Source organism: Poecilia mexicana, unplaced genomic scaffold (genome assembly GCF_051168715.1).
Source record: "Poecilia mexicana isolate PSO_F unplaced genomic scaffold, ASM5116871v1 scaffold_9, whole genome shotgun sequence".
NCBI lineage: Eukaryota > Metazoa > Chordata > Actinopteri > Cyprinodontiformes > Poeciliidae > Poecilia > Poecilia mexicana.
Window position 1 is genome coordinate 9,698,939 of NW_028263378.1, and position 103,362 is coordinate 9,802,300.

The 103,362-nt window shown below is 37.4% G+C and overlaps 6 protein-coding genes across 15 annotated transcripts; 2 read left to right on the top strand and 4 right to left on the bottom strand.

Annotated features, from left to right (window-relative positions):
* Window positions 1-5,504: 5,504 nt before the first annotated feature.
* LOC106903649 (uncharacterized) lies at window positions 5,505-7,005 on the top strand. Its single transcript, XM_014967602.2, has one exon. The coding sequence runs from the start codon at window positions 5,599-5,601 to the stop codon at window positions 6,943-6,945; it is 1,347 nt and encodes a 448-aa protein (XP_014823088.2). The 5' UTR covers window positions 5,505-5,598; the 3' UTR covers window positions 6,946-7,005.
* A 5,661-nt stretch (window positions 7,006-12,666) lies between these two features.
* Window positions 12,667-17,281, top strand: prnpb (prion protein b). The gene is made up of 2 exons (XM_014967611.2): window positions 12,667-12,810; window positions 14,656-17,281. The coding sequence occupies exon 2, from the start codon at window positions 14,663-14,665 to the stop codon at window positions 15,737-15,739; it is 1,077 nt and encodes a 358-aa protein (XP_014823097.2). The 5' UTR covers window positions 12,667-12,810; window positions 14,656-14,662; the 3' UTR covers window positions 15,740-17,281.
* A 229-nt stretch (window positions 17,282-17,510) lies between these two features.
* sprn2 (shadow of prion protein 2) lies at window positions 17,511-21,906 on the bottom strand. The gene is made up of 2 exons (XM_014967595.2): window positions 21,219-21,906; window positions 17,511-19,295 (listed from the first exon to the last, which is right to left on the bottom strand). Exon 2 carries the CDS (start codon window positions 19,280-19,282, stop codon window positions 18,740-18,742), a length of 543 nt encoding a protein of 180 aa, XP_014823081.2. The 5' UTR covers window positions 19,283-19,295; window positions 21,219-21,906; the 3' UTR covers window positions 17,511-18,739.
* A 133-nt stretch (window positions 21,907-22,039) lies between these two features.
* rassf2b (Ras association domain family member 2b) lies at window positions 22,040-36,806 on the bottom strand. Of its 6 annotated transcripts, none has more exons than XM_088008752.1 (12): window positions 36,591-36,806; window positions 31,736-31,765; window positions 30,855-30,884; window positions 30,305-30,378; window positions 29,771-29,846; window positions 29,407-29,558; window positions 27,848-27,954; window positions 27,073-27,215; window positions 26,830-26,983; window positions 25,108-25,229; window positions 24,292-24,389; window positions 22,040-24,202 (listed from the first exon to the last, which is right to left on the bottom strand). In XM_088008752.1, exons 4-12 carry the CDS (start codon window positions 30,355-30,357, stop codon window positions 24,133-24,135), a joined length of 975 nt encoding a protein of 324 aa, XP_087864878.1. In that variant the 5' UTR covers window positions 30,358-30,378; window positions 30,855-30,884; window positions 31,736-31,765; window positions 36,591-36,806; the 3' UTR covers window positions 22,040-24,132. The 6 variants fall into 6 exon arrangements, with proteins under 6 accessions (XP_087864878.1, XP_014823095.1, XP_087864875.1 ...); XM_014967609.2 differs by having other exon boundaries at window positions 31,736-31,869; XM_088008749.1 differs by lacking the exon at window positions 30,855-30,884 and adding an exon at window positions 35,631-35,676 and having other exon boundaries at window positions 31,736-31,869; window positions 36,591-36,805.
* Window positions 36,807-38,959: 2,153 nt separating this feature from the next.
* Window positions 38,960-82,126, bottom strand: slc23a2 (solute carrier family 23 member 2). Of its 3 annotated transcripts, none has more exons than XM_014967597.2 (16): window positions 81,862-82,126; window positions 64,171-64,219; window positions 60,629-60,867; window positions 59,825-59,923; window positions 58,170-58,286; window positions 55,689-55,846; window positions 52,014-52,102; window positions 51,780-51,847; window positions 50,285-50,466; window positions 48,837-48,957; window positions 47,585-47,741; window positions 46,852-46,999; window positions 46,655-46,760; window positions 46,047-46,314; window positions 45,601-45,696; window positions 38,960-44,482 (listed from the first exon to the last, which is right to left on the bottom strand). In XM_014967597.2, the coding sequence occupies exons 2-16, from the start codon at window positions 64,217-64,219 to the stop codon at window positions 44,208-44,210; spliced, it is 2,172 nt and encodes a 723-aa protein (XP_014823083.2). In that variant the 5' UTR covers window positions 81,862-82,126; the 3' UTR covers window positions 38,960-44,207. The 3 variants fall into 3 exon arrangements, with proteins under 3 accessions (XP_014823083.2, XP_014823082.2, XP_014823084.1); XM_014967596.2 differs by having other exon boundaries at window positions 51,780-51,850; XM_014967598.2 differs by lacking the exon at window positions 64,171-64,219 and having other exon boundaries at window positions 51,780-51,850.
* A 3,813-nt stretch (window positions 82,127-85,939) lies between these two features.
* Window positions 85,940-103,092, bottom strand: LOC106903655 (calsenilin-like). 3 transcript variants are annotated; one of them, XM_088008755.1, is made up of 7 exons: window positions 102,122-103,092; window positions 92,359-92,483; window positions 92,189-92,258; window positions 90,487-90,665; window positions 89,447-89,551; window positions 89,277-89,339; window positions 85,940-86,900 (listed from the first exon to the last, which is right to left on the bottom strand). In XM_088008755.1, exons 1-7 carry the CDS (start codon window positions 102,225-102,227, stop codon window positions 86,853-86,855), a joined length of 696 nt encoding a protein of 231 aa, XP_087864881.1. In that variant the 5' UTR covers window positions 102,228-103,092; the 3' UTR covers window positions 85,940-86,852. The 3 variants fall into 3 exon arrangements, with proteins under 3 accessions (XP_087864881.1, XP_087864880.1, XP_087864879.1); XM_088008754.1 differs by lacking the exon at window positions 102,122-103,092 and adding an exon at window positions 95,143-95,594; XM_088008753.1 differs by lacking the exon at window positions 102,122-103,092 and having other exon boundaries at window positions 92,359-93,134.
* Between the last annotated feature and the right edge of the window lie 270 nt (window positions 103,093-103,362).

Sequence of the window (103,362 nt, forward strand, 5' to 3'; positions counted from 1 at the left end):
TGTCATTAAATCTTTTAATTGTTCCTTTTTCTTCGTCTGAGTCTTTCCAGATTGAATTGACTGTTTGGTTTCAGTCTTTATTCGTAAACCACTGAAAGGACAATCTGTACAAACACGTGCAGATAAATATATAAATATAAATATATTTTTTGCATATTTGTTGTATGTTTTGTGTTATGAAGCCCTAGGTGTCATGAGGTGTGGTAGGTGGTGGAGAGACGCTGAGACCCAGGTTATGGTGATGATGAAGATTTAATGATAATATAGCTCACAAACAGTCCAAGGCAGTCAGCACAGCAGGAACAAGCACGCAGCTAAAGACCGGTAGCAACTGTCAAAACGGACTAGACGGAAACAAACACAAACCAGGACTTAGCAGTTCTACTGGCGAGTGAGAACAACATCAGACATTGACAAACGACGAGGACCCGACGAGGAACACAGACAACAGGTGGGTTAAAATACACACGGGGTAATCAAGGGAACGAGACACACCAGGGGAGCAATCAACGGGGAGGACAGGACAGAGACTCACAGGAAAACAGGACTGAACACAGAAAACTCAAAAATAAACATACAGAAACATGGAACATAACACTAGGCGAAAATTCAACCTGTAAGACTCTTCCTGCATCACCTATCACCACGCCTTCACCCCAGCCAATCAGGACGCACCACCTCTCTACCTCGATCCAATCAACTGGCAAGAGCTCCTTCAAAAAGGCGGAGCAACCACGGATCCACTCGCTTCAGCTGTGTTTCAACCCACCTCCTCCCCGTTCCCACCACCAGTCTCTCAGACGCCTCCAGGTCTCCTGAAGACTCCCCTCTCCAAGCTCCGCTCCACCACCAGTGACCGGGCCCGGGGGAAGACCTACCTGAGCTTCATTCGAGCCGATCATTCAAGCTCGCCGCGATTCTCAGCACGCACGTCTTCCGCCGGTGTCTGAGCGCCAAATTCTCGACCGAGTCTCTACAGATTGAAATGAACACTAGAATGACGACCTGTCCTAAACCTAAGAGAATATTCTATATGTTGTTCATATCTCTGTGCTGGAGTGAATAGAGTTTTATTATGGCAGTAAGAGGTAAATTTATTGTGTACAGGTGGATTTTCCCTCCTTCAGTCATTAGTATTTTTTTATTTTCATTTTGACGCCCATCATTGTCCTGCACAAATCCTGAAATTAATGTGTAATAATCAGTCTGTTCTGTTTATCCTAGAAATTGAAACAATTTTTGTGCCGAAGGCTTAAAGCTGTTTGGTGGTAGGGTGACTGTAGGGCTTATGAATACAATCTGATGTTTTTTTTTTTTCTTTTTACCACTTCTAATCGTAATCCTGTTTCCCCCCCCCCCCATTGTTATATAGAAGAAACTGCAGAAAATATTTTCAAAAAGTGTGTTTTTATTTCAGTCGTCCATTCTGAGCTGAACACCGACGCTTTAGGGTCCGGCTACAAGAATATTTAATTATGAGAATAAAGTCAGAATATTAGCAAAATAAAGACACATTTTTACCAGAAAAACTCTTTAAAACATTTATTTCTATTAAGATCTGATGTGATCACCTCGGTTCACACGGTTTATTTTTTTAGTTTGCACTGATGATCTTATGCTGATGTTTAAAAGATTATAAAACTTAAAGTAAAACTTCACAAGAAGCTCAATGTTCCTCATTTAATTTTTTTTTTTCGTGTTAGAGTTCTTATAAAATTATGACTTTATTCTCGTAATTTAAAATAATCCCAGCCCTATTATTTTGTCGTACAGTTGATCTGAATTCAAATAAATGGAAGCTGTGAAACAAGATGGCCACCTTGAACCACTGACCCTATGGAAACCCATTAGTGGATTTGATTAATTGATAAATCGTATTGATTGCCCAGCCCTAGATAATCCATATGAATCCCTGCTGTTTTAATTGGTTTTGATATTGATGAAGTTTTTTTTTTAACTTTGTAAAACATGGAAAAAGCATTAACATACGTAGCTGCTTTGCTGTGTGTTCGCTCTGCTGCCAGATTTAAAACCCAACATTTCCCCTCTGAACAGTGACTTAATCTCCGGATCTCCCACTCAGGTGGGATTATGAGAAGAGCAGCTCCAGGTTGTTTAACGATGTAGAGAGAAAACGAAGCTAAAGCAGCAACTCGGCCAGGTTTGATGTTGAACCAAACCTGCAGCGTTTCTCTTTCTCGATGCGTTTTTCTCCTCGTCGCTTTGTTTTATTTCTGTTTTCTGCATCATGCCGTCATCTGTCTGGAAACTGTTGGCTCAGAAATTAAACTGTGCTCCAGATTATCTGACAACAATCTCCCAAAATGATGACGAAACAGAATCCATGAAATAAAAAAAAAATGATACGACCCTTTACAACGCTTTGCTTCATTTATTTACTCAACTTTATTAGAGCTTCTCACCATCTAGTTAGTTTTTACTTTTGTTTTCATTCACTCAATGAATAGTTAATGTAAAAACAAATCATAAATGAATAGAATCAGAATAAATGTAACAAAAATAATTCATACTGTAGAGAAAACAAAAAATGGCTCATGTTGCTGTTAATGCAATATCAGAATATCAAAAATAAAACTACATTTTTGTTATGTTTATATTTTATGTTAGCAACTAATTTGCTAATTTTCCTTAGTTTTTCTCACATTCAGATTCTCAGAAAATTAGAATAGGACAAATAAAATTATTTTTACTACAGAAATGTCAACATTCATAAGTGTCTGCTGCACTCGAAGTCCGTCAGGACTCATTTTGCATGAACTTCCACCAGTTCTTTTCCTTCCACTCAACTTTCCATTAATTTGCTAGGAACCAGCATTCTTTGCCAGTGAACTTTTGTTCCTCACCTTCCTTGTGGAGGATTTAAATAATTTATTGATCGTTATTGTGAAGCATAATATAGCATTTCTACAGCAGAAATTGGTTTCATGTAATATAAGAAATCCTACAGAAACAGCAAACGTTTCTTGTACCGTGAAATGAAACTACGCAGTTTAAGGGTTTCACATTTTGAATTTACAAATTTACGTTACTGATTACGATACTGACTTATTTAATTGTGTTTTTATAAATATATTTACCGGTCCGTTTTTATTTATATTGTGAATGAAAACTTTGTGAACTATTGATTCAGCAGAACCAAGGATGAACTGGATTTTTATTTTATTTCATAATCAGCAGGGGGCAGCATTTACTAAACCATCTGCAGACATTAATGTTAAACAGTAAAAAAAAAAAAGGATTATTTTTGGATGGTTTAGGGTTACGGTCATAGCTGCTCAGATGATTTCTTCTCCTTGTCTTCGGATGGAATCAACCTAAAGTTTGTTTTATGATGAAACATCTGAATAAAGTTTTGATCCGGACTGTAGATCACTTCATATTCTCTGTTAGAGACGAACAAAAAGACAAATCTTTGCAAAGAAGCTGCCTGGAAGACGGATTTCTGCCTCTATTTATTCACCCTGGGTCACATCAGAGGCAGGAGGGGCTGAAACTTAAGGAGAGCAGCAAACGGACGGGAAAGTGTTCTGTTTGTGGCCGTGCTGAGAGCTCAGGTCAGTATGTTTATCTCTGTCTTTATGGATATTACTGACAGAAACAAGATATAATCAGGGTAAACTTTTGGTAACACTTTATTTGACGGGGTGTGCATAAGACTGACATGACACCGTCATAAACATGACATAACATCTGTTATAATCTTATATATATGTTTATGACTTTTATCATGAAGTGTCATTCGGTAAATAACACTTTTAATGTAAAGTTGACCTAAAAGTTGCCTTGAAAGTCCATTAAAAGTGAACAACTTTGCATTATTTTGTAAATAATTACATTTTAAAGCAAAGTTGTTACTTTTAATGGACTTTCAAGGCAACTTTTAGAGCAACTTTGCATTAAAAGTGTCATTATTTAAAGAAGTCATAGACATTCATAAAGACTCCTTCATGTTTATAACAGGTGTTATGTTTTTGACAGTGTCACGTCAGTCTCACACCCCGTCAAATAAAGTGTTATCAAACTTTTCAACAGGACAAAGCTAACTCTCTGAGGTGGATAATTCTCATTTTAGTTTACTACAACAACAACAACAACAACAACAACAACAAAACAGTATTTGTGTAATCAGAGAATGTAGAGATCGTTTCAGGGTTTTACATTTATCTTAGTTGTTTAAAGTGCTTCAATGTTTTGAGCTTTTAAAACAACAAATTGCAAACAGGAGTGAAGAGTTGCTGCCTGTTGCCTGAAGCGATTTTCAGCCTGACAGCTTCACGGTGGTGACAGGTGGGCCGAGCTGATGCGTGTGGAGGTTTTAATCTGAGCCTTTCATTTATTTCCAACTATTTTTAACCAAACACATCAGTTTAATCAGTCCTCAAAATATAATAAAGTTTGATAAAGAAAAGTTTATTTGTACAAGGATTGAGGAATATATAAGAGCTCAGAGAAAGCTGAGTGACCTCCAGAGAGGTGCATAAGCCTTTTTACTCAATTGAACTTTAATTGAATAAAAAAAGAAGATAATTTGCCGAATAAACAGGGAAGTTAAATTCAAGTTTTAAAAATTAAACAGCAGAAAAATACAAGAAACAAACATTTCGCCAAAGTAATTTAATGATAATGGCAGGTAACAGTCCTTTATAGTTCCCCTCAATGTATTATAAGCCTGGTGGGCCACCAGGCTTTTTTTTACTTTATAGTTGGTGTTTAGGTATTAACCTTCCAGTCTTCCAATAATGCATAACTATCAAGTGATATTTTAAAATTTCCTGTCAACTATAAACATGTTTTACCTCAAAAACATGGCGGGCGGCTGGATGACTGACTGCCCTAGCGCCTGAGCACCAGGTTTAGCAAGTTTTCTGGGGGAAACCCTGGTCCTTGATGAGAATATTGAGTTAGAAAGACGTGAGAAAGTTTACATAAAGGTGTTCAAAGTGGGGTGCGGGGGCCATTTCTGGCCCGGGACTGATTTTTTTGTGGCCCCCAACCACAATTCAAGAATAAATTAGTATAAAGCTACGACTTTTAAATCAAAATCCTATAAATATGTTAGATGCAAAACAAAGTGATTTTCTTTTGAAGCTTCCCAGTTTCCTTCTGTTGTCATGTCTAAGACCACATTTACTCATTGACTTATACTCTAACATCCATCTTGTTGCACTTAAATCTTTTAATCTTTTAATCTCTAAATGTTTCTAAATGAAGACTGATCTAAATCCTGTTTATATTGCTAAGAAATGACAAAATATTTTTTTTCAGTTTTCTTCAACTGAGTTCAAAACAATAAGAAAAACTGGATGCCTTTAACAAGTAAAATGTTAAAAAAACATTTTAAGTTTTTGATCTACAATCCCATTTCTACAAAAATAATCAGATTATTTGGTTAATTAAAATAGGTCATGCTTGTTTTATGATTGAGTAAGTACAGAAACATTAAAACAGGTTTGGTAATTTAATTTTTTTTTCCTGAGCTGACGATTTTGGCCCACAGCTCAAAAAGTTTGGTTGGTTTTAATTGGGGGAGACAACAGTATATTTAATTTCTTTTCTTGTACCATTTGCAGAGTAAAGATGAAGCTTTTAGCCTTCCTGTGCCTGTCTGTTCTCTTAGCTCACATTCATCTCTCAGTGGCAGGCAAAATCAAGCTGTTCAAGGCTTTTAAGAAGACGACAAAGACAAAAACTAATCTGGATGCCAAAACTAAACATTCAATCCTGGAAAAGGCCAAAAACCCCACTTCAAATAAAGGAAGTTACCCTAAGCAACCAGAAGGAGGCTATCCTCAGTACCCAGGTAGCCAACCTCAATATCCAGCCAGAGGCTATCCTCAGAACCCAAACCAACATGGAGGCTATCCTCAGAACCCAAACCAACATGGAGGCTATCCTCAGTACCCAAACCAACATGGAGGTTATTCCAACCCAGGTAGCTACCCTGGGTATCCAGCCAGAGGTTATCCTCAGTATCCAAACCAACATGGAGGTTCTCCTTACCATGGAAGCTACCCTCAGTACCCACAGTATCCTGCCGGCCATTTCCCAGCTCCAGGGTATGGAGGAGGTTATGGAAACTATCCAGGTAGCTACATCAACCACAACCCAAACAACAGGATCCTGAGCCCTCACTACGGCGGCAGCTTTGGATTTGGTGGCTACGGAGGTGGGGGTGGTTCTCCCTTCTCTTACTCGGTTCAGAAAATGGGATTTGCTCCGTCTGATCAATCCAAAGGGTTTGGACGCAGTGCGGCAATGGCGGCGGCTGGAGGGGCGATGGCAGGAATGGCCCTGGGCTACGGACTAGGGAAGTTCCCCCGTCCCAATTTCCACTTCCACAACCCCCGTCAGGAGTATTACTACAACTACTACATGTACAAGCGATACGGTATGAAATCCTCTGACAGGGACGACTACAGCAGGGACTACAAGTTCAATCAGACACCTGAGACCTTTGACAGGTTCATGACCTCCTGCATGAACAGGACGGACCTTCTGCCAGGAGAGAACCAGAGGTCGCAAACCAAACCACTGACCACAACAACAACAACCACAACCACAACCTCTGCAACTAACACAACTACAACCACAAGAAGCAACATCACTGCAGCGGGGAACGTTTCCTCCATCTCCAATTCAACCAGCAACCCTCTCAATAATTCTGATGTTACAAATGTGAAGGCTTCACAGGCTCTCCAGAACAACGAGGCGAATGATGACACAGTCAGTATTGTGGAAATTGGCTACCCAGCGCTGATCACCCAGATGAAGGTGAAAAGATGTACGGAGCTTTACGTCGTTTACTCTGAAAAACACTTGAAGAAAAATGAACAGTCTTCACCTCACAGTGGGATACAAAACCTGCAGCAAGGGCTACTTTTTGTACTCATGAGCACAACTATGATGTTAATGCTGCACAATTAAGACCTCCACTGGGTAGAAGGTGAAGTACAAAAATAAAGATTATGCAAGTTTGCGAACAAACTATTTTTTTATTGATGGTCTGTGCATTGCATTCTAACATGACTTCTACCTTCTGGCTTCATTGTTTGCTCATGATAATGAACTTTAATTATGGCTAATAATCGCTACTCCTCCTCAGCAACACCAATTCTAACACAAAGCAGATCATAAATGACTAATTTTAGCGAGGGCTAAAGAAGATGAAGGCTATTTTCTTTCCTGTAGCCGCTAACTGCAGTGCAGAACTAACACTCTACAACAGAGTCAACGCTAAAAACACGTTAGCTAAAGATTTGTTTTAGATGTTTTTATGTTTCTTCTCTTGTGCAACAGTACGGAGCCCAACAGAGCCGTCGCTAACATTTGTTAAGAAAATAAATTTAAAATATGCTAGTTTAAAAACTTAACATGTCTTGATTGAAATAGCCTAATTATAGTTTTCAGATTAATAACTTATTCTGCCCTGTTGACCTTTATGTTACCTGTAATTACAGCAGGTGGTTTGCTAAGATCTTTTGAACTGCCCTTTGTCTGTGTGGGAAACAATCAGGAGAAGTTCCAGCTTTCACACTCATCTGTGAAAAGCCATAAAACAGCAGGAGTTCAGGAGAAGCTCTGCTCTCACTTTGTTTAGACAAAGGGGACAAATGGACTTTGGAAGCAAATTGCAGGGAGATTCTAATTTTTAAAAAAGGTCAGAGACAGCTCCTGATTGGATGAGCCTTATTTGAATAAATTAAAGACAAGAATACGCCTTTACTATAAAAGTTTGTACACAGGAGTAACAAATCAGATTTGCTCTTGCAATTCTCCAAAGACGTATTTTCTTTCTTTCTTTCTTTCTTTCTTTCTTTCTTTCTTTCTTTCTTTCTTTCTTTCTTTCTTTCTTTCTTTCTTTCTTTCTTTCTTTCTTTCTTTCTTTCTTTCTTTCTTTCTTTCTTTCTTTCTTCTTCTTTTCCATTTGTCTCAGGTAAATGAATGTATGTCTCTGTTGTTCTGCAGTTTCTGTTGTAATTTCATATGTTGTCTTCTATTGGATTAAACTCTGAAATTCTGTGACGTCTAAACTCATTGTTGTTTTCTGTGTGGCTACACTCGGCCCGCTGGGAGAACCTGGGATCCATGAGAAGAAGACTGAGCCAGAGATTTTCATAAGATATATTATAACCTAAAATCTTCTTCAACACAAGTTAGCTAAAGATTTGTTTTAGCTGTCTTTTTATTTCTTCCCCATCTACAACAGAGACACGGCTAAGAACATGTTAGCTAGATGTTTGCATTTCTTTCCCCTCTTCAATAATGCCACCGCTAACATATTAGGTAAAGCTGTTTTTATTTGTGTTCTCCTCAACAACAGAGCCGTCGCTACCATGTTAGCTGGGTTTTATATTTCCTCCCCATCTCCAACAGAGCTAAAAACATTATTGTTAGCATCTCCCCCAATAAAAAATGTACAAAATTATACAAGTGCGTTGTGTAAATGTTCTATGTTAGGAACTCATCCAGGGGTCACAAGGAGGGCTGCAGCCTGGGAAAACTTCACTTCCCACTCTTATGACGCTGAACATCCGTTCAGAAGTGGCAAACAAGAATTTTATCATTTGTTGCTCTCTTGTCCAAACAGAAATCCTCCTGATTCCAAAAATGGCAGCAACTGGCTCATCCTGAGCACAGAAGCATTTTTGCTTGGGCAGAGCGAACTGCCATAAATTCATGTCTATGGGTCAGAACGCCTGGTTCATGAGCCAAACAACTTAAAAATAACATTTACTCTCAAACAAATATAATCACTGAACACGTTACGGGATTAGTTTGCACTGTGCTGCTGACCGTACTCTGACTGCTATGGTGACAAGTTGGGCAAACAGACTGAACTGCGGTTACAGAAATAAAATTATATCAGCAGAAGTGTTACTATACCAGGCAAGCTCACAGCAGAAAACAGTAAATGTTAAGATTTATGTTGAATTTCCTTAGAGCTGTTGCATTTTACCATTTTATAAATCTAAGTACAGCTTTAATCACTGCAAAGTTGAGTGATATTCAGACGTTGAATGCAAACGTCTGCTACTGATTATAGTTGTTCATGTTCATCTTATTTTATATCTGACCTCTCACACACACGCGCGTGTACACACACCCGTCAAATATCTTTTTACAATGCATGCTTAGGGTGTTTTTCTGCATAAATTTAAACCTTTTGCGTTTTGGTTCACAAGTTAACAGTTATTGTTACTAAATAAATCTACATTCCAAAACATTCAGTGTTTGTTGTCTTTAACTCGGTTCTAAGTATGTTTTATTTGTAGTAATGTGTAATCTGCATACTTTTGTCCTCTCTGAAACATGCGTTACTTTTTGTAAACTTGAAATAAAGACAGTAACATAAACAAATTTGTTTACCTTAGATTTTCTGTCTGTTGACAATGATGTACAGAAACTTCTTTGAAAATACTGTATTGTCTTTTTGTTGTTATTTTTACCCTTGTTATAATATTTTAAAGAATATTTTCAGATATATTGTAATTGTAAAAATGCAGTGTTCATATTGCTTACTTTGTCAGTAATCATCCTATAATGATCCATTAAGTCACTGATCCTCTGGGAGAAATGCATCCTCTGGATATCCTTCCACTCTCATTATTAATTAATTACAAAACCACATTTCTGTAAGAGGTGGAAGTTATAGCATATAATCCCTAATTATTACAACCAGAGCTGCTCATATATTCCACAGGCCTGCAATTGATGGAGAGACCGAAACAGAAAAATTAGTCCAACCACAACCCTCACAAAGCCACGCAACGCAAAACCAATCATTAAACTCAACTGACTTTAATTAATTTTATTAATTTAATGTTTCTTCTTATGACATATTCATGTATCTGCAGCGTTTCCACAGTTCCTCCTGCTCTATACATGGACTTATAATTGTTTTAATTGTGTTGTTTCATGTTCGGGTGAATTTCTGCTTCAGCCTCAGCTGACTGGATAGAAGTTTTACAGATAAATGTGAGACGACTGACTGGGGTCTCAGTCAGGCAGTTCTCATTTCTTCATTAGAAACGGTAAAAACTAAAGAGACAAACGTTGTTCAGATGCAAACAGAATTTATTGAAATCCATCAGCATGAAGTTACATCGTCTGACACTTTCACACATCTGGAATCATAGAGTTAGAGAGAGAATAGGAACAAAACGCCACCACTAAACTGATTCAAACACAAACTTGTTTCTTTCCTCTCAGTGAGCATGCTCAGCTTGGTTACCATGGAGAGAGTCAGGGATAATAAGCCAGGTATAATGGAATGATGCAAAGATGCAAAGTGCGCAAGCGTCGAACTTGAAGCATCCGACACGTTTTTGACGCATCGGATTAAACGGTTATCCAACCGGGTGACCCGTCAGCTCTTCAGTTCGCCAAACCACAAAAAAGCTCATAAACCGGCGACTCGCCAGAACTGCACACAGTAAAAAGCTCAGGCGGGATCCAAACGAATGCTCTTAGAACTACATCGGGATTCAAACTCTGCTCACTCATTTTTAGCTTGCAGAAAAAGCGCCAAGCTGCCAAATAAACAAAAGTAAACTGACCAATGTAGCATTTAGGCTTTGGCGTTCCCAACCCCCCATCTGTGTGCTCAGTAGCGGAACAAGTCATCGTTGGGCTGGGGGGCGGGGCTAATAACCGGGCCCCTATATGTTTACAGACAGGACATAGCTTTCGGGGGAACATATTTTACAGCCCCACCCCAGCCCCCCCATAGCTCCGTGCCTGTGTGTGCTACATATTATGTATATTATCGATTTATATTATCTAACACATTTACATAATATAAATCGATATATTATGTAACACACATCTGTGTGCTACATAATATGTAGCTCACATCTGTGTGTTACATGTAGCACATCTGTGTGCTACATCTGTGTGTTACTACACAGATGTAGTACACATCTGTGTAGTAACACACAGATGTAGCACACATCTGTGTAGTAACACACAGATGTAGCAACAGATGTAGCACACCTGTGTGCTACTAATATATATCTTGTATGTATGCTACTTGTACATACAAGATATATGTAGCTTGTATAGCTACATACATACTGTGCTACATTCATCTTATATGTAACACACAGATGTGAGCTATGTAAATGATGTTTTGACATAAAATATTTTTTTCTCCGCAATTTTCAAGAGGGTTAGATAATAATAATAATAATAAAAAAATCAAAAAATTTATATTTTCTTTTTTACTTAAAGGAAAATCTCAAGGTTATGTTTGTTGTTCCGCTAATTGTGCGGGGAAAGATATTTCTGCGTGGGACAGATTACCAGCCAAACTAACAATATTTTTGCATTAAAACAAAATGAAAAACACCATGATTAAACTTTAATGTGATTGTTGTTTAACAAACAAAAATTAATTTCAACAGCCAACAGAGACCTGAAAACCATCAGTAGCCATCGACACTTATGGTTACTGATGGTTGGCTGGCTTTTGTACAGAGCCCTCCAGGGGACATGGGGCATTTTTTTCCTTTTGCGTTCCCTCTTAATAATCTACTGATCAGTTCATGCGACATAATTGAATACTGTAAGCCTTTCTTACGGTGGCCGCCTTACTTTCTGCTTTAATACAAGCTTATTTAAGGTTTTTCCATGGACTATTTCTGAGTTATCGCGGAGTAATAAGTCATCTGGTTGTGTCTCTGTTGTGTTCGTGTCTGAATGGTTTAAAGGGCTGCTTTCAGTCCCGTTCCATCTTAGCTTTAACAGACAAAAACATGCAGTAAATAAATCGATTTTCAATCAGTTTTCTGCACCAAAGCGTTAATAATAATAAACCCATTTTGTTATTATAAAACACAGCAAACTAATGGTGGTAGAGGGCTGCACTGGGTTAACTCGGGTAATCTCATCTGTCCGTGTATCAATCAACTCCAAACCTCATCTTTGTTCTGTCACAATTATCGATTTATTTAATTTTGATTATCATGCTCCAAACTTTGCGAGGACTGACCCCCCTGCTCACCCGGTTCTTCATACACACACAGCAGCCAGTAACCTTCCCATTCATACTTGATGATGTCACGCCCACATCGACTCGCCCACCACCAGCTGCTGCTTCTGTCACATCAGTAGTTACTTATTTCATTCTTATGGCTCTTACAGAGCCTCAGTGAAAACGTGTTTATTATTATTAACTCTTTGGTGCAGAAAACTGATTGAAATCGATTTATTTACTGCGTGTTTATGTCTGTTAAGACTAAGATGGAACGGGACTGAAAGCAGCCATTTAAACCACTCAGACGAACACAAGAGACACAATCAGATGACTTATTACTCCGCGATAATAACTCAGAAATAGTCCATGGAAAAACCTTACATAAGCTTATATTAAAGCAGAAATTACAGCGGCCACCGTAAGAAAGGCTTACAGTATTCAGTTATGCCGCATGAACTGATCAGTAGATTATTGCGAGGGAACGCAAAAGTTTTTGCGAGGGAACACAAAAGAAAAAAAAATCCCCATGTCCCCTGGAGGGCTCCGTAGGTTTATACCTGGTGGTGTAGGGGCAGCTGTTTACCTCACATATGCTTTGGGCTGGCTGTGTTTCATGGCTCCGGATGATGGAAAACACATCAGGTTAAGCCCCGCCCCACATCTTGTATCCAGGCGACCTATATCTCTGGTGCGCGAGGCGTTACGTCAGCGGCAAACGTCTCTCCAGACCGACTCAACGTTCAGAGGAGGTGACCGGTCGACGGGAGGCTTTCTGAGCGGTAAATAAGGCGAGAAGAGGGAGACCGACATTCAAGGTAAGGTTTCGGCTAAACTAGCCGCACCCGTCTGGGTTACTTTTAGGAAATAAGTCTGTTATTTCCCCAAACAGACCTGTTTGTGGGTAGATACGCCGACATGGACTTTACTGATAAACTGCTGCTGACTTACTCGTTTGTGAATTAAATGTTGGGTCAGTATGCGCCATCTTAATGGAAAATAGACGAGTCGTTCTAAAAGCAGTGAAAACGTTCATGTCAGAAGAAGCTTTATTTGATATATAATTTAATAAGAAATTACCCTTTGGCTTGCTGCAAAACGACCTTACTGGACCTGTAGCTGCGTTAGAGTATGTTTTGGTAAATTAATTTTCTTATTAAAAACAGTATGAAAAACAAATTACAGGTTTTTTTTACTTTTGCTTTTTAAGATGTAAAAATTACACCGAAATTAAATATTTTTGCTCTGTTTTGCAATCACAGAGTGGACATTTTTACTTTGATGTATATTAAGCAATAAAGACTTTTAATCATTCACAAAAAATAAAGAAATTTTCTCCACACCTGGTCTTTCTTCCTTTCTTTACAAAGTAGTCAATACAGAATACATATGCAGAAATCATAATATCACAAACAACAAGCTTAGTTCTGAGTAAAATAGGCAGAAAAGCTTCTTCAGTGGAAGGTTGTAGATAATTACCAACATGGCATTTTTAAATAAAATGTAATTAAAACTATAGAAGCAAACAGTGAAAATGCTGTGCCAGGGGCAGATGTCTCGACTATGTATCAGATTTCAGATAGCATAATGCTTTATTGACCAATGAGGATGTAAAATTAAGCTAATATTAAAGTAATTAAGTACCAGGTAAATAACAGCAGAGTCATTTCACCATCCTTATTGTCACGCATTGTAAAAATTATGATAAATTCAGATTTTAACATTTAATTTGGGTAAATTTAATCCGCTGTGGCAAAAAAAGTTAAAAAGAAACTATACCCATTACTATTATTTGTACTGTTGATGCTTTGTGCCCTCCTCTTTTTACAGTGAAAGTGCAGTTAGTCTTCTCTTAGAGAAGGTTGGAGAATAAAGCGATAGAGATTTTTTAATTTTCCTCTTTGCATAATCTCAGAGTACTTGGTATCTGAGGCCCTTTCAGCTCATGCTGCAGGTTTTCTACATTATTGAGGTCAGGGTGGTGATACTCTCAATAATTATTCAGCTGAAGAATGCAATAAAAACACATTGTCAGTCTGAGGAAAAATCTACAATTATAATACAATATTTACATATTGTATTAGTGGGTCTGCACTTTTGTCCATTGACTGCACCAACAACTCCCTTTCAATCCTGCATGGGTTAAAAGTGTATACAAATGGATAGATGGATTATAATGTTGCTTACAATGAGAGCACTGAAAAAAATACATGCTTGCTTTTTATGTCTTGATCTTTCTGACTTCCCATTTGGGTTCCCTGCCCTGACTAATGGATATTAAAGCCCAGCAGTCAGACAAAGGCAGTAGAATGATGGAGTAGGATGGGGGAACACATCAGCTTTATTAGATCAGCAGGCTGCTCTTTTTATGTTCGTGTTGAGCCATTAGTGGCTTTTAAGCAGCCTCTGCACCCAGATACTGATCAGCTGAAAATGTGAGGTTAGCCTGTTTGTCACAGAAAACCCCACTTTGTTACCTTTTTTTATATAAAGCCTCAGATTGGATTAAAATAAAAAAGATCACTACATTCAGTCAGAAAATATACTGATTCTGATCCCCAACTCCTTTCTCTGTGCATCTTTAAGATAAACAGCATGTGATGCATTTTTAATACCATCCAAATAATCTTTTCACATATTTGCTTGTATTTCCTTTTCTATAGTGTGAAGATGCAGCTTAAGTCTTCTCTGCTGTGCCTTCTTTTGTTTCACTTTCCTTTCCTATTGGCCAAAAGAGGTGGAGGCTTCGGGAAGAGCCTTGGTGGAAGAAAGGGGTCCACACCCAGCCGAAGTGCCACTAACAGCAATACGTGGCACAAAAGCAATCAGGGCTCCAATCCTCAGGGTGGACATCCCAAACAGCCAAAACAAAGCAACCAGGGAGGATACCCAGGTGGTTACCCCAGGCAGCAGGGTGGAGGCTACTACAACCTGTACCCAGGTATGGGGTCACCATATAGCAACAGAGGGTACCCAGGTGGATACATCAATGCCAACCCAAATAACAAAATTTTAAGCCCTCGCTATGGTGGCAGCTTTGGCTACGGAGGGTATGGCTCCAGAGGTGGCTCTCCATTTTCCCAGTCAGTTCAGGGAATGGGTTTCTTTCCTGACAGTAAATCCAAAGGGTTTGGGCGCTCAGCAATGATGGCAGCGGGTGGAGGGGCTGTGGCGGGGATGGCTCTGGGTTACGGACTAGGAAGGTTCCCCCGGCCCGATTTTCAATTTCGCAACCCCCAACAGGAGTACTACTACAACCACTACATGCACAGGAAATATGGTACCCGATCAACTGACACCAATGACTACAGCAGAGACTATAGCTTCAAAACTCCCTCAGGAAGCTACGACAACTTCATGGACGACTGCGTGAAGACAATTGACCTGTCTGCAGAGAGTCAAAAGCCACCAAGTAAACCAATCAGCAGGACCCCAAGTGGGGCGTCCAGCCCTTTAACCAACAACACGACAAATGCTACCACACCTGCAAGTCCATCGCCACAGAAATCCAGTAGTGCTGAAGACGACGATACAGTCAGCATAGTAGAGATTGGCTATCCGGCACTGATCGAGCAGCTGAAGGCCAGGAAGTGCTTGGAGCGTTACATGGCTGAGTCTGATCATTACTTAGTGAGACGTAATGGAGGAGCTCAGGTGCTGACGCTGGGCCTGCCGGGGGTTTTATCTGCAGCCTTTGCTACAACACTGATTATAATTAATAGCAACGTGATCATGTTCCTGCACTGACACCATTTGCAGGGTAAATCAGTTGAGATTTTGCCATCCTCTTCTCTACCTGGAGAAATATTAAAACATGGAAGAAGAAAACCTTAGTTTACATTGCAAAAACAGCCTTACCAAGTATTTTTGTCTAGTATGGGGAAAAATGTTACTAAAATAATCTACCAGTTGAACTATTCCTTTTTTAAAATCTGTATTCAGGAATATTGACTTAAAGCAAGCTCCTATGTCTTGCTGAAGAGTTACCCGTAAGTAAATGTAGTCTTATTTCAAATTTTCTATGATATTTGCACTAGAACCCACACAAAATACTTGGTAAAATGTTGTGCTTTTGCAGTGATACAGGCTTTCGTCACTTTTTAACCGACAAGGCATGAAGACCATGAGATTCAAATGGTATGATAATGTTACCAATCTATAGATATTTATTGGTACTTATACATAGTAATATACTTTATGCTGTGTAACTACTGCTTGCTATAAAAGATGAAGATGATTATGAAGTAATTGTGGGAAGTTTTAGTTTTAAGAGAAAAAGCCACAGTGAATTATGGCTCACAAAGAAGAATTCAAATACACCAAGCTTTTAAAACAATATATTCTCTAACTTTTTAATTTGGTTTTAACCATTCTATGTAAAGTTTAATTTATTATTTATACAAAAGTTGCTTCATTTTGGGACCAAGGCTGAAATTGTTACAAATGTCTTGCACCAGTAATATACCCATGTTGCCTTTCTCTTTGTATAATAAAAACAATTTGTACTTTGTTTTTAATTTTTTTTTTATTATATGTTAATCAAAACTGATTCAGGGCAAAAATCACCATTTCAGTTTAGTATTTTGAGTGTTTTTAAATGTAGCTGCATCTGCCTCTGACTTTCAGGGCTTTTTATATCAGGGTTTCCTCCAGATCATGACAGGAATGTCTTTATCAAGGAGAATTAGTTTGAATACGTTTCTGATTATCACCTGTTTATATCTCGTAGTGTCCAACATGGCAACAGTAACCTGTGTTTGGTGGTTTATCGGGCTTTTTCTTTTAAGTCTGAATGTTTTTATGTTGTTTTTTTTATCATTGCTGAAACTGAAGATACTGTGCAAGATTATCTCAATTTATTCAGTAACAAGAAATACACCTTCATATCGGTTTGTTTTCTGTTTTTTACAAAAATCCAATTAAACTTTAATATAGGAATGTACCCTCAGCTCATTGTTTTGAATGTGAATGTATCTTCATTAATGACCAAATGTGTTTGTTTTGTGCAAAGTGTCAGAAATGTAAACACTTTATGTCTGTGCTGATTTTAAGTGGTTTGGTAAATGTATTTGTTGTCAATGCTATGATAAAAACAATGCAGCTAAAGCCGTTATTTAGGTTCCAAAGGGGTAAATTCAGACTTTTTTTAACACATCAGTCCGTATCCTGGGGCCGCTAGAGGGCGCTGTCACACACAAACATTTAATGAAAACATTTTCTTACTATGCTGATAAATGTGCTGCTGTTGTTTGTCTTGTCTAATAAACTTAATTTTTAGTGATTCCCTGATTTATTTGCATGGTGACAATTTGTCTTTGATTTTCTATTTGTAAATAAGTATAAATTAAATGTATAAAGGTGAATAAAGTCCAGAGCAATACATGAATTAACTGCATGACTGTTAAGGTTTTATGGCGATAAATCACAAGACTTTAAAATGTGTTCAGAAGCTCCTGAAATAATTGTAAAAATTTCTAATGCCTATAATCTTATCAAAAAATATCTTCAAAAAAAGAATGAATTACTGAAATTAAATTCTCAACAGTATTCTGATTTATTAAAGGACAGCTGTTGTTTTATCTGCTCAACAATAAACACAAAAATAAATAAAACCTGCAAAACAATTTCAAGTGTTTTGGGTAACCGTTTTCTAATTTGTTGAGCAAATTTTTACTATTCTTGTAGCTATGGGTCAAACAATAATTTCAAGGGTCACAAATGGCCCTCAGACCACAATTTGGTCAACACTCCTCTATATGTACCACCCCAATTCAAATATTTGTAATTAAACATATGAGTAAAACAAAAATGTGTGTGAAAGAATAAAGATCAGACCAATTTTCTATATATTTTTTTTAATTAATGTTACACAGTGAAACAAGAAAATACATGTAGACATTTATAAATAAATGTATATAAATCTGCAAAATTAGGACACCATTCAAGATGAATGAGAATGAGTCCTTAAATTATTTATTAGTACTTTAACTGAGTAAAACAGTCTTAATATGAGCCAAATACTCAAAATATGAACTTTATGCAGATGAGTCATAACTATAAATAATTTAAGAGGTACATTAACCAGCGGTTTAAAGAGTGTAGCTGCTTTTAAATGCTCTCCTATCATGATGTCGTGAGGTAGGTTTAACCTGAACACATCTGTGAACACATTCAAGGACAGAAGCTGCGTTTCCATTACAAATCTGTCAATATTTCACTAATGTTGAAAAACACAATGTCACAATTGAGATATTTCCATTAAATAAGAAACACAATTTAAATCACATAAGTTTGCTCATAAATCATTAAAAACACCTGCGCCATCATCCTTTAACTACTTCCTGTTGTCTTCTTCGTGGTTTTCGCCTGTCGTAATATCTGGTTGTTTTTTCCGTTGCAGTTTTGTTAAAAACATGGCCAAAATTACCCACTTCATCTTAGCGCTGAAACGTAAATTGTCGTGTTTCCTTTTAGTAAATTTATTTTCAAAATGTCAAGTTGTGCCATTATGTGGTCAATGGGAGCGCAGCTACAGTGGGATGCAGTGGCAACACTTCAAAAATAAAATGGGTTCAGAGATGCTGAAGAGGATTTCTCTCATTCTGATGGATGACGTCCTGTTGGATGAATCAGGAACCCTGATGACGATCTTCAAGGGCTGGAGATTAGTTTTTAAGACGTTCCTCTTTATTCTCAGGATGAATTTGTTGATTTATTTTTGTTTGGATCTCAGCTTGGCCTCCAGCTCTACATGGCAGCCACCCAGTTTCCCAGCATCAGGGAAGTTATAAAGCCAATCACGACCACTATGCTGTTGTAGATGGGCCCACTGGACGCTGCAGCGTAGTACTCCATGTCTCCAGAACCCTCAGGCTCATAGCCGGGCCTTGGACGGTAGCCGCCTCCGAACTGAGGGGAGCCATACCCCGGTCCATAACCCCCGTATCCACCATAACCGCCATATCCCCCATAACCTCCGTACCCTCCATACCCGTATCCATACCCGGGACGGCTCAGGGCTGACCCAATCATAGCTCCTCCTATTGCCCCTGCAGCTGCCGCTCCGGCTACTTTCCCCGCACTCGGACCACTTCTCTGGACCTGGACAGGTGCGGGTCTGTAGGACTGACCGCCCCATCCACGGCTGTAGCCGCCGCCACCGACTCCTCCTCCTACGCCCCGACCGAAGCCACCGCCTCCGCGGCCGCGACGCGCCTCAGAGCTGGGCAGCAGGGCGCAGAGCAGCAGCAGACAGAGGGACAAGGTGGCGGGGAGCTTCTGCAGGTTCATCTTGGTCTGTCAGCTGCGTAAATAACAATAAAGGAGGAAAACGGAAAATCAATCAGCGCATAAAAACTTCTCTCTAAACTAAAGGTCTGCAACCTGAGCTCCATTGGCTTCAGCAAGTCACCATAAGCTAAAGAGAAAACAAGCTTTAAAAGGAGATTTATTGTGCAAAATACACATTTTGCACGTTTTTATACTTCCATTTAGGCCTCTACTGCTTCTAAAAACAGTCCAAGTACGTAAAATACACTGTCCAGCTGTTTTTGGCAATAATGTTTTCTGGTATCTGGAAAATGAGCCTAGGAACCCAAGCTGAGCTCCAGGATATTTGGTCAGCTGGACGGATGCTCTAGCACCACCTAGTGTCTGTTGGTGCACATCCTTGATTGGAAATACCAGATTGCCTGTTAAAGACATTAGACTTATCACTGGTAAAATTGATTTATTTTTCTCTGTTTTAAAATGATTTATTTTAAAATAATGCAAAGGTAATTAAAATGCAACCTTTAGGAGATTTTCCTAGGTATTTTCATGTAGGTGTTTACACACATAACCTCTTCACAAAAAATGACACTTCTAACTAATAACTAATATAGTAACTAATATTCTCTTTCTGAAGGTATTTTGTTCTTTGTTAATACGTTACAAATTACTTTTTTATGCCATTTTCTATAAAATTAGAATCTTCCATTGTAGAAATTGTACTGAACCCAAAAACAAGTTAAAACAAATTATTGTGGTTATTATGTTTTTGTTTTGAAGAGGTAAGTTGCTTCTGTTTAAATCAAACGTGTTTAGCTGGACTGAAAGCAGAAATGTCTCTTAGTGCTGTAAAAGTTGCTGACCTCTGACATCAACAGAGGCCATAAAGCCATCTTTAAGAAATAAAAACTTCCTGAATTCCTAAATGTACATTTAACATTAAACAAAAAATCTGAAGCACTTTGTTTTCAACTCAGAAACTTTTGTATGTATAATTTCATCAAATTAAGATGAATCTTCATATCGAGTCACACCAATAAATCACATTATGACTATAGAAAATGTCTGGTTGGATTTTCTTGCACAAATCGTTCTTATACAACCAGGAAAATAATACGTGCATCTTTAGTCTGGACCTTTGAAGACCTAAAGAAGAGCGCTTTTAATCCCGCTTTGACAAACACGTCTTACATAAGCAGTGCAGCACAAGACGACAATGGAGCTAACGTGAGATCAGAGCTTTCATAATCTCTGTGTCCTTTTAATTTGGATCTGGCAGATTAAGTCCGTCTTTGCATGAGTGGGACGAGGCCACTGGCCTGGTAAACAACTATATGAGGCATCACTGAGCAGATAGCACAGCTACTTTTAGAGTATTTATACTGAGAATAAACGATAAACGGTACTTTGGAGGAATGCATGCAAATAAAAAATGTGACGGACCAAATTAAAGACAAAATTAACAGATGAAGTAAATATTTGTGGAGAAGAATCTAATATCACTGCTACAACACACAAATAGAATATATTTATACCTTAAAGTATACTTAATTTAATTAAATCAATAACAAATAGTAATTTAGGGCTAAAATAACGTAAATATTTATTCTTTTTTGGTTATTCTGACTGCTTCTGCCCTTACAGCACACTTAAGTTTTACCTTAATAAATTAAATGCATCTTTAATCTGTTGTTTTATGATGTGTTTGATATACTCCGATTCACTTACTCCAGGAATAATCCAGACTGAGATTAAAGCTACTGCAACTCAGAGTGATGAAGTTAAATCAAACTGTTTGAAGCATAAATGACACTTAAGAAATATCTCTGTGTCTTATAATAATAAATAATGCAAAAATGCAAGAAATTACAACAAGGGAAGTTGCTTTAACTCTACATTTCCATAACTGCTCACATGTAGAAGTAAATTAGGTTGGATGAATGATATTTAGACTCACCTGTTAGTTGTGGTAAAAACTCGGTTCAGACGTCGCGCTTTGTTTCTGGAGACTTTTGCCCGGCTGATGCTCCTCTGACCGTCTGAAGGAAAGTCTGAATCACGGCCAGCCTGTTATCCTCCTAACGATCTCCGTCAGGTGGACCGGTGTCGCTGATGCTCATTGGCCGGGCGAGCGGTAAGCTGCTGGAACGACGACGTCGCGCTTAAATACCTGCGAGAGCAACTGAGGCAAAGTTTGTTTCTAATTCGGTCTAAATTAATAAACCTCTTAGAGAAGAAACTGGAACGAGACTCAGCTCTCCTGAAGCTTCCACTCTGACTTGGTTTCTACCTTTTCTGATAATGACGTAATGATAATGTGTTACGTTAATAATAGATCTATTGGACCTCTTAATTTATTTCTTCAACTTTTTCTCAAAAGCAGACCTGGATTGATTTATTAAACCTGGCTGATCATAGCAACTATTTCCAAATCCTGTTCTGTTCTAGTCTCTGAGAAAAGACAAGAAAATAAAAACCAGTGGAATCCTCAAAACGTTTGTAAATTTGACTGTTTCCACAAAACCCTGCAACAGTTTCAGTGATCTCCTCTCCTCAAAATGACTAAAATATTCAACATATAGTTTATTATTAAGCAGAAAAACAAAATTCACAATATTTTAGAATTTTTAAATAAAAAAAAATATATTGATTTTGACTTTATGTTTTTGGCAAATGTGGTCCAAACTAGATGATCTGAAACATTTAATTGTACCAAAAAGCAACACAATAAAGGACATTATAATTATTAACTCGAACAAAACAATTACACAATATGAGCACATTTTCCAAAGACAGATTTTTATTAAATAATATAATCACTGTAAAAAAACAACAACAAAAAAAACAACTTAATTTTCAAAGGGGTGGAATGACATCTTTTTGTTTACAAGCCTGTATGTTTGTTAACAATATAAAAAAGTCACTAAAACTATAAACAGAGTCACACAGAAACTCTGCAGGGTGCCGTCCGTGGAGACGCGACAAACATACGCAAAGTGCTGCTCAAACGGTGCTGCTTTTAATGCTTGTTTAAAACATTTCAGACATTCTCCCTTAAACATCAACAAAGTAATTCACAGCTTTATTTTTTTTGTTGTGCTTTTTCTTTTTTAAAATCAGGTTTTTAACATGATACAAATCACAAGAATTGTAACCGTCTGTTTAAAAAAGCAAGCAAGCATTCAAACATTTACCAAAGAAACAGCTAACAGTCAGCCTGCGTCTGTCTGTTGGAACAAAATCTGTGGATAAAAATTCACTAATTAGCACAATTATTCTGGTTTTTTAAAATACTGAAAAAATCGAAGTGTAAATAAAATGAGCTAGACTTTTAGAAGAAGGCAAATAATAACATAAAATCTGTAAAACCAGTTTGTTTTCCCTTCGAAACAAGTTGAACGTGTAAATCAACTTCATGAAGTGATTTTAGTTTTGGACGTAAATGTCAGTCAGTTCACCCTGTTTACAATCTTGGCAGCTGCTGGTTGTAGTTAAAATATACTTGTGTTTTGCAAAAGTATTCACACCCATGCAACCTTTCCACATTTTGTTATGCCGCAACCTTAAACTTCTGTGAATTTTACAGGGATTTTATGTGACAGACCAACATAAAAATGAATTGTAAAGTGGAGAAATATGTTTACAAACAAAACTGAAAAGAGTGTGTTCACCATGAAGACCAAGAAATACAAAGGAGTGAACGTGGGAAAAATGTCTTGTTATAAATAAGATAATATATCAGTGGAACTAATATATAAAAAAAAAATCAATATTAAGGAATTATTATTGACTTAAAACAAGTTCCTAATTCTTGCTGAAAAGCTACTTGTTTTGTCTTATTCCAAGTGTGCTGATATATTTGCCCTAGAAACTAGACAAAAATACCTTGTAAGATTTTATGTTGTTGCAGTTTTGTTTAATACGATGCATATTTTCTGGTTAAAATAGCATTTTCATTTTTCAGAGAGACGTTTTTCTCGAATATTAAAAAAAAGCGACCTGCCATCTGCGTTCAATGCTGCAGTTGCCTTTGGGACATCGGCCCCTTGTGCCCCCCTGATTCAGCGGCCGTGCTCAGACCCCCTAATGACTGGCCGCTGTAATTTCTGCAAAAGACAATTCTAAAAAGTATTGACGAACACACTATTCAGATGTTAAAAACTAAACTTAAGAGTTAAGTAACATTTTTGCTCCACTTTGCAACAAAGCCCAACTTTATGCTGCTCTATCACACGAGATCTCAGTGAAATATCTTCAGTTATTAGATGCAACTTAAAAATTGTGAAAACCAAACATTAAACTCACACATTACAACATGCAGTCATTTTTTTGTCTGTATCAAAACAAACATAACATTCAGTTTACAGAACAGCTAATGACAGCATAATCTGAGGGTTGGGATTTATCAGTGAAACGAAGGCAGCTGATTTAAATTCAATTCTCAGACTCGCCCGGTTCAGGGAGGAATGTAAATGCAAACATTGGCATCAGCGCTTGGATCTTAAAACCTTGTGCTTTCAGTCAGTGTGATTAGCTCTGGCTCTTTTTGATCATTCGTAAGCATTTTGTGCTTGGACGAGGTTAAAATAGGCACTTTACTATAATTATGTCACATTACAGCTGTGCTTGATTAGAATAAGAAAAGAGGATGTGGCTCAGGAAGCTTATAAAATAAAAATACAAATAAAAAAGGTAAAATCACTCATGTATGTGATGCCATACTGGAAGACAGCAGAAGAGTGAACTGGAAAGGAGAAGTTCTTGCCTGATCAACGCTCTCTCTCTCTCTCTCTCTCTCTCTCTCTCTGTTGGCGGCGGATGTAAACAGTTCCTAACAGTTTGTGCCGGAGGAAATCCTCACTTTCATTAGGTTAAATACACTTCGCTCCTTCTGGAAGACCTCGAAGCTGCTTTTCTATTATACACCGCAGGTAATTATACCTATAAATGTGGTGAAAGAAGGAGGTCAAAGGTCATTTAAAGTAGGAATATTCTGCAGCTGTTTAGATTATATGTAGCGTTTATGGTACCTTCTTCTGAGCTTCAGCACCTCTCTGTCTTCTTCTTCCTTCAGCTTGGTGATGAAACTCTGAAGGACAGGCATCTCAAACTTGATATACTGTGCCACCTGGTGGAACAAGAGAGAACTTCACCAATAAAACTCAAGATCCCCATTGTGCCATTAAGGCTGAGCTGTTCAATCATGATAACTGAAATGTTTGTTAACTAATTTAGTAATCGATTGATCGCTAATTGGAGTACTCAGACTCTAAAAGAGGATATTTGCTTAAAGAACAACAATCAGAAAGGTAATTAAGCCAAAACTATACAAAAATATATGGATTTTTAATTTAACTTGTCTATAGAAAATATTCTACCCAGAACTCCTCAAGTGGGACAGTTTTAGCTTCACCTGGTTCAAATTCTCTCTTACTGAGCACCTTTTGTTGTCTTATTTTTAATCAATTAATCCAATAAATAATCAACAGATCAGCCAAACATTATGTTGATGTTAAGTCAAGAAGAAAGGGCTGAGCTTTTAGAAGTATTACTTTAGCTACAAATTATCAACGGTTCACAAATGGAATAATACCTTATTTAATTTTAGTCAACAAAATGTTTAATTATTAAAGAATTGAGTTCAATTATTTGTTTATCTGTATTTTTTAAAAGTGTTTCTAATATTGAATAAATAAACTTAAGAGGCTAAATGAAAAATCTGCTGAATCTTCCAATTTCTTATTCGATTAATCCATTAACTGTCAGAATAATCAACGATCCTTACATCAAAGTAAGGTGTGTGATTGTAGCTGGGAGTATCATGTCAGGAAATGGTTGTGACTTACATCATATGTGACTTCTTCACCCAAGTCTTCCTCCATGAGGAAGATCTTGCAGACCTGCTCACATGGACCCTGAATGACTCTCAGCACCAGAGGAAAATCAGTCCGCTTCAGCTTCACTCGCTCTGAAACACCAACGCATCTTTAATGGGTCAATTAGCCAAAATTCATTCAGATAAAGCAGTGTTTTTCAACCACTGTTCCGCGGCACACTAGTGTGCCGTGAGTGATCGTCAGGTGTGCCGTCGAAATTATTCAATTTCACCTATGGTACCGTATTTTCCGGACTGTAAGCTGCTACTTTTTTCCTGAGCTTTGAACCATGCGGATTGTAGCCCGGTGCGGTTTTTCTGTGTATTTTTCTTCAACCACCAGGGGGCTCTCGAGCAGGAAGTGAATCATTAGAAGTCAAAATTGTAAATCAAAGAAGAACGCGTTGATTTTCATTTAGAACAACCACATGCTAGCAGCAGGCACGACGGAGAAATGTTTTCAAACTCATATGATGCAGCTTTTAAGTTGAGGACTGTCGGTCTGCCACTACAGGAGAGAAATAGAGCCGCTGCACTTAAGCTTGGTGTTAACGAAACCATGGTTAGTAGTGGCTAGCGGCGTAATAATGTATTTTTCTTACCACTAGTTTATTTGATTCCTATTCAAGACACTTTGATAAGAATGACTATATATATAATATAGCCGACTACAGAGTATCTTTGTTTACATTTTTGGTTGGTGGCGTGCCTCAAGATTTTTCAATTAAAACAGTGTACCTTGGCTCAAAAAAGGTTGAAAAACACTGAGATAAAGCATATACTCTCACTGGCCACTTAATTAGGTACACCTGTTCAACCAATCACATTGGAATAGTAAATAAATTGTATTTAAGAGTTTTAATCCAACGGGTAACAAAGGTGTGTTTGATGTTAGAGATTACTCAAAATTAGCAGGGTTATGTTTCTCCTTTAAGACAAATTTTCTGAATTTCTCAGGTATTTGTCAATAGCTCTAAATATTTTAAACGATCTGTTTCTAATGTGTGAACCGATCTCAGAACATCCCTGCAGGCTTAGGAATTTTGGAAAAGTCATCCGGTAGGAAAATAATCTAATCTGTTCACTGCTGCTGCTTCATTCAAGATTATGTTAGAATGACTTATTTATCTGTTGTTACATAAGTCTTAAAAATGAAGAAACAAATCTGTTTTCGCTAAATCGTTGTCTTCCTTCAAACAGCACCTGTCACATCGATTGATGCCCAAACAGCAGGGGGAGCCATCAAAGAATCAGAGCAACTCTTGTTTCTGTGATCTCCTTTCACCAGACTGCATACCGTTAAGTGGAGCCGAGCAGTTCAAACCGTAAATCTACCACTCGCTGCCAGATGTTACCATGGAGGCAATAAAAAACAAAAACACAGCGTCGCTTTCCTGCTGCTGGACATGCTGCGTGTACTCGCAGCTGTAAACAATCCATCCTGTTATCCAGATGACAAACGGCAAGAAAGGTCAGTGTAGCCGTTTCCAGCAGGGCAACTCTGAGCTTCTACAGCAAATAAAATAAAACTATTTCCACTGCAGAAACAGAGGCTGCAGCCATTTAAACCCCGACTAGGTTGAAGATAAACGATTATAGAAACGCCTGATTTTAAGAAAGCAGCAGGACAGATGGAGAAAGTTGATCCAGATTAACTCAGTGCTCACGCTTCATTTCCAAACAGCTCACTTACCTCCACTTGCATGGACAAGATAGAGAGCGAAATCATCCGGGCTGTTTTCGATTTTAAACTTGTTGAGGAGAACCCGGAGCACCTGCGGTGTGGTCATGCAGCTGTTGATCCTGACATTAGTAACTGAACCATACGCAGGCGTGAACACGGCTGTCTGAAAACAGAAGCATTAAACAGTGACGGTTTACATTTATGAATTATATTTTTGTTTCTAGGTTATTGGAGGTTTTCATAGAAAAGCACCTTATGGTTGTAAAAGTGTCCATTGATGGAGAATCGATGGCGTCGGATTTTCCTCTGGTCGCTTGGAGACCGCCGCTGGCCGCGTCTTAAGATGCCAGCGTCGCTTTTCGTCCGGAGAAGCTGAGCGGAGCTCTCACTGTCCTCTGAACGACGACACAAAATAAAGAAATTATTAGATCACTAATTATTATTACATCACATGCAATAAATCACAGGTGCTCTGCAGGTTACCTTCGTGTGAGATCTATAAAGAACATATCCTGTATTTAAAAATCTACCAGGTTTTTAGGTTTCTACTTGATTTTATTTTATCTGTAGGTACTTTTTTAATACAGTTTTTATTGTTTTTTAGACATTTTTATATCAATAGGTTATATTTTGTTACTGTGCTGCTATAATAAATGAATTTCCCCACTGGGATTATTCACAAGTGTTGATGAGAGAAAACATTTTTGAATGGATTGCTAAACCAGGATCTTACGATTCCAATTCCTGAGAAAACAATTTGTTCAAATTATATTTTATAAAGGGAAAGAAATTTTCTAATAACTTTTACAAACAGTCAAATGCTCCACAGTTGCTGATCTGACTTCTTGGTCATGTTAGAAAACAAAATCTGTGAAAAACGTCTGAGATGTTTTTCTGTATAAAAAACCCAAAGATTTGTTAATTGGATCTATTTAAAATGACATGAACCAAAGCATAAACATAAATCTTCTCGTAAAAATGACACCAAACTAACTGATTATGTTTATTAGATGATAGAGTCGCTGACCTTCATCCGTCTCCGTGTTGTCCTCCTGTTTACTGTCAGGCGGCGTCACTTCCACAGTGGGAGGATTTTGTTCTGAGGTCTGCTGACCGTCTGTGTTGTTGGGAGAACTGCAGATGTAAAAACAAGAAAGAACAAAGTTGAGAGAAAAGCTAAGAGCCAAAAAAATCACAAAACTGTAAACATAGCAAGCATAAAAGTAATTAAATATCACATTTCTGATCCAGAGAGAAACCAACTCTTTGGTTCTCAGTTCATTAAAGACAGAAAGGTGAACGAACTGGGAGATATTTTTACACAAAACAATCAGAAATATCAACACGCTTTTCTTTCCATAACATGTTTAATGTCAAAACATGAAGGTAGGTTTTACCCACTAATAACTGTCTGTTGTTACACTTAACATGTTAAAATGTTCATTTTTCATTTAATTGAATTCAAAAAGTGAAACTCTAGATTCTTTACACAAAACGTGGTATAATTGAAGTGTTTATATTTGTGTATTTCGATATTGATGTCAGTTCTGTTTCTCCACAATTTACAATGTTACATAAGACAAATAAAAAGCTTTTAGTGGAGAAAAGTAAAGTTATTGGAAGGACTGCTGATTGACAGATATTAACAACTTTCACAAGACTGGTTCATGTCATTGCTCTATTGAAGAATACAAAGGGAAAATTGAGTGGAAGGAAAAAGCCTGATAGAAAAAGGTAAAAACCAGCAGGGATAACTTCAGTTTTTAGAGGATTGTGGAGAAAACCCAACTCAAGAAATGGAGTCAGACTTTCTAAAGCCACTCCACACAGACGGACCTGAGCTACACCTCTCCAAACACAGATCACTTTAGGAGCATTTTACCTCCAACAAAGTAAGATTTTCAAATAAAATTTAGTTTGCATTTAATTTGGAATGCTATCAAAACAATCTGGGTTTCTGTTAGACCTCAGCAGAATCACAGGCAGATCACCTCCATGCTGCATTGATGCAGTAATTCATGCATAAGGAGCCAAACCAACTATTGTGTGAATAAACTACAGTGAATGAACGTAATTCTCAGTGAGACATTCATTTTTGCACTAAAAATCTTTTTTTTTTACTGGTGTTATGTAATAATGTATTAAAGTTAATGGAGAATTTCTGTAAGACAAAATTATCAAAATTAACAAAAAGAAAATGCTTGAAATATTAACAGTATTGTATTAATAATATTTAAAATGTTCAGGTTTTATTATATTAGAATCACTCTGTGTTTTAAAAATGTAAATATAAAATGAATAACTAATAAATTAAAATAACCTTTTCTATAATATTTCCATTCCTTAATGTATATTTGTATAGCTTTAAAGCATTGATATGAGCTTTGTGCAGCAAAAATAATTATGAATTCAAATAAACAGATCTGTTAATGCATGATGACAAACCAAACTTTAAAGGTTCTTTGTGTTTAGATTCTGTTTAATTATAGATTTAATGAGCCTATCTTAACAGAGATCCATAATATGTAACTGTCCTCATTATCATTTCCAGTCTGAGTGTAACTGGATCTGTCTGGTTTGACTTGCCCTTGGCTGTCCAGGTTGCAGCCTGAGTGCCAGGACGTGGAGGACGGCGGCGGTCGAATTCGCTCATGGTCATCCTGCATCTGAAGTCTGATTGGCCGCCGAAGGCCCCAAAAGATATTCAGCAAGCCTTCGATGATCAGCTCCTCTTCTTCCTGTTTGGAGACCCAGACACTGATCAATGTCAACACTCTTCCAGCAGACTGTTATTAGGCCTTCAGGGCAGGAGGAGTAATGAGTCTGGAGCGATACGTTGGAAAAGATTGCAATCAAAGGCGAAAATGTCAAGAGCAACAAAGAGTGGGGCTGCTGGGAATGTTGTGTTCAAAGTTAAATATAAAAGTAAGAAACGGCTGTAATTACTCACCTCTCTGTGTCGGAGCTGGAGGTTCTGCCCCTCATAGTAAAGGTTGTATGTTTTCAGATGTGAGAGGATTGCTGCCCTGAAGACATAAAAACTAAATCACTGAGAGGAAAAATCTATTTTAGCTCGAGCCAAGAAAACACCAAACAAGACACATGAGCTTAAACAGATTTGCTGCGCAGCCAGAATTTAATCAAAGGCTTATTGGATTCTTTTCTTTAAGATAATAGAGCAGTATTACATGAAGATATGAAACTTTTCTAGTGCTGCTGGGCTTCTTGTCCAGCCTTGTATATGTGCAGATCTCCTGTTGGCATTTTGAGTCCAACTTTATAAATAAATTAGCTTCTGAAAGCGCCACTGCTCATAAGTAAGAGACAGACTTACTCCATAAATCAGAACTTAACTCCTCATGTTAAGCTGATGTTACAAACATGGATTTTCCAAAAAGCTACCAAACAGAAGACTAATAATCATCAAACATGTGTGTTCATTATTTACTTGAACATGTGAGAAAGTGTTGAAGTGAAACCTTACTTGCTGATGAACTTTTTCTCTCCGATCTGAACCCCGTCCTGTGTACCATCCATACTCGGTTAGCATGAGAGACTCTGAGGAACAAAGAAGTAAACAGAGTCAACGCTCATTTATCAGTCTCATGACTCCTCATGACAAACTCAGAGGCACACAGAGGACAGTCTGAGGAGCAGGAAAGCGGCTGCAGGAAAAGAAGAAATAACAAAGATCGTATCTTATTTCCTGCCAACAATTCCCCTCAAGATCCTAAGTGATAAAACACTAACGAGTCTCTTTACAGAACCAAAACATTTGGTGCTTCATAGTGGAGGAGAGCAGCTGTATCGTTGCTCTTTAACTCTGCCGTCTGGACAGAAGATCCAGTCATGCAGCTGTTTGACGTGGCGGTCGGTTTCCTGCGGAGTGGACTCAGTGTGGGTTTGTGTGAAACCTGGCAGGAACGAAGCCTCCGGAAGCACAAAGACAGGTGCAGGACACATGGGCCACCTGCTGCTTCACATTAATTCAGCTGCTTAAACATTCATCATGCTGCAAAGACACAAAATCTTACCCAGTAAAGTTGGTCTAGTTGATAGTACACCTGAAATAAGACAAAACTGGCTTAGAAGTAACTTTTCAGCAAGACATAGGAGCTTATTTTCTCTGAAAAACATTTAGAAGCCAGTGCACTGAACCCCATTGAAAACCTCCTGGTTATTCCACCAAATATTGATTTCTGAACTCTTCCTGAGTTAAAACATTAGTATTGTTTCTAAATGAATATGAGCTTGTTTGATTAATTATTGGAGGTCTGAAAGAACTGCATCTTTTATGTTATTTTCACTATTTCTCATTTTCTGCAAATAAATATAAAATATTTGCTTGGAATTTCAGACACATGTTGTCAGTAGTTAATAGAATAAAAGAACAATGATCAATTTAGTCAAACATATACCTATAGAAATTAAAATCAAAGAAGCTGATAATTTTAAGTAGTCTCTTAATTTAATTTTTTCTAGAGCTGTAGATGAAAAAGTACTTGTTCCACTGGTAGATTATTTCACCTGTAATCTGCCATTTTCCACATGTTATAAATAAAATAATCTGCAAATGGAACAAGAACTTTTTCATCAATATAAAGGAATTACTGACATAAAAAAAGCCTTTATATCTTGCTGAAAAGTTACTTGTAAGCTACTTTTGTCTTATTTCAAGTGAACTGAGGTATTTTCACTAGAAACTAAACCAAAATTACATGGTAAGAGTTTGTGTTTTGCAGTGCTGACACAATACAGAAATAGTTTCTTTACATTTCTGCTAAACATTTCAGAATGTTGACAAAGGGGATTTGAGTTTCAGGAAGTAAACAGCACAAATATATAGATTTAGTTGAATATCAGAGGCTTATATCTACATAAGGAGTATGTGTTGTACAAGTTTCAGCGATCTTACCACAGAGGAGACGGCAGGTTTTTGTTGCGCCTGTGTGGAGAGAGAGCACAGGGTCGGATCGGTCCAATCTGGGTCAGGTGTGTCAGGTTCTGGGAGACTGCCCGGTCCACAAAAAGCCCACGAAGCTCTTTTTACTGTGTGCGACACCGAACAGATGGGGAAGAGCGGCGTTGCTTAAAGGAAGTGCTCCCCTTCCGTCAAATGGCTTCCTCCTTTGCTTAGTCAGTCACACAGGAAACTGACTCTACCCCTCATACAGCCCAAAACTTCCTCAATTCAAACAGCAGATCAACAACCACACACCAGAAAGAGAACGCAGCTAAACTCTGATCGCCTCTCTGTGATCGGACAACAGATCGGTGTCACCAGCACATTTAAACACAGTGACCATAAACAACCTGAGGCTGTCGATCTGTGAAATAAATGAAATATTAAACAGCAATTAGCCAGGTTCAATGCCAAGCGCCATCAATATTTCAGCAGCCATATTAGGCCTGTGGAGCGCCCCAAACCTCACCACCGACTGACACAATGGCAGCCATTAGCCTCTGATATCATGTATCATATATTGTGTTCGAAGGCGGCTCTGCTCCAGCATTTATTAATGGGTGATGCTTGTGGTCTGAGACTGACAAGCGACCAGCTGTCAAACCAAAACAAAGCGCTAACAGTTGTGGGTCGACTAAACCTGCAGCTCTGACACCAGGATCTAACCAGGTGTGTGACTAGGGCTGAAACGATTCCTCGAATGATTCGAGTACCTCGATTACTAAAATTCCTCGAGGAAAATTTACCTGCCTCGAAGCTTCTTTAATTTATGTTTTATTAGTTAGCGCACCGTGTTCCGGCCGGGACTTCATTTGCGTTGCGCGGAGCTCTCACTTCCGCCTCTGAGTTGTTGACAAAAGCTAAGTCTCAGCGGCATAAAGTCCAATCTTCAAGATTGGCCCGTGGGGATTTTATTGATTGATGATAATGCCCGATCTTAAAATGACTGGGGGAATGCCTGGAGTACGGCAGCATTTCTCCTCCGTGGCTGCTGGTTGAAAGCGAACGGCGGGAAGAGCGCTGAGGTGAGCGGATAGCCTGAACAGGGCGGGCGGCTGAGTAGCTGATGCTTACCGTGTAAATGTAGCTTTACCGACGAACCGCACAATAAATTTCATATCCCGGTCTGAAGAAACGGGTGGCGGAGCGCATCGTACATGGCTGGTAGATGAGTTTCTGAGTGTGACCAGTGAAGGTGTCGTAAATATCCCGTATTGCTTCCCCCCGTGTTCGTCCCCCGGTCTAACGGTTCGTCAGTCCGCTGGTCTATTTCCTCCCCTCCACCCCATGTTCGTTCATTCGCCCTCTCCTCCCACTCCAGGCGGCATTTCCCGTATTTTCAAACCCAAAGCGTGACAGGTTAGGTGGCAAGGTGAGTTTAATTAATCTATTAAACTCACTGAAGATGAATACATAAACTAAAAGCTGGATTGTAGACATTTTTTATAAGCATATTTGTGAGCCTGCCTATTTGTTATTAAATTCAATATAATTTCAGATTTTTCTATAACTTTTCTTCTGGTTAACTTAGAAAGTGAGCTATTATTGTTACAGGTTAGTTTTCTAAACCACAAAAAAGCAACTGTTAGGGATGCTCAAATATGAAAACTTGGACTCATATTGATATCTGATAGTAACACCGGTATTATGCCAGATTTACCAATATTTCATTTTAGAATTTTTTTTATCCGATTACTCGATTAATCGTAAGAATAATCGATAGATTACTCGATTACTAAAATATTCGTTTACAACAGCCCTATGTGTGACCTTTACAGCTGAGGCAGCATGATTAAAGTGTTCACATTTAACCATGTCAAATGTTCAGAGCATGTCAAAGTTTCCTTCTAATTGTCAAGAATAAACATTTTATATTCAATTATGTAGACTTTAGTCTGTGCTGCATATTTTGACTAAATGCAGCCTTGAAGTTGGGGATTGTGTTCAAAAGAAAAAAATCAGGTCTGAAATACTAAATTTAAGTTGTGCTGGAATCTCAGAGGAATTGAATAAAATATTTTATTTAACCTTAATTTGACATAAAAACTCTTTTGAATCAAATGTAGCATCAAAGCTGCATCAGTACCACTGGCACCACAGTAAATACAGATAAAACATTTTTTGTCTGGGATTTAATCTGAATATATATTTGCTGTTTTAAGTCAGTTCAGATTACAAAGATTCTTCCAGAAGCTTTTCACAACCATTTGCTGGTATATTTGGCCCATTCCTCCAAACAGAACCAGTGTAACTGAGTCAGGTTTTAGGCCGCATCGCTCAGACGTCGTCTTATGTTTTCACTGTGTGATATCACACTGTTGATGTTACAGCTGTGTGATATCAACTCCAAAACACTCACTTTGTTGTATTTAAGCAACGTTGTAAATAATATAGTGCCATCTTTAAGGTCATTGTATCTTTGAAGGATTTAATTTAATTTGTGTCCAAGTTTATCAAAACACCCACTCCCCATGGAAAATATTGGAAAGTATTCTTAGTATTGCAAGCTTTTACAATATTATTCAGAATTTAACGGCATGAGTTATTTTTCAAAGAGGGGGCCTTTATTTTAAATATTCAATTGTTAAAAAGTATGGCAGCCTTCATACATTTAAACATCTGGCTTTGAAGAAAGCAATAAAAATATTCTGACATAAATGTAGTCCTAAAAAAGAAAGCTTTAAATCTGATATGTCAAACAGTGACTAAAAAAGTGGATGTTCCTTTTTTATTCAGTCTTATAAACATCTGGTTTCACACACTTCTTTTCTAAGCAGAACTTCTTGTCTCTGTGAAACAGATCCTTTTGAGATAAAGACGACGGCCGCAGCAGATCCAACATCAGCCCCACTGCAGACAGTCTGACCCAGGGCTGACCCAGTCCCGTTTCAGATCCCAGCGTTCTTCTTCTATGTGCTGGAAAACGGTCCAAATGTAGAATACATTGAGCGTTTGAATTCCCCTGAGGCTCATTATAACGTCAGCCAATCCTCAGACTCCATCTTCTCCTCTTACGCCACCGTTGTCTTCACTTACTCTGTTGTTTTGATTGGAACCATAAAATTCAGTTGATAAAGAGTATTTTCTTTTTCTTCTCAGAAATGTTTCCAAACCATCTAGCTTTCTATCAAACATCCCCTAACGACGACCTGACTTTTCTCTCCACATTCTCTCTTTAAAATGCCCCCTCCCCTCCTTGTTTTTTGCCCTCTCACCCCGTCGCCTCTAAACCTCCTCAGTCAACGTCCTTGGTGCTGAATAGCTTCAAACCTCCTCCCGTTTTTCTCCCAAACCCACCAACAGGGTCTCCGCTGTCTTTCAGCGTCCACATGACTACTGCTCTGTCTCACCATTGTCATTACTGTCATAGCAACAACACACAGAAACTAAACCACACACAGGCCTGCAACAGAAACGTGGTTTGGCACTGCTGCTCCTAATGGGGACGTCAAATATGAAGCAAGCAATCATTTATCCAAAACAAAGAGTTCAGACTGTCTAGAAGTCAATTCTTTGGTCCATTTTTATGGTTTTCAGTCACTCTAGAAAGAATGTGAACATGCACTCTGAACTTTATCCAGTTTTTAAAATCCTGTTAGCAACAGAATAATTTAGATAGTTTGGATACAACTTTGAAAAAGCCTCTGACACCTTTTTTCTGTTACAGTCTCATAAAGATGATGGTTGTCCATAATATTCTTAATTTTACATAAAATTAAATAAAGGATGCTGCATAATGTTGCTCTCTATTTTTACTCAAAAGTTTACATTTCTAATTTTGTAGTTAAAAGAATTAGCAGAAATGTTTCTTGCAGACAGAAGTGATAATGTGTCAAAGTTTTCTCACCCACTTCAGCCTCAAAATCCAATATGGCGGCTGTCTCATATTAAATCTGAAAAACAGAATATTTGCACTCCTCAAAAATTCTCAAAACTACAGCGCTTGAAAAATACAAACTCCATCGCTATAAGCTTGCATTGCTAATATTAGTTAGCATAATCTTTAATATTAAAAACTAGCTAATCCCACAGACTTTCTAACTGGAACTAGAGCATGGTTAGGTTGGATTAGATGTCATTCCCAGATCCAAATTCAGAGATAATGGGAAGCAAACACACTTACTCCAGCTTTGCTGTCGTCTACTGTTCACCAGTCCTCAAAATGTTTTCCACTGTGTGTTTATCATCTTTTTGGCTGCTGCAGCTGATAAAACCTTAGCTTCTTCATATTTACTTTGCAAATAAACAACAAAATGTATATTTTTGATATTACCAAAGGCATTTGGTAGCCATTGGTACTACTTGTGTCATAAGTTGAGAAGCATCATACTAAGGTAGCTTTAAAAACATCATTAGAGGCTTCATTGCATGATGTCGGCTTAAAGGGAATGTGGGGCAGCATCCACTTTGGGAGCAGCCTCTGTGGCTGGCCATGTGTGCTGAGAGGAATTTTAACCATCCCTTGCTTGTTATGTAACCTGTTTTACTAATATATTTATAGCTATGTGGTCTCCCTGGTTGTGGAAATGTCTGATATGAAAAGCATTTTCCCTCGGTTCCGTCCAGGGCATCAAACAAAGTGCGGTGGTTTGTGGTTGCTCGCTGAATATGAATAAAATACAAAACAAAAATAATATCTATGGTTTTTGGAGCAAACTGGTGGCGTTAAGATGTTTCTGGACTAGCTAACTCCATCCGCTGTAATATTATTTCAGTTATTTTAATTAGACAACAAAACTACACATCCGTTTCGTATCGGAACATCTCTTTTAAACAAATCATGATACGCAGACTGAGCTACACCGACCTGAGCTGGATTTCTTGCCGACTTTAGGAGACTCTTTCTTGGCTTATCTACCGCTCTCCCTCTCGGTTCTTCTCCTCTTTTCTCGAGGATCAACCGTCGGCCCACGGATGAGTACAACTTGGTCTCGTGCTCCTGCCGTTGGAAACAATCAGAGCGATGCGCGAGCGGCCAAACATCCAGGATCTCGTGGAAGGAGGACAGAGACAGAGAGAGAGAGAGAGAGAGAGAGAGAGAGAGAGAGAGAGAGGTCCATCTGTTGTGGCGGGGCACGTTGCGTAGGAGCGACGCTGGGCCCTGAGGTTAGGAACCAATCAGAGGGCAGGATTTACGAGCCTTTGTTCACGCGGAGATGAATGAAAACATGACAACAATGGGAGAGACGGGCACGCGCACAATGGTCGATTATTGATATTTAATGGAGTCCTGGACCAGGGGCGGTGCTAGCATCCTGAAGCATCGGGGGGACAGCCCAGCCAAGAAAATGTTCAAATTAAATAATGGAATGTACAATATGTACACTTTGCTCTATAATTTAAATCGAAAAGTGAATAGAAAGTTATATTAAAAGTGAAATATATATATATGTACATATATATATATATATATATGTACATATATATATATGTATATATATATATATATATATATATATACATATATATATATATATATATATATATATATATATACATATATATATATATATATATATATATATATATATATATATATATATATATATAAACTATGTGTTTATATATCTGTATATAAAATATATTTTAATGCACAAAGATAAATTTGCTCCTGTGTAAATAGTCACGCTTTATTTAGGAGAATCCTAAAAATATGAGATTCACTCAAGAGAGCTGTAAGAACTTATAATAATGAAGCTGCTAAAGCATAGAAAAACAAAGTATGTGCTAAAAAGAATCACAATAAAAAAATCTTTCCAGTTCATAAATTTGCAAGATTCACAGCAGGCTTATACTGCCCCCTAGTGGCCGCCTGAAACTTCTCAGTCTCAAGTTTTAAACTGATTTCTGAAATCTTCATCGAAGTGATCATCTTGAAAGCAGATGCAGCCACAGTTACAGTTTAATGATTTGTTTTAAACACGCACACTGTAAATGTTTTAAATAAATATGCAACTTTAAGAGCTTCCCCCTCTCTTGCTCCGTCGCTCTGACATTAGCTTCCAGGTTCTTCTGCGTTGCCAACAATTTCCATGTGATAGTATTACATGAAATACAGAATCTGTGAAAACATCAATCATTATGTCCAAATTATGTCCATGTGCTTTAACTATTACTGGAATATGCTTCACTAAACATTGTGTCATGTCTTTAATGCAGCAATCTGGAATGCAATCTATAGTTCAACCATCAGTCAATAATGTAATCTGTTTATTTTTTAGCCAATAACTGTGTGTCTGTTACACTGGAGGTACCAAAATACTTATAAGAAATTTATTTAACTCTGACTGTCAAGATAAATAACTGTGAAAGTGACAGGGTGCCCATCACAAAGTGTTTAAAGACCAGATTCATAACATGTGATTTATGAATAAAACACTAAACCAAAACCTAAAGCACAGGGGCCATTTACAATTTAAATCATGTATCAAGACTCAAACCTCTTGACAAAAAGAACATTTTTAAAAAGGTGTGAAACTGTATTATTTCCTAACTTTTTTTCTTGTTTCGGACACATAGTTGCCCGCTGCTAGCTATTTCTGTTGAAACAGAAAAATGCTTTTTCTGGTGAATCTCAAATTAAAATATTGAAACTAATTTCAGTACTTTGTTAAAAAAAAGCAAACCTTTTAAAATATTTTTTTGTGTAAATTATTACAGCTTAAAGCTAATGGGGGTAAAAAAAAAACCGTCCATGTACTGTAAATGCATGCAGTACTTCGTCTAGGCTCCTTTTCCTTGAATTATGTTGATGCAGTTTGATATGGAGGCGGTCAGTCTGTAGCTCTGGTGTCTCATGTTCCTTTTGAGAAAACTCTCCATATGCAGGTTTTTCCTTCCACTCAACTTTCCATAAATATGCTTGGAAACAGGAGTTTCAGCAGCCAGGTTAATTGACGATTTGGGGCTTCTCCCGGTTGTGAAGGCGGTAAGGTTACCATAACTTAATATTTCTGTATTAAGTTATGGTCTTATGAAATAATTTTTATTGGTCTTTGAAATCAACATTTCTGAAAAGAAAAACAAATGCAGTTTTGTTTGGCTATTCATTAGTCACTTGCAATACTACAAATAACCTTTTAGCCTAAATTACTGAAGTAAACATTTCCACAGCATATAGTTTGCTGACATGCAGCTATACATTTTATAAGAAAAAAAAAAAAGTGGTGAAAAAAGTGGGAAAAAAAGACAAAGGAATGGTTTATTCTGCAACATCTTATTAAATAGTTTTAGGAACAAATAAATCATTTTTAATGTTACAATTAGTTTACACAATTTCTCCGTCAGACTGTTCAGCAAACATTAAATATACATGTTTCTGTTTTGTCTTTACGTCTAAAGTTTCTCAGCTTGTTCTTTGATTTATACTGGTGGTGTGTAACATGAGCAGAAAGCAATGTTCAAAGAGTAGAAAAAATACAGTATGAAAAATGTCCTAAACAGACAAAAGGATTTCACCAAAACCACAGATTACAAACAGCTTTAAATGTGTTGATGTTTTAAATAAAATGTACAAGACGGTGCGCGTTTCAGCATGATTTAAGATTAAAAGTTAGGATTTTTTTTCATCTTTACAAATATCTGTGTTTGCAAAACATAAAAATGATGTATAAAACCAAACATTGAAAAAGATAAAACACTTTACACAGAAATATAATCTTCAGGCAGAGCCCCCTTCAAAATAACTGAAAGGGATCAATGTCTGTCACCTTGTGGCGACCTTCTTAAGAGCCAGCATTTGACTTGAATGGACTTTAAACTTTAAACGCTGGCGGCTTTTACTCTAACTGGGCTGCTTCTGTAACAACTACATGTAATTGGACTCTGAATATCAGACAGAAACGAGGATAAAACCTTGAAAGTTGGGAGCCAAAAGTGAAAAAGGAAGCTGCTTTTAGGCACAGAGACCAACTAACGGCGTCCGTCAGAGATAAGGCAGGTTCACTCAGCTGCCGATCAGCAGCCGGCTCTTACCAAGGTGACCAGCAGGTGTCTCCTCCTGCAGCCAGAAACATGAACAGTGAGGATCCCCGGGAGAGAAAACCAGGTACACCAAACAGACGGGACTGAATTCAGTTTCACTGCAGGACTGCGGGAGTAGCGAGGGACAGGGAGACAATGAGGGACAACATGATGGGAGATGTGCAAGGTGCATTTTGGGAAACGGTGAAAGACGGGGAGAAGATTATGAGGAACTCACTGCGAAGAGGAGTCGTAAAAAACCAACTCGATCTCTACTCTGATCTCTGCTTTCTCACCACCAGCTGGTGGGTGAATAAACTGGTCGTCACCGATGGTTTGCTTGTTTTAAAATTCTCTAAACAGAGACGATGGTCATCTTTTCTCTTGTTCTTCCATCTTATCCAGGATGATAATCAGATCCCATCTAACCTAATGTTTAGTTCAAACATGGCGGCACATCAGATAAATGAGACTACGTTCACAGCGCAGCCCAAAGTGACGCAATTTTTGCCTTAATGCGACCTGTATCATCTTTTCATGACGGTCCGAGCAACACAGGTCGGATTTTTTTCGAATGCGACCCAGGTCACCTGAATATCCGATACGTATCTGATCTTTTCAAATGTGACCTGAATCTGTACGGTGAAGTCACGTTCATCCGACCTGAACGTCATTGATAGTCGACAAACGTCACTATTCTGCGGGCGGTAATGAGGATTACATTTTAATATGCTGCTCCGTTCGGACAATAACCTCAAAACGGCAATATATGCTACACCGTTAGCATCGATGTTTACTTCTGCAAACAATGAGCAGCTTCTTCTTCTTTATGACGGTTAGCAAAACAACGAGAACACTCTGTCGTTATTGCACCCTCTACTGCGCATGCGGGACACTTTCAGGTCGTCTGCAGTTCACATTGGAGAACAAGTACAGGTCGCGTATATTTGGAAGTGTGAACGACGACGACGACAAAAAAAAAAAAAAAAATTCGCAAAAATAAAAATCGGATTTTAGTCAAGTCAGGCTACAGTGTGAACGTGACCTAAGTGAACATGAATGCACTCAACAACTATTATTTCAATAATCGATCATTCTGACCATTAATCAATTAACCAGATAACTTTTTTGACACATTCAGGATATTTTTCCATTAACCAATTAAGCTTATTTCATGCAATACAATCAATACATTAAAAGATGCAAATAAACAATTGAATTCTTTTTTTAAATAAGAAAATAAGTTACTTGAGGAGATTTGGGTAAAAAAAAAAATCCTTTTGGAAAATTTTTTAAAAATTATCTTAAATGCAAAATGGCCTTTTTAGAGTTAAGTACCGACTACTGAACTAATTAATTATTTCAATAGTCAATTCATCACGTTTAATCAGCCACATGCATTATCAGCAGAATTTTATTGCTTAACATTTTAAATATATCACCAAATATTGCATCAAGTTAGTCCTCAGGTAGCAATTTTGCAAATGTCGACATTGCAATAACTGCGTTTCAATACGTTTTGTTCCGAGTGTCTGTAGAAGAACTCATCCCAGCAAGAACCAAACGCACGTAAGCGTCTGTGTTGGATGTTTAACGTTACCATTAAAGTCTTTAGAGACTGAATCACTTCTGGATAAAATGGAAGAACAACTTTTAAAAGTGAAATCAGTGAAGTCACTACAGGACAGAATCTATAATCAGATCCTACCATCAATAAATTAAAAAAAGGCCCTTAGAAGACATTCAGTGACTCGTGTTCAGGTCATTTAATAAAACGCCTACTGAAGGAGGACATTTTAAAGTCCAGTTTAGTGGGAGTTGTCTATTTGGACCCCGATGCTGTTGGCACCACTTTATGTGCAAGCACTTGCAGTAAAAAAGAAACAAAAATAAAAAAAAAACAACAAAAAGGCCCCGGCTCTTAAAATTGAAAAACTTCTGAATGTTTCATTTTCCTGGTTAAAATAAAAGCACCTATAAGTGGAATGGAACAGAAGCAAATATAAATCCGACAATAAAAACGACTAATGACAAAAGAGGTGCTGAAGCCAGAGCGTATCGGATCAGGGGATGTAAACTCAGATAGGGTTTAAAACTAACTGGCAAAATATCACCTAAATAAATAAAAAAAAACTGCCATAATAAGAGAAATAAGTGCTGAAGGATCTCAGTAGTAACAAATGCTAAAACTTTTAAAGTTTTGGTTTTCTGTAACAGGAAAACTGGAAACAACAAAAAGAAGCAAAAATGTAAATTTTGGTTTGATAAACTCTCAGCTGGGATTCATATTTTGTAACGGCATAAAGCCGTTCACATCACAAACTTTAACACATTTTTCACAAAGCAACAATCAATTTATTTAATACAAACAAAAATCTGAAAAGTGTGGAGCAAAATTCACTGATAATTTCCATCCAACCAGAGACCTTTAGCCATCCAAGCAAAGCAGAACCGGCAAAAAACCTGCAGCTGCAACTGGTGGCTTTGAAAGTGTTGAATCAGAGGTGGTGAATATTCAAGCAGGCCACACTTTTCAGGTTTTTATTCGTAAGAGCGTTTTGAAATCATCAATAATGTTTTTCAAACTCTCAATTAGGCCCTAATCTGTGTTCTTCTATCACATAAAAACATTAAAGTTTGTGGCTTTCATGTGAGAAAAAAAAAACAAAAAAAAAATTAAAGTATCAATATTTTTATATTTCTACAGTGCACTTTAATGTACGGAGCCCCTAAGAGACATGGAAAAGTTTTTTATTTGGAGTTTTCTTGCAGAAGTATTGTATTCTCTCACAACAATGTATTTAATAGTTCATGCAGCATTTTGAATAATCAGGGTCTTCCTGCTGCAATATAAGGTTTTTGTAAGGCTTTTAGATGCAAGTTAATATCTCATTTGTGTGATATCTGAAGTTTTACATCTTTGGGATACAAATGCACCACAAACAAGTCAAACAAGGGATTTCTATCCCTGTTTAAAACCTAAACAGAAACTTGAATGAAAGAAATTAAAAATACATCCAAACTATTATTTTCAATTAGTTATATTGCCATCTGACAGTTTAGGTTGTGTTTTTAAAATGGTTAATAAAAGGTCGTCTTCATGTGCAGTTTCATCTCCACTGAAAGATATTACACAAACAAAAATGAACAGTTTTGATTTTGATTATAAACCAATGTTAAAAATGTATAAACACGTTTTCACCGAGACTCTTTAAGCGTTCATGTGTGTAACTTTAAACTGACATTTGTTATCACTGACTGTAATCTATTGTGAAGGAATACAATACTTTTGCAAGGTAATGCAAAAAAAATATTTTAGAAAATCCCCCATCTCCCCTAGGGGGCGCCGTAGTAATGAGAACAATGGAAAGTCAGGATTTGATTCAGGGAAGTAAACTTAAACAGCAGCACCTTGCTACTAAAAAAATAACAAGAATAAGTGACCAAACCCGGACCTAGGATCAGGAATGTGTGGCGCCTGTGGAGCATTCAGTTAACCCGCTACTGAATACGCTACATGAAGGCTGCACCACAAGGCCACGCGTCTGCTGCCGTGTGCGTCGTCAGAGCTTCTGAAAATGTCAGGTTGACACGTAAAACAAATAAATATAACCAAACTATGTTTAGCTCCATTTAGAGTCACTAATTCAACTCCATATAGTCGGTCTGTCAGTTTCTTCTGCATAATACTGACACGGTAAGGAGATGTAAACTGGTACTAAAGGTGATAATTTTGCCTAAATGTTTGGGATTGATCCTCATTATATCTAAAGAAAAGAAAAGGGGGATTGTGTTCCGATGCTAATGAATAAAGAAAACGACTCGGGTTTAAAATGACATTCTAGTATTAAAATCAGGAGGCAGATAGTGCAAAAAAAATAAAAATAAATCTCACAATCACTTTGCATGGCTAAGGGCACCTGACAAACTACTTCTATCAGTCTGCATGACCCCACATCGTGCATCATAGCGCTCAAACTACTTCTACTGAGGCCGTCTGTGTGTGTGTGAGTGAGTGTGTGACTAATATGGTTGCATAACAAAGTTTAGAGGCAACATTATCCACCCTGCTGTGCTTTTAGTAGAAGGTCTCTTATGAGGAGATTCAGGGAGAGTAAATTAGCAGCAGTTAGGAGATGCAGGCTCTGATTTGATGTCTATTAGTCTCCTTCTGGAAAGAAGCTTATTTTATCCTTCCACACACACATACAGACTGACTGACCTCTGCATGGTGACATCTTTTTAACGCATGCCGTGACTTGCTACAGCATGCTTGAAAATAGCACAGAGGGAAGTGGGGAAAGACACAAGTCGAAGAAAACAGATACCGACGGGGAAGTTGGTGCAACGTTTTTTTTCCTTCCACACAATCCTGCTCAGCTTCTGTCTGTGCTCCCAACATTTCACCTTAGTGTACCTTCCCTCACCCCCTAAAAATCTAAGATCCCTCGCAGGATGAAGGCTATACCCGACTTTCTCCTGGCGGCGCGTTTCCGCCCTCAGCCCCGCCCCGCTTCCCCACGTCCCCGTGTCCCATCCGGCACCTGCCGCCCTCCTGAAGCCGCCCCCAGTGGTAGCCGGTGAACACAGGGCTGATGGGGATGTACTTGAAGACGGCGTGTCTGCGGAAGAAGGCCATTCCAAACGGCAGATCGTAGGATCTCATGCCTTCGAGTTCGGCGGTGCTGAGGCCGGTTCCTCGTTTCAGCTTCCTGATGCCACGTTCCTCCAGGGAACCTGAGGTCAGACGACCAGATGTTAGTCTGACGTTCATTTAATGGTGATTTATTATGCTTCCTTGAACAGTTTAGGATAAATCTATGGACTATGCAACACAAGTTCATTACATTTTTCTTAGATAATGAGATTTTAGTCTGGTCAGTTCTGCCTATTTTAATCTCCTTTCAGAATGAGCCATTTTAGGGTGTCTTGTCACTTCAAATCCAAATAAGCTGGGTTCCGTCTGTGCTCCCAGTGTAAATGTTGGGTTAATCTCAACATTTACAATGAAACATGAAAACGGCTGCAAACAGATGTGACTTCATATGTCTCTACATCTCTGAAAAGCAGAACAGTCTCCTGCACATCCAACAAGAACACAGTAAGTGGTTTCTGGTCGGTTAGGTCTTCTTGGAGTTCTGTTTGAGTTGCTAGGTAACCTTCTTGGCTTGACTGGGGTTGCTAGGTAACGGCGCAGTGCAATGTCAAATGTAACTTTTGAGGTTTTTGAAATGGCTCATTTTCCAAAGACCAAAAAACATTTTCTTTTGTTTTTAACTTCTTTGCTCAGTGTCCCTATGTGTTTTGAAAGGCATTTTTTTATGCATTATAAAATATTTAATTTTTAAATTTATGACCAGCTAGTCATGAACTCCGTTCTCTTTATTGCTTGGATCAATAGTCAACTCTGTCAACTCTGATCTTCAGAGTTGACTTCAGGTTTTGAACAGAAAATAAAACAGCTGGAGGGAAAATGTCTCCTTGTGTTTAGAATAAACTGCATCACAAAGGGGGTAATAAATAAATGCCAAGAGTTTTCATGAACCAACTCCACCCCACCGACCCAAAAGGGTTGTTTTTCTTTGTTATGTTTTATATGAAGGCTATTATTTATAAATAAAGTAGTTTTATTTATAAAAGGGGAAAGATGCAGATCTGTCCATTGGTCCTCTGAGGAACCCTCACCAACAAAATGAAAAAACATCCAACATGTTCTGCCTGTTTATAAATACCATGTTGTTATTTTTAAAGATTTAATAGTTCAAATCCCAAACTACCTTGTTCTTGTCATAATTATAACCCACATACTTCCTCCTGATGGAGCAAATTTAGAAAAGGGTGAGTAAAACTCTTACCAGGTATAGTATTGTCCAAAATAAAGGCAACACAACCTCCAACAAACATAGCAGTGGTGAGCAGCACGTTGAGCACCTGGTCGACTTCAACTATACCTGAGGAAAAGAAAACAGACTCAGCAACTGCCTGATTTATTGTAATCAAAATATAAGCATTAATTTCTTACTGGATCAAATTATTTTAGGTTTCCTAATGGATTTTATGAGGGTTTATCAAAGTGAAAGTAAAATGTTGCTTTAATAAGGGGTGGTGTAATAAAACATTACATCTAACCACTAGATGTAGGGCTCATACACTTCTCCCCACAGTGAAATTCAAGCACTTTTCAAGTATTTTCAAGGCAAACTTTAAAACTTTTCCAGCACCACATATTGGAGACAAAAACAAAGAGATAGCCTAAGTAATTAAGGCGCTAATAAGAGCTCATTAGAAACACTTTGCTCACCGGTGACCAGCGGGTTCTGCTTCAGGTAGCTGGGCAGCATCAGACCGAAGAAGATGGAGAAGCCCAAGACGAAGAGGTTCCTGGATGAGTTGAGGTCGACAAACTGCAGGTTGGAGAGGCCCACCGCCGTGATCATTCCAAACAGCGTGCAGAACAGAGCGCCCAGGACCGGGTCGGGCAGAGAGGCAAACAGGGCGCTGAATTTACCCACAAGCCCCAGCAGCAGCATCATGGCGGCGCCGTACTGGATCACACGTCTGCTGCCCACCTGGAGGGGGAAACGGCACCAACAAGACGGCTTTTACTACAAATCTTTGTGTATTTTTCTCATCTGTATAAAGGAGAAAGAAAAAAGAAATAAAAACAAAAAAAGACAAAAGGAAAATAGAAGAAAACATCAAGACAGGTAGAAAACAATTAAAACAAAGAAAAAGAAAAAAGAAAAGAAACAGAAGAATGAATAAGCAAAGAAACAAGAAAGAAAAAGACAAAAAGACAGAATACAAGAAAGAAAAGGAAACAAAAATGAAAGAAATAAAAAATGAAAACAAACAAGAAAGAAAGAAAATGAGGAATTCCAGACGTCATCAAAGGTAGCGGTTTACTACCTTTGTAATTCCCAGGACACCGATATTCGGACTGGAGGAGGTGGAACCGTTTCCTGTCCCAAAAACACCGTCCAGCACACAGGAAATGCCCTCTACAAATATTCCCCTAATGAGCCAGAACAGAAGCGTCACGAACACGTCTGCCATGCTGGCCATTAAATCCTGCAGCCGGAGCTTTACAGACAACAACAGCTCACCGATTGATGGCGTGGATCGGCGGTGGAGGAGCGCAGGAGAGGCGAGCGCAGGCGTAGTAGTCGCCGATCGACTCGATGATGCTGGCCACCACGGCGCTCATCATGCCGATCACACCTGCAGCCGTGACGGTGGGAGTCCCCCACTGGACTGCAGGAGAGGAGGGACAGAAAGGATCAGAGCTCCTCCAACCACTGAATGTGAAGCTTTGCACGTCTAGGAAACTAAAAACTGACCCCAACGCTCCACATCTATTTATCTGCACCAGTTATACTGCTATATAGAACTTTTTGACATTTCGATTTTCATTCTTGGAGCTAAAACAGAAAAATATCATCACATTAAAAAAAAAAGTTCTCAAGCATTTGTTATGCTAAATTATTTTCAATTTTAATTTAAAATTATTTTTTATTTTATTTTAAATTATTCAAATATCCATTCATCCATCCTACAGTCTGGCTTAATTACTGCAATGAATATATACTTTTTTCAGTAATTGGGCTTTTGAGTCTGAATGATCCTGTTAATGATTAATCGATTAAAAAAGTAGTTGATTATTTAAATAATCGATTCATCACGATTAATCAGATGAATCATTTCAGCTCCAGTGTTCTGTAAAACATCAGCTGCAATTCTGAAACTTAAAGCCGATCAATATTCCAATTTATCCTAATTACTAAACCTGATCTAAGAAGTTTGTAACCGTCTCTTCCTCTCCATCTTGAAGAAACTCACAGGGATAGGGGATCTTGAACCACGGCGCAGCTTTCAGGATTCCCTGACGTGCATCAGTGCGGGCGTAGAAGCCGTACTTGTTCTCCTCCGGCGGGAAAACGTCAGTCACCGTAAAAATGAAGCACAGCAGCCATGACACCAAAATGGCCATAATGATCTGCATGCAGGGGAGAAGAAAACCTCTTTTAGATTCTCCAGAAGAGAAAAACACATTTATACCTTCCAAATTCAAGTCCTGAGTCTTATTATATGCATAATAATAATAATATATATATAAACATCTGAAGCACAAAAGTGGCTTAAAGTACCAGTAAATACAACTTATTAAGCATTTAACAGATTTGGTAGAATTTCAAACTGCACAGTTTATGTATAAAGTCAGAAACAAAATATTACCAGAAAATATTTAAAAATTATTTTCTGATACAGTGGGGGATACAACGACAGAGAAAACCTCAACTTCAGAACTTTGAAGGTTCAAACAACAATGAAAATAATATGCATTTCTGTCATTGGTGTGAAGATCTGGAATAAACTCGCTAAAGAGCGGAAGCAAAGTCCGAGCATGAGGTATTTTAAGAAAAGACTCAAAATGGTTATTATTCAAAAGTATAAGGATGAACAAAGGGGATGAACCTGGCTGGGAATTACAACTCTGTGGATGATTTCAGCAATTATAGGTGTGTATCATTTATGCAGATGAGTATGTATATGTATGCATTTCATCTGGTTTAGGAAATATTAGTATAGTTATCATTTCATTTTTCTGTCAGAAATGGAAAACAATGCGATGAATTAGGAATAAGGAATGTTTATAGAAGCTATACTTCATACTCCTTTTCAGACTCATACTCACAGAATAAGTGGTGTGTTTCCATGTAATTGATTATGTACTTCATAGAAAAGTAGTGCGTTTCATTTTACACTTGTTGGTGAAATGTTTGTCTGAAATAAAGTATCATCATCATCATCATAATTTTCTGCATGAAATCACTGATATCAAATGCTCCATCTTGCTCCTGGGTTCTGAGATCACAGTGAAGCATCTTAAATGAGACGCATAAATCAGACAGACCTGTGGTGTTTTTAATTATTTGGCCTGCACAGGGGATAAAAAGACTGATTTACAGAGGCCTGGGGAGAACGAGATTACCTCTGCTGAATAATTTGACTTGTACGAGAACAAATCTTTAAGTAAAACAAGGTGAACTCATTACAAGGGAAATAAATGTTCAGATGAACGGATACCCACCGGGAACATCTTGAAAACCTGCAGCCTGTAGGACGTCCAGCCTTTCTTGGCTTTGTAGATCGGCAGGGGGAAGTGAACGTTTCGGGCGTATTGAGAGAAGAGCAGCACCAAAAATATAGTCCTGCAGACACAAAAATACCCTTCGGTAAGATAATAGGGCCTCGTTATTTTCTACACTTTCTGTTCCCCAGTGTGAGGAGTAATCCTGTTTGAAGATGTTCCATTTAGTCCTGAATGCGTCACGCCACGACTCCAGAGGATTCGGCGCAAATCAATTATCCCAACAGCCTGGGAACTCTGGCAGCTACAGGCGCATATCCCCGTCCCTGCAGAGCGAGAGCAGAGGCCCTCCGGCCAACAACAATGACACGGCAGGAGCTGATGTCACACAACCTCAACATCAGAAACTGCAGCCGCTACCATCATTGCACAGCTCTTTTTATACCAAAAATATCCAGAAAGTTCTCAGTTTGCACCAGGAAATTGGTTTGTGCCAGAAATGCTTCAGATTATACAGACAGATGTAGACTCAACTTTTATTGTTCAAGTCTCAGACAAATTAGGGTTTCTGCAGGTTCACAAAAACAAATGTCATACTTTTTAAGACCTTAAGATTATTAATGAAATTTAAGGCTTGAATCACGACAAACGTGCAAAAGAAAATCACTCATTCTGTATAGAAGCATTTCCAAATGTTTTAGCACAGAATGGTAAGAGAAGTGAGGCGAAGATGAACGTCGTCCAGCTAAAAGGTGATACATTTGCACTCATGATGGACTCAAAAGAGCTAGCTAGGGTACATTAGCAGCTAGTTAGCGGTAGAAGCAACTGCCTGGAGTCACAAAACGCCTGACAGAAAAGTCCCACAAGGAAATATACATAAATGCGATTAAGTAGTCCTGTGACGTCAAAATGCACAATATATGACAGGACAACTTACATTTTTTATTAACTTAAGACACTTTAAGGCCTTAAATTCAGATAAATGGATTTAAACTTTTTAAGGGTGCACAGGCACCTTGCTAATTCATGGCTGTTTATTAAAGCATTCAAACATTGTAGTTTTGTGAGATGATATGGCTGAATAACTTCCTCATCCTAGTGCAAAAACGTATAGAAACGTGAAATTTTTCAAAATTGCTGTGTTTGATCAAGTACATTTATTTTTGCAATTCCAACTTGCGCAATTTAAGGTAAACAAAACTGCAGCTACTGATTTTAATAGTGTGCAGTGCTTTAGCTCTCACTGTGGTTACCTGGAGTACCAAAGCGTTGGAGGCATGATGCGTTTCTTTTTACGATCCTTCTGTCTTCTTCATGTTCTACTAAAGTGATTTCTTTAGGCCAGGTTAACTGATGTTTAACACATTTTACAGTCAGGTTTGTCTGAAAATCTTTTTCCCCTTTGATTCATGAATTCATGATTTGCATTTTGAATCTGTGCTTACAGGATGGCGATGCCCCAGTGTTTTCCAGCCCTCTCGCCTGCAGCCTGGAAGCCTGAGAGCCCGATGAGGGCCACGGTGGGAGTGATGGTCAGGGGCCCGATGTACTTCAGCAGCATCCCGGGCAAACCCAGAGCTCCGATGCAGACCTCGATCAGCGACGACACGATGATCGCACCCTGGATCTGGGAAAGGTCGGAGAAATTCAGTGATGGATCAGTAATTGTTTAGTTATTTAGTCATAAATCAAACTGCTCTGCTCAGCTACCAGCTAATGGTTACTGTAGCTGAGCAGAGATACAATATAAACTAATAACCTGTTACTTCACATTCTTTTGTGCCGATTGCTAAATAAACATGTTTAGCAAGAAAGGTTAAAAAAAGCTTTAAAAAAGAAAGAAGATCAAATTTTTTCATGCCAGATTTGATTTGAATCAATGTTTTTCTAAAATAGATTTTGATTTTGTGTGAATTTTGTGGATTTGTTGAAAAACTTAAGGGACCAGAGGGCCACATAAAAAGCTCCTGCGGGCCACATCTGGCCCCCGGGCCTCGAGTTTGACACGCGTGCTGGTTGTCATGTAAACAAATCTCTGCATTAAACTCACTTTTCATGAGAAATGAAGTCTTATCTCAATAAGCTCAACAGATCCGTCTGCATCTGTAGAGTTTATTGCAGCTGAATGTAACGGATCTTTATAACAAACTTAGTTAATATAAAATGTCAGAAATATTCCAGTTATGTGGTTTTGGGAAAGTGGTGAAGCTTTTAAACTATTTTCCATCTCATGATTCAACCACATTTCAAATAATCAGATGTTTTATGAAGCATTTGAGTGAAGAAGTATTTATGTCTCCTATTTAAAATGCGAAGAAAATGAGCCGTGGTTCTGTCGGACACTTTAAAGTACACACTTTAAGAAGAAAAAGACTTTTTAAACTAAAAAATATGCCCGGTTTATCAGGGTCTGTTGTTCTAAACTAAACATTTACTTTACAGCTGTAAATATGGACGCTGCCTGAAGGGAAGCCTGGACAAACATCACATTAAATCACATTTAATGGTAAAGAAATGACCATAAACTGCTGCCATCATCGTCATCATCATGGAATCGATGTTCCAGGTAATGACCCCGTTAAGCTCCTCTCTGTCCCCGCGTCATCTTGAGCATTTTCCCCTCCAGTTTGAAATCGGTTTTGTCTCATTCGCGTCACATAAAGATCAATTACCAGACCGACTCGCGCAGACTGGAAAGGTTACCTCAGATTAACGTCATCCGTCACGTAAAGACAAACCCTGCAGACGTATGGAGACGGGATTTCTCCATCACAACAAACTATGTTTATATTAGGTTAGGAAAAACCCGGGACTGTATTCTAAGTCTGTTGTGTAAAAAGTTGCATAAACGTTACTTAAGATAATATGAACAACCTCTGATTTAATTTATTGAAGCTCATTTTGTAATCAGTTAAATTTCCCTCTTCTCCTTCGCCTCACCTCACGTATCCTGGGGTGCCAGATGTCCTCGGTGTGCAGAAGCTCTGTCCCGTTCAGGAACGGACGCTCTGCTGAGGTTAGAAGAGAAACGGATCATTAGATTATACATATAAAAAAAAACAAACATTTTATTAGGGGCAGGGTTTGTACACTTTCAAAGTTGAAACACTTTTCAAGCATTTTCAAGGATTTAAAGCAGCAGTGGGAACCCTGCAGCAGAAACCGGAGCGTTACCTGTGCTGTTACATTTCCATTTCTCCAAAGACAGGATGGCTCTGGCTGGCGCAAGGAAAGCAAACGCACTCGCCTGGAACAAAGGCAACCTGGAGGAGAAAAACAAGACAAATCCATGTCAGAAAGGCATTTCAGAGACGTAATAATTGGCTTGCAGAGACGCAGCATGACAGAAATGTAGACAAAGTATTCATACCAGCCCTGCTGCAACCGTTGTTTCTACAAAAGCTGATCACTGTTGAGTCTGTGCTAATAAATGAGGATATTCATGACAAAAAGTAGTTTTTTCTGATATTTAAAATTACTTTTTTTTATTTTTTATAAAACCAGCCTTTAGGAGTTTAAAAATGATCAAAGTTTGCAGATGTAATGCATTGAACTGCAACTAACGATTATTCTGATTTATCCAATTAATAAATTCACCACATTCTGCTGATTTTTCATTTAACTCAAGTTTATTTTATTATTATGTTTAAACTGCACATTGAACAAATGATTCAATTAATTTTTTCAATCAGAAAATGAACATTTTATTGCCTATTCCTTTAGTGGATGCTTGATTATTGGTAGCAAATACAGCTAAAAGAAATCCTGACATTGAGAAGCTCAGCGCTTTCTGCTCAACTCATCGATGCAGCGTAGAGCGGATCTGTGGATTATTTTGCATTGAATCCAATCCGTCAATGCAAACCAGGTGAAACTAAAACTTCCACTTGAGGAGTTACAAACGAAACAATTACAATAGGCCTTCGCAGCGCTTAGCTGCTCAGGCCTAATTACAGATAAAGAAAGTTTTGTTTTTATTTTTAATGCATAACTGTACAGTTTGGGCCTTTTTTGAGTCCGTTTTCTCCAGTTAATGATTAATCAATTACTAGTTGTCGATTATTGCAGGAATTGATTCATCATGATTAATTGTTTTGGTCCCGATAGCGTAGTTAAAGAACAGAAATCTATTTTTTTTTCTTGAAAAACATCTTGTTAACTGATCATCTTGAACAGGATATGTTTCAGATAAAACATAAAACACATTTCTGTGTTAACACATAATGTTATTATTTATGCTCATGTTAAGTCAGGTTCAGTCTCTCCCTCTCTGCTTCAGAGGCATTTCAGTAAAACCCAGAGACAGAGCTTATCGTTCTGCTCAGAGAGCGATGGAAAGCCGCTGATGTGACAGGAATGCCACTGGCGCTGAAGCCAAAGCCAGTCTGTGGCTGGAACCGGGCAAAAGAGTCAGAAAGGGCAACAGATTACATAACTTAAATCGAGCACCAAGAGCCTCTGACACACTCGTTTTCCTTCCCATTTTGGCCCAACACTTTAATTATCCAATTCTGTCCTGGAAATATGAATTTCCAGGACAGGAATTTCTCTGAGTTGGGAGATCTGACTCACAGAAGAAACCTCAAACTCAAATGGGACCAAATATGCTGTGCCAAAAGATCTGATTTGGGTAAAATCAAATAATAAATCAAGCACTAAGATATATGAAATCACAACAAAACATGATTGTAAATAAGGACAATGCCCTTGAACTAGTTTAACTTCACTGGAAGAGATGTGAAATGGTTGACAGAGCTATGTGGAAACTTGCGGTCACAATAAAATCAGTTTCTCTTTCTCACATCACTTTCATGTCATTCTACCACATCAAACAGATTTTACTTCATGTGCGAACTGAAGACTTTCTATAATCTCATCCTTTCAACTGTGACATGCAAAGATGATTGTAACAAAGCATGTAATTCAACAATGAGGTATTTCCAGATTCAGTTACAAGATTAGCCTAAAAATAATAATTGCCAGGTGATGTCACCAGTTGCCGTGGTTACTCCCTCCCTTTTGATGTGTTAGTTTTTTGAGAGCCATGTCATGCTGACAGTAGATGCCATTTTATTCCTCATTATCTAGGAACAGTCTTCCCGGCTCGATGCGGTTGATTTCCTTCTGACAACAAACCATCTTGATGATAACGGCATGCAGAGACAGCCTTCCCATCAGCCTTCACATGTACAGTGGCGTACAAATTCTTCATAGTCCGTCAGTGTTCTTAAACGTTATGATAGTACAACCACAATATTCAGTATGTTTTATGTGATGATGATGATTCAGAGCATCTAGTCTTCACATGCCACTTAAAGGTGATCTATTATGCTTCCCTGAACAGGTTAGGAAAGATCAATGTTCTATACAAAACATGTTCACTACATTTTTTGCACAGAGTCACTTAATTAGATTTTAGTTTGGTCAGTTCTGCCCATTTTGAGCTCCTTTCAGAATGAGCTGGTTTTGGGCCTCTTGTCCCTTTAAATCCAGGTAAGTTGAAGCTGGCCACACCCCCAACTCAACATTTACAGCTGAATGTAAAAATGCCTGTAAATAGATACACCATTATACAACAGTACATCTTAGAAAAGCAGATGTGGAGCCTCCTGCACCACCAACAAGAATGCAGCACTTTTCCAGTAGCCATTGTAGAGCTGACCAAATGTGCTGGAGCTCAGCTTGGGTTGCTACGAAACAAGCTACATTCTGGAGGTTTTTGAAACAACTCATTTTCCAGACACCATAAAACATCAACTTACTTTGAATTTGGCAATTCACAGGCATTCGCTTGGAAGATCTACTTTCTGAAAGACAAGCTTGCACACTCAGTATAAACCCAGCTGCTCTGTGAAGTCCTGAAAGGTTTGATGGAAAACTTTCGAGAGCAAAAAACGTCATGAAGATGAAAGAACACATCAGACAACCAGGGAGAAAGAACTGGAGATTTCTAAAGCATCTTTAGGTTATTATGCTGCATAATGTTTAAAACATGCAGGACAGCTATATAATAAAGTATATTCTTTATTTTTAATAACTACTGCAGTCTGTAAAATTACATATGTGCTCCTAATCACGAAAACGTGTTCCTGTTCCAACAAATATGAATGAAATTTGCTCATTTTCTTTTTTTTAAACTTTACTTTTAACTGTAAACTTACCACAAAATATACAAAACATCCAATAGAAATACCTTTGTTGATAAGAAAAAGTAAATTATTATATGAAAAATAAGGATGAGAAGCATATAGTTTAAAAACTTTTATGCTAAAAAGATTAAAACCAGGAGGCACAGAGTGGAGGAAGGTTAGATAAATGTTTGTAAACAGACCAGCAGAAATATGTATTTATGTTGGAGAACAAATCTGTGAGAACTGGGTCACCTCACTTGTTCCTGACATGTTTGCACTTGTATTTCTGAAAGTAGGTCTTCCAAGCAGCTTCTCATAAGCAAATGCCTGCGGATTTAATTTATTATAGTTTTGGTTCTTCACTCCACTTGCCAGCATGTGATGCAACACTTGAACGACACGCAGCTCGATCCCTGAAGTGCTGTAAATCTCCTGTGTTTAGTTTCAGGAATTTTATAATTTCACTTCCAAGTTTATGAAACACAAGCTGCTTTCTCCTCTTGGCAAAGAGGAAGTCCGAGTCTTAAAGGACAACAGTCACATGAGCGAAACAGGGAACTCCAAGTAATGCTTGAATGCTGAGTAGACCCAACAAAGTTATGCTTGCACACTTATTCACACCACAGAGACCAAAAGAGGAAGGTGGAGGAAGAGGAACCAGATGTTGGCATTAATGGCCCCCCAGCTTTAGGAAACTGTAAGCTGGACTGTTGGATACCTGCAGCCCAGCGTCGTTTGCAGCAGGGTGGTGATGCCGACGCAGAAGAAGATGGTCCCGATGAGCTGACTGGTGGCCCACTGATCGAAGCCGACGCACATGGCCTCTGCAAGAAGGAACGGGACGGCGATGGTCCCGCTGAAACACGTCAGGTAGTGCTGGGAAAAAAAAAAAAAAAGACGTCAGTCACAAGATCATCAGTTAAAGCTGCAGTAACTTTAATAAAAAACATATTTACATATTTGTTAAAATTATCACCGTGTTGTGACATAAGACAGATAATCTGTGAAAAACAAAATTGTGCTCCTCTGCCACCAATCCGAGCCAGGAGGAGGGTCTTAACGCTGTCAGTCATGCTCATGTACATGCTGCTTACACCCTCCACTTTTCTCTGAGCTACAGTGTTTTCCAGTCAGCAGGGCTTGCTGCAAATGCTCAAGCTAGTTAGCTTAGCCGTCAATGACGGCAGATAAACCACTTTCCTGGAACTATAAGTTGTTTGTTTTGCATTAGCACATTTAACAGCACATACATGAGCATGACTGACAGCGTTAAGACCTCCTTCCGGCTCTGATTGGTTGCAGGAGTGGGTAATAAATAGTTACATTTACTACATTACTGGGAAACAAAGTACTTTTAGAAGAAGTTTTATTGCAACATATTTAGTTTTACTTAAGTAATATAATAGAGGGACAAATTTCTTTTTATTCAAGTTATATGATCTGCCAATGGAACAAGTACATTTTTATCAAAGTTAATGAATTCTTGACTTAAAACAAGTCTCTATCTTGCTAAAAGTTACTAAGTTTTGTCTTATTTCAAGTGCAATAAGATATTTTCACTAGAAATTAGACCAAAAATACTTGTGCAACCACTTTGTAAGATTGTGTTTTTGCAGTGTGCTGAGCCATTTTGAGAGAAGAAGATGCAGTAAACACTGTACCCTGTATTAAAAAAAATTCAATATAAAACTTAAGTATTCTGCTTAAAATGTGTTTTGTAGTTTTTTTTTGTTGGATGCCATCACTTTAAACAATTAAATCAAATATTATAATCAGTAATTTACTTTTTCCAGTATTTTTACTGAATATCTTTTTATTCTGACTCGAGTAATTTCTTGGATGGCTACTTTTTACTTTTACTTGAGTCAAAACATGTTGAAGTTGTGCAACTCTTACTTTGGCAAGAGTTTTTGCTTCTCCATCCATCTCTGCTGAGACATGCGCGCACGTGTGTGTGTGTGTGTGTGTGTGTGTGTGTGTGTGTGTGTGTGTGTGTGTGTGTGTGTGTGTGTGTAACTGACACTTTGAGGGTTTCTGAAAAGCCATTATATATTCAAACTTGTGCAACCACTTCTTGTTTTAAAAGTCACTCCTGTTGAGTATGTAGTTGCTCTTCTGACCAGAACTGTATAATTAAATAAAATAATTTCTAGAAAAGAATTAGCTAAAACCAGTAACACATCTCTTATAAAAACATTCATGTCTTTACCAGAACATAGCTGGACTAATCAAGCCACACCTGCGTGATTAATTTGACGTGTGTGTTGGGCACACTCAGCTCTTACCCCTGACATTTAACTAGAAGATTATTAGCCTGAAGCTAAATGCTTTGGAGCTGGATGGAACATGCCCAGGAAACATTTACAGTTTGCATTCCTCAAAACTTTTCAACCCAATTAGTCACTAGATGTAAAACAAAAGAAAAAGCTGCTGATAGTCCAAGTCTCTTAAAATGCCATAAATCTGGGTGCAAAACATTGTTTCTATACAGTTACAAACTCATTATAGACACAGACTGATCACCATTTATCAAACATCGCAAACCGAGGAAAACAATCATCAAATGATTTGTGTAACTGGAGTCAAACTTATCTAAATGTCTAAATGTTGAAAGTTTCATATATTTATCTTGCTCTGCTGTGGCCTAGCCCAGGATACTGTTCTAAATTATTTTTTTTAATCTTGGCAAAATAAAGGTTAAATGAAAAGAAAATATGAAAAACTAAGAGCGAGGTACAGATGCATTTTTTGCTGGTGACAGAAAAACAAAAACAAGGATGAGATATTGTTGTTAACGCTTCAATCCGCTATTTTAGACACAAAATCCGTTTATTTAAACAGTAGTTTAGGACTTATTCCATGCGTGTATGTTTGGTAAATATAATTACTGTGTGGTCTTTGTAGGGCTTTGCACCCACGTCATTTGTACATTTGTGAGGTTTAGGTCATCCACCTCACAGATTTGAGGCATAAAGGGGAGATGACGCATGACAAAATGTCCCATGTCAGACAAAACGACGCTGAGGTCGCTCTGTGGGAACATTAACGTGATGTCTGATGGGAACAAATCCTATTTTTGAGTCAGGCTGCATGGTTACGTGCCAAGTGATGGGAGGAAAAACACTGAACACACGGAGGACATAAACGTGTAGGTGGTGTTATTCTTTCTTATTTAATCCGGCTTTACGTGCAGATTTACCTGTAAGCCTAAGAACACACACAGGTACCAGGGCGGGGTGTCTTCAATGGTATAGATCATGTCCATCCTCCTCGCATCCATGCTGTCTGTGCTGTCGAGTGTCTCTGAAATCGAGCTCTATGAATACAATGAGAGGGGAAGGGAAAAAAACAGCATGAATATCTTTGACCTGCTTAAATCAAAGTAGCTTTAGAAAGAGAGACAATAATGTGTTCTAGTTGGGTACATAAAAAAATAAACTTTGATGGGCATGTCTGAACAGTTTGGACAAAAGAGAAGATTTCAACATGAAAAGACGACAAAAGTAGACAGAAACTGTGGGAAAACAAAACCTTTTAGTCTGTCAAAGAAAAAATGCACAGTCATGATGACACAGGAAAAAAACCCTGTCATGGTAACATGAGTCGACCTTTTCTTCAGCAGAAGTGCTCATCTGTATCTTATTACATGTGGAAAAAAAGAACAATTCAATTGTGTTTTTCGAAACTTATTTTTTTGTTTACAACTTTGTTAGAAGAGTAAAAGATAGTCAAATCGTACACCTCCTTTAGATTTGAATAAGAAATGCCTCATGCAAATGTGGTAGTAAGCTAAAAAAACATGTCTGCTCATCACTGGTTTTCAGTGCCTTGCAAAAGGATGAAACTTTCACATCGTCACGAGAGACAATGTGAAAGAGTTATAAAGCCACGTCGCACAAGTAAGACTTCACCGTTCACACAAAAGTAAAACTGGACAAACTCTCAACCAACTTTCATATTTAACAATTTCATCATCAGAATCAAGCAATAATTTTAAATAAAATTAAATTTATATAGCACAAATAAATATCTCAATGCATTAAAAACTTACTTACTTGTAAATATTTTTGATTTTTCACTTAAAACTCTAAAATAAAATTATTTAAAGTATGGCTACATGAATCAATCACCCTGAGCCTGACAATAGGTGCCTAATCCTAAATTATATCAAGTTTATTTTCTGTAATCTGTAATAGTGATTTTAAAAATTATTTTACTCTGTAATTAAAAAAATTAAACGGCACAACACTTTTGAATACCATATTAAGACACTATAAATGAACATGACTAAAAAAGGGCTTATAAAGTTACTGGATCACAAAGTTCAGGAGTAATCAGTTCTATGATATTATCAACATAAAACTTAACATTCCCTATGGTGTTAAAGTTTTGGGTTGCATAACAAAAACAAAAGCATAATTTCAGATTTTCAAAGTCCCGATGCTTATTATTGTTAAAGCGAGAGCAGACCAATGTGGTGAGTCGTACTGCCATCTTAAAATCAGTTTGTGTAATAATGGCATCACAAAGCGGTTTCCCAGTTCAGTTTTAATCTCCCTGATAAGAAGCTGACAGTTTACTGCATCCTCTCTCTGCAGCAGAATATACCCAGCTCCTTCACAATAAAAGCTTTCACCCAACAAAACCAGCCTCTGAAACCAGAAAGTCGGCTATAAATCTGGTGGTTAAACGACGTTTCTTTCCAGAGAAGTTCAATAGAAAGAGGACTGCTGACTGCATTACCATGGTGTCATCATGTGACAGTCTTGTGATTACATCTGTGTTCGTTTTTTTCCCCCTCCGACAGACATTACTTGTGTCGTATTTCCCTTTCATGTTTTTATTTTCAGTGACCTTCTCTGCTGCTTGACTATCCTTGGTGTAGATCGCCATCAGCTCGGTGTTCTCCGTGTCCTGATCTCCGGTGGCTCCACCAACTCCGTTTACCACAACCTAAAACACACAAAATTAAGATGGTCCAGGTTTTTATTTACCAGTCTGACATCTTCTCCGATTTGGTTCACAACCAGAACTAATCATCTTCAGAGAAAGATATAAAATGACTAAGTATATTATATTGAATCTCCTCCAGAAACTCCATCTAATGACCAGAAAACAACATTTTAGTGGGTTTTTATGTTTCTGTTGTCAGCAACAATGGCTGTAGGCAGTGGTGAAGGCTGGAATGTTGTTTAACTGGCAAAGTGGGAGCCTGACCTTCAGGCTCAGGATCGTTTTCACCATTTTAAAATAAAGACCAAATGCCAATCACGTCCGTAACTGAAAATGCCTCACCACTGGATTTACACAGAAACACACAGGAAGGCTGCGTTACTGAAACAAACGAACAGCCGGGGCTCCAACACAGCCTTCATGGTAAATCACTGATTTCTCCAGACGTCTCAGTTATTTAACCGTTATTAAACTTAAATAGAGTTTAATAAATTTATGATGGATGTACTTATGGAAGGATGGACAGATGGATGTACAGATGAATGTTCAGGAATGAATTCATTGAACTCTGTTCTGAGCTGAATGAATTCAGGAATGAGTTCAGTGAACTGAATTCCCTCCTCAATTTAGTTCAGTGAACTGAATTCAGGTCACTGAATTTAGTTCACTGACCATAAAGCCTTTCCTTAAATTCAGTTTATTTACCGGAATAGGATAAAAATCGGCTCCATGTTTGGCCTCCTCTTCATATTTTCCGCCCTCGCTGCTGCTGTCCATCGATTTGGCGGTGGTGTTCTTTCCCACTCCCATCTTTTCTTCGTCGATGTCTTCTTCCTCCTCCTCTGCCTCAGTCCCTCCTGTATCTCTCTGCTCTGGTGTGAACACTGCAGACGGATCCCTCAGTCCAATATCATCATCATCATCATCATCAAGGAGTTCCTCTCCTGGTGCCAAACGACAAACGAAACCAGATAACCATCAATATTCTGATCAGCATAACAAAACCTCATGTTCTAATTAAACAGAGGACCATCAGAGGCTTCAAGGTTATACGTCTTGATCTATTAGTATTCGTTTTATGATGGGGAAGAAAGGAGTGAACCTCCCAGTTATGTTTTTAAAAATGGCTAAATTTGCCTCTTTGTTTCACATCAGGTCCTTTCAGTTCTGTTTTTGGCATCTGTAGGCGTTTCTGGTTGCAGCAGAAAATAAAAAATATCACTCTGAAGACTTGGGAAGGCGATTAGCTGAGAACTGAAAGGTTTTCCTTCAGGATCTAACCTCTGCAACAAGTCATGTTCAGATCAGAAGCATAAACTGAGAGTCAGTCATCCAATCAGGATAAACATGAATCCAAAGACGCCATTTTGAATTTAAACCTTCATTTACGTTTTATTGTTTTGAATCATCAACAGCGGAAATATAAAAAGAGTCATCTTTGGATGAGTCATTGATCATTTAAAAGTCATATATATCAGGGTTGCATAAAGTCTGGCCCGAGGGCCATTTGCAGGCCCGGGACTGATTTTCTGTGGCCCCAAGCTGCAATTCAAGAATGGGACTAATTTGACCCATAGCAAAGGTGGTTAACAGAAATTATTTTTATTTAGGAGCAAAAATGTATATTTTAATAACCAGCCCTTTTGTATTTTCTTTCATTTTATAAATATGACCACACCTGTACTGCCACCTTCACTGTGAAGCAGACCTTAATCTGCATTTAATCAATTTATTCAGCTCGACCAAATACACAGCAGCTGTTTTCAGAGAGAAACTGACCCAAATCCAGTTCTCTGCTGAGAATGGACTCTATTTTTGTACTTTTTTTTTCTCCAAATGAGTCAAAAAATAAGCCAACTGGATGCAATCATGCAAAACTCCTCTTCACTCCGCAACATTAGCTGTGTTTCCATTAACCATATAATTGAGCAAATTGAAATTACAAAATTAAATTTGCTTAATGGAAACACGCAAAAGTTCGAAAAACATTTTTCCAACTATCAGAGTTACTGTATTTAGCAAAACTGCAAATGGAAACACTTTTTTTTACATCACACGAGTCACATGACCAACAGCCGGATGTAACTACTGGGGGAAAAGACAAAGACAGGAAGTGGCAGGAAATGATGGCGGACATGTTTTTTAATGATCGCGTGAACAAACTTATTCATGTGTGATTTTAATTATATTTATTTAATGGAAACACCACAGTCATAAAATTGTGTTTTTGAGAATAGAGTGTACGCACATTTGTAATGGAAATGTATTAATTTCCTTCAAAAAATTTTTATTTTGTTTTACGAAAATATTGTATGCTTCCTTTATTGTTGAACAGGGAAAAAAATATACATATATATTTTTGTGTTGGCTTTTAAAATAGTTGTAGATTTTGGTCCAGGTGACAAAAAGCCGGGATTATTAATGTGATCGGATGTGAAACTGACTCCTCTTGCCATCAGAGTCTGGCACGGAAATGAATAAAAAAATTAAAAAAATGTGAAGCATGGGGGAAAAAATGACAGAACAGGAAGAAGAGAGTATTCAAAACAGAGATGATATAAAAATAAAACAGGTACAAAAGCAGGAAGAAAGCTTTCAGCTTTCATCAGTCACATGATGGTTGTGTCTAATTCTCGGTTTCTTTGTAAAACACGACCTTGACAGATGTTCCTCTGGTTCAGTCCCTGTTATCTTCCCTAATAATGAGAACAAATGCATCACTTGGTTCCTTTCATTGAGTCTATGAACAGAGAAAGGCTATGCAACCCTTTCAATCCAAAGAGACGTTTTTCCAGAAAACTGCAACAATGCTTAAACACAGAGTTCCTTTAAGTTGCCTTTGATTATTGGTAACTGGAAAATTGATTAACGTATTTCATGTATTTTCTTGATGATGGCATTTGACAAAATGTTTTGCTTAAAATTAATGACCGTTATGGTCAGTGAACTATGCATTAACTAAACTGAAAAAAAAAGTGTTAAAGTTGTTTTTAATCTGTTGATTTGCATGATGCCAGTGTAATTAGTCATTTAAAAGATCATTTTATTTCAAGTGATTGATTCTAGGAATGATGCTGAACCAGCAAGCTGGTCTCCATAAGTCAATAAATAACTGTGTGAAAAGACTCATGCGTTTCACATTAGTAACTAAAAAATCCTTATGGAACAACAACTTCGTCAGAGTTTAAATGGGAATGTTTTTAAAGAGCGGTATTTGTGTTGCTGTGCCATGCAGTCATAGCCATACAGTTAACTATAGAGGAATCCAAAAAGTACGCAAGAAAGATGCGCAGTCACATAACGCCAGCTATGTTTGTATTATGGTAAAAAATAATAAAAATAAACTCACTTCTACCCAATTCATTTAGCAACATTTAACGTGAAACACTTTCAACATGTTATGCTGAACAAGAAGTGATATTATTCTGTCCATCACTGGGTCATGGTGACATATTCAACTCAAAAATAGACAGCAGAAATGTCTAAACTTCCTCTGAAGCGTTAAGGCAGAATGTTGGGCTAGATGTCAGAAAGGGCTGTGCTTTAACAGGGCCCCACTATCTGGAGGGACCAAAGGTTATTATATTTATTATTTTTTAATGCATGCTTTGCAAAAAAACAAAACAAAAAAAACTTTATATAAAAGTCATAGGTCCAAACTTGGTGAGTTGTATTGATATGAGATTTTTATGAAACAATATTCAAGTATTTGTAAACTTAAGTTAGTTGATTTCTTTGGAAACAGGAGACGTATTAAACCTTTCAATCCATTCCTGTTATTTAAGTATAATTTGCTTTAATAAAATAATGTTTCTTTAGAGGATAGGGCACCAAAACTGACTCCAGTCCAGGGGCCCAGTCTTGTAAATACGCCCCTGCCTTTATATTCTAATAAAAGCAGAAAGAAAACCAGTAATTTCGACTTCAATCATATTTTACTAAAAGAGAAGCATGCAAGTTTTCTAACAACTTGAATCTGTCAAAAATGACACTGCATCCTTAATTTATCTGCTCATTTCCTGCCAGTATTTTCTATCAAGAACAGAAATGTACAAATACTAAAATACACTTCTCCTATCCCTTCAGCCCTAAAATTATATAATTTCCTTTAATGTATTCGTCCTCATTTTTCCTAAATCTGCCTTTTTGAGAGCCGTTTCCTGTCGTAAATTAAAGTTCTGGAGCCCCACACCCTCCCCAGCCACTGTCACTGCTTGCAGTGTAAGATGTTGGGACAGGTGTAATACCTAGTTGACACATCCCATCACTCCTGTCAAGCTGGGCGGCTGGGAGCATCTGTGTGGGAGGAGCAAGAGAAAGGAGAAGCAGGAGGAAGTCAAAGGAGGGAGGAGAGCAACGAGAAGAAGAGGTGGGGGGAGGCACAGAGGAGAAACACACAGGGGTCGAGGATAAAGAGGAAGAGGAGGTGAGACAAAAGTTAATTTGACAGAAAGCATTTAATCACAAACAACACGTATTAGTGTGACTAATGTGCTGATGATAAGGTTGTATGGCAGAATAATCCCTCCACATTGAAACAAGTTGCAGGATTATGCATGTAGGCAGAGCTTTTAAAAAGAGTAACAGCAGAGGTCAGAGGTCAAGATTTACAAAAAACCTGAGATGGTGTAATTTCTTTAGCTGAAGTGAAAAAACATTAAACAACAGCTCAGCTTTTTCAAAAGTCATTTTAGCTTTCATACAGATGAAAACATGAAACCTGATCCGTTATTTAATACCAATTAGGCCTCGTTAATGCTAAAAATATATCCTCCAACCAGAAATCCAATTCATAAAAAGACATTAAGTCAGACCAAACTTCTCTTGTTTTTGATCAACTGGAATCATTAAAATTATTTCCATTTGGTTAGTGCCACAATGACGGAACATGTCAGATTTATTTACTTTACGTATTTGGTGGCATTGCCTTTGGATTGTATGACTTGGGTCAAATCTTCCAGGTTTTCTTCCACAGGTTTCTCAACTGTTTGCTGGAGTTCTGGCCCATTCCTCCAGACAGAACCAGTGTAACTGTCAGGTTTGTAGGTCACCTCACTCACTCTTTGTCAGATCTGCCCACAACTTCTCCGGGGCATTGATATCTGGACTTTGTGACGGCCAAACATCGACTCTGTTGACAAAGCCACTCTGTAACCACTTCAGCCACTTCATTTACAGTGGAGCTTTAACTTCCTTATGGCCAAACGGTTCCACTTTAGTTTCATCAGACCACAGGACATGTCTTCTTAAATAAAGATATTTCCCTGTGTCCATTACCAAGCTAAATTCTGGCATTTTAATGCAATTACTTCCTCTTCACTGAGCGCCCTTTTGGCCATGTTGGTAAACAACAAGTTTCACCCTGGACAATGTCTCTGTCTTTCCAGCTTCAGGAGAATCTTTGGCTTTTGTTCTGGTGTCAATCTACACATTTCGGATCAAAACCAGTTCTTCTCTGGGACACAAACCCGTCTCCTTCCTAGTATTATGGTTGGAGATTACCATCAAGTCTATGCTTGCTTATAATAATTTGAACAGATTAATGCAGCACCTTCAAGTATCTAAATTTTTTTCTTCCCTTCTTTCAGGCCACACCTGAAACGTGGTGCAATACCTGCATCAGTGCCTCCATTTAACTCAAACATGTCAGAATGTTGGCCGTGTTCTAGACCAATTTTGGTTGTAAGCAACTGGTACACTGTTAACTGTGTTAATTAGTCTGCTGCCTTTAATTTGTACCTCAATTTAAAGCATAAATGAACATGCAGCATTTCACAAAGCCACGACGCGACGATGTGGGCTCATTACTTAAAGACACATCAATCTTCTGTATGTAAACCTCTGACTCAGAATACATTGACAAATAAGTCTCATTTTCTCATTATTGTGGCATTTAGCAAATAGAAATAATTTGGGAAATTTTAGCTAAACTTAAAGAGAATGTATTTGGTATTCAGTGTATGTAAACTTCTTGTTTCAACTGTAAGATGATGCAGTTTTTCAACCAACATGAACTCACAGACTGTTGTCAGTGTATAAAACTTCCCTAGTTTTATATAAAAAATGAACATGTGCAGTGCATGTGCATATTTATGAGTAGGCTGGCAAAACTGTTTTAAAACAGCATTTCATTCTTGCATAATTTGAGAAATTAAATGCCTTTATTATTATTACTGAATTTCTTAAATTAAATTACTAAAAACAAACATTACGTTGGCATGCATCTTAACTGCTAGTATTCAACTTCAAGTCAGGGGAAAATACAGATATTTAATTTGGAGGTTAAAGATCTTCCAGTCACATTCAAGCTTGTGAATGTTTTGCAGCACGTTGTGAAAACCGAGCAAACCACTGATCTCAGTGGTTTCCAGCCTGAAGCCAACCCAGCACTGTGCGTAAGCTGTGTGATGTGTAGTCTGACATGAAGTATCCCAGCAGCCTCTGGGTGACTTAAGGTCTGATGAGGCATGCCAAACTCCAGAAGAGCCACACTACTGTAGCATGAAATCCTCAAATGCTCCGGCTCCTCAGTCGCCCAAGAGACTAATCCCCCTGCAGCCCAACTCATCTGCGCTTGGTGTCTGGGAGTCCAGACCCAACAAAGCATCATAACCAACACAAGTAAAGAAAAAAAGAATGGAGAAATGGAGCGAGACAAAGACGGGAAACTGGTTATGCAACGCAAGAGAAATCTAGTTTTAAAAATCTAACTTCTCTTGTTATGTAAAGTGTGATGGAAAGGAGGAGGGATATTCGTGTAGGAGAGCATTCTGACGAAATAAGTTATGAGAGAGAAGAAATAAGAAGAGAAATCACTTCTTTTTATTTTATTTTAACTCACTCCAGAAGAGGAAGGCTGTTCAAGGCTCTACAGCCTGATAAGGCGGAGGAAGGAGCAGAGGTATGTGGGAATATTAGGCTAAGAAAAAAAATAATTGACTACAAGAATAAAAAGTCATAATACTAAGAGAATAAAGACAAAGTTGCAAGAATAAAGTCATATGATGAGAAGTCGTATGAGAATAGAGGAGTGTTGTTATGAGAATTCACTCATGATAAAGTTCTAATAATACCAGAATAAAGTTCTAATAATACAAGTAGACAAAAAACCTTACGAGAAGTCATAACAATACGAGAATAAAGTCATAGTACAATGAGAATAAAGCAAAAATACAAGAACTTATAATTTTACCAGATTTAAGTTGGAATATTAGGAGAGTGAAGTCGTAACTTGAAAACCTGTTCTCCTAGTAAAGCATGTCTGCTTGTTGCTGTCTCGTCATTTATTTAGATAGTTTGGCCTGCCTTGCAGAGTTCATAGTGTACTATATTTCATTTTCTGTTAAGTGTGAGCAGAGGTTTAAAATACCAAAGGAGGAAGAGTCAGTCCAATGACCGCAGATGAACATTTACATTTTGTTGAGCAGAAATGCAGTAATTATTAGTTTACTTTAACATTTTTCTAATAAATTAAAAAGGTTCCTTTTTGAATTGTCATCAAATTGGGACACCTATTTAATTGACTTAGAGAAAACATAGTAAAGAAATGGCGACTATCCATAAAGTTTTGATCTGTACTGATTAAAGAAAAAAAAATGCTGCAATATAGTAAAAGCTTTAAGGATAGTATGTACAAAACATACAGCAATAAAAGCTTCCAAGCGGAAATATCTGAAGGTAAAATTACCGAAATTAACATCCCTGAAAAGTAATTTTAGTCATTTTAATGTCCCAATAAGCATTTCAAGGTTACCCTATAAAAGTAAAAGCTGTTTTCCTGGTTTAGTATTAACACTAAAAGCTTTTTCTGATAAACGGTCACATTGTGAAACATTTATTTGGGTGAATTTAGAAGATTTCCACTCTGACATACCTCATTATTTAGGTATGATGAGTTATGTCAAAGGTTTCGCAGTCACAACATTTTTATGAATTTGTGTTATGTTGTTCTGGTGTCCTCAACTTTAACCACCAAATACACTTTCAATGTCAGCTGAGACATTGTGAAATCATTTTTCCCCAAGAAAAGGAACATAGCACTCCTTGAAAAAGACGCATCTATGTCAAAAGCTATACATGAAGAGTCACTCGAAGCGAGGGTGGCAGGTGACGTGTGAGGAGTTTTTATTTCACCACAGCAGGGAGAGAGAAATGTAAAGCAGGAGGAAGGTCATGTTTACAGAGACTGGCTTCTTTGCCAGTGGAGCAGAGGTAACCGGAGATAAAAGGGTAGCAGCAGATGTTCCAGGAGCGAAGGAATGAGAAGAAGTCATACAGAATGTGATTACATGCATAACAAGACGACAAAACCTGACTATAATCCATTCCCATCTAGTTCCATAAGGGGTCAAGTTAGAAAACCCAAGCTAATGAAGAAACTGAACATTTTTGTAAAAGCTTTAGGTGTAAGGTGCATTCACATCAGCCCTGTTTTGTCGTCTTCAATTTAACTCTACTTTGTGTAGAAAGTCCGGTTCGTTTAGGGGGATGTGAACGCACAAACTGATGTGGACCAAAAAAAGTGAACTCTGCTCTGGCTACAAACCTCGGTCTCAGTTCAGTTGAAGTGAACTTTGGTGCGGTTCGAATGTATATCTGAATGCAAGCGGACCAGAGACCGCTCCAAAAGCAGGAAGCGGACTATACCCCACGGCATTCTGGGTAAATAAGACCAGAACAATGCGCACATCTAATGTTAGCAGGGTCATGATCTTTTATCAATCACAAAAGAAATATCTTGCAACCACTAAAATCTGATGCGACTCCAATTTGGTTTATATTTTATGAAGAAGGTTTTGGTTTGTCAACCTGGAGAACAGGATTTTCCAAAGGGTTTGATTTGTTTGGCACAGTGCCGTGTGAAAGCAAACTGCACCAGCTGGAAACGTAAGGTACTTTTTCCAGCATCACAAATAAAAAGTGTGCAACAATTTGCCATAAAGATATATATTTTTTATTTGTTTAAAAAAATGCTAAAATTTAGAAACACCTAATTGACTCATCTTTCCAATGATTACAAAGAAATGTCTGGCATCTTCTTATTTCAGCAACATTACCTGCAATAAATTGCCTAGAGCTTTCTAAGGCCTGAATGACTAGTAAAGGAAATAAGACCTACAATCCTGCTTTCTGCTGATTTGAATGCTTTGACCTAAACCACCCGTATAAATTTCCTAACATTCAAATGTTTTTAAATTCAATGCAAACCTCTAGATAAACCCAAACTCCGGTGGCATTAGGGAGTGGCAACTTGACTCAAGATAACAAGTTTGGTTAACACACTAATATCAAGATGTATTTATTTATGGGAGCTTCTGTTATATTCAGAGTGTTACTTATGTTACTTCCATATTTATTGTCAATAATGCTTAGAAATGCTGATATTTTCAAAAGTAAAACTGATCAGCTGATGCTTTGAGGTTGAAAATGTATCCGAAATGCTGAGCTAAAATAACCATTTCTGTTTTTTTATGGACATCATCATGCACATGCTGTGCTGACTTTACAAGAAGCATTTTATTTAATGACACACTAGCTGTCTGTGGAAAGCCGAGCCATTCTTAATCCGGTACACAAGTTACAAGACCCAGCCACATGTGTAAATGCCGAGTCATTTAACCGCTTAATGGAAAAAATAAAAGTCACTTAAACATACGATGGCCGTCCTGTTCTGGTTTTATAACTCAAGCACGTGTGCATGTGTTGCGTCATTGCTCTAGTTTTGTAACTTTAATATGTTGTAAAAGGACTTCAGTAACAGAATGTGCATTTTAAAAGAGGCAAACATTGTTTTGGCAGCAGCTACTATGCAATAAACACCCTTACAAATTTATCCTAGGAGACAACAAAGTATATTCTATAATTAATTTAAAACCAATAAATTAAAGAAATTAAGTCTGATGGGACTCCAAGGCAGACCAGTTATGTCCAGGAATAAATGATTTAAGGAATAAATGATTTAATTTGATGAAAAGCAAAGAAAATGTTACAAATTAACAATGACAATTAATTGTAATTTTCCTCATATTTTTTCCATCATCAGTGTTGCTATTTTAGAGCAGTATATTTTGGCTACTAATATCTCCATTAGGTGTTGGCATAAAAAAGGCAAAGACAATCCAATTGGCCAAAAGCAATATTAGCATGAAGAGTTTTAATGCATGGCATTTGGAATCAAAGTCTGCAAAACATTGCATGAAAGCAGGTCTTTGAGATTGGGATTCAAATTGGTGCAGTTCCAATTTAAAATTAATCCAAAGTAATCTCATCAAAAAGATTTAAACTTAATTGCATATTAAGTTTAAGTTTGCATATTCAATTAGAGCCTAGTCACAGTATAATGGTGCTTGGTCATCAACTTGGCACCAGTCCCTTCTTCTTACAAAAAAAAAAAAAACAGCTTTTTCTGATGATAAATCAAACGTGGTTGGAAAAAAAATAAATAAAAAAATCGTAGGATGATGAATTAGTGTAAAAATGGTTTTAAAGAGGAGCAACTTAAATAAAAAATGACTTTCAACACTTAGAGAAGCTTTATTTTTAATTAAACCAGTAAAAGTGTTGATATGTTCAAAGTTTTTCTCCATCTGCTACGTAGAGCAGCATGTTGGCTCACACAGGTTGGCGTCAGCAGCAGATGAATGGGAGTAATTTCTCACCTTTGTTCTCAGACAACTTTTACCGTGACTGTACTCCTTGATAGGCTGCTAAACCCCCCAGCATCTCCAGCGCTGTCTTTTCCATTAAGCCCAGCAGGGATCTAAATTCAAGGTATTCGTTGTTGCTTTAAGTTGGTGAAATCCTTTAAGCCAACGTGAGATCAGACTCACTGCAGCTCAGTCAGGCAACCAGTTTCATTTGTTTGGAAAGTAACAGCAGAAAGGCCTTTCATTCAATCTACATTTGCTTTCCCTGCATCATAGGAGACGCACTGTAGTTTTTATAGCAAATAAAGTTATGAAACTGCAAAAAGTGGGTCATAGTATAAAATGCTTCAATTGTACTATGTTGCAACACTTTCAAGAGCTAAAAACAGCTTGTGTCCTGGCACACAAAGCTATAAAACTGGGTTAGCGCTCTGCAATAATCAGCCTGAGATCTCTAAAAATAATGGATTAGATTTGTGCTAAAGGTCTACACTGGCTCATTTTTGTCATTCAAAATCAATGAGCCATAAGCTACATTATCAAATAAACTAATACCTTTTTTTTTTTCCTCAAGACATAAAAAAACCCAAGAGGGAACATTTATTAAATATCATAACCTTTGCAGAAAATAGCCCAGATCACACTGCAGCCATGCAGAACATCAGATTTCATAGTAGATAAACTTCAAGATGAAAATAATTCTATTAAAATATTTACCAATAACTAATTCACTAACAGCAGCAGAATGGGGTCTGTTTTGATTGGCCTTGACTACTGACATTGATATGAGCGTATAAAACAGTATTTTATGGTGGCCCAGAAGGGTCAACAAAATGCAAAAGCCACAGCAGAAGTGATGCTAAAACTAAATTAGAAATTATGCCACAACTACTAGCATAACTTCCACTTTAGCACGCATTTAGTTTTAGTCCAACATCTTCTGTCGCATTTTGTTGGCCCTTCTGGGCCACCATAGTATTTGAATGCCTACCGTTTTATACACTTTTTCTTTGATAAGACTAGCAAAAGTAATATATAATTTATGCAGTCAAATTCAGTACAAAATTTTAACTTTAATTCAAAAATGCAAACTGATAAAAGGTAAAAGTAACTACATTTAATCTTAATAAGCATATTTATAAGCACCTATAATACAGCAAAATATTATTAGTAATTACTCCCAGAGGACATTTAATCAGAGTGTCACAGCCTTTATCTAACTATACCAGCACTGACACTGAAGAAACATCATGTGACGAACACGCCACCGAAATACTGAAAACATCAATACTCTGCATGGAGGCTATGTCAACAGTTGCCACATGTTGGCTCCAAAAGGGATTGCTGCAAAGCCAACGACTGGAAACTATCAATTGGCTTAACAAAATCCACTGAATTTCCCAGTTTTATATTATAATTTGGATTAAACTGGAGTATGTAGGCAAGAATAAGCCTCGGGTTCAACCATTTCTTTTTTGTAAGTTACTGGTTTGTAAAATAGTATTTTATTTTGCATTCTTGTTTTGTAATGTTGTAAATTTACTAAAATAAAATTAATCACAATCTAATTTAACTGTATGATGGACTCTACTGGACTAAAATAGAGTAAAATAAACTGAATTTGGATAAACAAATCTTACATCATTTGATTTTTTTTGTTGTTTAACAACAATGTAAACAGAAACATTAAAAATAATTTTGAATTGCCCTGCTCTACCCATCTACCTATTAATAAAAATAAAGGTTTGCGGTCAGGAATAAACATGTATGAGGTCTTCACTGAAATCAAACTGGCTTTAAATAAATGGCTAAAGTATATTTATTATTTAAAAGAAACTACTGTAGCTAAATCAGTAAAATAAAGCTTCTCAATCTGTTGTGTGAGTCAGAAGATGACTCACACTGGGATACACTGACCGAAACTCACAGCCGATTTGAACTGTGGTGTCACGGAGATATTTCAGACTGAAACCAGGGAAAACCCCAAAGGAGATGTTTTCTTCGTGACATGAGGTGTGGTGGTGCAATAAGGGACAGGGCAGATAACAACAAATGAGGTGTTAAAGATGAGATAAAAACAACACTATCAAAAAGTGAAAACTATCAGTGGGTGAAGTTGCTCAAAAAGCTCAATGATACCAGAATTAGCAAAGCAGAATCAAAACCTAAAGCTGAAACTGCCTTCCTGATGAATAACATCTTTCAAAAAAAGTAAAAGATTTACAGAAAATATTAAACTATTCCAAACTTTACTTTTTAATCACTCCAGTCCTTAAGTTAAAGGCCAGAAGATTCTGGAAGCAGAAACCTATTTGTAACCTTTTGCGTTACTATAGGCTCCATAGTTTTACTACATTAGTAAATTCAAGTATTTTTCCATTTGATTTGAACAAATTGCCGACACCTACTGATGGAAAATGAAATTATTTGGAAGATAAAGTCATACTTGACATTAGCTTGAAAAATAGGTATCATAGGTGCAAAACCTTTTATTCAGGGTACGGAATCAGAAACGGTTCACGTGATCTGCTTCTCGTTCACAGACAGAGCAAGTCAATTAGTAACCCTCTTGGCATGCTGCTACCGGTTCATTCATCATCTGTCAGCCTGCTGATTAAATCTTGATAACTTCGATACAAAGTAGGCCACTGCTTTGCTCCAGTTCCTTTTACAACATCAAATGACCTCATTTTGTAAAATGTCAGACGTGCTGAAGGTTTAGAGGAAATGTTTCTGAGCCAAAAACTGAGCAAACATAACTGAACTCAGGGGCATCAGCCTCCGATTGCTATATCTCCCCATTTTGTAATCCACATTTAAACATCGACTTATAAAAGATATGCCATGGTTTTGTCTTCAACTGAAGGCTCCCACATACTTTATCCAAAGCCGAACAGTCGACACGTTCCTCAAAAAGTATTCAAGTCTCCTACGGATACAAACTGGATATTGGACGTAGCTGAAATGGCAACGTTGCTGTCTAAGTCCATAAAATACAGCAACAAACTTCTGACCAATCATGCAACACTTTGCACAGAGCTCATAGTCCGACCCGGGCCTGGTGTCGAGTTCGGCACTTCTGCGAACAAAAGGACGTGATTTTTGTTAAGAATCTTCGTCAATGAGTCAATTTCAGCAAGTCCAAAAAATAAACAATTCTGACTCTGCTCCGTCCTGTTCGTAACCATCCCAGTGAACATTTAGTAGCAAATATGACTAAATATGTATACTATCCTACATCAAGATTAAAACACGGGTGTCTAAAATGACCAGCGGTTTTTTATTATTCCACCGATAAAAGTAGACACGGTTCATTCAAAAAAGGAACCATGTTCAATTACAAGTTATTGGCATTTTATTGCTTTATTTGGTTTAGTTTTAGTCATTTCTTTCAATAAATTAATTCATAAATTAGTGCTTTGCTTTTCTATTTAATCTTATTTAAAAAGCATATTGTTTTCCGGGTGAAATCTTTAAATTTGTCTTTATTCAACACCATTTCTAGTATTCCCCAACAGAAATATTAGTTTTTTTCTGCACACATTTACCTCTGAACAGAATAAAATTAGTCGACTGAAACTGTCATTAAGCTATCATTTGTGATTTCTAGCATTTTCTAATATGCTAATTCTGTATTCTTTATAAACAGCGAAATGTTTGAGTGGATATGAAATACAGCTACTAGCTTGTGTTGGCAAAACCGTTTGGTTTAAATGTGATCTACACCTAGACTAAATATATCTGTTTAAACCAGGGCTAATGGACTTAACACCGACTTGCGTCTAAATGAGGTCAGCGAATACCCTCAACATTGAAATTAAGTTTGCTGGATTTTGGCGCTTCCATTCACCAAATCTAGATCAAGGCCTCGTTAACAAAACGATTCAAGACAGGGAAAAATAATTCAAAGTCTCCCTCAGATGGACTGTTTGTAAATCCAGGATATGTCCAATATGTGTGGTCAGCAATCCCTGTAATTTTACTTTGATTTATTGGAAGTTGGAACAAACACAACTGTAAACATAAAAACTGTTTTTTTTTCTTTCAGCCGCATTTCCAGATAGATTGGTTTGTTGGTTAGGACATGTGAGAATCTGTCAAATAAATGCCTGAGGCTGTTTCAGTCACATTAACACACATAGAAATCATCACCTTCCAAAAATAATGCCTTTTATTGTGTGGCAAAAGGGATTTTGGCAGAAAAGAAAAGAAAAATAAATTTTGGCAAAAAAAATGACCATTTAGTTTGATGACTGTAGTTCCCATACTTGTCACTACTTGATAAGGAGAAGCTTGAAAAAACCTCAGCGATGGCAAAAGTAATCAAAGAGTGAGTGAGTAACTTGATGTCGTGAACCTATCGTAGCTGACTCGATAGGTTCAGTCAGCTACTGACTGAACCTAGTCAGTAGCTGACTCGATAGGTTCAGTCAGCTACTGACTGAACCTAGTCAGTAGCTGACTCGATAGGTTCAGTCAGCTACTGACTAGGTAGTCAGTAGCTGAACTGACTACCTAGTCAGTTCAGCTGACTAGGTAGTCAGCTGAGCTAACCTCACTGAGGTTAGCTGCTCAACCTCAGTGAGAGGTTGAGCAGCTAAAATTGTTCCTCTGCCTACAGCCCCCAGAAGGCTGTGCGGTTCTGGAAGTTTGAGCAAGATTTGACTGAAGGTTTTCGTGACATATTTTCTTTAATAAAATGTGAAAAACATTAGATTCTTTGTTTTGAATTCTTTAAAAGCATTTTAAGACCTTGTAAAATCATTCAGTGGTCTGTTGAACCATTGTTGTATTTATGAAACCAGAACAAAGTCTTCCTTGGCTATTGATTTTAATCACTCTAATTACTAGAGGTGTGCCGATCGATCGGTCACCGATCACAATCGGGCCGATTTTCGTGAAAAAGTGCATGATCGGTGATCATTGGCTCTTGTTGCCGATACCTTTCATCTCATTTCGCAGCCTGCCTGTGCAGCTGGTCTCCTCTTTCCTTCACTCTGCGCAAACGCGCAGCAACAAATCCTAAGCGATGTGGAACTATAACGCACTGAGTGAATGGGGAAGTTTGCCTGTTGCGGCGGAAAACTGAAGCACGTGGGGTGAAGCAGGTCAAAATGCATCAACACAAGGAAGCTAATACGACATAAAAACAGTGCCATACTTGACGGAGTTTGGCTACATCGAGGCTCACTGCAGTAAAAAAGACATACGGAGGATCAGACAGCAGGTAAAGCAGCGCACAGCTACAAACACTCACCCGGATTAGCATGACGGTCAGAAAGCTAAACAAATAACCCGCAAAATTATTTAAGTCTTCGAGCTGCGATGTAAGGCGCTGGTTCTGCTCTCGCTGTTGAACCGCTGCTATGCTACAGGTAGTAATATTTCACAGACAGAGCTTCGCTTCTGCTCCACCTGGTAGTGACTGTCACACCGAACCTGTTTAAAGCTGCAGCATCTAACCTAAAAAAATAAATTTTACATACATTTTAAAACTTTTGCTGTCCTAACATGAGACAGATAATCTCTGAAAAAATAATCGATCTCCTCCCTGTTCTGCATAATTACTCCGCTCAGTCAGAAACAGCCAATCAGAACTAGCAGTAATCAGCTAGCCACCTTGCTATCAGGAAGTTTTCATTCAGTAAATCTGGATTGTTTATTGTATGGAACCTGTTTTTGCCTTTGAATGTTAAGTTTTATACTTGAATTTTTTTTGGCAATGTTGAGAGGTTTTATTTTGGCTCTTTGCGTTATTTAGCCTGTTTTGTTTAGTTTTCTTCTTGAAAAAAGTTATTAAAAACAAGTTTTTGTCTGGTGAATTCATGGTTCCTTTTTCCACATAATGTAACAGGTAGTGTTTATGATAAAAAAAAAAAAAAAAATAATAATAATAATAATAATGTGATCGGTATCGGTGAATCGGCCCTCATGGGTGATCGGTATCGGTATCGGCAGGAAAAAACCTGATCGGCACATCCCTACTAATTACACACTTTTTGGTTTAATAAATATAGTTAAAATGAAAACAGTGAAACTCAGAATAAATTTTAAAAAGTGAGATATGGAAAAGAAAACTAATTTCAAAGGGCCATAAGTATGTACAAAAAGATAAAATAAATTAGATTTTTTGGGGATTTGCCCTGCCAAATCAAGAGAGAATTGCCCAATTCTGATTTCTAGCTTTCATTAGCTAGTTTAAGATGAACTAGGTAATAAAAAAAATAGAGGTTTATCATTAATGCAGGAATGGTAAGAAAAAAACATGGCTTTAATAATGCTGTCTTGAAGCAAACTACTGTTAAAGCTGCACAGTTAAATATATTAAATAGGTTAATCCACACTGTTTTCATTATGCAAGAATCGTATGGTGTGTTTTGCTGCCTTTTCAATGTTTAATCCCCATTTTACATAATTACTTCCATCACTCAGCAGAACCAAGAGCTCAAAAAACCCTAAATCTACAGTATTACTGGGAAAATTTAAACAGATTATCAACAAAAAACATAAAAATGAGAACATAGTTCAGAGTTAAGGTGTGCTACTTCATCAGGAGCAACATGTTGTAATATTACACCTGCGCACGCACGCACACACACACACCTTCATTGTACAGTGTGAAGGCAGGGCCTGACCCAGTGGTACAGTGTAATCTTAGTCACATGCTGCCAACAGAAAACGGGATCAAGAATCCATTTCTGTGACCCAGTTCACCTTAACCTGGCCTGTAAGCCTGTCATCTGCTTACTCAGACTCAATGAAAAGATCTGAAGTAAACATATGCTAAAGATGATAGGACAATGGAAGTTCATAATGCTTTTTCCATTCACATCCAGGTAAAACTATGCATGTGTATAAATTTCTTATTTGAGTAATAAAATAAGAGTTATGTAAATTGGAATCATATTGCTTTCTTTTGTGGAGATACCCCATTAGAGTGTTGGATTATTAGATACACAGGGTTTTCCCCAGGGTATTATAAGCCTGGCGGGCCACCAGGCTTCACTTGTGCCCCCACCAGGCAGCTTTAGCATTGCTTATTTTTATTTAAGTTGTTGTTGTTGTTTTTTTTATATTTTAAATTATTTAAGATTTTATAGTTGGTGTTCAGATATTAATCGTCCAATTCCAAAGTGATATTTTCAATTTTAAACATATTTTAATTCAAAAACACGGCGGGCCAAGACAAAACACGGCGACTGCCAAGCACCCCAACCACCGGGCTTAGCAAGTTTTCTTGGGGAAACCTTGATACATAATGCCACATGGGAAAACATAGGAAAATGTCTTGTTATAAGTAAAATAATCTGGCAATGGAACTAGTACTTTTTAAAAATCAATATATTTTGCTGAAAAGTTAGTTTCTTGCAAGAAAATAAAGACTATTTTTAGATCAACGTCAAATCCCACGCTAGAGTGAGTACACTTGCTAACAAATGGATCTTCTGACCTTTGGCTTTGGTTCAAGTATAACTTTGTTAAATGGCCAAAGTTTATTTATCCTGGAAGAAGTCCAGACCTAACACTCATCTTCACTGCAATGACAGCACTGGCCACACGTATGCATGTGAATAGTCAGAGTTAAACATTTGTGGTCTTGTTAAAAATAACTCAAAGCCAGAATGTCAGGACAGCTGTAACATAAAGCACAGAATGCCAAACAACTAGTTTCATCCTCAAATGTTTAAAAAAATCTCTCTCCAGCACAGAAAAATGTTAAAAATACATAAGAATTTATAAAATGTTCCAACATGTGCTAATCATGGTAATGCATTTGAAAGAAAGCATTTTTTATACACTCCATTGTAGCAGGAACTAACAAACATTTACAAGATTATCATTTCTAACTGACCATGGACTGAATACAGCTGTGACAGAATAACATTACCATGGCCTTCCTATATCTTATCATGGTTTAATGACCCTGAACACAAAGGGAAAAAGCAGGAAGTTCACTTGATGTACATTATAAACACACGCAGTTACTTCACACACACCACATTGGTAATGTCTTCAGGAAGCCGTCATGAATAAAAAAAACAATACAGCCTAATGGTTTGGTAAGCTTTTAAGGTCATATAATAGTCATGCTGGTTTTCCACATCTTCCTTATCAAAATAATATCAGAAAAATAATTTTATGTGTTTACTTAGCTTTGAAAGACTGTTTTAAATAAATAGAGTCAAAATAAAGTGGTCGGTATCTTAAAACCTTGAAGAATCCATAAAACATACAGATAAGCCACAGTTCCGAGGTGAAATACACCTCCAGGATCAGTTATTGTGAAAAACAGAGGAAAGCTAAAGAGAAAATGGATTCTATTTACTGATAAAGATTTAAACTGCCTCCACGGCTAAAGGAATCATCGTTTATTCAGAGAAAATTGGTTGGGATAGTTAATTATGCTGGAATCGGCCCAGACAAATGAAAGCTTCCTTTTCTTCACAAAGGACAGCTGATATTTTCTGAAGTTATCAGTGTTAGTTCTCTTATGTTTACTTGGAAGATGGCATAATGCGCAACTTTGTAGGCAACTTAATAAATACTCAGGCCGCTGTAATGGTTATTGATGCGAATCCCCAGTGGCGGCTGATTTTATTAACTTAAAAGCAGCTCAAAATGAAAATGCTGATACACACTGGATACAAAGCTATGCAAGTGATTATCATCTAGACTTTGACAAGAGTAGGTTACATTTGTGTTGGTTTGTCAGCCAGACACTTTCTGTGATACTGCATTAATGTTATGCTGCCTGTGGCTGCATCAGTCGCCCTCATTAGCTGAGGCTTATCAGTCCATCAAGAAATGTTTTATTTTTTTGACTGTTATATTTGTGCAACAGCATAAAAGATGGGGTGTTATAGAGCGTTTCCAGTTCAAAAAATCATTTGGAAATGATCCCGTCTAATTTCTTGTATCAACTTGGAGTTTTATTCTGTAGATATGAACAGTTTCAGTTTGAGATGCTTTAGACCCATCAAACAAATGGTAGCTTTCCATCGCTCTGAGGAGCTCTTAATCTTTTCACCAGCTCATTGCAAGATGACTATGAATATGTCAAAACAAGCAAATTCATCTGAGGAAGCATTGAAAAAACATTTAAAGTTATACAAAGAACATGTAGGACACATCCCTGAATTTCATCTTAAAGTTATCCCTGAATTTCAGCTTTTGTCACTCAGTTTACGCTGAATCAAAGAAGTTGTGACCAAAATTGAAACATTTATTCCAATCTGTGTTTTTTTCAATAACTGTCATATTTATTGAATGTTTTGCCTCTTTAGGGGTTACAATAAATGTCATTTATTTAACCTGCAAACACCCCTTTATTCAGACAGCAACACTGTTGATGATGCCTTAAACCAAACAGATAATTGGCTTACAACATTAAATGTGCAAATAAATTCGTCAAAATACATGACTAAAATCAATTTCTGATTTATGTTGTGTAATTAAGTGTATCCTCAAGTATCAAATCAGCTGACTGTTGGGTTAGATGTACATAAAACAGTTAAAAACATTTGGTTAAAAAAAAAGTTGTTAATTTCTGGTAAATCAAACACTTTTGCCAGTAAGACCAAAACTTGAACACAGAGTGCCAGCTATGTTAATAACAGAACAGGAGAAAAAAATAAGTGAGAGGACAACAAATTGTAATTTAGAGAATAAAACTATTTGAGAGGGTGTAAACAACAATTAATAGGGTTCTTCCATATTTTTAGCATGAACATTTCAAACTTATTTTAAGATGTAAAATGTATTCATTCATTTATTTTTGGAGTAACTTGAAAGAAAAACAAGCCTTTATATTCGTAGGCTCCACAAATCAAACAACTGAACAATGATTACAATATTTAGCTCTTCTCAGTTGGACCACAACAAACCAACTACATTTTAAAACTTGGAGGAATAAAAAGAAAATCTGTGAAATTTACTTTGGTATTCAAGACCCTGATTAGAAACTTCAGGTCCATCTGAACCCAAGTTGTCCAGAGTACAAAAAAGGCTTTTTTGAATTGTGGATAAGTGTGTTGTTTAAACAACATTCTTTATTTTTCGAGTCTTCCTCATAACTTTTTATATATATGAGTATAAAAATCACTATTTATTTAACTTTATAAGATTTCCATACCTTACAACAAAAAGAAAAAAATTGGAAAACCAAACAATTTTGAAGACTACGTTTTATAATTCTGTACTTTTTGAGGATACATAGAAACCCTGAATCAAAGTGGAGAACTTAATGCAGTTGAAAACTGACTGATATTCCCCTAAGATGACATCTTTCTACAACAAGTTTGGGAACTATTACTGAGAGCAAAGTTAGCTGAAATAAAAATAAATGAATAAAAACTATTCATCATTATCCTTTCTAAAGATGTGTCACTTCTCTCGGGTGTTGGTCATAACATGGAACACTTTGTACTAAACATGAGACACGTTCCCACCATGGTGGATGTTTTTTTTTTTTAATACTTTTTCAGGCTCACTTTGACAAATGACAAAATACAGGTATTTTTCTATGATCTACTCACAGCGGTAGTAGTGCAGTTATATGATGTAAATGAATAATTTCTACAAGCAGGAGGTCACTTCAGCGTTTTTATTCTATAAGGAATCTTAACCTGTAGTAATGGTACATACTACTGGGTTTTGGAAAGCAACCCAAGTCCTTCATTCGCTTTTACTGTGTCTTTTCCTGACCTCTCAGTCCCCGGCCAGTTGAGGCAAATAGTTGATTATCATCTCCTGTTAATAGAAAGTTGTTCCTCTCCGCTGCCACCTTGTGCTTGCTCTGAATGAGAAATTGCAGTGATGTGAAGACTCATTGCATTGGTAATGCACTATGACTTTCAGATAATTCCCTGAACCTTTTTCTGGACTCAAACTGACTCTTTGGATTGAATATCAACATAGCTGTTTACCTAAATGGACTAAACGTAGCTAGATTTCCATACGATCAGTTTTATTTTATGTACAGTGGCCCCAGACTACTTTGGCGCTTTGTAATTAGTCCAATTTTAATTGAATGGATTGAAGAACGAGCTAAACACGTGGGCCTTGATTTGTTGGGTCACAGTGGAGACCCACTGTCACGCAAGTACTCGGAGTCCTCATAAGCCGGAGGATAGATCTTAACATCTTTAAACAGCAGCCGGTACGAGTTACCGGATGTTACAAAAAACTAACCGCTTCCAAAACTGAGAACTTTAGTCAAATTAGGCTAACTAAAATCCACCGGTATGGTAAATCCGTCACAGAGGATTAAAAATGGCTCGTTTTTGTACACACCTGCCCGATGAAAGAGAAGACAGAGCCCACTTCCCCTCTTGGCTAGCGTTACGTCCGCTGGCTCGTCCCCGTGGCTTGTGTTGTAGCTGGCGGAGGAGCGGGAGACGACCAGTCGGGAAGTAGCTCAATCACAAAAAGCCCGATGAGGTAAGTCTGACTCCTCCAAAACCAGCTCCTGCTCCTTGACTATATATAATACCTCGGAAACACCTCTTGGACGTGCGGATACTGCCCCTGTATCGGCTTTCATAAAGCCACGGGGTTGAAGAACGTCACTACGCATGCTCACATAACTCAAGTGACGTCTTTAGCCCCGCCTCCGAGTCAACACTCACCCAATCAGGAGAGCAGGGACGCTACACAGCCTCCATCACCATGAGGATGTCAAATTGATCCTGGAACAGTTTATGAAATAATAACCTTCCTTGCATAAGCCGTTTCTTTTTTCCCTGCTGCTGGGAAGCAGTTTTACAAGAGCCAACAATGGCACCCTTCACTAATCACAGTGGGTCTTTTTGTCCGCACATGGTGTAGGTTTAGGTTATGTATTCCGCCACACTGCCACCTAGTGGTTGGTTGAACTGCTTCCATTAGGCACACTTTAGGTTGAGTCATCAGTGTCATAACCACGTTTGATAACAGGGCTCAAGCTGCATCCAGAGGACATCAATGTGTTTCTGGGCAATAATGTCGCCACATGTCTTGAGCTGCTTACTTTCACACAATGTTGCGGGGGTTTTACGTCTGTTTAGGTTTACCTGTCTGTTTCATTTTATGCTCATTATGATAGAATGAGGACTGCAAACACTCATCGAGGCATGCATATCATACGAGTTCAAAATGGCAACAATAGCTGCAAATAATGCAGCTATTGTTTGTTTTGTTTGTTTTGGATATACTGTATCATGAAAACTAAATTTTCATTTATAAATAGATCCATGTAAAATAAATGTTTTTTTTTAAATGCAAACATACAGATTCTTTGTTTTAGGCAAGTCAAAGTCAGAATAGAAGATGATGAAACTATCTATAATGACATAAAAAGATTTGCATATTCTCATCACGAGTAGAAATATAGTAATTTGAGGCTTTTCTGGGATGAACTGATTGTAATGATTTGTATTCCCAGTATAGTGTGTATGACTCCTACTTGTTCTCTTTTCTTTTAATCCACATAGGGGAAAAATTATACAATACTGGCTCAAATATAAAGTAATCCCACAAATATTTATATTATTGTCCTTTAGCGAGTTCTAGAGGAATCACACCAGGTTTGGAGCCATTCTTAAGGCTGATGATGAACAGTGGACTCCATTTAAATTGTCTGGTTTGCTGGAACAAACATGACTTTTGCCAGCAGCATCCAATCTGATTGACTTGTCAGTCTTGGAGCTTCTTTCTCACAGGCACCAATTTGTCAATGTTGATGTTAAACTTACTTTAATGGAGACAGAGACACTGGCTTTGAGCATTTTCCAGTTTATCTGTTTAATGTCTTCTGTCTTTATCTGTTTGGATAAAAGCGTTAGAACCAGGGACTGAAAAAGGCTCAACAACCTGATAAAGAAGGCTGGTGAATAAAGGTTGTGGTGGGGCTTTTGTGAATAAAGGTTGTGGTGGGGCTCCACATACCGGAGCAAGATTTCCTTGCTCCGGTATGAGGATTCAAATGAGAGGTAGAATAATAACTACAATGCCATAATAACATAACAATCTTCTTGAGCAAACATAAAGGGTTAAATTAGCTAAAAGGTCTGTTCAATAACTTGCAAAATATGCTGTATTTAATCATTAAACCAGTGTCAACAATTAAGTGGTTAACACTCAAAACTGTGAAAAATACCAACTAATGTATGATTGCCTAGAAATTTAACTCTGAACAAACAGCAAGCTAATTTCTACTTAAAGTGAAGAGAATTAAAAGACACCAAGCAGCAGAGGTTTTCCTACCTAAAAAACTCAAATACACTGGTATGGGAAGAAATAATCACAGCTACAAACTAAAAATTAGCCCAGGAGCTCAAATGTTTGTAAAGAAACTTCGGCTCTTCCTTGTTCAACACCAAATCAGAATGCCCAGAAAACACTATCAACCAAACAGTGACAGTAGAATAACAGCATAAACTCGAAAAATGCAGCAGCAACATCATCAGTATTATTTACAATTTTAAAAAAAGAAATCGTAGCTAAATTCGTGCAGAGCAGAATTAGCATTATGCTAACCAAAGCAATGTTCTTAACTGATAATCAGCAAAGAAATGACAGCTGATGATGAACCGAAAAAGTAAAACTAAAAATAAAGCTTAGTAATAAGGTAGCTAAAGCTAATACAACACGCAGAGAAACAGAAGCTGTAGCTTACCGTCTACCTTCAAAATCCTCTACATTGTAAATAAAGATGGAGAATTCCCTCTAAGGTTTCCCTCGACTGCCGTTGTTGCCATCATCAAATGTATCACCATGGCGACCAGAAACTTTCAAGCAAGGGCAAACTTCGAGCGATCCGTAGACATTTAATTCAGCGATGCTGATTCGTCAAATGTTTATAATTTTCCCCCAGCAACCACATGCTATTGGCTATTTATTTAACTTCACTTAAAAGGCGCAATCAACGAATTAAAGTCAATCGGTGAAATGTCGTGAAAATAATTCAGATTACACTTAGGCACACGCTATTAAAGAAAACAGGTTAATACAAATCTAAATATGTAGGCCATATTTAGATTTTTTTTTCTTTCCTCCATATAAGAATGGTAAACAAGCCACCATTTTCTGTGTACTTTTTGAAGAGCATTGTATAATACGAGTTACAACAACATTCAAATTCCCTTGGGGATCAATTGAGTATTTTTGAATTTGGTTTTGAATATATATTTGTTTGTTTATATAATTCAGACTCACTATTGTTTTAATCATTCCACCCTGAGGTAAAAAAAAATTGAAATGTGTCTTTAAAAATTAAAATAAGAATCATGCCTATCGCAATTAGAATCTCTTTATTATTGCAACTTTTTTGTTGATATTTTTGTATTCTTTATCTCTTTAATTATGCTTATCTAGAGGACATACAGACCACATTTTCAAACAGTGCAACATTTAGTCTGCATTTATGCTTTATAGGCAGGTATAGGTTTGCATATGTTTGTGTTCCTTTTGTGTTTTTCTTTCCTAGTTCAGGCTTGTGGTTTCTCACAACACTCAGCCAGATTTCTGCTCATCCTGAGCAGGTTTTGTTGAAACTTTGCTGGTCAAAGGGATCCGTTCCTCTTCACTGGTACTTGGTGCTTGCTCAGGATGAGGGAATTGCAGTGAAGCAAAAAGTTGATGCAATCTGCTGGAGATCTTAGATAGACGACTTTTTACTCCTTGGCTTTCTACTGAATTGCAATTAGATGTAAATTAACTGTTTTTTTTTTTTTTGCCTGACTCCGACTCTATTTAACCAAATCTTATCCAAATTACTTTGGATTTAATGAATTTGATCTGAAGTGGTTATATAGAAACTGATTTTGTTTTGAACCATTTTTTATAATCTGAAATTGACATCCTTCCTCTTAATTTTCACACTTTTTCTAGCTGAGACTTCTAGTCATGACCCATTTTCATCTTGTTTTACTTTTACACGATTCAAATTTTCTAAAAAAAAAAAAAAAAAAGGGGAGGGGGTTCATTTTATGTAATCTACTTTCATATTATTTTACCTCAAAATAAAAGTTTGTAAAATTTTGATTCAAAGTTGCACAGTGTTCACAATTTCTACTGTAAAACCTAAATTATATATTTTTGATTAATACTCAAATTACTCTGTTCCTTTCCTTTATTGTCTAGTGTCACTAAAAAGCCTCAAAGTCAAAAGTAATGGAGACTATTTGGAAATGCCACCGAGTACTTACTCTTCTGTGCACCAAGTGTAGTTCACATTCTGACATCTAGATGAAAGTAAAGCACTTCTAAAGGTATTTTGCAGTATGAGAGTCATATCAATCAACCGACATTCAGAGTAAAAGGTATGAAGCTAATTAGCATCACTCGTCCAAAAGGGGTTAAAAGATAACGTTGAAATAGAAATTCTGTGAAATTGGTGAAATTTGTGTCTCTTTAATGTTGTGACTTCACAAAGGTCCAGCTGCACCTTACATTTTACTGCGATTGAGAGTCGGCATGCTCGTGTACACTGCATCAATATGCTACAAACTTAAGTCAGCATACAAACACTTCTCACAGTCCTTTTACTTGTCCAGAGCACTGTAGGAATTTACTTTTCCAATCGGACCTGTTGACATAATCTTTGAGATTACAAAAAGATAGAACTTTTTAAATAATTTTAATTACTAAACATGAAAAGTATGTAACAGAATAACACAGGAACCCCTTAAGCAAATGTTCAGTTCTGGTGTTTTTCCCTCGTCCAGTGCTGCACAGATAAGATCAACCCAATGCAGGATATATAACTATTACCTATACATATATACAAACACACTGGTTTCCATCAGTGGTGCATCGGATGCAGGTATCTACAATGGCTTTATACATAATCAGAAAATTTTAGTGCAAGCTAATCTGATATTTCAAGCATGCTTTAGTTCTCTTTTTATGTGAAGTTTTAAAAAATATTTTTCCTTTGAGCTAAAATGTCTGTCTCTAAACGTACGTTTGTGGTAAAGTTAGGTTCCATGAGGATTCGGGTCGGGTCAGTGGTCATCTGATGATGGACGCACAAGGAGCTCTTCTGTTGTGGGAGAAAATGCCATCCAGGAAGCTGATCGTCTCTCTGAAGCAGTCCTTTAAAAACCAGGGACAGTTTCCTGATGCGGCTGAAGGAATGCAGAGGGGAGTGGAAACAAACGTGTGCTTCCTGTGTTTTTACAGTACCTACATTGTGATTCAGTAGCAGTTCTAAGTGTTAGTGCAGCGCCTGAGAACTGGGTGAGGTGGCTGGGTAATTAGACATGCTAATGAGGGAGAAACTACTGAGAGAATCCAGCTCTGCTCTATATCACATTTTCAAACAGCTGCATGGAGTTCATGATGTTCTCGTCCTGTGGAGATAAAAACCGAAAATGAGAAGCTAAAGTTTAGACTCACTTACAGAAAAACTTTTTATTTTTTTTTTTTATTTAACCAGGTACAAAAACAACCTGTGGTGTTGTGAAAAAGTATTCACTCCCTCAAACATTAAGATCATGAATTTTGTCAAAGAGCTACTTGTTAAACTGCTAAGATATAAAATTAAATATAATTGAACATCTTTTCACAGTGATAGAATCTGGCCAAATAAATACGGCGGGCCAGATTTGACCCTCGGGCATTCAGTTGGACACATGTGTCCTAGTTTTATTCAGTTTCTGCTTTCTTGACATGTTTCAAATCATTAAACACATTAAAATATCAGACCAAGATACCCTGATTAAATACAAAATGCAATTTTAAGATCATGATTAATTTTATTAGGAGAAAAAAAATATCCAAACCAGTCAGACTTAATTGAAAAAACTAATTCCCCTCCTTAAACTTGACGGGATCAATTGATGTCAATATTTTTGCGACAACTTATGGTGATGTCAGAACATCTCGGTTAGATTTAAGACCATACTTTGACTAGGCTACATCAAAACCTTTGTTATAACAACGTCTCTACATTATTTGTGCCCAAGCTCCAAGTTTATGGTAAATGTTTGGTTAATGTTGGTAATACAGCTCTACTGCTGTCAGTGGACAGCAATTGTATGTCTTATGAGAGAAATAAAAAATGATTAAATATTAATGAAATTTAAACATTGGGATGTTCCCAAAACAAGTAATAATAACTCTCATAAATGACTTTTTAAATGCAAAGGTGCTTGCTAGACAACAATAACTTATAAGCCTATAAATAAGTGTTTTTGTTTTTTGTTTTGGCATTGATGGTGTGGTGAGTCTAAAATATACTTTCTGTACATTTCAGTTGCCATAATCACACATTTTAGCAACTGGTGGGTTTTTATTTTGGGTGTTGATTCAATAAATTGACATGTGGGAGAAACAACTTTTGCCAGAACAGCAGGGCAGCAGGACGGATTGAAAACCTTCATTAGTGGAGATGTAGTTAGATCTGCGGTTGTAAACACAGATCGTACTCCTACTGTGTTTTTGTTTGTTTCTGCATGAAGCAATTGCCTAAAAAAGTACGGATGCAGACTTGGTATTATCATATCAACCTGTGCTTATTGTTCAAGTTTTATCCTAATTATAGTATGCAGTAAGTACAACATGGCATTGTTATATATAATTTACTTGTGTAATACTATAATTTACATTTCCCTCATGAATACTGATGTAATTATTTTCAGTTGGTTAAGACAACCTTCAGACAGTTGTGACTAAAGAATCAGAAGCTGTAAATGTTTTTCTTTAATTAAAATGTGCAGCAAGAAACACTTTGCCACTTTGTTTGTTGAAGTGAAGTGTCCAAATATTCAGAATCCTAACCAACGTTCATATACAGAAGTACAATATGTTAAACAAAATGTCATTTTATGGACATATTGTTTTGTTTTTTTAAGCAGCTCTTAGCTGGTTCTTACAAATCTGTATGTAAATATGGATCCATTTCTGTAGCAAGATTTATAAAGGGCCAAAAGTTAAATATTTACATTAAAACATCCTGAGTTTCACATACTTGTATATTTTCTCAGCAGAAAGAGTTTACTCTAAAGAAATAAATCCATCAGATGTTCTCACACAAGACTTAATTAAATAATATGAGGAAAAAAGTAATTGTTTTTCCAATAGTTTTCTTAATCTGGTATAAAAAATACAAAGTCTAACTTAAAATGAACAATGTTCTCTCATATAAACTTAAGGAAATCATAAAGTTAAATAAGATAATTACCATACAATATTGCCAATATCAAAAATGTTTGCATATATTAATTGGACTGTAGCACTTTTGAGGGAATCACATGTCAGTGTGGTTTTAAACCTCCAGATTTCCGGAAGAAACACCAGCATTCATCAGAATAGCACAGTGGGGCAAATGCTTGTTTTGGAGTGAGCTACAGATCAGGGTGATGTCACAGAGGCGTTCCATCCTCAAACACTTGGGTCTCATCAACAAAAGTGATTAAAAGTCAAAATACCAGCAGAAAAATACAAAAAGCTGGTCAGTAATCCTGTGATTTCTTTAAAAATTGAAGGTTGAAACATATCTAAAAGAAATTCAATGTGCCAGGTTTTTTTTAAAGAAATCTAAATAAAAATAATGTGACCATATTAATAATGTTTAACTTTCTATGAGAAAACAAACTTCTTGACTGAATATCAGCAATTTAAATCTAAATGTGCCAGAGGTGTGAGTAGTTTAGGGTTTAACTGTGCTGTTCATCAAAGCGTGACGTTAAACAAGGTGTTGCTCTGTCTGTGGGGTCGTGAGTCACCTTCTGACACGTCTCAATGAACTCTTCAATAGTCACCACCCCGTCTCTGTTTTTGTCCATTTTCTGTTGGAAGAGGAAACAGAACCTTAGAGAGGATAAACACGTCAGGACCATTTTGAGAAGAATACTTTTTTATACATTATGTTAGCATAAAATTGGGTGTTCAGAACCTGGAAGAACTTGTCAACGTGCTCTGATGGCGCATCGTCCCGTACGCAAGGGTACGTGTATCGCCCCATCATGTCATAGATGGACTTCATGATTGCAAGCATCTCCTGAGGAATAAAGATGGAGACAACATGAACTATTCACAGTCTAATTCTGCCACCATAACACACTAAAAAACTCACATAAGTAGAGATTTATATGTAAATAAACAAGTTTTACTGCTAATCTTTGCTTTGACTTGGAATACTGTATTATTTTCAAACTATAATGTTTTTAAAACATCTTTAACAATGATAAAACAAGGAAAAATAAAACATAAAAAATAAAAGTAATAATAATAACAGGAATTAGAAATAATTAATAGATTAACTGATGTGGATTAGGTTCAGTATAGGTATAAACAAGGTAAAAAAAATGGAAGAAGGAATCAAATTATGATACTTGGGTTCAAACTGGGGTAAACATTAAACAAGAGGTGAAGTTTATGCAGTCTAATCAATTAAATGATATTAAGCCAAGAAGATGAATAAGAAGAAACAAAGAAAACTCTTCTTTTAAGAAGAAATAAAGGTGTAAACTCGTCTACAGTGAGTTGTAATGCTCTTGGAGTCCCCCTGCTGGTAAGCAATCCCCATGCAGCAGACTAGTAGTTTGCTTCACGACAAATTTGATTTAAGAAAATCCAAGTTTTTTGTTTGCGATGGACAAAAAAACCGAATAATAAAGTTTGACTTAGAAAGAAATAATGTGGCAAAATTAATTGAATAAGCAATTTAAAATTACTTCTTTATGTGAAAATATAACGTACTCTTTCTTTGATACCGAATACATAAGCAGTTTATGGGACTCTGCAAGATTTACTGAAATTATTGGTGGGAAAAAACAGAAAATAAAACATAAAGTGTTATTGAAATACACTAATAATATTTTTTCCAGTTATTTCAGAAAGGCCAATTCTGGGCAAAACCCTCTGTGTACTGAAAACAGAATTTTTCCTGTTTTCAATAATGCCAAAACATTTCCTCCTGTATCCAGCACACACCTCTTTGGTGATGTAACCGTCCTTGTTGATGTCGTAGAGGTTGAAGGCCCAGTTGAGCTTCTCTGTGACTGAACCTCTGAGCAGAACTGACAGGCCAATGACAAAGTCCTCAAAGTGGATCGAGCCGTTTCTGTCTATATCGAAGGCGTTGAAGAGGAAGTGGGCGTAAGTGGATGCGTCTGCGGACAGAAAGAAGTCTTTGATTGGTTTACTGCTTTTACTGGCAGAATGGCACACAAAGGTACACATCCAGGATAGATATGATGGAGAAAACATCAAGGGAAGAAGTTCGTTAGTGTGGGATTGGAATACGTTTGGAATAACTTGTTGGATTCTGCAGGATTATTAGATTTTGCTACTTTTACTTTTTTCACCAATGTTCTTTAACAAACTTCTCAGGAATTCAGAGAAGATCTGTTTATTTTTACACTGAGTTTGAATTACACAGATCAACTCTTTACCAACTTAGTAACTTCTGGTTAAGCTGGTTGCATAAACATTTGAGTAAAAGGGAATATATTTAAATGGACACAATAATTTCAGATTTTCTAAATTTTTAAACAAAATTCACTTGTCAACAATGGTGTACAGGGACCCAAGCTATCATGAGCTGAATTAATTGATAAAGTAGCATTTTCCTAAAAACCTGAGTATTCTCTTGTATCAAGAGGGCTATCTTCCCATAAATGAAGCACATTCAAATTTAACCATCTCTGTGCCAGCTCTATTAAATACTGACCAAATAAACAAAACATGCTGGTTTTCTCAACATTATGTCTTAAACTTAGTAAAACAGAATAAGCAGGAACATGCTGCTGATGAATAGAAAAATAAAAGGTGAAAAGAAGAAACTATAGGCTCTGTGAACATTTAATCCCCCATAAACAGATATTCATACAGAAGTGCTGTCTGTGGTTGCAACTGAAGGCGTGTTAAAACTTCACATGAAGTGCATTAACGCACGACAACCCCAAAATCAAACTTGCTTATTAGTATGTCCGTTAATTTTTTTCCGCATCAGACCCTCCTCGCCTTGTAGCAATTTCTGATCAAGTAGTTGTTGCGACCGTTATTTAATGTCGGCTGAAAAAGCGTTATTTGCCCTTGTGCGTGCGAGGACTAAGCCAAGGCAACTGATAAGTGACATGGGTGTGGGGTATGTTGGACTCCATTTGTAAACACAAGGATTAAGGAGCTTGTTGAGTGATTATATTTCAAAACAAAAACCCCATAAATCTCGAATAATCTTCAATTAATCTTGTATTCCACACCGGACTCTGTTTTGACCGTTCGGTTTTTCTCTATTGGTCTGAGACGGCCACCATCTTTAATTCTGTATCAACTGCCTCCACTTAAGAATGACCAGCAGTTGCGCCCTCTGCTGGATGGCGGCCAAACTACAATAATAAAAGAAGATCTACGCGGAAGTTATTAGTCAATAGATTGGACCTAATTTTAATCTAATAAAACATCGATTGACGATTAATCATACGTCAATTAATTGTATGAATCTCTACTGTTTTAAGTTTCACATAACATTTCAGTAAAACAAAATTAAAGGAACAAAATGCGAAAAGGTTAAAGGTGTATGAATATTATTTAAATAAGTGAAGACCTTGAACACCCTCCATTTCACTGCACTCATATTTTTACTTACAGTCCCTGAAAGGACAAGAAAGGAGCAATGGTTTTAGAGTCTAACCTCCTTGGGGAAAGAACTGAGAATAGATGGACTTGAACGTCTCCTCATCAACCAACCCACTGGGACACTCCTGCAGATGAAGGGGGAAAAATGTTAAAAACAATTAATGTTGCTATTATAAGCATAGTAATGAAAGCAACAGAGAACGTCCTCGCCACAGCTTGACGTACGTTCTTGAAGCCTCGATAAAGAGACTGAAGCTCCTTCCTGGTGAACTTGGTCTGGGCCTGAAGCTGGTCCAGCCCTTCGGGTTGGTGACGCACCGTCGACAGCTCCAGGTCACTGTCGCTGCTGTCTGTGGGAGCAAGAGACGGAGGGAGGACAGGGACGGATCGACAGACAAGAAGAAGAGGAGGAGAAGTGGTGCAGAGAGGGAAAGATGAAGAGAGAAAGAGGGAGGACGGGACAGACATCGAGTGAGTGAAGGCAGGCAAACAATTGAGGGTGAGGGTGGGTTCCCACGTTTAACAGGGAGGGAGGGAAAACATGCAAGTTTAGGGGGAAGAAGAGGCAACAATCTGCTGAGAACCAAAAGGTGGAAAAAAAGGAAGAGGAGGAGGTACTTTCTTTCAGGTGGAGATCTCCTTAAACTTTATTGTTTTAGTCTAAATTTGAAGTTTTTAAACTCAGTTCTCAAAATGTAGCTTTCTTCACACATGCTCAGAGAAAGCACGGCATAGCTAGGAAAAAACAAAAAGTAGGGAAGGTTTCTCCAGGTAAGCTGGGTTTCTCTCCATACTCACCATCTTCAGACAAAGAGAACAGAGGAGGAGGAAGAGGAGGAATTGGTGTTGACACCGAGATGGATTGAAAAAGAGTAAATGGAGAACAGTAGGAGAGTGACAGTAAGGAGAAGGAAAACAAAACAAGAGAAAACAAGTCAATTCGGGTCAGATCCTAAGAGGTGTAATGGAGAGGAGAAAATGTCCAGTTCAAACACCCAGCAGAGCAGAAACTATCACACACTGTGAAACATTAACCAAAATCAACAGAGAGGAACCAAGGGTCGGATTTTACGTCACATCAGTTCATTCCTTTTGGGTTCATTTGGTTCAATGAGAACCAAATGAACTGAATTACGTAGGTCTCTGATGTTGCTTAATCTGAAAATCTGGATCCTTTTGAACATAAAATTTATTTTTCCATGACATGAAACACTCATTCTTGATCTCAGGGAGCTTTAACTTATAGAACACCTTCTACAATTATTGTCATTCCTGATTAAGATGTATTAAAAGCATTGAAATCAATTTATCTTTTTTTGCAGAAGCATCAGATTACACTTCAACAATTCAACTTTTTATTTGATTTCATTCATTCTGTGGGGGGGAAAAATCACTTGCTGAGACTTTAAATGTTTTTTAATGAATATTCAGTACCCAGAAAAAAAACCCTGCATGCAAATGGAGAACATTCCTGCAAAAATAAAGCTAAATAATGTTTCTATAAATGTTATTACAAATTTACATTGTCTATCACAGTCAGTATGAACTTTTGACTTCAATCCATGATGTTCTGCTTCCCTGCAGTATTAAAGCTCATTTGTCTAAGCCACTATTCAGAATGAGAAAGACAAGAGAACATGCCAATCAAGTAAGAAAAAACAAATCAAATTTTTTTTGAAGTCTAGAAAAAGTTGCTACTAATCCAACCTTGGGAAAATGTACATTCAGTCAAAAACAAGCAAATAAAAATAGCTTAAACCAACAGGAGAGAAGCAAGGCTGGATGACAATCAAAGCTGCTCTACAGGGGGTAAAAAACAAATTGTAAGAGAGCTGCAGCATCCTGAAGTCATGTCGTCTCCATAATAGTTTTTGGATGCTGCCCATTCACCAAATGATTGATTCAGAGAGAAAAAGGCTGTTAGCACCTCAAAGATACATGTGGTTGACTAAAACTGGAATCATGCTCAGATGAAGCCAAGATTGGACTTTTTGGCAGCAAATGCTTCGATAGATTAAAACATGTGGAGCAGCACCTGATGCTCACTACATGGTAGAGGATCTGTGTTGCTGTGGGCCCATTTCTCTTCAATAGACTAGATGAACTTAGAACTTAGAGCATAGGATCAAAAACTCTTTGAAACACCAGAATATTTTATCCACCAACAGCCGTAAAAAAATCTTCAGACAGTAAATTAGATTCACCATCCTTCACCCTGTAATTCCTTAAAAAACAAACATTTAAAACATATTATTACCAAATGTCAAGAAAGGTATCCAAGATATGCTGCTGAAATCCAGCAAAGCACATATTTACACACTGCTTAAACACAAAGTATTTTTAATCTAGTGTCCAATGGAAATATCTTAATACGCTTGAAATGGGCTAAAAACTAACTTACAAGTAAATTAAAGATATGGGAGGTTGTTTAAAGTCAACAATTTTTAATAATTTTGATGAAAAAGTTCTAGTTCCATTGGCAGGTTATTTCACTTATGACATGGGAAACATGTCTTATTATAAGTGGAATAATCTTACAGTGGAAAGTGAAATAATCTTACAGTGGAGGTTGTACTTCAAAATTAATATTAAGAAGTTATTGACTTAAAACAACCTCCTATGTTTTGCTGAAAAGTTACTTATAAATTAGTTTTGTCTTATTTTAAGTATAATAAGACATTTTGACTAGGAACTATTCCAAAGATACCTGGTAAGATTTTATGTTTTATAACAGTGTATTTTTGTATGTTTGTGCACATAAACTCTTTCCGCTATAGTTACCATTTTCTTTTGCTTCAGACCCATCTAACAACTTTCCAACAAGATAAGATATGAAACAACAGTATTACTTGTTATACCTTTAGTATATTTGCTTTGAGGTCATATCTTAGTGTTTCATGACGCACCCTGGGGTCCTGACTTTATCTCTGTGGATTAAAGCAGCCATCTACCCCCATCCTCTCCTCCTGCCCCTGCTCTGCCCTCTATTGCCCCATGTTGTTGCCTCACCGGTCTCAGTGATGTCGATCAAACCCAGCAGGTGCAGCAGCTTGAGGAACATTATCACCAAGCAGACAATGCCGACCGTCTGGAGTCCCTCCGTCTCCCATCTCACACTCATCCTGCCCTCTTCTTCTATTTTTCTTCCGTCTTCAGTCTCTACTTATCTCGCCTCTACATCACTGATTAATTGTTCCACCTCTCCATTTCTTGAAATGTCCCTTCTTCTGTTCCTCTTTCCTGTCTTTGACAGCGTCACTCACTTATTGCTCTTTTCTGCCATTCTGTTACTCTATCTAGCCCTCCCTCCCCTACTGACGTTTTATTTCAGCGTAGCTTTTTTCCCTCAGACCTCTCTTGCGCTTATTTTAGGTATTTTATGCTATCGTCCAACTTTTTTATTGAAGCTTTATTGATCAAATTAATGTAAAACGACAACAAAGGAGTGGAACATATTGGTGTCCTGCAGACATATAAAAGCTTGGACACACTGCAAAAATACAAAATACAAAAGCATTTTTTTTCTAGTTTCTAGTGCAAATATCTTAGCATTCTTGAAATAAGACAAAACTAACGTACAAGTAACTTTTCAGCAGGATACAGGGGCTTGTCTTAAGTAAATAATTCCTTAATATTGGTCTTTTAAAAAAGGATAGTTCCACTTATAACATGGGAAAAAATGTTTTGTTATAAATGAAGCATAACTTATAATATAAGTGAAATAATCTGCCAGTGGAACTAGTACTTGTTTTAATCAATATTAAGAAATTATTGACTTTAAACAAGCTTCTATATCTTGCTGAAAAGTTACTTATGTTAGTTTTGCCTTATTTCAAGTGTACTATTTGAACAACAAAAAAATAAAACTAGACAAAAAATACTTGATAAGATTTTGTGCTTTTGTAGTGCATCTTCTTTTGATGCAGGTTAAATTATTTATTCTTATTCCTATAGCCAATTAAAAATCCTTCTACAGCCACATCCAAAAAAAAAAAAATGCTTATTATCCAGCAAAGCATCCTAACAGCTGCTGATCGAATCCTACAACGTCCTATCTGAACTAGTAATCAATATCTTCAAAGGAACAATGCACATAGTTTAAGACAGAAACCCATTTGTCTTTAAGGAGACAGAGGAGAGAGACAGAGGTCAACAGGTGTCCTGAATCTCATTTTTCCACTCGGCTCTTGATCCACTTTCTAATTGTTCCCTGGTCTCCCTCGGGGTCTGCAGTACAGATTTAACGTCGCATTAACTCATTCGAGTTCTGCCACAGTCACTCCTGTGTGATGAAGTGACGCTGTGAGCTCCCACGGGCCGCGTGACACTTGTTCTGAAACTTACGGCGCTCTTTATCTCCCTCTAGTGTTCATTAACTGAACAACAAAAACAGTAACATTACATTTCTATTTTGAAACCAGAGGTGAGTAGAGTAACCAAAAATTGTACTCAAGTAAGAGTAGCACTACATTAACATATTTCTCTGAAGTTCTCTCAGCTATCCAAGGAATTACTCAAAAAATAATTAAGTAAGTTTCTTTCTTTCCTTCTTATTAAAAAGTATTTGGTAAAAAAAGTTACTCATCTTAACATCAATCATTAAACATTTAAAAATCACATCATCAGATGGATCAAAATGTAAAGTTATATGGATATTTTTGTATTTTAAAGAGTAAAAGGTAACAATTCATATAAATAACGTAACTATAGCATAACAAAATCAAAAAGGCAAAAAAAAAATCTAAATCAGTTTCTTTCAATTATTGTTATTTAATCTGTTATTTTTGTTTATTTTTTAAATAAACAATTAAACTTTCATAAAAACTGCTGATGTTTCTTTCCTTCTTATTAAAAAGTATTTGGTAAAAAGGTTACTCATCTAAACATCAATCATTAAACATTTAAAAATCACATTATCAGATGGATCAAAATGTAAAGTTATGCAGATATTTTTTTAATCTTAAAGAGAAAAATAAAAAGAATTCAAATAAATAACAGAATTATAAAATAATAAAATCAAACAAAATTTCCAAATCAATTTCTTTCAATATAAAACTTATGAAGCATTAACAAAAACTGCATCTGTATCTGCTGAATTTTTGATTAAAACAAGCTTGTTCTTTATTCAGTGCAGTTACTCACAGCAGTTTTACTCAAGAGTAGCAATACTTCATAATAAAGTTACTCAAGTCAAAATAAAAAGTACAGCGTAGTAAAAATATCACCCTAAAATAGCCACAACAGACTAAAACAACAACCTCGTTGCAGCAGACCCACACTCAGCTGTGCAGAGAAACATAAAGTGAGTCCTGTGGGAGAGTTATCAGTTCCAGTTCAAAACAAAAAAGTGATCATATAAGCATCTGAAGAAAGGATCTAAAACATCGTTTGACACAGAGCCTCTGATAAAACCTTGATGCTTAAAATGTAAACTAACTCCATGCCACAGTGTCAGACATATTAGTGTCAAGCTAAACGTGAAAACCTTAAACACAGTTATCCATCTCAAAGCAGGACTCTGAAAAAGGAATTTATATGGCTGCACTTTTACCTAAAATGGACTGAAATGTTCTGTCAGGCAGTTACCCTTTTTACATGAAGTGAGAAGAATCACATATGTTTTCAGAGGAGTAATTTCATAATGAAATGAATTTAGCTTTATTTCTAAAGCTGCAAGAGAGAGGATTTGTCAATACTGTGTGCTGTAGACATGAATCCCATTTATTTCTAACCATTATATTCTTCTATGCATTGATACTGAAGGTAAACCAAAAAGATACTGTTTAACCCGTAAAACTGACTTTTTTTTTCCTGCTAAACAAATAAAACTGTACAACATTATAAACGTGAATGCATATCCAAATTTCAAATGTGTTTGGTAGAGGCTACTGTGACTTGAAAAAGTATTCGTGCTTCAACTTTTTATCACAATGCATTCACAAACTTCTTTACTGGGATTTTGTGTCAAAGGGCAACTGAAAGTAAAGCTTTAATGTAAAGTAAAAGAAAAAACAGTGCAAACAACAAACCTGGTTGGAAATAAATAAATGTTTGGTAACATTAATTATTTCAAAAAAACCTCACAGACCCCAGGCACTGAGCTGTTGCCTGGCAACCCAAGCCCAGCCCAGCCCGTCACCTAGCAACCCAATCGGAATTCGAACATGTTTGGTCAGTTAGTTTTAGTTTAGTAAAGATTTTGTTAAGTGATTTTCCAGTTCAAAATAAAAGTGATCATATAAGCATCTGAAGAAAGCATCTAAAACATCGTTTGACACAGAGCATCTGATAAAACATCTATTTTAACCCATAGACCTTTCCTAACCTGTTCAAGGAAGTCTTCACAGAGCAGCTGGATTTACACTGAGATTAAATTAGACACACGTTTCAAATCCATTTGAACTGGATTTTATTTGAGTTGTTGGAGTAAAGGGTTTTTTTCTTTCCTTTTTACTATCCTACGCCATTTTGTGTTGACATATCACAAAAATCATACAAAAAAAAAAACACATTGAAGTCTGTGGTTGTAATGTAACAAGGTTCCTAAGACCACAGTTCATTTTCTGTTAGATTTGTTAGATTGTTCTCAAAGACTCAACCTCTGGTTAGATATAATGTCTACAAAAATCAATCAACCATGTTGGTTAGGTTATGGTCAGGGTATAGACTGTTCATAGACACCGTCTGAAAACAAGATGCTTTAATGGAGACAGGAAGTGATGGGATGTGGGCTGAGTGGACGCCTCCTTCCTTAACTTTCACTGCAAGGTTAAAACATTTAAGATGAAGTTGATCGGCTGGTGAATTGTTCTGTCGGGGAGATGATGAGGAAAGATGAAGAATGGTGAAAAACGATGATGGGAAAATCTGAATGGCAGGTCAGTGTCCTTCAGGGTCCTGGTGGAGTACTCAAGACTCCATATTTAGGTGGCCTCAGAGAAAGCCTGTTCGATACTGCATGTATAATTAATGTGAAGTAATGCTAAACTGGGGAGCATGGCCAACCACAAGAAGAGGAGTGAGCTACTGGAGCAACTGGAGATTGAGAGGAGTGATGAATAATGAAAAGACATTACTGGTGTTTTTGTTGAATTTACGACTTTATGAAGCCTCGGCCATTTTAGAGTCACTAATGCGCCGACTGGAGCCTTCCGGTTTTAACCGTCTTGGCACTCTGACATATTGGCTTTCAGCCTAAAACTCTAATCAAAGGGCAATAATCAATCAGGGGATCAAATTTCTCAGTTACAGTCCCAAATGCACACAGACAGTCCAGATTTTGTGAGGAAACCCAGATTAGACAGAAGAGCCATTAACCTTTTCTGCTGTTCTGAACCTGCAGACGCACAAACGTCTGGAAGCTAAAAATACCAAAATAAATCAATTAAAAGGACCTGAACCAATAAATAACCAAACTAATGCAGATCACTTTTAATAAAGCATACAAGGTCTTTCTCATTAAATCCTATTTACTTTTATTAAGTTAATGTATTTTTTGTGGAGATTCAGATGATTAATGTAAAGTAAAATTAAACTACTCTCAATTTTATAATAACTGCTCACATAACTGCTGAGATTTAGCATTCAATTTTTAAAAAATATGCCTGCACTATCAAAACTGTTAGGTGAAAATATAGTTACATTAGCATTTTAATACTAAGGTATTTTAGACCACTTTCTTGTTGTTCACATACGAGATTAAAAAATAATTTAAAAAATCTGCCTTCTCCAACTTTTTGACAACATCTTCAGAGCCTGAGGTTTGTTTGCGACCAAGATATTTGCATTTAAAATTATTTAAACATTAATTTGGTAGAAAAGACTAATATTTTTCATATTAGGTTTACAAAATGGAAGGGTGAAATAATCTGGTCACTTTATTACTGATCAAATGAATTAAAATGTAATCTTTATGCTTCATCAAATACCTCAAGTTCAGGTTCTGTTCAGTTCCGCTCTGTTTATGCTGCTCGCCGCTCTATACTGCCACCCTGTGGCCATCCGGCAAACAACGTTGCATAAAATGATGCAGTGAAAAATCCTCCCTCCGGAAGTGGGATTGCCAGCCAGATGTTTGCAGCTGAGGATGTTTTCCACTTTTAAAACTTCGTTAGGAGGTTTGATGTTCTTTTAAGCAGAGACTGGATGAATCAGGTAGCAGGATTATTAGCACATAATCCGACAGTGAGTCGTTCCCGTTTCCTCCAGTTTCAGGCTAAAGTGTTTGTATGAACTGATTCATTTTTGAAGTAATTGTAAATATACTTTACTACTATTCTTCTTTTGTTTTAAATGTATTTTGTTTGCATATAACTACTTTGTTTATTCGTTTATTGCACTACGTTCAATAAAGTCAAACTACTAAATGCTGATTTAATATTCCTAAAATTATGGCCTAAGTTGTTTGCAGCCAAAAATTGATTTAGGGAAAAAAATGACTCAGGCCATTATTTTGGAAGGAGATGATATATTGATCAACATTTTACTTACTATTAAAGGCAACACTAAATATACCATGCCTGGCAATATTTCTTGTCATGTGAGAAAGATAAACTGATATTATATATAATCATCACACATACGGTGATATATTCCAAGCTTTTTCTTTTTGTAATTTTTATGATTATTGCTTACGATTAACAAAAATACAACATTCAGTGCCTCAGAAAGTTAGAATATCGTGAAGAAGGTCATTAATGGAAACTCATGGTGTCACAATAATTAACTAATTAACTCAAAACTCCTGCAAAGTTTTCCTGAGTTTTTAAACAGTTTCTCTCTCTGTCTGGGTCAGTCGGCTAAACAATAATGAGGCATCGTTGACATCCTTCACAAAATGTCACTGCTGAAGAAGCCGGTTGTTCTGTATCCAAGCATACTAACAAAAAATTGAGTGGAAGGAAAAAGTGTGGAAGGGAAAAGGAGAACCGCAGCTGTGAGAGGATTGTCAAGTGAAATCATACAAACTCTAGAGATGGGTTACAAACGTCACGAGTCAAGTCGCTTCAGAACCAGAGATGACGCCAACTTCATGCTTCCCTCTGCTGACGAGCTGCATGAAAATTCAGATTTTATCTTGCAGCAGGACTTGACGCCTGCCAAAGCTGCTTCCTTTACAACCACGAAGCTCCACAGGTTGATCGCCTCCATGCCATGCCGCATGGATGCAGTAATTCATGCAAACGGACCCAAACCAAACACTGAGAGCAAAGAACCGTAAATACTTTGAAAACATCCACTTTTGAGCCATCTAATGTGCAATTCGAATGTTTTAAGACAACATTTTTAGGTTTTCTATAACTGTGAGCCATAATCATTAACACTGCAAAAAATAAAAGTTTTAAATATTTTACTCTATGTGGAATAAATATCTATAAATGATAATTTCACTTTCTGAGACGACTGGTAAGAAATATTACGCTTTAAATTTTTAATATCTACTAGTAGATTAATATATCCTGTAAAGTTTTCCTCATTTTAGAGCAGCCCAGCCAATGTGACAACTTGAATCTGATTGTCAAGGTGAAATTATTAAAAATAAGAAAAAATCATAGCAATTATTATCAGATTTTGATTGATAAAATTCAATTAAATTCAAACTTTTTTAACCCACTCCAAGTCTTTAGCTTCACATCATACAAACCACAGCCTAAAAAATAAAAAATAAAGGAGTGAGTAGAAGTACAAATTTATTCTTACATCTGTAGCATCATCAAATAAACTACTGTTCATGTTAACCTGGTTTATTTGATAATTTGACCAAATGTTATGTTTGCTGATTGTTTCATAATTGGTGACTATAAATTTGACTTAAGAAGAAAGTTTATCTTTCACCAAATCTGGAAACAGCATCTTCCTGTCATAACAATTTACGTTTTTACAAAAGTATAAAAGATATTTAAATTTAACAGACATTTTCCAGTCTCAGGATCTCTGTGTTATAAATATTTAAGTTATTGTTGCCAGCTGATATTTAGGTCTGCTTTACCTTCAAATGAGGAAATGGGCTCCAGGATGCCAAACTGCTTCAGAACCGCCATGAAGAGGATGACGACCACCCCGATGGCGAACAGCTCCATGCCCTGGATGCCCATAGCTGGAGGTCAGAGGGCGCCCGCTCAGGGCCCAGTCTGGACACAAACGTCTGACTTCCCCCCACCGGACACCAGAACCGAGTCCCACCGAGTCCAAAGCAGATGTTTCTACCAGGGGTGAGGCCTCGGGTTGGGAGTGGGGTAAACGTGCGGCGTGAGAACCAGATGGGCTGCTCTAATGTCAACACTGAAAATATCTGGAAGCCGACATATATGGAAAACCTCCGTCAGCGAGCCCACAGGGGAAAATGGAGTCTGTGTGCCGAGCCATCTCTCAGAGTGCATTAAAGGTTCGCAATCACTTCCCTGACTCACTTCCTACAACTCTCGGCTCGAACAGATACTATCACTGCTGCTCATGTTTACACAAACGATCCCCGTCTCAAGGAAGGATGAGAACGCCATCAAGGGGAAGTGAAGAGTGCAGCAAAGTGTCAGCGTCCATTTTCACGACTTGTTGCCCAGACAGAGATCTTTCGAAAAAGCACAGCATGCTGTGAACAGCAAACCAACATAAATTACCCCATTATAGACCCAAACCAGAAACCTTCTACAAACCGAGAACAATCTCACTTCCTGGTGTTGCAGCAACCACTAAAGCATCTCCAAACAAACTAATCAGACTAAAGAACTTCTCATCTAAACAACCCAGGAAGCCACTTCAGTAATCCAGGCGCTAAGCCTCCAGATTCAGCTGCTGTCCAATTCAAAGTGCAGATATAAAAGCTCACTTAGCGGCGTCCAGGCGGAGACGTCCCGAGGAGCGGAGAGGTGCTGCAGGGAATGGAACCCCCTCCCCTGAAGTCGATCTCCTCTTCCTCCCTCTCTGCAACGTCCTGAATTATCGTTTTACAACTCCTGACTTGAACCAATCAGCCGCCTCTTCAGCTTCACATCCACCAACCTCTCCGGTTGAATCTACAAAATGTTTCACACCTTTTAAACCTTTTCACGTTTTACAATCATGAACTTTAATAAATTGACAGAGGAACAAAAAAATGGACAATTATAAAGTACAAAAAAAGGACCTAAAGTAAGAGTAGGACTACTTCAGCATATTTTTACTCATAAATGTCTGCAACTGGAACATTTTAAAGTGTAGCTTTTCCTTTTGTTGTGCTTGTGTTGTTTTTGT

Bases quoted from the DNA above. Each gene is read 5' to 3' on its own strand.
- LOC106903649 (XM_014967602.2), top strand. From the start codon at position 5,599: ATGAAGCTTTTAGCCTTCCTGTGCCTGTCTGTTCTCTTAGCTCACATT.
- prnpb (XM_014967611.2), top strand. From the start codon at position 14,663: ATGCAGCTTAAGTCTTCTCTGCTGTGCCTTCTTTTGTTTCACTTTCCT.
- sprn2 (XM_014967595.2), bottom strand. From the start codon at position 19,282: ATGAACCTGCAGAAGCTCCCCGCCACCTTGTCCCTCTGTCTGCTGCTG.
- rassf2b (XM_088008751.1), bottom strand. From the start codon at position 30,357: ATGGATGGTACACAGGACGGGGTTCAGATCGGAGAGAAAAAGTTCATC. The intron at 29,847-30,304 runs GTAAGGTTTCAC...TTATGTCTTCAG, and splicing joins GAGAAAAAGTTCATCAGCAA to GGCAGCAATCCTCTCACATC. The intron at 27,955-29,406 runs GCAAGTCAAACC...TTACATCTGCAG, and splicing joins TGCAACCTGGACAGCCAAGG to TTCTCCCAACAACACAGACG.
- slc23a2 (XM_014967596.2), bottom strand. From the start codon at position 64,219: ATGCTCCCAGCCGCCCAGCTTGACAGGAGTGATGGGATGTGTCAACTA. The intron at 46,315-46,654 runs GTAGTAAACCGC...TTCCCCCTCCAG, and splicing joins GTGTCCTGGGAATTACAAAG to GTGGGCAGCAGACGTGTGAT. The intron at 45,697-46,046 runs GTGAGCAAAGTG...TCTTTTCCTCAG, and splicing joins GCAGAACCCGCTGGTCACCG to GTATAGTTGAAGTCGACCAG.
- LOC106903655 (XM_088008753.1), bottom strand. From the start codon at position 92,601: ATGTCTGTCCCGTCCTCCCTCTTTCTCTCTTCATCTTTCCCTCTCTGC. The intron at 92,259-92,358 runs GTACGTCAAGCT...CTTCATCTGCAG, and splicing joins TTTATCGAGGCTTCAAGAAC to GAGTGTCCCAGTGGGTTGGT. The intron at 86,901-89,276 runs GTGACTCACGAC...TTATCTCCACAG, and splicing joins TCATTGAGACGTGTCAGAAG to GACGAGAACATCATGAACTC.